Source organism: Aedes aegypti, chromosome 2 (genome assembly GCF_002204515.2).
Source record: "Aedes aegypti strain LVP_AGWG chromosome 2, AaegL5.0 Primary Assembly, whole genome shotgun sequence".
Classification (NCBI taxonomy): Eukaryota; Metazoa; Arthropoda; class Insecta; order Diptera; family Culicidae; genus Aedes; species Aedes aegypti.
The window spans coordinates 18,877,363-19,014,972 of NC_035108.1; the positions used below are offsets into that span (position 1 = coordinate 18,877,363).

Genomic DNA, 137,610 nt, shown 5'->3' on the forward strand with positions numbered 1-137,610 from the left:
AGGCTTGATTGAAAAGGAAAAGTATTGATTATATCCATGCACCAAAAGGTGATCAGCTAAGACTGTAATTCGTCAAAAACTATTTGATTCCGATGTTTGTTTTGGTAGATCCCACTTACCCGCATATGAAGAAATTCGGGGTAAATCAGACCAAATAAATTTTCACATAAAATGAAAACAATATGTCCTTTTAACGTTAGCAGCTTTCAATGATACTCACAACTTGTGTTTCCTGGTAATAATCCAATTTTTATCGCAATTCTTTTTATTTCAAGACAAAACAAAACGGCCATCGTACCACAATTTCCCATGCAAGTTGCAAATTACAACATTATTCGTGTCATTATGGCTCCAACTTTCAAGAAGAATACCCCTTTGAAAGTCTTACCATAAATTAGTTAGGTCCCATTTACCGCGGATTCCCACTTGTCTCAGGGTACCTTATCTGATATCGTAGATGCATGATTGACTGTTTCTAAACTAATAATATGTTTCGAAATTATTCATTTTTTCAGCTTTTTAAAAACTGGACCACTGTGCGGCGCCGTCGAGTGCTGAGAGAATGCGAACGAGAGGAAAAGGCCGACCAGGGGAAGGGTGGTTTTTGCCGGTATACGAACCGCTGCTGAGAGAATTTTCTAAAAAGCGAGCTTGATACGAGAGGCGACTGCATGGTTTTTCCGCTTTGACGAGGGAGAACATTCGATTGTTGTCTCTCTGTTTACAATTTTCCTTCGCTCGGCTGGAGAACGATCAGCCCAACGCACGATAACGGATGCAGCGTCTGGAGAAAAGGAGAACCCGAATAAAAAATGTACTTAATAGGGCGACAATGTGGTTGAAATTCTCTGATAAACTTTTTCCAATGAAAACCCTCATTATGAACATTATCTCAAAAAAAAAAGTTTCACTGATATATCTACCAGATGGAAGCTTGAACATTTTACTTTTATGTGGTGCTGAAGCTGCGTTTTTTGGAACAAAATTCAAAGAAATACCAATTTTTGCTAATATTAACCTAAAATAAATAAGAGAAATTGAAAGATTATTTCGGTTTATTACCAAATGAAAAATAAGGGTCTAAATTTTCATTTGGAGACACTTTGAAGCTAACAATAAACAGACGTTAACTTTATACTTTCAGGTTGTCGACAATTTATTGTTTTATAACCCTGGTTAAAAGGGCAAATATAAGCAGTAGAAATCAATTGCTGTACACAATAATTGAATTATTTTCGAAACCACATATGGGTTAGATCCATAATTGTGATACATAATTTCGTTTAATATGCAAAGATTCCTATAATTTTAATTTGATGAGGTTTTTAATTGTGCTTAATAAGTCGAGTTTGTTAAAAAGCAACCAGATTAAATCAACGGAAACTCATAAGATCCTGTTATAAAACTCCAATATTGCTCAGGTGCTCGTTAGGAATCCACAGGAACATTACTGTGTATGCCTAAGAATTTCGAGGATATCGCTTAGAATTTTAAGATTCCGTTAATATTGTTCAAAATTATCAAGTCTCCGGTGAGAATTCTCAAAAGTCTATCAGGGCTTCCCATGCCAGTTTCGAGAGCATTGTCATGTTGTAACTATAAAAGTTTAGGAGCAATGTAAATTTAAGATTTATTAAGATTTATAAATTGAGAAAATCAACGGTAAGGCTTGATTGAAAAGGAAAAGTATTGATTATATCCATGCACCAAAAGGTGATCAGCTAAGACTGTAATTCGTCAAAAATTATTTAAGATTCCGTTAATATTGTTCAAAATTATCAAGTCTCCGGTGAGAATTCTCAAAAGTCTATCAGGGCTTCCCATGCCAGTTTCGAGAGCATTGTCAATATAAGTTTTGTTTGCAAAGAAATGTTATCATCAAGATGTATGTTTCAACTGTATTCCAGTCGGCTCGTAAATAATTGAAAGCTGATAGAATTGAGAATCGCTTCATGGGATATTTGAAATGTAACAGGAACATGATCAGAGCCGAAATCAGCATGAGTAACCAGTTGGCTACAAAGCTGACTAGAGTCTGTTAAGACCAAATTAATCGTAGAAGTATTCTAGAACAGGTAAATCAAGTTGGACTATCAGGGTATTGAATTGACAAATATCCTGAAGGGAACTAATCAGTAAAATGTTTTGCAATTAAAGTCATCAATGACATTTTTTTTGACTTATTGCAAGTTAATTTCCGATGATACATTTGAGTTCATCACTTTGCATCAAAATACAAAATTGCATTATCATGATATACATGATGATCGTCTCATCTCTTAATTGGATGGTAATTGAAATCCAATTAAAAATTAGTAATGTTTTTTATACTAAACACATACAAAGCAATATTTTTTTCATTTTAAATAGAATTGATCTAGTTCACACAAAAATCCAAGGCTGAGTGTCTTTATTCGCACTCTGTGAAAGATCTTCCCAACTCAATCGCAGTCTTACCTAGATCTCTGGAATGCTTTGATTCATTTCTTGTTCGAAACGACCTTTGGACCGAGCTCTGTGCAACAGGAATCACCTCCGGGTACCTGCTCACGGCCTCAATTGGATAAACGTGGAAACGATAACGTAGTAGGTAGCCATATAGAATGCATGGCGTGTAGCAAAGCACGCTGTTTTCTTTATAGTAAAAGTTCCATTTGTTTGTTGCTTGTGCATATCTTGGCACTGGCAGGCTTGATTTGGTTTTCCTAGTTTGTTTTGTTCATCATATTCCAAACTGCTTGTTTACGTTTTATGTTCTTCTTCTAGTCACGTTTTTTTTCTTCACAGAAGTTTGTTTGAATTTTGTTTTTGTTGTTGTCCAGTTGGTCGATAAACAGGTTTACAGCACTTACATTTCATTCTTCCCTTTCTATACAGCTCTTCAAAACATTATTATTGCCATTCTCTTTTGGACTTATTTGTTTACGTCGGTACAATCATTGTACAGTCGGTGCATCCCAACTAGGCCCATCGATTAAAGTAGTTAAAATTCCACGGTATTCATTGCCTATTTTTTGTTTCTTCAAAGCAAAGTATAAATTGTAATATCACGTCGTTTTCACAGCACATCACTTACGTCGTATTTATTGCGTGAAATTTATCTACAGTTATATTAACAAACTGGATGGAAATATTTAAGTCGAGCAATCTCATTATTTTATAAATGTTATTTAATTTTACATATTATTCACAACGCAAATAATGTGTAACAAAACGATGTGCTGTCACAATTCAATTTTTACTGTGTAGGCATAATGGAGAAATTTCAATACTTTACTTTAACAGGCCCAACAATTCAGTACAATTTAGATGTTCATCTGCATTAACTATCATAAAACGTTGCTCCGTTCATTACCTGATAACACCTGTTGATGGGAAACATCCTCCTGTCTGAAAATAGTATTCCAATTGAGGACCCGATTATCAACGCACAGCGACCCCAGCAATAACATCGCAATCTTATCAAAACAGCAATGTATATCATTGTTGATATTATTCCAAGTCAGAGAGCTTGCGTTGGTTTTGCGACTGGGAATGCCTCACATTGTGAACCACGTTGCTCTCTTGGCCAACGTGATGAATAATCCCGATCCTGTAATGGTTATGAAACTATACTTGAAACCTGGGTACTGCGAACTGAACCCCTTTTTATTTTCAAGCAAATCTTGAAACATGTTTCTTGTGACGAATTGTGTTTGTCGCATTGATCCCTCAAACGTCATTCATAGTTCTCTACTCTCAAAATTTTGCTCACCGATCTCTCTCTGGAGAGCTTGAATATGTTCAAACACCCATGACTTTCCCACAGTTTGGTTACATTTGGACTCAATCGACTCCATGTGAAATATGGATATACCCGAGCAGAAGAAAATAACTAATGAATACCAAATTGAGGTATTCCATACCAGATAATTTCCAATACTTACAACCTGAATGAGGTATGAATGAGCCCTGCATAAGAGGTAAAATACCTCAAATAATACCTTCTGCATATTCTACAAATACCAAGCTGATACTTAGATCAGGTATTGTACCTAAATAATATAAATATTGTACCTAAATAATACATGATGGATTTTCATATAAAAGTGAAATTTTTCAATACTAGTTCAATACCTCCAGCAGTCCTCAATAGCTGTCGAATACCAAAATGAAGTATTTTTAATTGTTTTAAACATTTTTTTCAAATACCATTATAATACCAAAATGAGGTATTGATAACTGAACAATATCTAATTCTGGTATGAAATCAAAATATGGTATGCATAAGTTACACAGCGTAACAAAAATGACATTTTTGCGTGTCTCAAGGATCAAATTATGTGTCTCTAGTAGATTTGGGGTTGCTGAATCTGGTGCCATTCTCAGAAATGTTCCAGCACGTCACAATTTTTAGCAAAAGGTCGCCAAAGTTGTATAAAACACTGGTTTTATTCATGTTTACATGAAATTTAAAGTACGATTTATCATTTTTTTGTGATCTAATCCACCAAACATGCAAAATAGAACTTGAACTTTCATTTCAGACATAATTTGATTGAAATTGCGCGATTAAATTTCGATTAAACCGATTTTTTCAACATGCTTGCAGTCTTCATACAAAATTCTTCGTTTCTTCTATATGGCAAAATACAACAATTCTCTAAACCATAATAAAACAAATTTTCCGCATCGAAAGTATTACAAACTTTGATGATAAGTATTGTTATACACATAAAGTTTGAATTCTGTGGCAAATTAAGCCAATATATTACCTTACAAGTTGGCAAACTTGCATGCAAGTTGGCTGAAATAGTCATTTTTTGCATTTTCAACTGTCAATATCTCAAAAACTAGACGTGCTATGATATTTCTGAAGACGGCAATGGATTCAGCAACCTTTAATTAAGTGAATAGCGGTATTTTGGTGCTGGAGACAAAAACGTGTTCCGCAGTGTTATTGGCGAGTTATTCTTTCCTCCTCGGGTAGTCATATGAAACTCTTCGGGAAGTTGATTATTGTCTATCTATTCTATTCTTACTCATAACTAACTTGTTGATTACAATACGATGCTCGGTTAAAGGTTGCCAAAGGAACAACAGGAAGGATCGTGTGAGTTTTTATCGCTTTCCGACGGATTTTATTCTCCGCTCAAATTGATAATAACTAGACAAAAACGAAGACATTGAATTAGAGTTTCATCTTCTTTTGTTCGGGGTAATGATACCATTGAACATGAATCTTTGTAGCATTTCGTTTCGATAAAAACACGCAAATCAGAATTCGACAGCCGATTGGCAGCATGGCTGTATACTGTCGAACGTGATAACCATAAATTATAAAGACAAATCAATATGAGAATCATAAATGCACAAAATATAGATTTTCAAACTATACTTATAAAATATTGAAAAGTAAATAAAACTTTTTTGGGTTTTAATTTTGATAGAATGCAATACTCCTTGACTCTCATTAGTCATTCATCCGAAACAAACATAACCTCAATTTCAAATGTTTGGCTCCGGCAATCAGGCTCCCGTTTGACAAGCATATAGAGTCTGTCCGCAGCACCCAGCTTGAAACAAACAGGAATGAGCCTCTGGTTGCCTCATGAGCGCGGATGTAGCGTTGTCAAATTTCTGATGGTGGACCTTTCTGGATTCCAGTGCTGGGTTGAATATATGTACTCATTTACTGTTACTAAATATATGTACACTAGACCGTCCCTTATTTTTCGGTAAGAAAAAAATCAGGTTAAAAATTTGAAGTCCATACGTGGACGCTTAGTGGTCCCTCAACGGCTCTGAAGGTAGATGACATCGCAAAATCGAGCTCGCTGCTCTAGTGCACGCAACACGGGTAAGAAAAGCCACTAGTGACAAATTCTCCTGCGCGCGTTGATAGTCAGCACAGGAGTTTATTTCCTTCACTAGAGGGGCGAGCTCGAATTTGCGATGTCATCTACCTTCAGAGCCGTTGGGGTACAACTTAGCGTCCACGTATGGACTTCAAATTTTTGCCAGATTTTTTTTTCTTACCGAATCGAGCAATTTACAATGAAGAACTTATACACTGAGCCCACAGTTATGAATCATTTAAGCCTCAGCATAAATTTGATTAATTATAGAAAGCAAAATAAGCAATATTTTTTTATGAAATCAATGCCAAACGGTAAAGTAATCCTGCAGTTTATGCACAATGTTATAATTAAATTTGATGACAACATTTGAAATTTTCACTTATTTGAACATTGTCTTAAACCACAATTTATGAATCGGCAAAAAAGTTGACCACCAATATGAATCAATGTGAACCAGTGGCGCAACCAGGGGGGGATTTGGGGGTCAAACCCCCCCCCCCCCCCCCCCCCGCAGAGCCAAAAAAAAATAAGGATTACCAAGTATATTTTTGAAACTCATTACTACACATCTTATGCAACCACGCAGCAGTAACTCAGTTTGGTTCTTACAAACACTAGGAGTTTCAGTGGTTTTAAGGTTATATCTTCAAAATTGTGTTTTTTTTCAAATCTTATGAGTATTTGTTTTAAAAAAAGCTCATAAATAACGAAATTTTCTTGCTTTTTCCTAATACCAAATTGAGGGCTTTGTGTGAGAAGTTTGTCAAATATTTAGTAATCAGTTAAGAATTCTTAGGGAAATCTGAAAATTACGATATAATATTCTTTGAAGTTCTCAAGATCTTCCTTTGGCCAACGTGGTACGAGAAACATAAATGCTCATTACTCAAAAACGGCTGCACAAAATTGCTTATTTTTTCACAACAGGCACTCATAAATTTATTATTTCGGAGAGTGAATATCCGAAAAACATAATAAATCTGTGACCTGCGATGAGTGGGTTATGGCTGCGCGTCGGTCCAAAAAGAAATTTCTGTATATCTCTAGATCTAGATGACCAATCATCAATATATGATCAATAGTTTTTTGAGAACTTGTGAAAAAATGGTGCTTAAATATGGAAAAAAGTTATTGCAATTTGAATATATTTTTTGTAGTGAAAAAAAGATGCTGCTAGTAGAGGGGTTAACCAATAAGACTACAAAATCATCCAAAAACAAAATGTGATGGTCCTATTGAAAACAAACAAGATGTTCGCACATATTTGGTTATAAAATCTTAACAATGAAAGCAAAACTTGTTTTCGACTTTTATAATCGATTCTCTTAATTGTCGATGTTTTAATATAAGACAGTTATGCTCGCACTGTAAGTTAGATGTTGCAATGCTGGTTTGCTTTCGACCGGCTGTAATAGTAGTTGCAATGATTTCTAAAGCAAAAGTTTGCGTTTAAAGATCATTCTCATCGTTAAAAATATGAAAATATGTTTGAAGAACAACACAGATGGTCGACTAAATGGTGTCGTGTCGATGTATTGTAAACTTGTTCAATCATTTTTTAATATGCGTGTTAAAATAGTGAAGTTCACTCAAATCTTCAAGTCGTTTTTTCTAATTAAAAATACCCCCTCAAATTCAAACTTACAAACCCCCCCCCCCAAAACCAAATCCTGGTTGCGCTACTGATGTGAACACGATTTATGAATCAGTTGTTTACTTTCAATTATTTTGCAATTAAATGCTATATAGTTCATATGTTTATTAGAACACTGCCTCGGACAACATTAATTATATCCGGAGGTGAACCGGAACCAAGTATTTCAAGAATCTTCATGACATTGCATGATTTTTAATGTTGCTACTGAGCGGGCTGAACTACTGAATATTGAATTTGTGGATTTATATGCTTCTGTAGCATGTTTATTTGGAGGATGATGGCAGGTAGTGTAATTAGACAATCATTAGTTCTAGATTGCAGAACTCGTGAATGCTTGAACTTTCGTCTACCTTTACTGCAGTGATAAAAATTCACACGTTCGATTTGTTAATTTAAAATTATGGATCAATTCATGAACGTCCATATCGAATTTCTGTGATTTTCTTGCAAACATCGTGTGTATTCAACATTGAATTCCTTTGTTTTGGTTCATGGATTGATTCATCAACCGATTACAGGGATTCCAATTTTTTTCCACATAAGTTTCCCGAAGTTTTCCCTTCAGATTTGTATGCGTCAACCTATGGACGCATAGATCATCACTCAACACGGATTCAGTGTGTTTTGCCTATGGTTAGCTTGTGTCATGATCATTATGTTTAAGTTGGTCAATTAATCGATTTTGCGCAATGAGTTTGTTATGTTGAAATCGATGAGCTTTGCTATCGATTTCCATGTGCAAAACTTCTAAATTGTTTGTGATCAACCCATAGCGAACTAAACTTCGGTTGGACCTCGTGTCGAACAAGAGTCATCATCATTCTTCCAAAGAGAAGAAGCAAATTTTGCAGCTGAATGTATTATATGAAAATTTGTGAATTCGATTTTTCTTTTATTAGTAAAGTTGTGCGATGATTTTATTTTTTAAAAGTGTGAATATCTTTTACTTCTCCATGTGTCTGATAAAAGAGCCAACAGTTTAGCCTGGGTGTTAATTTAAAAAAAACTTACGTGCAACAAAAGTGATCAATTGGTATTGATATCAATCAGAGAGGATGCAAACCAGTTCTTTTCTTTTCCACACGTTGCTTTTGGTCCTTCTGCAGAAGCAATACCCCGTTTTTATAGCAAAATTATGAAGAATCTATCAGGGGTAATTAAAAAAAATTCTTTACAATTTTTGCGTCTATACTGTTTGTTTTTGTTCCTCACAAATTTAAGATTTTTATTTATCCAAAATATATTCAACATCTGGGTGCTGCGGACAGACTCGATATGCTTGTCAAACGGGAGCCTGATTGCCAGAACCAAACATTTGAAATTGAGGTTATGTTTGTTTCGGATGAATGACTAATGAAAGTCAAGGAGTATTGCATTCTATCAAAATTAAAACCCAAAAAAGTTTTTATTTACCTACTTTTTAATATTTTATAAGTATAGTTTGAAAATCTATATTTTGTGCATTTATGATTCTCATATTGATTTGTCTTTATAATTTATGGTTATCACGTTCGACAGTACACAGCCATGCTGCCAATCGGCTGTCGAATTCTGATTTGCGTGTTTCTATCGAAACAAAATGCTACAGAGATTCATGTTCAGTGGTATCATTACCCCGAACAAAAGAAGATGAAATTCTAATTCAATGTCTTCGTTTTTGTCTAGTTATTATCAATTTGAGCCACTTTGAGCAGAGAATAAAATCCGTCGGAAAGCAATAAAAACTCACACGATCCTTCCTGTTTTTCCTTTGGCAACCTTTAACCGAGCATCGTATTGTAATCAACAAGTTAGTTAAGAGTAAGAATAGAATAGATAGACAATAATCAACTTCCCGAAGAGTTTCATATGACTATATCCATATTTCACATGGAGTCGATTGAGTCCAAATGTAACCAAACTGTGAGAAAATCATGGGTGTTTGAACATATTCAAGCTCTCCAGAGAGAGATCGGTGATCAAAATTTTGAGAGCAGAGAACTATGAATGACGTTTGAGGGATCAATGCGACAAACACAATTCGTCACAAGAAACATGTTTCAAGATTTGCTGGAAAATAAAAGGGGGTTCAGTTCGCAGTACCCAGTTCAACATAATAATCTTTGAGGCCTTATATAAAAAACGTCCACAATTTTTATAGCCATATAAGACTATTAACCCCCAAAATAACTTTTTCCATAAGAATTCGTTTTTTTTTTCCAAAATCATGAAAATTCTTTTGTATGTTCAGATTTCTTTTCCACAAAAAATTTCCATAGTTTATGAACGGTCCCAAACCACTTTTGCTCTCCCGTGACAAAATTATACATTGGAAATTACTTTAAACTAAAAATCAGTTTAAAAACTACTGAGCACTAGTAGTTTGAACACTGATTCTTAAACTGTGACTGGTGTGTATATTTCCCACAATTTATTGATCAAGTATTTTACTCAAAAATCTTAGCCAAATGCGTTTAAAAACGCATTTATCTCTCAAAGCTGTGTTTATTGAATCTGTAAAAGTTGTCTGGGGCTTAATCTCTCAAAAAAATCTTTGGAACAAACTTTCAAACGTCGTTTCAAGCTAAACGTCAATAGTCACACGGCTTACAAAGTTGGCAAAAAATACAGCCCAAATAGCTACAAAAATAATTTAGTAATATTGTTGGTTCATACCACGATAAAGAGTTTTTTAACTGAGATAAAAAGGCTTGAAATGGCTTTACAATATGTGTTGCTTATCAGTTAAAATGATTCTGTGAGTTTTTGTGATAAGTTTGGTAATAATTTTGTCTTCTTAAATCAGCTGATTCATAAATTGTGGGTGATTCAACTGCGTGGGGTTACTGTATCATTTTACATTTTCGAAAAATAAGGGATGGTCTAATGTACATACTGAGTTACTGGCACAGAGTGATATGAAAATATAAGATTTCATTCAAATCCGCTGGATTTACAATGGGAAATCTCACATTCACAAAAAAAATCGCCAGGACTTGCCCATTGACCTCTACACTACAACCTAAATTACTACAACTAGAACCTCGTAAGTAGATGAAAAAAACCGAATTTAGTACTTCCAGTCGAGTCTAGTACACGACACTGAAGACGGCCTTACAGTTGAGGTCGAAATACGCGTATCTGTCAAAGGATACAAACTCTAGTGGAATTAAATGGTATAGTACTAAATTCGATTTTTTCATCAACTTATAGGTATTCTACTAAACAGCTCGAAGATTTATTATAGAACCTCATGTTACGAAGTTATTTTTACTTAAATTCAATAATCACAGCATTCTTCTTTTTCTTCTTCTTCTTCTTCTTCTTCTTCTTCTTCTTCTTCTTCTTCTTCTTCTTCTTCTTCTTCTCATTCCGTCGACTCAATGACATTTCAATTTACATAATGACAGCTCGTCCCGAAGTAAAATTTATCGCGATTTTCATACTAAATTCAAACGTGTTTTAAAAATAGTTTCAGGGAACGGAAAATTATGAAACTTTGGATCCTGGGTCAGACTTTAAAGCAGAATCAGAATATGTAAAAAAAATGGGAGACCCCTAAACAAGTCAATAAGGGAGGGTCTCAATCATAATATTAGGAACATTAAACAAATTGTAAATTGATTCAGACGGTTCCACAGAAAATAATATTCTTTTTCTTCTTGTTCGCATAACGCATAACCAATCAAGCTGAAAACTTAATGGATTGGTAACCCGCTGGCCAATCGATCAAATTTTCTGCTTGATTGGTTGTCTGGTTCTCTAGATTTATGCTCTCGAAAATTTGAGATTTGGCTTTGATTTATCTTCTCCTTAAAATTCAGTACAATCTCGAAAAGTTTTAAAAAAATATGCTAGGTATTTCAGCGTTTACCTTTAATTAAGTTATGTGTTATACAACAACTTACGAAACCCAATGCCCAAAAATCTACTAGACTGTAATCGCAGGTAACATTGGTAGTTGAATAACAGTTTATTCAGCTGAAAGGAAGCTGTTTAAACAGCATGACGGGGTTGGTGGTCTGATGGCTATCGCTTCTGCTTCATAAGCAGAAGGTCATGGGTTCAATCCCAGGCCCGTCCCTTTCCTCGTACTTTGTAGTTGTATATCTCTCACTTGCTTCTATCTTCCATTCTAAATCTATCACACTCAAACTATTCGTTCATAGCAAACGCTAGAACCAGAGACGGACAAGAAACCGTTTCCCTAACGCTTCAATTCTTCCACGCGCATGCCTTTCCTTACGCCTGACACAGGCGACAGGCAGTCTGCTAACCACAAAAGCAAACCTCTCTGCCATGCCTTTCCCCTAATCCATACACTCCCGCATGTACTGGCTTAGATGCAATGGTATATACGGTCTACGTGGGAGCCAGTATAATGCATCATCAATTCCTCCCCCTTCCCCACATTGGTCTGCATTCTGACGTGGCAGGCTCCATTGTCGCTAAAAATAGAAGTTCACCAGCACTTATACACTGAGGATGCCTGTTAGTCCCAAGCAGTCATTCGGTTGGTTCCTTGTGTAAGTGCAGCTGATCTGGCGATACTGGAGTAGCATCCACGGGCGGCCAATCAAGCTCAAGCTCGAAAGGAAGCTGTTTAAATAGCATTTTAGCTGAATAAGTTGTTATTCAGCTACTAATGATACAGCCAAACCTCTTTTAACGCCCATTTTTTACGCTCCCTCCTTTTACGTCCCCTTCTTTTACGCTCCAAACTCCAACTTACGCTCCCTCTTTTTACGCTCGAAATTCCAAATAATGCTCCCTCTTTTTACGCTCCAAAAATTCTAACTTACGCCCTTGCCTGATAACGATACACAAGAACTAATGTACATTAGGTAGTCGTATTTCGGGAACGAAACCGATGAGTAGAGGCCGGATTTCGATGTCTGACGTCATTTTAGAATCCAAGATGGCGACTTCCAGTTCGGAAAAATCACTTCAAAACATGCAATATGGGTGTTTTCGGACCGGGTTAGATGAGTAAATGATTAAAATCGATGACCGATGTACTTTGGAATTCAAGATGGCGACTTCCGGCAGTGATGCATTTTGAACTGAACGCTAGCCAAAACTAAACGGAGCGAGCCAAATTTGCACAAAAACGCAGTAGACGATGAACTTTCGAACAGGAGACTTCCGCTGCTCTGGAATGCCGTTCAGTTCACAGTTAAGATCGAAGCCCAAATTAATCGATTGATCGTTGTGAAATTGAATTTATATGAGTTAAACACAGTTTGCGATATTTTGAGCATGAAACATGAAACTTTGCATGTTATTTTGCAGTGCAACAGTCGAAATCGATTGCGTTCAATTTTTAGCTCTCACGCGAACTGAACGCGTTCAAATGCATCACTGTTTTCCAGTTAGTGAAGATAATTTAAAATACAAGAACTATGGGTATTTTTCGAACAGGATCAATAAGTAGATGTCGGAATTTGATGTCTGAAGCTATTGAGGATTCCAAGATGGTGATTTCTGGTTTGTGAATTCACTTGAGACCCATGCAATATGAACCGATGAGGAGATGCCGGAAATCGATGTTTGACACCATTTTAAAATCCAAGATGGCGATTTACAGTTCGTGGAAACCACTTGAAATCTATGCGATATGGGTGTTTACGAGACGAGATCAAGCAGATGCTGGAAATCGATGTCTGATACCATTTGGAAATCCAAGATAACGATTTTTGATTAGTGAAAATCACTTAAAACTCATATAATATGGGTATTTATGAGACGGGACCAATAAGAAGATGCTGAAAATCAATATCCGCCTGGAATTCCAAAATTGCATCAGACATTGATTTCCGTCATCTACTCATCGTTCACGTTTCAAAAGTACCCATTTTATATGGGTTTTAATTGATTTTCCCCGTTCCAAATCGAAACCAAAAGTCACATCGATGTCCGTCATTTACTCATCAGTCCCGTTCCAATAATACCCATATTGCATGGGATTCAAATGATTTTCATGAACCGGAAGCCGCCATCTTGGATTTCCAAATGGAGTTAGACATCGATATTCGTCTTTACTCATCGGCCTCTTTTCGAAAATACCCATACTGCATGGGTTTAGAGTGATTTTTACAAACCGGAAGACGTCATCTTGAATTCCAAAATGGCGTCAAACTATGGTTTTCGTCATCTCTATTGATACCTTTGAGAAGAACCACGGATAAATTCTACCTCTTCGCAAAGCCCCTTGAGAACAAACAAAATGCTTTTTCTCCTTGCTTATTCTTTTTACGCTAAAAATACGAACTTATGCTCCCTCATTTTACGCTCAAAATTCCAAATAACGCTTTCTCTTTTTACGCTTCCCCAGTTAGGGGCGCAAAAAGAGGTTTGGCTGTACTTGGGATAACTATAGCAACTTACTCCGAAGGCTTAAGAATATATATGAAGAACTTATTTTTAAAAATATTTGGAAATTTATGTCATGAATCTTAGTTTATGCTGAAGCTTCTTGAAGAGTTTCACAGAAAAAAGTCTATAACGGCAAATTAAAAAAAAAAACTATAGATATAATTTGAATATATTGGTAGTCGGTAGACAGATGTTATGGTAAAAAAATCTGAGCATTTTCTTGGTGTTATTTTCAAAGGCATTTCTAGGAAAAACTCATCATTAAGAATTCCCGATGAATTTGAATGAATATAATTCTGACAAAACTCCCAAAAATGATTGAACTATTTTTTTCAAGAATTTGCTCGTAGAATTAAACTTTGTCAGTAAATCTTTACGGATACTATTTCCAGTAGGAATTACTTAACATTTCTTTTTATAAAGAGTTCAGTCAACATATTCTTTAGAAATTCTGTTAAAAAATCCTTCAATAAATTATTTTTGAACTTTAGTAATTAATACTTACCCTAAAATAAGACCCAGTAGTAATGGTCCCATGCCAACTCCTCAGAAAACCAGAATTTACGTCAAAACACATTTACTTTACAAAGCGAAAAAATATTGCTAAACGTTATTTTGGAATTTTTTTGTTTTGCTAACTTGCACCCAATTTCTGCTCGTTTTGATCTACACTCTTAAAAATAATGAAAATTACTCCGGACGTAACTAACATAATGACTGAATGACACATGATGTAAGTGATAAAATGACGTAAAACTGGGTTCTGAAAGATGTATTGAAAGAAAAATGTAGTTTTACATGATGAAAGACATGAAAACGATACCGCTATGATTGACATTTCCCGAATCAGACACCATCGTATTTAAAATGTGACACAAATTCACGTCATTTGGCTCGCTTCTTTTATGTGCATCCAAAAGACGTAAAATCGCATGATTTTTTCGGAGTGTGTATGTATTCTGTTGGCAATTATAATATTTTGTATGGTGCATGCAAAAATCCATCAGAAGTGTAGTGACTTAAGAAGAAAAGCAAATTTACGTAACAGCTTTCAAGAACGCAAAACTAAAACGTTTCATTCTAATAATATATATGCAATCAATCATTAGTTATGCACTCTTGATCTGTTTGCAAATAAGCGAATAAATAAAACCAGTGCAAATCAGATCTTTATCAGTACCGGGAAGAAATGTTTTTTTCTGATTACACTTTTCTATTTCTTCTTAGCATTGCGTCCCCACTGGAGCAGAGTGAGTGATCAATGAGTACTTCCACAATTATGATTTGCCTAAGTTGCCCTCTTCGCCCAGGGAAGTTAAGGAAATTTCCATTACGTAAACATCCTGGATTGACCGGGAATCGAACCATGGGCAACGGCATGGGTTTGCTTCGTAGTTGCGGAGGTTAGTGGATGAGAAAGGCTCTTTGTCCTTTTACTAAGCACAACAGTCTCGTGAGGAATCTCCTTGCTAATCTCTTCTAGATTGTAGTGTAAAGCGGGGTAGCTTTGAAAAAATTTTTTACCCATTTTCGGCCTACAGTCAACTCTCTACAACTCAATATTGAGTTACAGAACACAAAATCAGTGCAACTGTGATCCAAGGGACCATCAAGGTAGCCATGAAAATCAATTTATACTATTGCTTTGTTGCTTGATTCTAAGATACGAAATATCGAGATAGGAGATCGAGATATTCAAACCTCTAACGCAGTGATTCCCAACCTAATTGAAGTTTTAAAAAATTTCCGTTATTTTTGTTCTTGGATATTTTAAAGTCGTTAAAAATTTTGCTGGAAACTCTTTGTAAATCTTTTCGGATATATCTGAAAAATCTACCAAGAAACTGTAAAATGGATGGAATTTCAAAAAAGATTCTTGACACAATGGTTTGTTTTTCATTTATGTTAATAAGAACTAATATTAAAACACTATTGATAAAATTTTGATTAATTAACTTTTGTAGTATTTCAATACTATCAAAATATGTAACATGGCATTAATACCAGTCCAGGGACATGAGGTTTTCGTCAAGATTTATTGATTTTGGAGCCATAGTTTCTTCTGAGAATATGTTCAGAATTTTCAGTACTACAAAATGTACCGATCAAAATTGTTTTACAGTGATCGAAAGAGTGACGTATACGCCAACTTTTTTATTTTAACAAATCGTAAGTTGGTATGTTCAGCAATGTTGTAGCAAATGATCATAGGAACAACATTGCTGTACAAATTTTTTCTCGGTTTTGCTTAAGAGCCGAGTTAATTAAGTATTTTTTAATAAAAAATCGTTTTTAGCTCTTAAGTATTTTATTTTTTAGTTTTATTGGCCTAATATGTTCTACAAAGTTTTTATACTTATCATTTGCTACAACATTGCTGAACATACCAAAGGTGTATTTCTCATGGTTTTCATGTTATTTGAGTTTTTCATCTTAAAATTAACTATTATGCGGCATGCCGCATTATCAAAGAAAAATATGAAACGTGGAATCCATCAGAAGATCCTGGGAAAATATTGCCACAGAATTCATTCGAACTGTAAATTTTGTAGATGTATTTTACACAGTTCGAACGAAACGTGTAAATTTCTGAGATATATAATGCACATAATTGGAGCGTGGAGTATCATGGATGTTTACATGATATGTCATGTAAACTTCAATTATATGTGATGTAATCCAGCAGGATCCTCTGTGGTTACATGACATATAACACAGTTTTACATGATTTCAGACTTAAATTTACATGACGTCATGTTTACATCGCATAAATGAAGTTTACATGACGTGTAATATTCATTATTTTTAACTGTGTATATGGCTTATGTTGACTTCCAACCCGGTGATCTTGCTTAGGAATAGATTGAATACTGGTAGAGGAAAAGACGATGAAATTCTTGCAGAAGCTTCCAAGTTAGTCGAAAACAACTGAAAAACTATGTATTTTATCATTCTGCATGAACACGTGTTACCTTTGGTTTGATGTGGTAGCCATGACTTTTGTGAGTTGAGCTGTATGAATATTCAATAAATATGGTTTTATCTCATATCGTCTATTAGTAAAATCGATTTTAAACGAGATAGAAAATTATCATCTTCTCCAAATTTTTCTCCCAGGTACTTAAAAGAATGCAAAATCATTTGGTGGAAAGATGTATTTTTTGAGGTGCTCATAGTTGAGATACAAGGCATACAAAATAACATGAAAACCATGAGAAATACACCTTTGGTATGTTCAACAAAGTTGATAAGTATGCAACTGATAAGTATAAAAACTTTGAAGAGCATAGTAGGCCAATAAAACTAAAAAATAAAACACTTAAGAGCAAAAAACAATTTTTTTAATAAAAATACTTAATTAACTCGGCTCTTAAGCAAAACCGATAAAAAGTTTGTTCGGCAAAGTTGTTTCTATGATCATTTGCTACAACATTGTTGAACATACCAACTTACGATTCGTTAAAACAAAAAGTTTCTGTATACGTCACTCTTTCGATCACCGTAAAAAACAATTTTTGATCCGTACATTTTGTAGTACTGAACATATTCTCAGAAGAAACTATGGCTCCAAAATCAATAAATCTTGACGAAAACCTCATGTCCGCCTATATTAGCTTCCTGGACCAGTGTGCAGTTGGTCCATCATATTTGTTTTGAGAATTGATTAAGTTTTTACTGGTGATCCACTTACCCCAACATGAAGGACCAAGGGAATCATTTAGAATATATTTTCAAGTCCCGCGTACTCAGTGTAAAATAATCAGAAAAGTTAAAACAAAATACGATTTGACTCATTTGTCACCATAAAAAAGTACAAATATCATTATTCACTTAAATTGAAAAGCAAAATTAATATGATTTTCTGTACCCACTTACTCCGTCGTACCTTAACTTGCTTACATTGAATCATAACTTCACGAGCTTTAGATTTATTCCAAAACAAATCAAAACATTTTGTCCTAATTTCTGTGAAAACTCTGTTCAATATTGTACGACAATCCATCAGAAACAGAACCAGTTTTTAAGTTGTGAGATTCATTTTAAAACACTTTCTCGAATCTGTGAGAATGCTGGCTCTGAATAATACTATTGTTCAACAGCTCTGGGTGTTGAAATTCAGTTGAATTTGCAATTTTACTAAATTTCAAAATTATATAATTGTACTTTTCTCGGTTGGCTAGAGTACGTTAGCGTTAATCAAATTTCAATAAGATCAATACAAAAAATGCACGATCAAATAGTTTTTTTTTACTATTGCAAGGAATCGATCATGATCAAAGTAAATATTTTTGTCACATCTCGAAAGTGCTATACAAAAGGCTTAATGGTACTCGAAATGCGTCACTGCGATCATGGAAGATTAGTGCAAACTGTGAAGTTTATAACATCAATAACCCATAAATGGATCACCAGATCCTCCAGAGTAGCTAGCCGCTCCTTGTTACCTTGTTGTCGCAGCTCGTTGGCAGTGTACTTCCATTTTTTGCGAATTATCAATCTTTCACAACCGTAGCGCAGGATTGGCGCTTTATAGCTACTTGCTGGTCAACATGTTTATGATCGCCAATGAAGCAAATAAATACTCCCGCTTGGTGCTGAACGATACGAGCTCACTTCTCAGTTACCAGGCCCCACCACAGTTTTGACAATCAATTATCACACTCGACTCGAGAAATGGTCTCAGTTTTTTTTGGGTATGCGCTTTGCCAAATTTAACACTCCTCACAATTGGACGTCGTTATGGCGAGGTCGATGGTGATGTATGATGCTCGATTGCAGAGGATGTCACTTAGCTTTTTTTTAGATTCATCTCTTTTGGATGGATACGGACGGATGGATACGGATTTTGAGAATTCAGTACAAACAATTAGATCTGAACACTTCTTCGTTGTGTTTTTATTGTAATGCTTAATTAGCAATTAAATTTGCTTTGTCTTTCTGGCATTACGCACTTATTAGGATAGAGCCGGATTCTCTGCTTAGTGTTCTTATGAGCAATTTCACAGTTATTGAGTCTCAAGTGATTATCGCGCATGTGCTAACACTTTAAAAACAGTTTTGTCTAGAAACCTATAGAAATGAAAACGTTATTTTTTCATTTTGTCAATTGCAATACCGTTTTGATTCATATTACGGACACTTAAGGACTCAGGGAAATATAACCCAGCATACAAAAGAAATCATTCTGTATGATTCTTTAGCGCTATCGAGCGTCGGAAGCCCTTTACTTTCGAACGGTGGGTGAAGAATACGCTTCCGCAACTTCAATAATTTTAAATAAATGAAAATGTGTGGTCTTTTCATGATTCTTATTCCGGACGCTTCCTCACTTTTGCCTCATATTCCGGACACTTTGAATCGAATTCCGGACAGATCATGATAATCATTAATGGAACAGTCAAATCATCAATCGAAATCGTTAAACCACCAAAGAGACATCTAAGGTAGTTGGGCATTATACATTTTCAAAGATATTTATGGAAAAAGTTTACTAAAACAAGCCTTGAAATTGAGAACTTTTGAACAGCAAAAATTGAAACATTTCGCGTGAAATGTTTCCCATACAAAGTAGAGTGTCCGGAATTTGAAGCTGTCCGTATTATGAATTAAAACGGTACATACAATACATACATGTCATACATTTTTCGAACAAACAAAATACAAAATCTCCTTAACACTATCGATAAACAAACCAAACACTTACAAATAATTTATAATGTTATGTAACATGCTTATCTTCATTAATACATGTGAATACAAAGTCGCGACACAAATCAAATGAGAATGGAGTTTATAAGATGATGAGCAAGCATGGGAAAATTCACTCACTCATCCGAACGCCACCGATAAAAAATAGCAAAAAATCTGCTGCTACCGAACATTCAGTGATAGCTGAATCGTACTGGGTGGAGTGTAGCATGAAAGCGTCAAAACCGATTGTGTTAAAGCAAGAATCGGAAGGACCACGAAGAGAAGTGAATACCAATACACTTGTATCTGCGAGGCACGAGTGAAAGCATTAAGCATCCATTCGCCGAATGCATTAAACTGAGTGAGCGGATTCCCACTCACTGAATCATTCCGTGGTGTGGATTGCCAATCAGTGAACACTCATCAGCACTCAAATCCGAATGCCACTCCAACGGAATCAGAATGTAAACAATCATTCGGTATGCATTCGGTTGCCTTCGGCTTTTAGAATCGGTAGCGACTCAATCAGTTGCCGTTTTTTGTTTCGCTTGGCGCTCGCCGAAGCAGCAGAATGGGCACTGGAAATTGAAACGATCGGCATGGTTAGAGAAACGGCTTTCTCGCTCCCGACTGTGCGTGGAAGCGAGTGAGAGAAACACAAAAACTGAGTGAGTGTTTCCCATGCTTGATGATGAGAGTTGGATAAATAGGATGATTACTGAAAATATTGAATTTTGCGACGAGTTGCATACAGAAAATTGTCGTAATAGTTTGATTATTTCTAAGAGCACCGATTCTTTTTTTCACTAAGAATCCCTCATCTGAATTCAGATTATCGAACTGATGCAGAATCAGACGGTAGTTAGCAAAATTGTTTGGCGAGGAAATAATACTAAAACAGGATTTTTGCAGGGCCCAGATAGCCGTAACGCGGTAAACGCGCAGTTATTCAGCAAGACCAAGCTGAGGGTCGTGAGTTCGAATCCCACCGGTCGAGGATCTTTTCGAATTGGAAATTTTCTCGACTTCCCAGGGCATAGAGTATCGTCGTACCTGCCACACGATATACACATGCAAAAATGGTCAATTGGCATAGAAAGCTCTCAGTTAACAACTGTCGAAGTGCTCATAAGAACACTAAGCTGAGAAGCAGGTTTTGTCCCAGTTGGGACGTAACGCCAGAAAGAAGAAAAAGAAGGATTTTTGCAATTGCGTTTACTTTTTATCAAGAGAATGGACAAAATAATGGCCTACTTTTATATCAGTATCGAAAAGTAGCACGTTTCAGTACTGTTTTGGGAGTTATCAAAATGACGTCGGATTGCACCCATACCCATACCCATACAATTATTCTGAATTTTTAAATGACTTAGTCAATAGATTCATTCAGATTCAGAATCAGAAGCTGTGAGAGTAGGGACGTTCCGATACTTCCGATATATCGGAGTATCGATATTTTGCTTTCGATATTCGATATTTTGGTATCGATATTTCCTATTCCGATATATCGAACATTAATATAAGGAAAACAATTGTAGGGTTTTTTTTTCCATTCATTATTCATTTTATGTATTTAAAAAAGTAGGTACCATTCGAATCGTACTATAATCAGTGCCGTAGCGTGCGGATGGCCAGGTTGGCACCCGCCAAGGGCGCCAGCTCTCAGGGGGCGCCAAAATGCGTTACGCACTTGGCAAAGTTTTGGAAGAGTCATATTTTACCGAACCGTTCAGCTGTTGAGATTTCACAGGAATCCGTAAAATAATTTAAGTTTGTAGTTGATGTCATTTTGATTGAATACTAGTCAAAATACTTTTGATTGCATTCTGAGTATAATTCTACAAAATTCATCACTGCAATGATCATATCGTCTTGGATACAATTTTCAAAGAATTCCCTGACAGAATCGTAGATAAAACCTCTACAGGGACCTGACAAATTTATCTTCAGAATCCTAAACAGAATATTTACACCAATTTTGACTTAAAAAAATATGGAATAAGAATTCATTCAGACGAACTTATCACACACAATTCAAAAAATTTAACTCCATAGTATTGAGATTTGTTATTAATATATGCTAACATTGTTCAAAGCTTATTATTTTTCCGCCGATTTTTTTCACGCTAATATAATGGAATTTCATCAACAAATGTATTAAAAACACAATACTCAGACAGTTCATCTAAAAACAAATTTTAGGGTTTTTATTAAAATCAATTAACAGTTCATGTATTTTAAATGTAAGTGAACACTTAAGCTTTAGCATGATACTTCTTCTGTGTTTTTAAAAATGAGTTCATATAGAAGCCGCAGAAAAAAATTGAAAATAAACCTTTTGGAATTTTTATGGTAAGTTTAACGTGTTTCATGAGAAAAAAAAGTTTAATTTTGACTTTGACTAGGGGCGCGCAAATAGAGGTTCGCCAAGGGCGCCATGAGGCAACGCTACGGCTCTGAAATGTATCTCAACAGAAGATGTTTATGTCCATATCGGTCAAAATACCAATAGTCTTGAGTACTCAAAGATTTTTTTTCGAATCTTAGGGCCGATTTCTCCACCTTCGCTTAAGCCGTAAACCATGTTTACCCATATGATTAAACTAGGTTTAGGACCTAAGCGGGGATGAATAAATCGGCCCTTATAAAACTTAACGGCAGGTCTCTAAGCGATTTAGTAATTTTGCTTCATTCAGATATATCAAATGATATTTCGATGTATCGATATTTTGATTCAATATATCGGTCGTATCGATACTTTGAGTCGATAATCGTATCGAATAAAATATCGATACTTTGCAATATCGGAACGTCCCTATGTGAGAGAGTTTGTGTTGAAATAGGATGTAGGTATGTACCTTACCATCGACCGCGAAGAGCTATGGAAGATTATGGACGAGAACGGTTTTCCCGGGAAATTGACTAGACTGATCAAAGCTACGATGGATAGTGTACAGTGCTGTGTGAAGATATCGGGTGCTTTATCGGACCCGTTTGAAACACGCAAAGGACTTCGACAAGGCGATGGTCTTTCCTGCCTCCTGTTCAATATTGCGCTAGAAGGTGTTATGAAACGGGCGGGCTTCAACATGCGGGGCACGATCTTCAATAAATCCAGCCAGTTCATTTGTTTCGCTGACGACGTGGACATTGTCGGAAGAACGTTCCAGGTGGTTGCTGAACAGTATACCAGACTGAAACGTGAAGCAGATCGGGTTGGATTGAAGGTAAATACGTCGAAGACGAAATATCTGCTGGCTGGAGGAACCGAGCGCGATAGAGCTCGCATAGGCAGACGCGTGACGATCGACGGGGATGAGTTCGAGGTGGTGGACGAATTTGTCTACCTTGGATCATTGATAACGTCGGATAACAACTGCAGCAGAGAAATTCGAAGACGTATCATCGCCGGAAGTCGTGCTTACTATGGACTCCACAAGACCTTGCGGTCTGGTAAACTTCACTTCCGTACTAAGTGTACCATGTACAAGACGCTAATAAGACCGGTAGTCCTCTACGGGCATGAGACGTGGACAATGCTCGAAGAGGACCTGCAAGCGCTAGGAGTTTTTGAACGACGTGTGCTTAGGACGATCTTCGGCGGAGTATGTGAGAACGGCGTATGGAGGAGAAGAATGAACCACGAGCTTGCGCAACTCTACGGTGAACCCAGTATCACGAAAGTCGCCAAAGCTGGAAGGGTACGATGGGCGGGACACGTTGTGAGAATGCCGGAAAATAATCCCGCAAAAATGGTGTTCAACTCAAATCCGGCCGGTACAAGACGAAGGGGAGCGCAACGAGCTAGGTGGTTTGACCAAGTGGAGCAGGATCTTGGAAGTGTGGGGCGATCGAGGAATTGGAGGTTAGCAGCCATGGACCGAGTTAGTTGGCGTAACATTGTGGCGCAGGTCATGTCTTGAAGGACGTAGCGCCAGCAAAAGTAAAGTAAGTAAGGTATGTACCTAAGAGGCAGTACAATATGTAAATTCACTACAAGAAAAACGGGAACTTTATGAGGGGATTCGTCTAGTGAACGTAGGGGTTGTAGTTGAATTGGTCCCAAAATGTTCGGAACTTCATGTTCTTATACGGTTTGTGTTGGAAGATTTGCATATGAAAAATAACTGTACAACACAGAATAATATTTCATGCAGCGTCTTACCTTGTCCGTTCATGAATTTAGAATCAGGGTTGGGAATAGTAATAGTAGTAGGCTTTAATTTCATGAAAATCACGTGGCTTATTTCACTACAATAGTTTAAAATCGTGAATCTCATAAAGTAGCCTATATTGGGTGCATGAATTTTCTAAATCAGTAGTGTCATTGAAGGCTGTGAATGCGGGAAATGCAGCGAGAAATATAACATTTTTCTACAGTAGTTATGGGTTGCTCTTAGCAACGGGTGTTTTGCTACTTTCAAGGCATTTTGCCTTTAGCAGCGATAATAAACATGAGTTTCATTGGCTTTGCTGACAGTCACTTACTATGCTTTGTTACTGTAGCGTGAATCTCAGAACATTTCCCAACTCTGTTTAGAATATATGTAAGTAGATCAGTTTGACTTCGGATAATGCGTGAAAATTTGTGACTGTCATGTTTATTATCATACTACTGCATCACGGCCTACCTGATTGAAAAATATAGAGTCGCTTTAACGGATGGATGCCATGTGGATTCTCTTGAAATATGATTGTGTTTCTAAAAATAATTTTAATCGAACGGCATTTTTCGTAATTGCAAAAAAATGTTGTATGCAACGCGTTGCAAAACTCGATTATTTCAGTTCTCGTCGTGCCAGTGGCGCAATCAAGGGGGGGTTTTAGGGGTTAAAACCCCCCCAGAGCCGAATTTTTTATAAGAAATTTTAAATATATTTTTGAAGCTCAACACTAAAACCCCCAAACACTGGAGCAGTGAGTTGCATTAACAATTATGTTGTTCTAGGTTGAGGCTCTCTAATTTGGAGACCATGGAAGAGTTATAAATCTTTTATTTGGTTCAGCATTTTGCCAAATTTTAGGACCTCGTGAATTTCCGGAATAGCAATTCTTTGGTTCAAATCCAAATAAAAATCCTAGGAAATATTATGGGAAATGGTGGTTCCGTTGCTAAGCTAAAAAATCACAAATGTTCGTCCACAATGTGGAAATGCTTCAATATCTGCCTTCGACAAGCTGCTAATGATAGCCGCAATGCTTCTTACTGAGACTTGTGGTGAAAGATTCTGTTCATTGAAAAAACTCGAAAACGTATGTAAGGAACAAAAAGACACTCTCGCGTGCATCCATATGTAGCTTGGAAAACTTTCGAACAAACTACGAAATATGTGAATGTAGATTGAAACAATATCAGATATTGTAATCTCGTTTAACCATTTATATTAAAACATAGAATTTAAGACAATGTTTTTAAACAACGAAAGTTTTTTTTTTTTTGGAACCCTATTGTGTTTTTAATGTTTTCAATGTGAAAGAGTTGCATTTCAGCCCCGTGAAGCCTCCGGGCGTTAAAGGCCTTCCAAACAAATAAAAATAAAAAAAAATATATTAAAGTTTTTTTTTTTTTAAATTTCACCAGGTACAACAGACTTCTCTTAAGTAGAGTTATAAATTTACATAAAAATGTATGCCCAGGGTAGACGAGAAAAGCTTAAGTTTGCATATGGTGTTACATTTTTTTTATGGTAATCTCGCAATATTTTTAAATTTTTCCGCCCAAAATTTTCTACACCCGTTTATTTACCCAAAAACACATTATTTTCAAGTTCATAAAACCCCCCCTAGAGCCAAATCCTGGTTGCGCTACTGCGTCGTGCTGAACATTCGTGCTGAAATAGTAGTTTACGGAACAAGTTGCTGAATGATGATTTTTACAGCACGAGTCGTAAAATTATCATACGAGGCTTGCCAAGTAGGATACTTACGACAAGTGTTGTAAAAATTGAGTTCTGCAACGAGTTACGTACAACATTTTTTGCATTTTCGTAGAAGACCACTTGAGGGTATCAGAAATGATATCGGAATTTACCCACCATTATTTTACAATTTCTGAGAAATGACTATTCCCGCACTGCATACTTCAGTGCAGGAGAGTAGGCCGTTTCATGACAGATTGGCATGATGAAAAACAGCCTATTACGATGAGAAATTGCAAAAAAATCATTATTTTGCAGCTTGTTGCATAAATAACTATTTCTGAACAAAATTATCGTAACTGATATTCATTATTGTTGATTTTTGTTTTATTTATGCATTATGAGCCACTAGCAGAATGCTCAATATACATTGGTAAACTCCTGTCTCGAATTTACCAATCGTTTCAATTGATTTAAATTCTCTGAATAAAAAATCTGGATCGAACCCACCATTTCCGTATCGGCAACCCAAAACCTGTATGCACTAGGCAGTTAGGAGACTCTATATGAATATTGAAATGGTTTCAATGAAGTCCAATCTTCACACGCATGCATGCGCCATTGGACCTATCAATACAATTAATATTCCCGCCGCGATATCATTGGACTGAATTGGGAGAATTGAACTGCGGCCAGCATTGAACCACAGAAAAATATGAACATTAAAACGAATAAAATCGATAAACAAAATTCGTCTCCATATCGTTGAGTGTAGCATTCAATCTCGGTCATATTATTACTGTTGTTAAACTTTGGCTGGAGCCACTGATAAATTTGTTTTGATTGAGCAGCATCCGATGGTGAAAATACATCTGATTGAATGGATGATCCGTAGGAATTGTTACACTCAATAGTGATGGTATTGTTTACGGAAAAGTACTTCAGGGTCGCATGAAATCAACTATCACCACTGTCGTCGAATAGTCATTGTCAATTCAATTGGTTACTCCCATTCATTATCGCACGATACACATTAGACTGGCCCACTTTAGTATGGGAGAAAAATAAAGTTGTATAATTCCACGGGGCACCCACCAGGATTATTCTTTAGGGTTAGAGGAAGACTTCCTGAAAGTTTCAGCTCATTTGGTCGTTCCATGAGCTGGCGCAATTGAATTGAAGTTAATATGGGATTTTCAGCTCCAACATATAGGAAACAGTACATCATCTCCTTTTTGAGTCAGGAAAATTGTTGATCGCGTTCAATTGAACCCAGAATGTCAAAAACACTACTTGATACTATAGCAAACAATATTGTAGAAGGTTGTATGATGATTAAAATTGATAAAGTTTGTGTTTTAACTATCTGAAGTAGATTTGCAATATTGCATAGTATTCCTTCAACTTAGCTGGATGGTAGACACCAAGCGCATCATAGCCACCTATGACGCTGGGCGAGCTGCGGCACAAGGTGCATGCACATTTGTGATTGTACGGGAGTGCTGATCTAAGCCTAACTTTCAACAACTGAAAGCTTAATGAAAATGAGCTTAAATCCAGATACAACCTTCGGCAACAATGTTCATTAGCGTATCAACTAGTGAATTTGTCATTCTGGGCTCAATTGAACGCGATTAACTAGTGTACGAGACGAAACAGTGACATAGGGTCAATTTTCAATATACCGTCAAACGGGGTAACTTGCAACAATTTTCAACTTCAAAGCTATATGGATGAAAAATTTGAGGATTCCGATGAGACAAAAACCATCTAGTATCCTAATCGCCACGTGAAGAATACCACGCGGTATAAATTTTATCAGTATTTGGTTTTCTGGGATCAGGAGAGACGAAAAATATACATTTTTCATGCTACCCCTGATGTGGGGTAACATGCAACACACAGTGCTACCTGTAGTACACTATTGGAAACTTAACGTATATCGTGTTATTATGATCATATAATAATTTTCTGCAATAAAAGTATGACGATAATTAGAAACGGCTACTGTACTCTTACAAAACTAATTATTATTGATTGAATTATGAGTATTAAACCAATTTGATTGAAAACTTCATTAGTATTGCATAGGGTGTCCACACGGGGATATTCTAGCATATTATAAGTCTTGACAATAGTTGCAAGACCATTAAAACAATTTGATGCAACTTTTCTACAAATACAACTGTAATTTAGGATATGCTTAACATAACTTATTGTTTATACAAATTCAAATCAAAGCGACGTATCACATATTGATATGTATATTTTAAAATGGTCTCTATTGGTGTTCTAAAACAACTTTTAGCATACTTCATGCAGAAAGTCCCCAATGGCAGATCTGCAAGTTAGTTTTTGCACAGATTTTCAATTTTTTTTTTCATTATTTTCATGAATAAAATAAATCTTAATCTAATAATAATGCGATTCATGTAAATTTTTCAATATTTAGTACCAAACGTGTATTGAATTGATTGCGGTACAAAAATTTTGAAATTACTGAACAAATTTATGTTCAATTTTGCCTTTTCATGTGTTTTCGATGACAAACGACAAAAAAAAACAAACAATTGAGATCAAAATAGCTGTTGCAAGTTACCCCACAAGGGTAGTCAAAAAGGTTTTTGAATTTTTATAGTGTTTAAGCATCAAATTATCAAAACTTTTATATTGTCAATTAGTACACTACTAAGTACTGTAACTGTTAGCAAATGCCTCGAATTACAAATTTAAACCGGTTTTGTGGTACGAGGAACGTTTTTCAGCATACATTTCATGCAATTCAATGTTTAATATGATTTTCACCTCCAGCAAACCAAACAAAAAACAAACAATACCCAAACCCTTGCCAAAATTTTCTGTTGTATACCTGAGGTCAATAAGTGGTGGAATAAATTGTAAAAATTAAACTCAATGCTGAACGAAACGATAATTCAGTTACATGTCGAAATGTTGCAAGTTTCACCCCTGTTGCAAGTTACCCCGTTTGACGGTATATGAGACGAATATTCCATACAAAATTTGAATTGAATGCGCCACCTGGGGGAGCAACCAAATGAGTTGAAATGTTGAGAGAGCTTTTTTCTTACCCTAAGGCACATATCTAGGGGGTGCCCCGTTGAATTTTACAACTTTTTTGTTTAAGGGCCAGTCTAATACACATGTGTTCAGCTGGCATCTTGCTCCAATGCCTAGATCCATTTTGCGTTCATGCACTTGAATTGATGATCATCAAATTGATGGAAAAGAGTGTGGTGACAATGACGACAGCAGAAATGACAATGGCGCACAGAGGTACAGTTTTCTAAAAAGCTGGCAAAATCTCAGTATCTAAACATCTTTTTAGTTGTTACGAATGATTTGAGAAAGGTGAGATCTATTATTAAAAAAATCAACAATTTGAAAGCCCCTGGCGTTGCTGGAATTTTTAACATAGGGTACAGAACCACTTGGGCACTTCCATGATTCACTTTGGCATGAGGGGTTTTTATCGCCAGTTTTTTTTTTTTTAATAAGATGCGCTTCAGTAGGCGCACCTTGTGGCCAAATATTAGATCTGCAGCCTTCAAAAAACCCCACTGCCGAAGTGAATCAAAAACGCCAAAGGATCCGGCTCCCTACTCATCGAGAAACTTCCAGATAGCAGGTTATCATTCTTGGTTGATATATTTATCCAATGCTTTCAGTTAGCAAAGTTCTGTGCACAATGGTTCTCCAGCCGTAAAAATCGTCAGTACAGGAAGCATACAATGTAAGTTCGCACCGAAATAATCGCCATAGAGTAGAAGCAACGGTTTTGGCCATACACCAGTTATAGCCATTGTGGATTATACACCGTTTTACATAGCTAATCAGCATGAAACCTTTTGTGTTCAATACATCACATTACATTACATCACATTTACATCACAGCTACATTCATTTACTCGTTCGAATTGATTTAAAACATGAGATAAACAATTAATTTTCCTTATACTTTTAATTCCCATACACCTAATTTGGCTAGGGTACTCCTAATTTGACCACTCTCATGAGAAATCAATGTGATTGGCCAATTTAGGAACAGAAGTTAAATCTCTGGCCAAAACTGGCCTGGATGCCTATATTGACCAACGAGATTTTCGAAGGGAAAAAATGGTTTTAGCTTAGTTTCGATATTTTACATACATAATATGGATTGAAAGCTTGCCTTTTACATATTTGTAGTATAAATACGGCTTCCTATATAATTTTTATTGGCATTTTCTCATTGGCTGGCAAAAACCGGTGCTTTTACCCTAGACCCAAGCATCGAAAACGGACTAACGATTGGAAACTCGGATCATGGATCTGTAAATCCCTCAATTTCTTGGAAAGTACCTGCATTCTTTTTGACTAATTGAGGGTCGACAAGATCAACATTATAGCGATGCAGGAGGTTTACTGGAAAGGGTCGACGTTACATACGTAAAGAGATACGTCTATCAGAGCTGCGGCAACAGACACAGCCTTCATCGTGATGAGCAAAATGCAGAGGCGTGTTATTGGGTGGTGGCCAGGCATTGCAGAATTCGCTCTCATTTGAGTGTGAAGCACGATCAAAGCAAGCAAAGAAAAACATCCCATCTGTTGCGGTCCACGATCGTCATTGTATCGCAAGGTGTAACAAGTCTGATAAATGGAAGCAGCAAGCGAGAGCCCCAAAGAGAGAGCGATGATAACATCCGTTTTTCTCGCTTGTTTACCGTTGGGGATAGGTGTTTTTCACTACCAATTACGGTAGTGTTATGTTAACAGGGTCGCTTATGCTGTCAGGTAGTTACACGCACACAATTACAGCAATGCTCATTCCAAGGGGATCGAAGGGTAAACAAGAAACTCCGTCACACTGCACTATGGTCCAGGAATCAGTTTTACGCGGAAAGATGCATTTTGAGCTTTAGAATGAAACATTAGACAAAAACGGTCTTCTACAAAGTTGTTTGTATTAGTTGAGCCCTTTGTTTGGTGTTATTGAAAATTAGGGTGGACCACATTTTCATAGAAATTGTGTAACTAACTTTCTTATTTGTAGAAATTATATTATACATGCTGTAGCAAAATTATAGACCATTCAATTTCAAGCAACTTTGCCAAACAAGTTTTTTTTATCTCTTAAATTGACCGATTTAGAGCTTTTTTCCTGCAGTGACATAGGGTGGTCCGAACAAAACTGGGTTTCTGGCTCTAGAGTTTTCAATTCAAATTTCTCATCAAAGTAGTCTATGAAACACTTTTAGAGCTTTAAAAAATGCGTAATTTGGTGAGTGAAAAAACTCGCTATCTCCTTTCGTTTAGGAGTTATTGTTGTTTTTCTCTCAAAAACATGCCTACTTTGATTGTGAATATCTCTGATTGGGGCAAACATAAAAAATATCTTCTGACGGCATTCAAAAGACAAAATAAAATTGTATATTATATCAAAAAATTACAGATGTGTTATTTTTGTAACTCTAATAAAACGTCTTGAAATCAATTATTTTTTATCACAAAAACTAATAACTTTTGAACAAAAATAGATATCAACAATCTTTTTGCATGAAAATTTGCGTTTTGTTAAGTTCTAAAAGTCGTTCATAGACGACTTTGACGAGACAATAATATTAAAAACACTAGAGTTGAAAAACTTATTTTTGTTGGACCACCCTGCGATGATTAGGAAAAAATGCTCTAGATTGGTTACATTTTGAGATACAGAAAAACTTTTTTTGGCAAAGTTGATCAAAATTTCAAGTTCTACAGCTTTGCCTAAGAGCATATACCAGTATTTTTGCAAATAAAAAAGTTGATTATATGATGTGTGTGATATTGTGGACCACCCTAGTTTCATATGACACAGTATGAAAGCTTACATTTTGAGAAACAATTTTGTAAAAGATCATTTTTGTCTAAAATTTCATTTTCATGCTCAAAATGCAAAATAATATAGAAATACATACTATGAAAATCTTCAAAATTGTTTTAAAGCCCTATCTTTCTTATTTCAGATTTCTCGTCAAAGCGGTCTATGAACGACTTTAAGAACTTAACAAAACAAATTTTCATGCAAAAATATTGATGATATCTATTTTAGTTCAAAAGTTATTAAAGTTTTTCTGTTTAAAATCTATTGTTTTTCAAGGCATTTTATTAGAGTTACAAAAATAACACATCTGTAATGTTTTGATATAATATACAATTTTATTTTGTCTTTTGAATGCCGTCAAAAGATATTTTTTATGTTTGCCCTAATCAGAGATATTCACAATCAAAGTAGGCATGTTTTTGGAAGAAAAACAACAATAACTCCTAAACGAAAGGAGATAGCGAGTTTTTTCACTCACCAAATTACGCATTTTTCAAAGCTCTAAAAGTGTTTCATGGACTACTTTGATGAGAAATTTGAATTGAAAACTCTAGAGCCAGAAAACCAGTTTTGTTCGGACCACCCTATGTCACTGCAGGAAAAAAGCTCTAAATCGGTCAATTTAAGAGATAAAAAAAACTTGTTTGGCAAAGTTGCTTGAAATTGAATGGTCTACAACTTTGCTGAAGCATGTACAATATAATTTCTATAAATAAGAAAGTTAGTTACACAATTTTTATGAAAATGTGGTCCACCCTAATTTTCAATAACACCAAACAAAGGGCTTAACTAATACATACAACTTTGTAGAAGACCGTTTTTGTCTAATGTTTCATTCTAAAGCTCATAATGCATCTTTCCGCGTAAAACTGATTCCTGGACCACTGTGCACTGGAAGGGTGAACCACAGATGTCTCACTAATTCACTGCCCACAATCCACACTAATCTACCCTTCAGCAATGTCCAATCAGGGCGAGGCCTGAAACTCCTTTACGAGCACGGAAAATAGGAAACAATTCAAAAAAGGTATAAATTACTACAATCAAGAATCACGGAGGGAAAAACTAAGCCACTAATTTCTATCTCAACTTGAACATTTTGGATTTTATTCTTAATTTATTAATTGGCCTAAAGTGACGTCCCTAATCCTAGGAATACTTGCGGTTTTACAATTGTGGTAGGTAACAGTGGCAGTTGGTACGGTTCAGGTAGGCAATGGCGGAGGAGGTGGTCATACGGGGTCTTTCGTAATGGCGGTTAACGATTTGGGGGGTGCCAGGTTTATCTCTCAGTGGCGTAGCAAACTTCTTGGCATGCTCTCGGGACTGGGATGAATTTCTGTCCGTTCGCTGGGGGGGGTTGATGATCGAAACGAATTGGCGATGTTCGATCCTTCAGTCCAGGGAAGTTCACTATAACTTTATGGAACACGTCGCGCACTTCTAATTGCTTGAAAGGACTCGGACAAAAAGACAGATTCTGATTTAGGCCAAGCCATCGAAGGTTAAAATTTTGAGAATCGGCCCGAATATAGCCGAAATTTTGATAAACGGGTCCTCCGTGGGTTACCTTTCATGCCGTTAAACATTGTTTCTTGCATGCAAGTTAATTGATTCAAACCGCTACAAACAAACAAGACGGAATGAGTGAGTAACGAACTGACAACATGAGCGGGTGAATTCTTTAACAATTACAGGGTTAGAGTTCGACCCAAGGGACAACTCACAATTGAAGGATTAGGAATTGCTTATGGTGGAGCTACAAGCCACATAATGGGACCAACGGTTACAATCTTTATCGGAGATCTCAACGCTCAATTTAGCTAGGAGGAGGAATTCAGGAGAGGCCCAGATAGCCGTAGCGGTAAACGCGCAGCTATTCAGCAAGACCAAGCTGAGGGTCGTGGGTTCGAATCCCACCGGTCGAGGATCTTTTCGGGTTGGAAATTTGCTCGACTTCCCAGGGCATAGAGTATCTTCGTGCCTGCCACACGATATACGCATGCAAAAATGGTCATTGGCATAGTAAGCTCTCAGTTAATAACTGTGGAAGTGCTCATAAGAACACTAAGCTGAGAAGCAGGCTCTGTCCCAGTGGGGACGTAACGCCAGAAAAGAAGAAGAAGAGGAATTCAGTCCGATTATATGGAAATTCAGCGCTCATCAGCTTACGAACGAAAACGGCCTTAGATTGATTGATTTCGCCACCTCCACGAACATGTTTATACATAGTACCTAATACCAGCACAGTCTCCCGTATACTTAGATACACCTGTAGATCACCTTAACAGACTGTATCACAAATCGACTACGTTTTGATTGATGGAAGGCATTATCGAAGTCAGAACCTATCGCGGTGCAAACATCGATTTGGACCATTACCTTGTGCGGCAAAGACTTTCCGTTGTGAACAACATTCGGTACCGACGCCCGCTACAATACAATCTGGAACGACTCAAGCAACCCGAAGTCGCAACTAATTACGCGCAAAGCTTTGAAGCAGCTTTGCCGGATGAGGGATGAGCGCTCACCGAAGTCCTTCTTGAGGAGTGCTGGAGTAGTGTCAAAGCAGCCATTAACAACACAGCAGAATGTGCCATTGGGTGCGGGGAAGGAAATTGACGGAACGGTTGGTGTCAGACGGGTTTGGACGAGAAGAATTCAGCGCGGGCGATGATGCTGCAGCAAGGTACCGTTTTGATTCATATTACGGACACTTGAGGCTTTAGTGAAGTATAATTCACCATAGAGCATACAAATTAAATCATTCTGTATAATTTCTCAGCGTTATTGAACGTAGGAAACCCTTAACTTTCGAATAATGGGTGAAGAATACGCTTCCGCAACTTGAATAATTTTAAAGAAATCGAAATGTTTGGCCTTTTCATGATTCTTATTCTGGACGCTTCCTCACTTTTGCCTCATATTCCGGACACTTTAATTCAAATTCCGGACAGCTCATAGAAATCATTATTAGAGAAGTCGAATTATCAGTTGAAGTCTTCTAGCTACTAAAGAGACGTGTATGGCAGCTGGACATTATAAGTTTGCATAGATTTTTATGAAAAAAGCTTATTAACACGAGCCTCGAAAGTGAGAACTTTTGAACGGCAAAAATTGAAACATTTTGTGTGAAATGTTTCCCATACAAAGTAGAGTGACCGGAATTTGAAGCTGTCCGTAATATGATTCAAAACGGTACTCGTCAAAATATGGAACGATACAAACAGAAGCGAAGACCCATTTATTACTGGATAAAAAGTGCCGCCTGCAGGAACCAGTGGTACCTGTACCAAGCTATGGTGGACCAGTTTAAACGAAGATAGATGTGGGAAGCATGCCGGACTTGACGCGTCGAATCAAGTGGCTCGAGGATGTGCCCCTTATCCAAACGCGGGAAACCCTAGTGATCATTGTAAATTACCAAGTACACTACGGGTGGATCCGATGACGAGTCGTACAAGTGGTAAAGGAAAGTGATGGTCGTTTTCGTCAAGCTGTACTGCAGACTGCGACAGGGTTAGTTCGACAACCGATTGCCAAGTTGGCGCTCCTGGACATAACTGAGAGTAAGGTGGCACCGGAAAAGCTGGAGCAGCTTACGGCTCGGGGAGATGTTACGGTAGATAGCGCCGGTTCTTCGAGTAATTCGCGGATTGATAGTAACGCATCGCATCCATCTTTTTTGCCTGTCAACACTGGTGCTGCTGAGTGTCAAACCCTCTATTACCTAGAAAAACAAAAGGAGACCTTGAATTGGAATCATTTCACGAATAATAATTTCGGAATTGTGCATTTTGCAAAGCAATTTATTATTTATCTAAATCTGAAATTTTCTTTATTATTAGGGATCAAATCTGCTCACCAGAAAGGCAATAAGGCTCAGCGGCTTAGAAGTTTATAGTTAAGTAACCTAAAATTTGAAATTTATGAGACCAACCCAGGGAATTTCTGATTATTTGTTGGCTACTAGAGTGTCCATTTCCCGGCCATTTTGCTCGTCCCGGGAATCGGGACAAAAATCTATGCTTGTCCCGGGAAATCCCGGGATCCCGAGATTTATCAAATTTTTAATAATATTAGCATTTTGGTTGAAATGGAATTACAAATTTAACAATACGATTTTTTTCACTTAAATAACCTAACAAAAATCAAAACGCTTGACTAATTACGGGTTTGCTATGGATATTTTTTTAATTCTTTATAACATTTTTATTTTTATTTATTTTAAAGCAATTTGCTTCAAACATTTGAAAAGTCATAAAAACTTTAGAACAAAATAAATGATTAAAGATCATTGAAGGTATTGCAGATCATGCTAAAAGTTAATTACTGAACATTATTGACTGAAGTTTACTGCCGTGAATCGCAAGTCAGTCCTTTCTGCATTTTGGTAAAAATTGAGTTCATATCAGTTTTCATTATATCTACTAACTTCTAATGATCTTTCAGCTGCGCTAACAAGAAATCACTTTTTATTCAGTAAAATTAGGAAAAAAACACAACAAGTCGAATTGTCCCATAATGAAAAGTAAACGCAGTCAGTCCCACTGCAGATTTTCGCATCGTGTTACACAAAAATGAATCGTTATTTGGTCATCTTTATGTTTTTCTTGGATGTGTAACGGAGTGAAAAGTAAATTAGAAAGTTTCATTGAGGTCGAAACATGTTTCAATCTCCTGGAATTTTTTGAATATTTTAATGGAAAACGAGATTGAAAATTTCTCAGTCCATTTTCTTAATGCCTACTTTTTACAGATTGTACTGACTTGCGATTTTGGGCAGTTTAGGTGTACTTTAAAATTTATTATATCAGCATAGGATTAAAAAAACCGCTGATGTTGAAAATAAAAGCATCAAGACTTTGCAACTAGACATATAAAAATATGTGTTTCTTACTTGGTAAATTAATCTTTTCAAGAAAATAATAACTCGTTTATTATCATTTTTCATTATGCTTTTCTACACACTTAATTTAGAATGCCGAATCTCGGCTAAATTTAACCGAGATCCGCACAGCCGAGTAGTCGACAAACAAATTTCCTGGGATCTCAGAAAATAAGAGCCGAGTATCAGTAAATCGTGTTTCGTTGCTAAGCAACCGGACAGTTTGTTAGCTGAGTCTCGGTTAATATTGAAAAACCGAGATACGCACAACAGAGCTCGTGAAAAAAAAACTTAGTGTGTACTTTATCAAATTAAGGTTGATAGTGAGGAAAATTGTCATTGTTTTTCATTGAAATTTAGTGATTTTCATCAAATTCTACGTACACTTCGGGAATCCCGGGATTCCCGGGATGTCAGAAATAAAATCCTGGGAAACGGGAAATCCCGAAATTTGTCAAATCCCGGGATTTTTTGACCCGGGATGTCCCGGGATGGACACTCTATTGGCTACCAATAGGAGAATGGATCAAATTGTTAGTAATACGCAAATCGATTCAGCATTCTCGGATTAAATTAACAACTATTATTGTAACTATGTCAAATAACCAAAGGGCAGCTTCTTCATATCATACAAATAGCTCCCCTCAGATAAAATTTGCTCAAATGCTCTGTTAAGTCTGAGGATTCGATGAAAGAAGAATTCTCTTGTCTAAATATTCGCCTCAAAATGTTTGAAAAACAGCAATTTTGCTAAGATTTTTTTCTATGACAGCTGAGCCGTCATTTACTATGCCCAAAATAGGGTCTGCAACACTAAAAAATGTTCCAAATGGACTGACATAACCAAAACGTGTAAAATAGTTTGAATCCATATATTTTTCGATGATTTTGCAAATTTGGACCACTGTGTGGCGTGGCAATTAAAGATGTAAGCGGGTTAGCTAGAAACTTCAGAGAAGTGATTGCACCCGGCTCAATTATTTAATGGCTACTGGTTCGTGCTGGATCCGTGCCTGACCGTGATGGTTTCACTTTCCAGATTGTTCTACTAGTGTAACAATTAGCGGTGTCATAGTTCTAGAAGGACCTCCATCAAGAGAATCGTTAGCCCGGCACTATCGATACGACCTACTAAGTGGTACAATTGTATCTAACGATAAATCAATTGCGAACGCCAAATGCTAGTTGTATGATCTGGCCGATGACTTTAATGGACCCATCATTTGATTTACATGTCATGTAATGAACCGTCCCAGTATTTTTGAGGTGAACTTTCTTGAAGACACCAGTTGTGTTCCTATGGGACAGTTAGGGTGGGGTCTTTTCAGTAGGTCTACTATATTCACAGAGTCCATAATGTGCAAGCTTACCACTTCCCATGCGATAACTAATGACAATCTCGTGTATTGGGGATACACGACTTGACGGTATTGACCGACAGATCAACGAGAGGCTTGTTTATTGAACTGGTTTTCGGCGCTATAAGCGCCAGTGAACTGAGGGGCGATTAATATTAATGAAGGACAGGGGACATCTTTAAAATTTGTTTTCGCAAACCGGTTATCACAGAAGATCACTGAAGAAGCTTGGCGTTGGCATATCGATACGGAATAGTTCAGCCACACAGTAGGTCGATTGTGGAATACGATATTTTTTCCATTATGAGATTGTCTCGAATTCTACATGATTGCTTTGCTGAGACACACCCCTACTAATATTAACCCCTCTACCGGCAGCATTATTTTTTCCCGCAAAATTCAAATTTAAATCGTTATAACTTTTTTGTTTTTCAATATTTCTGCACCATTTTTTCACAAGCTCTCAAAAAACTCTTCTTGTTTTAAGATCTGTGTCGATATTGATCATTGGTCATCTGGTTTTGAAGATATTCCAAAATTCCTTGGGGTACCGAACCGTAACTAGAACCCCCCGTTAATTTCTCTGGCTACAGAATTTTTATCGTATTCGGATATTCACTCTTCGGAACAACACATTAATGAGAGTATGTTGTGAAAAAATGAAGCAATTTGGTGCAGCCGTCTTTAAATAATGACCATTTAGGTTTATGGAACCACGCTGGCTAAATAAAGATCTTAAAATCTTCAAAAAACATCATATCGTAATTTTCAGATATCTCCAAGAATACTGAACCGATTTGTATGATTTTTTCAGAGAAGCTCCGTATTACCTGGCATTATATAGCCCATATTTTATTTTTTTGATAAATTGATCAAAAACAAAATGGCCACCAAAGACATTTTATATGGAAAATGTCGGTCCCCCAAGGAATATCGGAATATCTTCAAAACCAGATCACCAATAATGAATATCGACACGGATTCCTAAACTAGAAGAGTTGTTTGAGAACTTGTGAAAAAAATGGTGCAAAAATATTGGGAAACAAAAAAGTTATAACGATTTGAATTTGAATTTTGCGGTAAAAAATGAAGCTGCCGGTAGAGGGGTTAATAGATACTAGCCCTCACACTAATTTATGCACAAAACTAAGAAGTATATCGTTCATATATTTCAGCGTTATTGTATTGAATTACTTCGTGGCCATTCTTGTGGTTTTTCCAGAATTACATCCTAACTGAAACATATAATGCTTCTAGGGTTCACTTTCTGTAAGCATATTTCATATACTTAACTATCTGAAGCCAGATATCACTCATCGTTAGAATTTGAATTTTTGTATACGTTTTGGTTAGCGTTTGCGTAACCATTTTGGTTTACGCAAATTGATGTACCCCTCGTTAGTAAGCTAAGCAGTTTGCGATGAAGCCCAATTTTTGATAAATCAAGTGAAGTTAAAACAAATTTGGTACCTTTTTTTATTTTAGCCGCCATGCTGAATTTTATCAGAAAAATCGTGTTTTCAATATTGGCACATTATTTGATATCTGGCTTCACCATCAGAAAACTGAGTGCGATCATACAAAAACATTGGTTATTTTTTTCGTGCAAAAAATGTAAAAAGTTTTCAGTCGCTGGTTCTTTCTTCGAGTCGAATGAAGAATGCATCATTAAACTAACGAAAACGGCTGCTGTGGAAAGCATACATAGCACCACCGTAGCATGGTATGTTTGGCAGAATAGGAATTATGTCACAATGTGAAATGCCTACGGTGGCGCCTTTGATTTGATACGATGTGCTCCGAGAAAGTTACATTCAATGAAAATATATGGCGGCCATCTTGGGTTTCCATGCTATACCGTACTGCATCAATATCCGGACGCTAAAGACACACCAAATCTTCCAGAGCTATTTTCAATACCTCATTATATTATTTTATCATAGAGTGGTCTGTATACAATTAGTTTAAGGTCACACAATCATGCAACCGAAGAATATTTTACCAAAAAAATAACATTTTATACGAAAATCGTGAAAAAAAATTCGACATGTCATGTCCTTAAATCCGGACACATGAATCAATCAGCCGAACGCTGGTGAATCAAAATTCGGACAGTTTAATTTTAAGTGTTCAAAACCATATAACCTCTCCGGGAAAATCAATGAAACTGGAAAAGATCCTAATTACCGAAACCATATCACATGCACGTGCCACATTATACTATGAAACACGTAACTTTATATTAAATTCAATCTTTTTTTATCTTTATTATAGAGGTTTTCAGCTTTCGCAGCTGGTTCGCCTCTTAATTCAAGCTCTTATTATCTCCATTCCTTGCTTGTGGTTTGATACCGGAAGCTATGTAGTAGCGCCATTGCAATTATCATTGTTTCAGCAGATTTTCTTTGTAAGACTATTGTTGAATCACTTATAATGTTTGTTTCTTCAGTAACTGCTAATTTTCTACAAATATTCTTCACAAATTTGCGATTACATTTCAATTCTAACCGATATCTCCTCATGTCCGGATTTAGAATCACTGGCTCACTAACCCGGACAGCATTTAGCTATGCATAAATTATTTAATTAATTAGATAATTTGCACATACACTACTTGCCTCCATTGTTGCTTATAATTTATCACCACAAGCACTATTTCGAACCAAACAATTATTAAATCAAACGTTTACCAACATTATTTCGTATGAACCAAGCTTGGTGTGCCAGTGCAAATCATAACAACGCGAATTTGTACGGCGCAGGAAAAATGCCAAACTGCGTTTGCAAATTCGTTTTTATTTTTAATATTATTCTTGGCAAAGGTTACTAGATGATATATAAAAGTTGGTTGGTTGGTTTGACTTTATTAACGAGATTTTTAGCCCTGGGCTAGTTCATCTCGGGACCAACGGCTTTACTTCCCTTCCGAAGGAAGTCGTCACTATAACTTTTTACGTCATAAGTGACTATGTCGGGGATGGGATTCGATATATAAAAGTAAAATAATAAAAAAAAGTTCAAATTTTAAATTACGAATAAAATATGATCGGATTATTTGAGATTTCATTGTTAAATTAATAAAAATCGATTGAGTGTCCGGATATTGGTGCTGTCCGGATTTCGATTCATCACGGTATTGATTTTAAGCAATACAACGAGTTTCCCACCTTGTTAGGCTACTGATTGGATTTTAATGAGGATATATTGAATATCGAGGCTATTGCTTAAAGCTGATTACGTTTCATATTATTATTATTCTTCTTTCTTCTTCATCCTTTCTATAAGAAAAGCTGTTCACAGATTAATTAATAATAAAAAAGTTTAATTTTTGCATTTTTTTGCTACAATTTTGTTTTGTTCCAGAATGATTGTTTGGCATGTCTTTGATCTCAATGGAACAGCATTCACTAATGGTCTTATTCGTTTTTTCCTTTGTTTGTTAAACCCGTGAAATTGTGAATAATTTTTTTGTAACTAGTTTTCTTGAATAGATAACCTGATTTAGAAAGCGTTCATAAAAACATGATTTGCGTTCACAGTATAACGAATATGGCAAATCTCTACATGCAAAAGCACAGGTCCGCTCGTTAGCCTGTCACGTGTGCGTTATCATTCAGTTGCATCATTGAATGGACTCATGGAACAAATAGCAATTTAAATGGCTGTCCATATCCCTCATAAACCCACGAAATGATGGGCATTTCTGATGACACTTCTGTTAAGATAAGACTCATGCATGGTGCATCGTAAGATAACGAGTGAGTTGCGTAGATTTATTTTTCAAACATCAAATTGACACTTGTTGATTCGGTAAAATTCGTTATCAGGTATCATGAGTAATTCTACTCGAATCTTTCGAGATAGTATCGGTTGTGCATTGTGAACAACAACCTCTAATCGTCATTACATTTTTGAGAGATACACAGTGTCGAACGTGTGGACTTTGTGTTTAAAGTGTCAGAATAATAAAAGAAGAAAAAAAAGTTGCGATATAGCTACTCTTTCATGTTTAAGACACAGTCGAAATATATTCCTGACAAAAAGTTTTCCGGACTGAAGCGGGAATCGAATCCACACTCCTAGACTCGATGTGGCCAAATACTTGGTAACACCAACCGCACGGCCCCGAAGCCCACTAAGAGTTGAATAACACTGTAAAACAAAAAATACCTTTTCGTGTGTCTCAAAGATTAAATTACGTGTCTCTAGAAAATTAAAGATTGCTGAGTTAGTTGCCGTTCTCAGAACTCCGTGGTCGACCAGAACAATCGAAGTTGCACAGAGGTTTAAATTTAAAAGTCAATAACGGCGCCGACCATATTCTTACGGTCATCGGGGGAAAGGAAGGAATGTTAGTTATACAACAAATGTTAATAGAGACCAATCTTCTGCATCTCCACGATTGTCATGGAAAGAATATTGAGTAAGCGGGATAAGGATCTGGGAGACACAATACACTATTTTACAAATTCAAACAGCATCATTTCAATAAAGATCGTCCGAAAAAGAGACAAAAAAAGAAAATGTTCCTTGGTCCAGCACTGTGACTGTCACCAGGCATCTCTATTATCGTCGTTGTGGCCAGCGCACTTGCTAATCACTGATCAAACTTATTTAAGAAAATCACTCAACTGTGAGACAGAGCGAAATCGGTGGACAACGATGATGATAATTTTCTGATGACGGCTCAACGATTGGGTTTATTTATGGAAAGCAAATATGGAGTCCGGGATCAAACGAATGAATGGATTTTTCCTACCTAGCTTTTGATAGTCGGGCGGACTATTTTGGAAACTCGATAATTGATTTAAATTTGAAATGATTTGATAATTTGCAGCGTAGTGCACTGAGTCATATTATTATATGATTAGTTATGACCTATTCCTAATAATTGTCAGTAAGCTTTCCGTCAACAACTGTGGTAATTATCGTAGAGTACTAATCTGAGAAGCAGGATTAGCACGTAAAGCAAAGAAGAAAAACATCTACAAATTTCTTAAACGAGATTTGCACAGCTAAATCGTACAACCAGTTTCCTTCAACTTTAACCATTCTCAATTTCCGCTCACTTTGCCGTCACTTAAAGCTCTCATTCTCTGCATATAAATGTTCTTTAATCGTACTATCATTCCACCTTTTCAAGTAGAGTGCGTTAGTAGTAGCCTATTCCGCCTATTTTGTAATCATGTCAACCATACTGAATAGGTAGGGAAAAGAAATCTGCTAAGAACCGGTTTAGAATCTATCCTCAGTTGAAACTGAAAAAAACTGCAAAAAACTCATCATCACCACCCACGACTCGCTTTCGACCAGGCAGAGCGAACATGTAAAATGACTCACGGCTTACACACCGATCAAAGTCCACAAAGTTTAGCAGAAACCGGCTTGTTCTTTATTGGAGCCATACTGACTGTAACGTGATTGAACAACTCAGCATTTTATCTGTTAAAAATACCCCAACAACTGAGTTCGAAAAATGAGGTAAACTCAATAAAAACAGCACAGTAACGATGCACATCGTTCGATAAGGGGAAAGGATGGTAAAATAATAAAACGAAAAGCAACTCGATGACAACAGCGATAAAATCGTTAAGAATCGCTCTCCATCGCTTGAGCGACAGCTTCAAGACTCAAGTCAGGTTATGCTGCTCCACAAACGATATGAAGAAGACATACTCCATATGGACACGATCAGCTGTGGAGCACGTTGCAATCACGTGCCCCACCGAAGGGTATCCACGCCTGCAGTATGGATCGGCCATCCGTTTATTTACCATTTATAAATACAAGTTGAGCCGCGAGTCTCAACGCCACTCTCCTGAAACCTGAACGGGTTGCCAGCGAACTGCCACGAACTGGTAGCGAACAACTATGTTTAGAGTAAAGTGGGGCAAAAGTTCGAGTGGGGCAAGAGTTTCTTTTTAAGATTTATAGCTCAAATCAAATAAAAACTTAGAAATTTCATGGTGGTTCGAATGCTAATCAAGTAAGAGACTTTCACTCCAAATATCATAAAAATCGATTGAGATTTGGAAAAGTTATGCCAATTTGTTGTTTTCCGACGTAAATATTGTAATATTTGGTCAAACTTTCATTGCATGGAACCAAATGAATATAAAATATTTTTCAATATTTTATGTAAGGGCGTTTCTAGGCCTATCATAAGGATGCTTTGACGTGTATTAGTTTTTCCATAAATAGTTGGAATCAATTTTTGGCCCATAGCGGGGCAAAAGTTCGAATCTGCGGGGCAAAAGTTCGACCCATGTATAAACCCACGGAATTTTTTTCAAATTTCCTGAAACCTACATATTATTTTCAAATTTAGCGAAATTTGCCTGATCGTGCGAAAAATGTCACAAAAATTTTACATTTTCACTTAGTTTTGCGAAAAACTGCTATTTTTTGGGAGTATTACAATTAACCCTGTTTTGGGCATTTTTTTTTGATGAAAATTTAGTGTGTATTTTTCGGCAAACATAAGTTTACGGCTGGTATAAAGTATGCCTGGCATAAAAGTATTGATATTTTGTGTTTTAGCCAACGAACTTTTGCCCCACACTAGATTCGAACTTTTGCCCCACCGGTGGGGCAAAAGTTCGTTTAAGACAATCAATTTTGAAACTGTTATAACTAAAAATGGGTAAATATTTTGACACAAGTTTGTTCAGCAAAGTTATAGCCAATATGTTGAAGGTTCGCTGTATGGTATTTGTTTTGATTCATCTGTTATTATGTTCCTGGAAACTTTGATTATACCACTAAGGTCGAACTTTTGCCCCACCTTACTCTACCCACGTCACATGCAACAGCTGACTGGACACCTTTCTCCGCTTGATTGGAAGGGAGTAATTTGCGCTCCTATAGGTATTTGCTATCTCTAAGCAACGGGCATCGTCAATCGCAAGGGCATAAAACAATCAATCTACACAGGCGTTAACTGTCATCAGACCTTGGGGGCAGCGGCACCTTCGCCAGTGCTAAATCATTAAGAATTTTCATAACTTTCTCTAAAGCTTATTGCAATAGTATTTTTGAACCATTTATGATGCACTTTCGACACTATGTGACTGTCATAGAAAAAAAAGTATGCGTAAAAGTTTCCCAAAATTTCGACATAAAATTGAATAATATCGTTTTTTACAGTTAATCACTTCACATGTTTAAGTGACATGGCTATTGAAGGATTGAAACACCTTTTTCAGATAAAGCTGTCGGCTTCAAATTCGTGCGGCATCAGCTGTTTGAAGTAAGCAAAGTGGACGGAACCTTGTTCATTAATTTAATAATTTCCAATCAGATTCTTCGCCGCCCTTCATCTGCTAAACAGCTTTGTTGAAGAAACCAACCTTCTAGCTGATAAAGAACGAACCATTCAAAGTTTGTTGAAAAAACGTATTTACGTCCCAGCATTGTAACTATTACATGTACAGTCATAATTTTTTTACAGATTTGAAATAAAAGCATAAAACGAGCTCACCAATTCATCCTTCATCCCTGACTAATCAGCCCCTAATCCACTAACAGCATACAGATTCCGCTCGGAAACGAACAAAGCGCAAACCAAAAAAAAAATATCACTCCGGGCGCAGGAAAGCGAACTCGAGTGCCTTTGAAAAAAAAAATTGTTACTTGCATCACCTAGCGGATAAATTCTCATTTAGGCTCTTCACTGTCAGATAGCACCCAATCTACTGAATATTTTTGCCGAAGACACCGACCTTCTAGCTCTAGATGAGCTCTAGATCTTCTAGATGTTGAGATATCCATTTGAGGCCAATTTTGGATCCCTCGTGTTTACGCATTTTCTGTTACCTAGAAAAGAGGGAGGGATGTCTAACTCAAGGATTACAATTGATCAACTGGTATGACTTGTATGTATGTAATGAATTGTAAAAGACTGACTAACTAACCTTAAACACATATTTCAAACAAGTGATCCCCGCAAACTTTGTCTAGCCATCAAGTAGGCTGTTGTAAAACGTCATGTAATCCCCTATACAAAATGGCAAATTATTCTTCACCAGTTTTCCCGATTATTCCGGAGACTTTTCCAAACTTTTTCATCCCACGATCACGTCGCATCCCTTGTTAGGTGCAACGGTGAAAAACTTAGGTCAATCCCTCCATCCGTTCTCAAGTTATTTCGTGACATACAAACACCACTCCTTTTTTATTTATAAAAGAAGAAGATAGGTAGATTAATTGGTCGGTTTCGAGGCACACTGGACTAATTGTGTTTCAATGATTCTAAGAAAACGAACTCCAGGCACTCGAAATATCAAAATATTTACAATATTTGCTGTTTTAATGAGACTTAATCTGCCAAAATATCATCTAGTTCGGTCTGTCTGAACACCCACTAATTCATCTACTGGTCTCCGAATTGTGGCCATTTAAAAACTCAAGGTTTGTCTTGGGCTTTTAAAGTTTAAGCAGTTGCATAACTTTCCTATGCTTGTTTCAATAATATATTTGAACCGTGTACGGAAAAGATACTCTAGTATTATAATATCTGGTTGCCTGTGGTTTAGTTATCCAGCCATTTATTTTTCAAAAATGTACAAAGGTTCCAATCCCAAGATTACACCCCCCCCTTATTTACGCCAATGTCTGTCCATCAATCAATCGATCAACCGGATCAACCGTTCACGAGACGAGATGAGCAATATGTAGTAGTATGTCATTGCTACTTCGCTCAAAGCTGCTTCCAGTAACCGTTACTTTGTTTGGCTACTATCTCTCGGCCGAGCGACAAACAAACACGTGCTCGCTCATTTGCCTTCTTCGTTCAGATGTTTGGAAACACGTGAGGTCTCTTCCGATTTTGCGCGCTGGCTGCTATGGTGCTAGGAAGCGGTAGTTCTGCATACTGCTGATCGTATGAATTCATTCCGACAGTAACGGCCCTCTATGTGTGAAGAGGGACACTATTCGAGCAGCCGGGCACACATCAAAATTCATTAACACACGACAGTTTTGATCCACTTTCGTCGAAACAATTTAATTTTAAAATGTTGATATCTTACTTAAAAGACTTCAATTTTAACCTTTTACTGCACCTTGGAAGAACAGACAAACAGATTCAACACTTAGAATAATTTCTTTTAAAATGTTTGTTCTAACTTTTTCCCTATGATTTTTTTTTAATTAGGTCTGCAAAAATGTGACATCTTATACACCATCGAACATTCCAAATTTAACATATTTCATATCTCACAAGAGACTGTCTGTTAATTGCGTTAGACAATGTTTGGAGTTTTCTCCACCAACTCTTCACTCAACACGGTGAATAAAATAGTTTGGTTGACAAGTTTCCTAACATAAAACGCTCCTTTCAGAGTTCATCAGGACATTCTGGTTCGTTCCGTATACACGTACACGTACAAAATAAGTCGATTTAATCCGTAGCAGCTGTCATATCAACTTTGTTGTCATAATGTAAGTCGCATAAGATTCCAGACTAGTTCGCAATAAACTTTATACACTCGCATTGTATGCCATTTTTCATCAAAACATGCACATAAGTGTGGGACAAAATTCAAATTCTCGCTCCAATCTACTTTTTGGATTGCATTTAGGTCTCATACCAACTGTGCAAAATTTCAGCTCGATCGGAGAAACTATATTTTAGCGCCAGCCGTTCAAAGTTTGTATGGGATTTACTATGGGAAAACTAACTTTTGCAAAGAAAAATCGCCAGAGGTCGCCCATTGACCTATATAAAAATTCTAAACACAATGCAATCCAAAAAGTGGACTGAAGTGATAATCTAAATTTTTCATATAACCGTGTCCCAGGCTAATGCACATATAGGAATATGTTTGTACGTATAAGGCCAGTTGACGATATCTTTTTCTAAATGTTCACACATAGAGTAAAGTGGGGCAAAAGTTTGAGTGGGGTAAGAGTTTCTTTTTAAGATTTCTAGCTCAATTCAAAACAAAACTTAAAAATGGCATGGTGGTTCGAATGCTATTCAAGTAAGAGACTTTCACTCCCAAATATCATAAAAATCGATTGAGATTTGGAAAAGTTATGGCTATTTGTTGTTTTTCGACATGAATATTGTAATTTTTGGTCAAACTTTCGTTGCATAGAACCACTTGAAGATAAAATCTTTTTCAATATTTTATGTACGGGCGTTTCTAGGCCTATCAAAAGGATGCTTTGAGGTGTATTAGTTTTTGTATAAATGCTTGGAATCAATTTTTGGCCCACAGTGGGGCAAAAGTTCGAATCAGCGGGTCAAAACTTCGACCAATGTATAAACTCATAGATAAAATCCACATATCACCTTCAAATTTTGCTAAATTTGTCCAATCGTGCGAAAACTGTCACCAAAATTTAACATTTCCACTTAGTTTTGCGAAAAACTGCTATTTTTGAGTATATTACAATTAACCCTGTTTTGGGCAATTTTTTGATGAAAATTTAGTGTGTATTTTTCGGCAAACTTAAGTTTACGGCTGGTGTAAAGTATGCCTGTCATAAAAGTATCGGTATTTTGTATTTTAGCCAGCGAACTTTTGCCCCACACTAGATTCAAACTCTTGCCCCACCGGTGGGGCAAAAGTTCGTTTAAGACAATCAATTTTGAAACTGTTGTAACTAAAAATGGGTGAATATTTTGACACAAATTTGTTCAGCAACATTATAGTCAATATGTTGAAGGTTCACTGTATTGTATTTGTTTTGTTTCAGCTGCTATTGTTTTCCTGGAAACTTTGATTATACCACTAAGGTCGAACTTTTGCCCCACCTTACTCTATATGTAACTATCGTAAAATTTATTTAATTATACGTACATATGTATCCCATCTGCATCATTCTGCTGAGGACATTGTAGCTACCAGTAAAGAGGCACTAGGAATGTAAGGAATACCATCAGATTGGATACAATTGCCAAGTGGTAGCAGGAGTGAAAAAACTCGGAGTAAGGATGGTGGACCCACAGGCTAATAGGGCGATATTCAAAACTGAAAAGCCAATAGATGGCTCTTTTTCAGTAGTAGTAAAAACGAAATCCTGAAGCAAAGAAAGCACCACGGAAGATGAACTAAACACAAAAAGTTATGTATTCACTTTACACTTGATTTCTTGTCACTACTTTTTCGATCCAGGTTCCTAATTGCAAGTAATTTACGTTTTTCATTATTTTCCATACGTTTTGACAGTTCTCCGACTACCATTCTTCCATGCGCTTGTGTTGAAAGTTTGAGAAATTTGAGAATCCAGCGTAGCGCGATCAGTGGGAGGAATACAAACAACAGTGTCGTCGCTCGGCGGTCAGTGAAAGAAACTGAATGTTCGAAAGGTTGTTGCCTGTACTTTTTGCTGCTGACGCCAACTATTAGCGGTTATGAACGAAGTAAACAGTCGTTACCCTATTCCTAACGTGTCGGTTTAACGACCGGAAAACATGAAGAAGTTAACTTTTTCCTGATCAAGTTTATGTCAGGCCATCGAAGCTTTCGGAAATATCTGCACAGATTCGGACACGCAGAGTCTCCATATTGTCCGACCTGTCCAAATATCGAGGATACCCCGAAGCATGTTATATTCGACTGCCCTCGATTCAGAGATACCATGCCCACACAGTTACGGATCACCCACAGTGACGGATCACTTTGGCGTTCAACATCGGATAACTCGCTCAAAACATAAACGTTGACGTAAAACATATTTTTCCCATGTTATACTATTTGTCTTCTACCATTTGTAGTGTTAAGCACAACGTTCAACCGCTAAATAGCGGTGTATTTGACAAATGTTTAGTTGGTACCACACAGCTATCATTATATGTTCGTTTTCTGTAAGAAGTGCCGTCACCATTCATAAGCTCCCACAGCTGTGCACAGGTGGTAAAATTCAAATGTTATAGCATTAAACATACTCATTTGTTTCGATTGAGTATGAATTGATCTTTGGAAAACATTTTTCTCGATTGTTGATTCTAAATATCGAATATTAGCACTTCTAACTAGTGATCCATAATATGGACCAGGAAATGTTTGTTTACCACGGTTATGGATCACTTCCAAAGAATCTAGATTTCTGCCATTTTAAGCATTGGATTCGACATTTTCAGACAATAGCACTAAGGATAAAACTAATAAAACATCAAGGTTTGTAAATTTCATTTTTTAGCAGACAAAAATGGGTGGAAAACTTGGTGTGGAGCGAAAACAGTTCATGTCTCAGTTATTACAATGCAGCATCACAAACAAAAGGCATTTTACCCTTGTTTCCAGCTCGAACACTGCTATTTTTTGCAGTAATATATGACGCATTGTTAACTTTCGTCAAAACATGCAATACATATGCATTGAGTTGAAAATCTCTTGATTTTGCGCACTGATCCGTAATATGTCACAATTTGATCTATAATATGAACGTTGATCCATAATATGGTTTTCAGAAACCGATTAAATTTTTAATTTTTATGCAATCCTATGTAAATATTATACTCAAAATAGTTTACTAACCGAAGTTCCAATTTGAAACGATTCGATTCGTACTTTTAAATTACCATTTTACGTTTTCCATGTTGTTTTATTGAATTTTATAGGTTAGACTCCACACTATTTGATCCATAATTGTGTAGTCATGGTATACAAAGCGAGATGATGTCAGAAACCGCAAGCGTCGTAAAACCGGACAACATCGTACAGAACATGTCCCAGCATGCAAGCACTTGGAATGCGGTGAACAGAGGGGGATAATGCAGATTTATGTCATTGCTGCAAAGCAGATGGCGTGAAGACCTGGGAGCTCCAGATCGCGATCGGAGTAGGCTAGATCCTCCGTCGGGGACTAGACCGAGTAGAGCGGGCGTAGCGTAGTATAGGTAATGAGTCGTCGGGGCGCCTGCAAACCGGAAGTCATCCTCCAACCGGAACTGCAGAACCGACCCAGGCACCTGGCTGGCCAACGTCGAATTAGAGTAGGCTGAGTCCACCGCCGGGGTCTAGCTGAGTAATTCGCGAAACAGCATCGGTAAATGATCGTCGGAGCGCCTGTGGTCCCGCATAAACTGGAACCGTACTGGCACCATTTGCCAAATTATCCAAAACAACTAAAAACAATATCTAACCAGTTTCCTAAAGCATCCAAATTAACAATAAACCAACAGTACCGCAGACGATTTTGACAGTTTGGTGAATGGTAAATGGACAAATAACAATGTGGGGAATGGGCGGTTAAGTTATGTAACCATTCAAAAATGACGATTTTCTCAAACAAAATTTGTTGTGGATAGTTTGTCGAAAGGTGGGTATACCATCCATTTTTTTGCAAAATTCATTGTAACGCAAAAGGTTTAGATACAGTTGAACAATATATATTTAAAAATAACGAATAATGTTCGTGTAATTGTTGGCTTATGATGCTTTATGGTATTTAAACCGTATGATGAATTCTTTTATTGCATTTATACATTACAAGAAAATGTCATAAAAATATTCCATAAAACACAACAAAACAAGTAGATACATGTTGAAAAACTCACTTTTATTAAAACAATTGTAACGCAGTCAATGAAATGCACAAATAAACTACAAATATTGTTTTAGTTTGAAATGAGATAACATTTGAAAAAAAAAGTTGTTCAATTTTCATTATTTAGTATTATTAATGATCAGTTAAGCCTCGTCTTTTTCGCTACACTCTTCTATACACTTTTTCACGTATGTCTATTGTAGGGTTTCAAACTTTCATTCTTCCAGATCAATATTGCTAGTAGTCCTAAATAGAACTAGTTCCATGTTTCCATCCTTGATCCAGATGACCTCATCTTCCTTTCTCGTATTGGCTGCCGGCGTTTTGCGTTGCTGTTCCTTGATGCTGTGTGGCAAAGACGGCAATATTTTCGGAGGATCTCGCAGAAGCAGCCGACTCGAAAATCTTTGTAAAGAGAGAAGCAGTTGTAGCTCCGGGACCTCTGGGATCCATTCTTCCAGATCAATATTGCTGCTAGTAGTCCGAAAGCGAACGTGTTACATGTTTCCATCCTCGATCTAGATTACCTCATCTTCCTTTCTCGTATTGGCTGCCGGCGTTTTGCGTTGCTGTTCCTTGATGCTGTGTGGCAAAGACGGCAATATTTTCGGAGGATCTCGCAGAAGCAGCCGACTCGAAAATCTTTGTAAAGAGAGAAGCAGTTGTAGCTCCGGGACCTCTGGGATCCATTCTTCCAGATCAATATTGCTGCTAGTAGTCCGAAAGCGAACGAGTTACATGTTTCCATCCTCGATCCAGATTACCTCATCTTCCTTTCTCGTATTGGCTGCCGGCTTTTTGCGTTGCTGTTCCTTGGTATTGTGTGGCAGGCGATTTTTTTTTCGGAGGATCTCGCAGAAGCAGCCGACTCGCAAATCTTTGAAGAAGGGAGAAGCAAAAGCATACTTTATTCATGCCGGTTGATGAAATTGGAATAGAGGATCTTTTAGCTTACCTGCAGTTCCAAATCCGGCACAAGATCCGAATGAGTTCTCTTTTTAAAATTAAAACAGAATACAACTGGCAAAATCGTGACGGGTTTTATTTTTCTATTTCTGTCAGCTTAGTGCAAAGAACACGTTGAAAAAAATCAACACAGTCAATGTGTAAATCATAAACGGTGACAATTTTTCTTTTATTATTTTCTTCATATTTATTGTAATATGCAAAAATAGTATATTAAAATTGTTGGGTTGATTGACTATGTATATTAATTTTTGAGAAAATTAGTATTTTTCACCGCTATGTAAAAACTTTTAAACCTTGTCATCGCAGTGTTAATTTTCAAGCGTGTATAATAATGAAATGCGTTTAACTATTCACCGAATTGTTAAAATACTTTTTTATATGGTGTATTGTATATGTGTAAATGTGTTGTGTGAAAATAAACCAAAACAGTTTTATAGAAGGTGATTATATGTTGTCACTATTTCTCATCGGTGTCTACGCTATATTGTTGAACAATTTGAGGACACTTCAATAAATTGTCACAATTTGGATTGGATTACTGGAAACGTTTTTTACTGTTGAAAGCTCTAAATTTTATAATGTTCAACATAAATGCAACTGTTTGTGATTCGTTAACATTACCAGTTAGAAGCATCTTATTGTTTGGAACAAACGGTAAACTGTATTTTTCTTTGCGGGGTAGTTTCCCTCCACCGGATCGGACCGATCGCTAGACCGACCTCGGCATCTGCCCGGCCAGCTTCCCAGCATCGGAACCACAGGACCGACCTCGGCATTTGCACGGATAGCATCAGTTCGGGAGATCTTCTGCCGCCGGGGAAATCTTCGTCGGAGTAGGATAGATCCACCGCCGGGGACTTCTCTGAGTAGTACGTAGCGTATCGCCGGCTTGAGTCATTGGAGTCTCGGCAAGCCTCGCCGGATAAACGTACGACTCGTGCTGAAAAAATCATCATTTTGGAACTTGTTGCATAAATAACTATTGTAGACGTTCACGCTAGCATCGAAAAGGGCGATCAAAGTCGCCCTCTAGGGCCACTGCACAGAACAGATAGCTATCCTAGAACAATTAGTAATTTTCGCCTAGAGTACAAGAAAATGGTAAGATGAGTAGGCGAATAAAACATTTTTTACCCTATGGAAAATTACAGTGCAAGATATTGACGTTAGTCTCGTCTAAAATGATCTGTTTCGCTAGTATAATGTGTTTGACGTTATGTCAACACCATTGATTTGCCTGCACAGTATGCCTTGCAGCCTTGGAGTGCACCTAAATCAAAAAATTGCCAACAAAAGCCCGATTCGTTTTGAATTGTAAACAATTAACATCCTTTTGGGTTCAAATTATCTTTTGGGATGTGCAATAAAAATGGTGTGGTAACTGATAACATCCTTTATGTCCGACTGGAGTTTTCGACCTGCAACTAAAATTATCAACCTCCTACGCCCCCTTGCCATTGCCCTTGCCTAGAATTTGCCATTAAACTTGTATCGAAAAAAAAACGCTGATTTATTCGTGTGCACCTTTTCTTCCATCGTTTAAAGAAATAAATAGATCAGAAAGCTTTTCTACATGTCGAGAGACACAGTTTTTTTGCAATTTATCATCGTAATAGGCTGTTTTTCCTCACGCCAATCTGTCATGGAAAGGCCTACTTTCCTGCACTGAAGTACGCAGTGCGGGAATAGTCATTACGCAATTGAAACCAGTGCTGTAATGATTCATTACGCAACGCTTTCTCATTACGCAACTGTTTTGAGTTGCGTAATGAATCATTACACAACCATTTTTCGGAAATTGTAAAATGATGGTGAATGCATTCTGATATTATTTCTGATACCCTCAAGTGGTCTTCTACAAAATTGCAAAAAATGTTGTACGTAACTCGTTGCAGAACTCGATTTTTACAGCACTTGTCGTAATTTTCCTACTCGGCAAGCCTCGTAGGATAAATTCACGACTGGTGCTGTAAAAATCATCATTCTGCAACTTGTTTCGTAAACTACTATTGTTTGACTAGTTTGATTTTTTTCAACATAAACGCATGCAAGCAAAACATTCATGAAGGATGTCGTTGAAATTATTCAATGTTGAATTCCACTGTATCGAGTTTTGTTTATTGTTTCCAACAAAGGATTGCTATGATGTAAGTGAAGCAGGAAAACAGATGTCAGTCTGATGTGCAAATTTTTAGACGAGTGCAAGGTTGATTGAATTGTCGAGGTGTTATGCAATTCTAATTTCCTCCGGCACCATAAAAAGATTTGTCTCTGCATCCTCAGACACAGCGCCCGACATGACACGTTTTATAGCGCACCATGAGTTCATGGGTTGAAAAATATCAATGTTTTTTCCGGTACAAAAATGTTTTGTATTACACTAAAATTTATCAACAATTCTCAGAATAAAAAGTTTCTTCCATTTTGGATTGAAACCCCTACAGAAATATTATTCTAGGAATGATTCAAAATTTGAATCCAACCGGTACGATTTTTTACGTAAATTATTATGCTATTTAGGGTTGTTTGTACGCATCAAAAATTTCGGTTTAAGAGATGACATTAATGAGGCAAATTACTAAATAAAGGTTTTTACTGAAATATGATCTATAATTGCATCAAAATTAAAAAAAAGTCTTCGCCTGAAGTAACTGCAATTACCTAGTTCAGAAACGAGAAAACGTCAAAATGTGTCCGAAGCAAAATAACTTTCAAATAAAGAAATAACATGAGAAAAGTTTTAGAATAAAGTTTTTGTAAATTCAGGTACACTTGTACAAGTAACTACACTACACTACAAATAACCAAATAGCACTTTTATTCGTCATGCATGTTAATTTAAATCTGTCATGCCTTATTATACCGTATGACAGCTGCGGTAACTAAAAATATGTGTGTAAAATATTGTGAATTTCCCGCTTAGTAAAATTCAAGCTATGTCTGAACTGCGATTTAAATTTCATGTTAATTGGAGCACTAGAAGCCGAGGTCCAGACCTCCAAACGAACATTTAAATATTAAAATTCATTGAAATACACCCTTGTAAAATCTGGTCAGGGAGAAAATGCAAAACCATTTTTCGTTAACCTTAAATTCAATGAAAATATTTCACCCTTTCTGGAGATTACCTTTTTTGCAACAACCTTGGAGTACAAATCTGATAAAAGATTTAGACGGGATTTCTTGTCTAATTCTGCACATTTTTCGAAAAATTTACAGTGTAAAAAGCTTGCCCGCCGCCACCAGGTGCGCTAGTGTTTGCATTAATTTTGGCAGCTGTTTTTGTTGTCATCTTTCCTATCTGTTCTGTGGCCACTGTCACCCCGTACGGCGGTATATCGGTTCATAGTCACACTGAAGAAAGACTGCAAGTGGTAGTCGAAATAAGCGTATCTGTCAAAGATAAGCATTTAGGGCGGAATTAAAAGGTACAAGGTACTCCAATCTACTTTTAAGTTTCTCTATTGAGATTCTGCTCGGAGGATTCGAATACATTAAAAAGAGTCATAGCCGAATGTATATGAAAATCTTTATAAATTGCATAGCATAGGGGATAAGTGTGTTTCCGATGATGTCATGCTGCTCGTCTCAATCGAAAATTTGTAGTTGACTGTAGAGTTTTGATACACTTGCAAAAAATCCGTGCTGCATGTGTGCAGTGTTTGTTGTCTTCTGAATCATGCTTTGAATTGAAGAGAAGTTCTGGATTATCATACCATGCAGAGACAAAGAGCTTTTTTTTTGTTGGGAAGGTTAAGCCACTGCGCACAAAGAGCTTACAAGGCTACCTATCAAGATATAAACAATAAGTTTTTGTCTTAATCAAAATTCTAAAATTGGTTCAAAATTTTTCTTTTTTCTTGACGTTGGATAACGTCTTACGGCAACATATGGGGGTACAATTCAGAAAAACGAAAAATTGAGCATGTAACGAAAAATGGTCAGGTTTTGACCGCTAATAACTCAGTCATTTATCGATAGATTTCCAATATTTATCCATGAATCGATTGGAAATTTATCTAAGCGTCGATCCAAATGGGGAACACTATTGATTATTAGCAACAAACTATTGAAATATCGTAAAACGTTGACCCCTTTCTTATCTAACCAATCACGTTCAAGCACATTTTTCGGTTCCGCTTCCCACTATAAAAGCGCACCGACCCTGCTTCTTCCCTCATTCTTCTTTTTGCCGTCAGACTGTGAACACGGTCGGCGAGCAAATTTCGAGAGTCATTCGCGTCCTCAGTTCAGTTTTCAATAGGACGCGAATACAACACGCATTAGAACCGAAGAACCACGCATTTCGGAGCCGCAGCAACTGAAGCCGCTCATTTGAGTGCACCAGCCAGCATAATCGTTTTCGGCCAGAAATCGTCGCTACCAGCCAGTGCTCCGCTGTCATTGCCATGCGGGAGGCTAGCGCGGTCATTCTGGTTCATTAGATCGAGCGGCACAGCCATCACCGTCCGTGTAATATTCCCTAATTTGTACGAGATGGCTGAATAAAATCGACCAAAGCCGCTTGTTGAAGCGCACATCGTCATCCGCACCGCAAATCTCATCGGGCGATGCAGATTGAAACCAGTGCGCCGTCAAAATGTGTCCGTGTTACGCAAATTCAACAACTCAATCGGCCCAACAAATGTGTTTTAAAGAGTTATTTGTATAATATTCCCTAATGTGTTTACCACATACTTGCTATAATCTCTTAATTCATCTCATACAATAATTGATTTATTACGAATAATTGACAATACGGCAATTTGAAGCTGTTTCCGAGGATGCTGCTGCAGTGCCGTCGGGTTGCAATAACAGCATAATGCTAATATGTACATCCCTTACACAGACATCAGTTTCATATAGCCTATTTCCCAGATAAGAAAACGAAGAATATGAAAGGAGGAGCATCATCTGCTATTCTAAGGGTATAAAGCATCCCTTTTTCGTTGAATCTGGTTTCATTCTGTTTTCGCTTTCGAGCTGGTAAGAGCTCCTCCAAACCTGCTCAGCTCCTCGCCACCAGAGGCAAGCTGTTGTACGAGATGGCTGAAGAAAATCGACCAAAGCCGCTTGTTGAAGCGCACATCGTCATCCGCACCGCAAATCTCATCGGGCGAGGAGGATTGAAACCAGTGCGCCGTCAAAATGTGTCCGTGTTACGCAAATTCAACAATTCATCAATCGGCCCTTTTCAGAGTCAACAAATGTGTTTTAAAGAGTTGATTGTGTAATATTCCCTAATTTCCCCTTTTCAGGGCCACAAAATCAATGAAAAAGAGTTATTTTGAATTAATACATTTGAAAAACAATTCTTCAATATAATCGCCTAAGCTTCTGAATACATGTAAAGTGATTATATTGTATTAGGGACGTTCCGATACTTCCGATATTTCAGGAATATCGATATTTTGCTTTCGATATTCGATATTTTGGTATGGATATTTTCTATTCGATATATCGGTAATATCGATATTTCCTTCCGATATATCGTAGATTAGTACAGTCAGTGACAAAAGTTAGTAACTGAAGGCTGATTTTCCATACAAAATGCCCAAGTTTGGTAATCTGTATCTCAGCTTCTGGTAGTCCGAATTGAGTAAAATTTGGATGGCGAGCTACAAATAACCTCAAGTATTGAGTGTACTGATCTTATTAAATTTTGGACATTTCCCAAAGAGTTTCAGAGGGTTGTTCAAAGGAAAAAGTAAGTATCCAAGAGATTTCTCGATTTGATTCAAAAATGGTAAGTTGGTTAGATTGTTCGGCAAAGTTGTTTAGTTTCAAAAGTAACATAAACTTGCAGAATACTACACCAACCAATTACAACTTAACGCTTTTCGATTAAATCGAAAAATCTCTTGGTTACTTTTATGTTTAAACAACCCTCTGAAACTCTTTGGAAAAGGTCTGAAATTGAATGATCTCAGTATGTACAAAATTTGATGTTATTTGTAGTTCGTCATCCAAATTTTATACAGTTCGGACTACCAAAAGCTGAGAAACAGATCTCCAAACTTTGCTATGGAAAAAAAGTATTTGATTACTAACTTATGTCACTAAGTTTATATGGAAAACAATTGTGGTACAGTCCTAGACAGCTGTATGAGGGTTCCCATCCGTTACCATAGACAAAGATTTGAGACAAATCTGCCTCTTAGACGAAATTGTCGCATCTTCTGGCAGTCGGAAATTGTCGTGCCCATATCCTTGCGAAAGCTAAGGGATAGGAAATAATAATTGACTGAACACTTATTTACACCTACCAACAACTCGCCTGATTGTTACATCATCTCATAAGTGGAAAACAATTGTAGGGTTATCTCTCTATATTTATTAGTTTTGTATCTAAAGAAGCATTTTCCGTTCAAATTTGACTAAAAAGTATCTAAACAGAAGACATTTATTTTAATGTCGGCCAAAAAAGCAATAATCTTGATTTTTCTCCATTTAAATATATCATATGATATTCCGATATATCGATAGTTTGAATCAATATATCGGTGGTATCGATATTTTGATTCGATAATCGTATCGAATCAAATATCGATACTTTACAATATCGGAACGTCCCTATTTTGTATTAACACAAAATAATAACACGCAATGTCTATAATAAATCAGAATTGACATGCAACAAATAGTGTGAAAATTAATTGGATTTTTAGCAAAAGAAATGTTTCATAAGTTTGTGACTGTCTCAAGCCAGCAAATAGAAGAAGCTAACGTTGTCCAACGTCAACTTGGCGGTCGTATCTCGGAAACAACCTCTTACTTTTTTTTCATTATGCATTATTTTTATCTAAAAGTATCATGTGAAAAATCTATTGATGTTTACCCCAGCAAACGAATTTTCAGCTTACACAAGTTTACAGAAGTTTGGGTTCATCCCCTCAAAAACGTACAAAAGTGTTTTGTCCATATCTCAATGATTACACGTCCAATTGTAACTCTTGAAGATGCATTCAAAAGACAATGAGTTTATCTTACTTAGTAGGTATTAAAAATGAATCAATGCGTCATTAGTACCATCCCAAGTAGCATTAGTAGCTGAACAATAGTTTGTTAAACTGCAATAATTTAAGAGCGAAAAAATAATATTATACTACTAAATTTACTAATATTATTAATATTTACTAATATTACTAAAATATACAATCAACTCATCGTGAAGCCGTTTTTCGACTAATTTCAATAGGCTTTGGCAAATTTAAACGTAAGTAATGGGGCGAACATAATTGGTATGAGATTTCACAGAATATTTCTGTTTCAAGTTTGGGTGAACCAAAACTTTTGCATAATGACTTGGTGCTCCACGAAGGCTTAACAACCCGAGCAGAAGAAAATAACTACTGAATACCAAATTGAGGTACTCCATTCCATATCATTTCCAATACTTACAACCTGTATGAGGTATGAATGAGCCCTGCATAAGAGGTAAAATACCTCAAATAATACCTTCTGCATATTCTACAAATACCAAGCTGATAATTAGATCGGGTATTGTAATACCTAAATAATACATGATGGATTTTTATATATAAATTTAAATTTTTCCAATAGTAGTTCAATACCTCCAGCAGTCCTCAATAGCTATCAAATATTAAAATGTAGTATTTTTAATTGTTTTAAACTTTTTTTTTTTGAAATACCATAATAATACCAAAATGAGGGTTTGATAACTGAACAATACTTAATTGTGGTATGATACCAAAATATTTCGTTTCGGTTTCTTAAGTCTAACTATTTCTTAATTGATTTTTGCACATATTTGACTTATTAGTTAATGCCTAGCTCTAAAAAAGGAGTAATGTCACGCACACATATAAATATTCCACACATAAATTTGAACGACGAAAAGATATTGTGCTGATATTGCAAATTTCTGCTCAGTTGCCTAGACAAAAAATAAATTTAAAACAAGTTTTTATGGTATGAGTTTTTGTAATAATTCTCTTTCATTGGAAACCTGGCCAATCAACCATTTAGAAATTCCATTTTAATGTAGAATCAAATATACTGCAAAAAGTGTGCAAGCTTTTGAATTGACACAATGAACAATCTGGAAACGGCAGGTTTAATTCACGGTCTAGGGTGCAGTGCTACTTGGGCACTTCCATGATTCACTTTGGCATGGGAGGATTTTCTGGGCCGAATTATCTGAAACTTTGCAATAAGATGCACTTCAATACGACGCATATTGAGGCCAAATATGAGTTCCATAGCTTTTGAAAAACCCCACTACCGAAGTGAATCAAAAGTGCCAAGAATAGGATACGGCTCCCTACCAGCTTTTTTTTATTTGAAAGTAGATTTTTTTAGATTTTCTGAACCGTAAACGTGGTATTAGTGATTGTAATGACCAAATTGAAAAAAGATTCACTTGTTATTTCATTTAATAAAATTTATGAACTGTGTATCTAAATCTTGGATTGTTAAGGTGAAGATGCGTCGAAGCCCTGTTAGCGCCGAAAATTTAATCGTGAAATTTGAATTTCCAGCTTGAGCGGTTGTCTGGTTCTTCATATGTGTGCTTTTGTAATTTTGGCTTCCATGCATCTTCACCTTAAGGTAATGGACATTAAGGTTAGTATGAAAATAAGTTTTAGTTTGTGCAAAAAATTTCCACTCATTAAAGCCGCGATCAATCTTACCGAAAATGCGTGCCTCACGTGAGTCGGAATCGCTGAAAAGGATCGAAATGTAACATTTTATTCAGTTTTTTATGGCATGCTAGCATAAATTTTGAATCAACCCTTTCCAACATGTCTTGCCTACGATATAAATGATTAAAGTTCGATCAAAGCAAACTTCGGAAAGTATTTTTTTTTATCGTTCACTATGTAATGTCAGATTTTTTATCCTTTGTTCAGGACATTGAAATATCAAACATATTTCTCATTTTTTCAATTGACTTACTTATCATTTTAAAGTAAATGGGGAGCAGTGGATAGTTGCTAATTTATTCCAATAGTAGCTACAAGTTGAAGGGAATCAATACTAGATGATTTCGATTATTCGGAACATGTTAACAATCCAAGAGGGAGTCATTCTACTGCTTACAACGTGCAGTGAAAAATCACCCCTATCCGCTATTTATGGTGTTGACTGACTGAATATGAAGATAAGGCAAAAAATAACATGGGGGTTTGGTGGAAATCCTTTATAAAAAAAAAGCTTCCTGATTATTGTAGCATTTGTAATTTCAACTATCTAGATAACTTGGTCTCAATTTCGATACTTAGAAATTCATAATAGATGTGGTAAAAAATTTTGACAAATGAATCAACAAACGAAATTCAATGCCTTCTGTGATCAAACCATAAAAACGGTAGGCAAGAAATATCAAAATCAATTCACCCCCGTTGTTTTATAGCTAGCGTAAAAAGCTGGATAAGTATGTAAATTTTTTCCAAACCACAACACGCAATTAAAAAAAAGCTTAAGTACAAACTGGAGACGCTGCAGGAAATTTCTGTAAAAAAGCGTCTAGGAATTTCTTGCTCGATTTCTTTTCAGCAGCAAATAAGCCTATAAGGTGCACCGAGGCAAGATGAAAGAGTAAGTTTTCGTTGTGTTACCTAACTTCGATCAAAGCGTGTACAAAAAACGTTGTATTTTGTTTTGCCCCAATTGCCCGGTTCAATTTGCGTAATGTACCTTATACAAATACAAAGTTCTCAAAAAGTGCACGCGACCCAAATTTTTGGATATGGTTAAAGACGTTCGTTATTCTTAATTTTGTTTTTCTTCTCTGAACAAGTAATAAATAATGCATTACAATGGATTTTTTTAGAAACACTTACGAAAATTAACCTAGTGAATATTGTTTTAGGTTCACCCACTTTTTTCAAAATCTTTTCTGAGAATTTTGCTGAATTGGTATAATTACAAAGATTTTAATGAAGGCAAATTATTGCTCTTTTTTACAGTTAGCTACTAAAATTGCTCTATTTGAAAGTCAGCCACCAAAATTCCGTGTAAGATGTTTGTAGAGAATTAAAAAAACATCTTTCTAGAAGTTATAAGAAAAATCTTGATGTAATACTGCAGACAATGATAACCAAAACCATTAGCAGTCAGCATAATAAAGGAAATTCTAAAATTATCAATGGTTATTTGTAGATCGGGTGGGCTTCGTGGCCGTGCGGTTAGCGGCGTCAGTCGTTGAGGCGTATTGTGCCACGGGGTGTGGGTTCGATTCCCGCTCCAGTCGGTGGAAACTTTTCGTCAAACGAAAAATTCATCACTGGGCTACTGGGTGTGCCGTGTGTTGTCCGTTGTCTAATGTTTGTAACCGTTCAGTCTGTGCAGCCTTTGGCTAAAGACGGTGTAAATGTCTTTTTTTTTTTTTTATTTGTAGTTGCTAAGAATCTCTAACAAAAATTTTTCGACCTACTGCTTTTCGGTCATCTTCAGACTCTGAATTTATCCTTTCGTCAAGCAAAATAAACTTGCCTTAAGCTAGAGTCAGCTCGATACGTCTGAAGATATCCGAAACGCATAGCGATAATTAAGCTGCTGTCGTCCTTTTTCACCGAGAAAAGCTAATAAGTTTCTACATCAAAATAAATATGGTTGAAGAATATGGAAAATTTCAAGGTCAGTATTCAAATCAGATTCAAGAACAAAATTGACACGAAGAGGACCACAGCTCAAAACCACTAAACCCAACATATTATATTCCAAAAAAATATTTTCTTTCATCTACAAAAACAATATAACCACGTGGTTGACCTTACGATTTCCCCACCATAAATTATTATAACAATCGTCCAATACATTTGTAGATCCCTGACGAAGGTCAAGCCCAATGGCCGAAAGGTTTGATTTAAAAAAATCACAGCGTTTTGATTTCTCCGTAAGACTGAAAAGCCGTTTATTTTAGAAGTTATACAACAGTTGTATTCTAATTAATAATTCTTTAATTGTATATTCATGTTATTATTGAATTAGTCAATGATGTCGGCTCTTCATGGAGCCGTGATTCACTGAATTTCGGTTTCGTGATTTTTGCATCTGGATCACATACCATTTTTGAACTTATCACCAAGTAAGATAAGTGATCCATTAGTTGTGGGTGTTCCTATAGTTGCAGTAGTGACATTTATACTGATTTCATATTATCCACTGAACCGACACTGCCAATCGACGTATTGGCTTGTTGATACATGAAATTGTTGAAAACATCGTTCAAATTGCTTCAAAATTGCTGAAATACACCCAAAACTGCTAAAGCTTTTCATACTTGCACCAATAGTTGCGGTAAAGTGTCCCTATAATGGGGATCCTGTAAGAGAACAACGTATACCGCAATTATAGGATCACAAATTAAGTATATACCTCAACTGAAGGAACAGTGTACCAATAATGGAGGTATTATTTTTTATTGACGCCGTTGGTTACTGCGATGGAATTATTTTTCTCATAAAGTACCGTTTTGTCTCAAATTCCCAACAGACTCGTATTCCGAACACTAGGTTTTTGTATGGCGATTTGGTTGTAATGTTTCGCTGAAATATGGTGTAACTTTTTTTGCACGGTTTTTGAAATTTTGAACTGAAAACTTTTTTTGCACGATACGCATCCCCCGTGCAAAAACAGAATCGGGTGTATTTGAATCAAAATGTTGGTCCATACTTTTACGTTTAAACAATACTAAAAGTAATTAAATCAACATTATTATCGGTACATCCAACAGCTAACAGTTAGATTTTGCGTAGAACAAATATCAGCTAATTTATGCCAATCAGATATATTTGAAGTGCCAGTGTTCGGAATATGAGTCAAAACGGTAAATGGGCGTTATTATCCGTTACAACAATAATATGTACATTTATTACACTTCTTGAATTTTTAGCAGTAAAATGAATTTGAATCGTGCTTAGTACCTTCAATATTGAAACATTTATCCTATGTAGTCAAAAACTGCAGCAGTTTTCAACATATCTTCCAATGATCAGTCTCACTAATGAGACAACATGATTTTTTACGGAAAATTCGACAAATACACCAAAATAATTTGTCCCGTAATGTTAAGTAACCGCATATCTGCCCTTCTTTATATTTGTGCACCATGTAGCCGTGTTTTGGTCATCTTCATATTTTTCTCGGAGACGTATCTAGTCTCCTGGATTTTTTTTTGTTAAATTCGTATAAAAAAACTAGTTTGTGATTGTAGTATAGTGTTGTGCCATGAGATAGAGTAGGCCATGCCCGAGACATGTGACAGGAGGATTGGTGAATAATAAATCATTGTTAATTCTTCTTCTTCTTCTTTCTGGCGTTACGTCCCCACTGGGACAGAGCCTGCTTCTCAGCTTAGTGTTCTTATGAGCACTACCACAGTTATTAACTGAGAGCTTACTATGCCATTGACCATTTTTGCATGTGTATATCCTGTGGCAGGTACGAAGATACTCTATGCCCTGGGAAGTCGAGAAAATTTCCAACCCGAAAAGATCCTCGACCGGTGGGATTCGAACCCACGACCCTCAGCTTGGTCATGCTGAATAGCTGCGCGTTTACCGCTACGGCTATCGGGGCCCTTGTTAATTAGTACTGCGAAATAAACTGTTGGTTTCTATACACTGCTACAGTGATATTTTGAGCCGATTTTCTCAATGCCTACTTATTACAGATAGGGCTGACAACCAGAAAAGATAGACATTGATACAAGCATCAAGTCGTTTTGTTCTACAGCGTTTTAAAGCAGAAAACAGTGCCGGTAAACTTGTAAATTCCATCATCTCTGCTGAATGTCCTTATTATCTGATATACTTTACTTCATATGGACAAAAATGCTAATTTTACACTTGTACAGTGTGTGAAAGTGCTTTTCTTGGCCTTGTGATAACGTTCGTGCATCGCAGCAATGAAGTACAACCATTCTAAAGGTGCCTTGGTTCGATGCTTTGTACGATAAAGGTAATGTAAATTTTAAACACTTTCGTGGGCATGAATTATCATCGTGCCTGTTATCATGCAATGCAAAAATGACAGAAAAGGCTCTCAGTCAATAAATTGTTTAAATTTTATTAGATCACTAAGATTAGAAATAAGACTTTGACCCCGTTTGCCAAGAAAAAGAAGGTTAATAATATTCCACTACCGAAGAATACTTATTCTCATATTTATTTCTCACCAACTTTACGTTTGCTTAATGTAAGCAATATTGAGAGAAAATTTGTCTCGTCAAAATGCAGTCAAGCGTGGACTGCGTCGTCTGCAGCCCCAAGATGGTGTTAGCAACGGAAATTGACATAATATTATTGCTGGGTGTGTAGAAGGCACATTGCTTGACTACCAATACCGTCATTCGAACAAAACTACGATATAGCAATGGTAGGCACCACCGGCAATTTTTTAGTATGCCGAGTAAAAAGGAGACAGTGTTCAGCGTGTTAGCAGATGCTTGGCGCCACTCGGTCCCACGAACATCCGAACATCATGCAATCCCCAATCGGACATGGAAACGCCAACTCCGAAACGTTGCGAGAAATTCTAATTAATCAGATAATGCTAGATTACTTCATGCACGGGTGCAATTAAAAATTCCCACTGCGCTTGATCGAATCCCAAAAAATAATACAACAATAGCAACAAGCACTTTCTACCAACGAACATATTTAAACAGACAGAAATTTCCGCTTTCTTGATGTTTATCCGCTTCCAAACGGTTGGAATGAGCTTCTATCTGCTATTCGTAACTTCCAACGGGGGACCTTCCTTAACCTAGTAGTAACATCCGTGGTTACAAAGCAAAGGCATGCTGAAAGAATCTGGGTTCTATCCCTGGTCGGTCCAGGATCTTTTCGTAATGTTTTTTTTATAGGATTAGCCACACGATATAGGATGTTTGAAAATAGCAAATTTAGTAGGAAAGCTGTGGAAGTGCTCTCAGAAGCAGGCTCTGTTCCAATAGGGACATACTGCCAAGAAGAAGAAAAACTACCAACAAAAAACTACGAACTATAGGCAGGACGACTAACTATAGGTATGTTCAAGACCACACCCAACCCGGTAGCATTGGTAACCTTCATCGTGGCCCCATCCGGATCAAGCATTGTGGGATGGGTCCGACTAAGAAAGAAAATTCGATTCCGAATATTGTCCTGGTCCATCAGTTTAGCTTGTACCGTGTCCGTGCGTGCCTCGAGTTGTCCGAAATTTCGTTTTCGGTGAAGAGTTTCGATTTGGGGAGATAAGAAAAACACCATCACGTGAATTGTCCGTACACTTGCATCAGGCAACTTCCGAGGCGCATACAATTGGAACAAGGTGCTTAATCGCTAGAAGTATACTCAGGATTTATCAAGGGGAAAGCAACATATGGCTGGAGATAGAGTTTTAGTGATAACGAGAAATTAAAGGATTGCCAAAGCTAGCGGGTATGATAAAAGGTTCCGTTTGGCTGGGGGGTTGTTAGTGGCATGCGACAAAATTATCCTCTGTTATATGGCGATGGGGTGCTAAATGGAAAATCGATTCAATGGTAACATGCGATAATGAAAACGGTTCCGATGACGTGTGGTTCCAACCTGTTGGCGGTAGGATGGCGATCTAATGTGACCTGATTTCGGTTTGGTGTCGAATGAAACAGTCAAGAAAGAATCATTACCTAGATTGAGCAATTTAGCTAAGAATTGTAAGGACTGTTCATTTTATAAAGTGGACACTTTTTTACGCTATATCTTTTTTATTTATTGATAAAATCGAAATCGGTTTTCTGTGCATCGTTCAGCTATTATTCTACAATGCCATGAAAATGTGAGATCTTAGACAATGCTTTTGGTTGAAGAGCTAAATAGATTTTCCAAAAACTCTTAGGAAAAGCTGTTTGTCAAAGTTAACATTATTTTTCGCAAAACAAAAATCATGATTTTTATGAACAAATTGTATGTTTGTATTCTTTACTATTCTTCTATAGGTATAGCTTTAAAAAAAAATCAATTATATTCCACAATTCTCTGACATTGGGTAACTTTAGTGATTTACCCATTTATGGCCAAATTTGCTGATACACCATCCTTTCACTCCCAGCAAAAAAGACAAGTAAAAAGCGTGTTCAAAACAAGTTTGGTGGAACAAGGAAACTATATTTGTACAAACGAGAGCAAAATCCTGCGTTTAAACCATAGTCTTAAGTATAAATTTTACAGTTTATGGTACATAGTTTTACTAAAAAGTGTCATACTTTTAGAATTGTTAACGCTTATTTATAGATCTACAGCAAATTGTAAATGGTTTTCTCCGAATATTTCAATTGGTAATCTCAGAATAACATATAATGAAAATAATATGTGGAAAATGAAATCGATTTTATTACAGCAGTGTTGCCAATTTTGATAATTGCCAATGTTCATTTAAAGGCCTTCTAAAAACAAAGCAATTGTGTTTCTATTGCGCTTTAAATGTGACGTGGGACTAAATAAGTAACTCTATGAAGGCGTAAGTTATTTTTCATATTAATACTATATCAGGACTTCTGTCAAGACGAACTTTTAACAAAAAAAATTCTACTTATATCAGTTCCCTTCAAATTTTAAATAGTTTTCTCTAAAAAAAATATAGGGGAAAATGATTTTATCATATCTGTAAAACTGTTGTTGCAAAAATAACTTGATTTTTTTCCATCAGGCTTCTGATTGATGATGCTTTCGAAGAACAAGCCTTTTTTGAAAATAAAAAATATAAATGGTCGAATTTGCCAACCAATTTATAACAATCATTAATATTGATACCCTCCAAAAATCGATCGTTCTAATCGTTGTTCCATATTCGTGTGAAATTCAACTGTTTTGAAGAATTTTTATTATTACAACAATGCACAATACTAGTCGAATGATGTGCAGAAAACCGATTGATATTTCATTGATAAATTAAAAAGATACAGCATGCACAAGGTGTCCACTTTATAAAATGAACAGTCCTTAGTGGATAACACTAACGATTATTATGCCTCTTCTTCTTCTATTTTCTGATGATACGTTTTATCTGCGATAGATCCTTGTTAGCTCAATTTTATTATAATGTGGTGTCCCAAAAGCAATCAACGTCTTGGTGTGCAACCCTAGAATAAAGTACAGTTGTGTTCAGAATAATAGTAGTGAAAGCCGATTTTCATACAAAATGCTCAATTTTGGCATGCTGTAACTTTGTTTCCACATGTGCAATCGGCATGAACTTTTGGCAGTGAACTACAAATATACTCAATTTCATTATCACAAGATTTGAAAATTTTCACACTATCGGCTAAAAAGTTAAGCACCAGGGTAAATCGCTCAAAATAATAGTAGTTTTAATAATTCAAATATCTCCTGTATATTAGGTTTTTTAATTTTTCTTTTTTCATCATTTCAACCATTTCCACCCAACCTGTAAATGTATAAACAAGCCAATATTTTATAAAATTGTTGCTGAACAAACATTTACAAAAAAAACTACTATTAAAAAAAAACTAAAAAACTAAGATTTTAAGAGGGCCAAAAAGAACTAAAATTTTAATTTGTAGTTAATCAACTTTAATGCATAAATTATTTGTGTTCGGTCAGCTCACATAGTGGATAACAATTCCTGACATCTTTGCTTTTGCCAATTGCTTGAGTTTGTTTTCAACGAATTTTTTTAATTCAATTTATTTACTATAGAGGTTAATTATTTAGGGGAACATGGTCTAAATCGGACCTAGTAATTTTTTTGCCATATCTTTTCAGCACGATGAACTGCATGAAAAGTTTCATGTTTTCACGAAAGCCTGATTCAGTGCGCACACTTTTCACTCAGAGAGGTTCAAGCTTTGAGGTTCTTCGACTAATTGTACGCACTAACTCGTCGGAATACTAAACTAACTGTGTAATAATCAGATCAATCCGTTCTCAAGTTATTTCGTGACATACAAACACCATTCAATTTTTATTTATATAGATTTTAATTTGATTCTTGGTAAAATCAAACCACTTATCTTAGTTTGAATCAACCTACATTCTTGTTTGTTTCAAGAACTGACAAACTCAACAACAAATTTGTTGGTTGTTTCGACCTTGGGTTTGTTTAATTTATCTAAAAATTCGTGAAATGAACAGCATGATAATATTGTAATTTTGTTTGTGAAAATTTCAAATCAAAATTTTGTTTGAAATCAATTAATATTTGATTAATATTCGTAGCAACTTCGAATTGTATAGTCATCATTTCTTATGCTTAGTAGATTCTACTATAAATCTGCAATCTGCAAGCCAGAAAACGTATTGGTTTACACTATAGTTTTATTTTTACTATTTGGTCATAGTGCCGATTAAGATGTTTCACAACAAATCATCGACAAAACTATTATCATTGCTCAATGCTGAAAGCGTGACCAGGATATTTTCGTAATGGAAATTTCTTTGACTTTCCTAGGCATTGAGTATCATCGTACCTACCACACCTTCTCAGCTCAGTGTTCTATGAGCACTTCCACAGTTATTAACTGAGAGCTTTCTTTGCCAGAGTTGCCATTTTCACATTCGTATATCGTGTGGCAGGTACGATGATACTCTATGCCCAGGGAAGTTAAGGAAATTTCCATTGCGAAAAGATCCTGGACCGACCGGGAATCGAATCCAGACACCTTCAGCATGGCTTTGCTTTGTAGCAGCGGATTCTAACCACTCGACTAAGGAGTGCCCCTCTGTCACACCATATGTGAATGCAAAAATTGCAACTTTGGCAAAGAAAGCACTGGCAAGTTCGATTGGAACACTAAGCCAAGAAGAAGAAGAATATCATTCATTATTATGGTTGGAAGAATCCTAAAAAAATTGTGCAAATGATTGCGAAACATGTCTAGGGTATGACAATCAGCGGCGACAATAACAAAACCCATCAATACAAATCAGTCCTGACAATACAAAAAATTAAACTTCTTGCATACAGACAGTTAGACTATGGAAAAAAAATCGATGAAAGTAATATGCTAGCCTATCTGCATCTACTAGATAACCATAGGATGTCATCATCAATAATAAATTACGGTTGCGGCAAGCCCCTTTGTAGTTTGTGCTCACATACATATATCTAAAACGTCCACCTATAGACCACAAGGATATTAAGTATTGTGTCATTTGATTGTTATCATTTGGGGGGCTTTTACACAGATTGTTCTATTATTCTGGAGTCTATCGTAAGCTATTACTTTTTGTTGTCGAGGCATAATGCAATGCAATCGACATACTTTTGATCTGATCAATCAAGGTTATCGTCAAGGCCTTTTATGTAGGAGCTTATGTAGTATTTGTGCTCGAAAAAGTTTTCTTCCCTTATTCCCACCTGAATGCAAGCGCATGTGTGTAATAGAGAAATTGCTAATTTTTCAAAGCTCCTACAGGGAAGTAAAATACCTAAATTATAGACGGACAAAAATGTTGGAAAAAGTTTAGAACAACAATTTTGCTGCTTTCATTTTAGGTAATTTACCCATTATTTCAATTTCCGCAGAGGCTAAGAAAAAAAAAATCATGTTCAAAGAATGACCACCTTGATATTTTCTCGAAGAATGGCCTCTGATGTTCTCTTGGTATAACTCGGGACGTAACTTTTGAAAAAATCATCTGACATTGAAATGTTCAACTGGTATGAAAAAGAGCTTGAATTTTTTATCTTCATATTGGAAATATGGCGTTTAAAAACAAAAACTTTTATAATTGGTATAAAAATAACAAATATGTTTACAAAAAATGAATTCGATTCCTTAGAATTACTTCAGAATTTGCTAAATGAAATCGTTGAACCAGATATTTGTTAACTATTTTTTTCATGGATTGCTCCAGTAGTTAGATTTTCCAAAGAATCCTACAGAAGTTTATCCCAGAAAAGCCAGGAAGGTTCATTCCAGAGTTTTTGCAGGATTTTGTTCAGGTGTTTTTCCTAGAAGATCTACAAAAATTCAGACGCCAGTTTCTCCATTTATCCTTCCTGGCATTTTAGAATGAATTCCTACAATGATTCATTCACATTTATCAAGGAACTGCTGTAGTTCATTCAAGGTTTAATCCTGCATTTTTTCCAAACAATTTCTCGAGTAATATCTCAAGTAAAATCTTGGATATTTCAAAAAGTATTAAGGCGAAGTAGGCCGTCATTGAAATTTGTATGCGTCGTTAATGATTGTTGCTAATTCATCTCACGAACTCGAATCGAAGAAAATCAGTTGGTTTTGCACTGACACAGCTGAAAAAGTATCAGCATACTTTATGCATGTTAGCGCGTACAGTGATACTTTTTCAAGTCCATATAAACTATCGAGACTGAGTTTTATCGCTTAGAAATGCAAGCTGAAAAGTCATCATTGCTGCCAAAACGACGGGCTAGATTTCACACAGATTCACAGATAATATTTCTCCATTTTTTCCAATAATTCCTTTGATCCCTCCCACACATTATTTTTTTTTTTTTCAGGTAACCCATGTGATAATTTTTTAGAGAATTCCTGTAGGATAGCAATTTGCAATTTGTTTCGGAAATCCTCCAAGATTTCCTCGAGAGTTTAGAAGGTCTTACATACAACCTAGTGGGAGTTAATCAAGGGTTACTCTAGAACTCAATCAGGTTTCATCAGATGTTACTTAATTTCTGAAAAACACTACAGTTGTGTTCGAAGGATTGTCCTACCGATGATTCAACACAAAGTGATATCATACTTCGTGTTGAGTCATGGGTAGGACAATCCGTTGACTGTCCTACCCAAATATTTTTGTAGGTAGGACATGTCGCACGTCCTACGCACTTCCCGCGCCACTGGATTGAATGTGTACTCACAGACAGTGGCGCGGAAAGTGGGTAAGACAGGTAGGGCATGTCCTACGCACAAAAAATACCTGAGTAGGACAGTCAAAAGATTGTCCTACCCATGATTCAACACGTAGTGACAACTTTCCTGCAGAACTTCTGCAGCCAGATGTAGATGCTCTTGGATAAATTGTCTTCAGCTTTCTTGGAAGATTTTTTTATATATTACTGGAACATGCGATTCCTGAAAAATCGTTGGAACACTTCATGGATTTATCCAAATCCGGTAGCATCGTGTACGCATCTCAAACAAAGCCCGCTTGTTATACACAGCTCGAACGTAGTGCTGCTGGCAATGGCTGATGATGCTTTTGATTTCTGGGATAATCTGTTGACAACTTTAAACAAGCCTATTTCTCAGCCTAGTGGTCCTATAAGCAGCTTGCTTTGCCTATTGACCATTTTTGCATGGCAGAATTCGAACCCATGACCTTCAGCTTGATCTTGCTGAATAGCTTCGCGTTTACCGCTACGACTAGCTGGGCTCCTAAAACACAGGATATATTTGTAAAAAAAATCTGAAAGAATTCTTGTCGGAATCGCTAACAAGGCTTGCAGAATTGTTGAAGAAATTCCATATTTGTTATTTATAATTTAATATAATATAATATATATTATTTATAATATTTGTTTCTAAACGTTGAACTACCAAAAACTTTAGCTTGATAAGTAATTTTATAATTAACGCGGATGTTTCTAGCTTCAGTGATATCCAATGCTGTGAATCGCAAGTCAAATTGAGTTGATATCAGTTTTAAACATATCTTCCAATGATCTTTCAGTTGCACTAATGATACAGCACGATTTTTTCTGTTAAACTAGGCAAAAACGCACAAAAACTTTTCAGGATCTTTTCTTAATGCCTACTTTCAAAAAAAGGACTGACTTGCGAATCATAACTTTACAGAAATTATTAGTTTTTTTCCTGTGAGCTCTGTTAAGCTACCTCGGGAATCTTTCTTTCAGTATTCCGAGAAGAATAAAACAATACTAAAGAGCAATTCTTGCTGAAACCAGGCCGCCATCGGCACCCATCGTTAGGATTCAAATTTTATGTCACTGACCGCTAGTTTTCGATAAAACTTAAGGGTGGTCCTTTCTGTTTTCTCAAATTGGTGGACCCCTCGTACGCCAGCTAGCTGAACAGTTTGCGAAAAAGCCCATTTTTTGATAAATCTTGGGTATTTCTTCACGGGATATGTCTCATATTTCGCTTGGAACACATAGCAAACTTAGTGGCATCGTATTTCATTTAAACTTGAAAAAATGTTGGCGGCCATTTTGAATTTGGTCGCCATCTTGAATTTTGTTAGAAAAATCGAATTTTCACCATTAGCGCACCGCTAGTTTTGAATTCTGAGATCACCATCAGAAAGCTGAGGAAAAATTGCGTAAGATAGGCTACAGAAACTAGGTGAGCAATGGTATTTACCCTATCAAATGAACGATTTTCTAAATTATGTTATACGATTTTGACGTATATGGCGAGTGCAATCAATACAAACAACATTTTTTGTACAACAAAGAAAAAAGTTTTCAACCTTTGGTGTTTTATTCGAGTCGAGTAAAGAATAAGAATATTATTTTTAGTGATAAAATCTGGCGGCCATCTTGGATTTTGACGCCATCTTGATTTTAGGCTGTAGAATTATTTTTCACCTTGATAGCACTCAGCATGTCGAATTTAGAGGCTACCAATAAAAAATGGTCACGTATACTCTTCTTCTTATCATTCTTCATTTTACTGACGTTACGTCACCACTGGAACCGAGCCTGATACTCAGCTTTATTAGTTATAAATCCAGGTTATTAAACAGGAGTTTTCTTTTTTAATGCGATTTCTGATAACAGAATAATTCTCGACATATCTTTGAATTCAGTAATAATGAATAAATAAATTCAATAAATGAAAACCGTCAAATAACATTGATTGTATTAAACAAACATTTTTTACCATATGCATTGTTGTTCATTGTATGAAGTTTATAGATTACGTGTCGGGACATTAGTAAGCCTTGTGGTAATATCTGTAGTTCTAACGTAAAACATTGACAAAAGTGCATTAATTTATAATGAAAGTCTTAAATTTTGAAGCAAAAAATATCCTTGATTTTCGAAGTCATAAAGTATCGTTTTTAGTACCGCCCAATAAGCATGTGAAAAATTGCAAAATTGAATGATGAGAAGCAGGTTTTGTTCTAATGTGGACGTAATGCCGAAAGGCAGGTGTATAATTTCGAGGTTAGAAAAACTGGCGGCCATCTTGGCTTTCGACGCCATCTTTTTGGTTTTTAGCAGTTGCCTTCAGAGCGCCGGAGTGCGCCAAGCACGCCAAACGTGCTATAATATTTACTAGCATGCCATAAAATCTGAAATTACGGAAAATCATTCTCAGCAAGCATTGAGATATGTATTTTTTTTCTTGTTTGTCTCTCGTTCTACAAAGTTGAGGGAATTCTTAGAGGACGATGGTGCATATTCCGGGATACGTTTTACATTCTTGCGGGGGAAACTTACGAGAAAGGCAAGTCATGTATATGTAAGACTTCAATAGGAAGATTTAGGAAATGGCCCACATAAATTACTCTTGGTCTCAAACCCTTTCCTCCCCCGGAACCACCTCACGGTATTTATTCGGGGAGAATTTTATGTTTAACAGGTCGAGTAAGAAAAGGCATCCAGTATTTTTTCCCCAGATTTTCCTACATTTCTTCATTTTTACCCATTTCTCGCGGAATTTGCTTTGAACTGATGACAAGGCCACAGGCGTTTTTTGTATTTATATTTAATGTAAGTTTACATTCAATATCAATTTAGTATAGGGCACGACCAAAACCGATTCCATCCCAGTTCTATGAGTTCAGCTGATTAAATGTCACTTTAAAGGCCCGAAGACAATGACATTGGAATGACAACGCAAGTGGAACCGGTTCACCAGAATGAATAACGCCATCTCGACTGAGCTGTCAACATATGAAAGTGAGCCTTAAGTCCCAAACGCAATGATAGAGGAACCGATTCGCAAGCATGACACATGCTTGCCGGTCGACTCAGTGTTGGTTAACTTTCATTCGTTGATATTTAGCTCAGTCGAGATGGTGTGATTCATGCTGGCGAACCGGTACCGCTTTCCGTTGCCGTTCCGCTATCATTGCGTTTGTGGCTTAAGTCACTAAGTCGACATGCATGTTAAAGCTTCATTCTGAAATAAGAAAAAAGTTATAAAAATAATAATAAAAAAGATTGTATAAGAAGGTCCTTCTCAAGCCGAATCCACTTGTCAAAATTTTTCGTGTATGAAAAACAACTCAGAAAACTCAATGATTGCTGAGATGAGAATTTCAGTTCAATGTGATTTTTATAGCAACCCACTTTACAGAGCTGTGCCAGTCAGTGCGCCGAAATGTGCCGTAGCTGCGCAAGGCACACTGCGTAGAGTGACCACCCCCTTGGCAGTTGCATGATTTTTTACCATCTCAGCGCTCATCATGTTGAATTATAAAGCCTCCGTTAAAAAAAACTATCAGATTCTATCTTTTTTATCTTATCTCAGCTGTTCATTTGATTGTTCATTTGTATCATTGGTTTTAGACCAAATAAATGAAAGAAATATTTTACAACTCGAAGATATGCAGAAGAATCATTCAGGTAGCAAATAAGCGTTAAAAAAATCCTATTGGATATTTTTTTTAAACTAGTTAAGCTGAAGGGCTGGCTCTGTTCCAGTAGGGACGTAATGTGAGGAAAAAGAAGAACAAGAAGAAGAATAAGTGTAACAGTAGCATTGAAATACAACATGTTGAGTGCTAACAAGGTGAAAACTCATTCTACTACTTAAAACCAAGATGGCGTCAAAATCCAAGATGGCCGCCAGATTTTTTCACTCAAATTAATACTCATATTCTTCATCTGTCTCAAATAATACACCAACGATTGAAAACTTGTTTCTTTGTTGTACAAAAAATTATGTCTATTGATTGCACTCGCCATATACGTCAAAATAGTAGAACATGATTTAGAAAATCGTTCATATCATAGGGTAAATACCTTTGCTCACCTAGTTTTTGTAGCCTATCTTACGCAATTTTTCCTCAGCTTTCTGATGGTGATCTCAGAATTCAAAACTAGCGGTGCGCTAATGGTGAAAAATCGATTTTTCTAACAAAATTCAAGATAAAGGCCAAATTCAAAATGGCCGCCAAAATTTTTTCAAGTTTAAATGAAAGCTATATCCTTTCTCTATACGATGCCACTAAGTTTGCTATGTGTTCCAAGCGAAATATGAGACATAACCCGTGAAGAAATACCCAAGATTTATAAAAAAAATGGGCTTTTTCGCAAACTGTTCAGCTAGCTGGCGTACGAGGGGTCCACCAATTTGAGAAAACAGAAAGGACCACCCTTAAGTTTTATCGAAAACTAGCGATCAGTGACATAAAATTTGAATTCTAACGATGGGTGCCGATGGCGGCCTGGTTTCAGCGAGAATTGCTCAAAATAAAAAGACAGATTCACAACATTTCGATCTTTTACAAAGAAAATTTTAGAACAATATCACTAGCCGAAAAGTTTCGCAGTTTGTTCTAGTTTTTGTCAAATCTATCTGAGTGAACTGGTTCGCACCTGTGATCACAAGGATATGGACAAAGCACTTTTCTAGGTTTTTTTTTTTCAGAGGTTGACTTTTTCACGGGAAATATCTCAATATTTTTGTCTAGCCCGTGAATTTGTCTTCAAAGAAGACAATCAAAACTATTTTTTTTTGTATTTCATTTTGAATCTTCGCTAGGCAATGGCACCGTTTGTTCCCCGCAATGTCTGTCAAACAATCCATTTAGCGATTTAGCATGTCGAGTAATATCTACTAGGTACGTTTATTTTGGAGCATTCTCCCCTACCCCCGGAAAGTAGGATAAAACAGATACAAAAATCATCTGGTTTCTACTGTTGTTGTTATGATGGAATGGTGGTCTTCCGCGCCTACTCTCAGAGTCGGTAGCTACTTACACACGTGTGCCTCACGCCCGGTTCGCTGAGTTGCACCAAGTTGGCTATGGAAACTTGTTCTCATTCGCGATCTACGCTTTCGGCGCGTCGGTCCAGTTTTTGCTGTAAAAGCTCCGCATATTCACGCGAGTTAACTCATTCGGAAGTGTTCGAACGGTGTTATTTTCCAGTGCATTTGTGAGCCACAGGTGTTCGATAGTGACGGCGACACGTTTGTTTGGTGATAATTCGTTTTCTGTGGAGCTACACCAGGGAACGAGAAGACATTTTTCATCTGTGGGGCGTACCATTGTGTAAATATCCTAGCATTACTCATGAGACTAGTTTTACTGAAAAGAGGAATTTAAATTATCTACTCTGTGCAAGTAATCGACGATTCATCTAGATGAGTAGGGCTCGACTGGCAAAGTGACCTTGATACGCGCGAAATGATTCACGGCATGTCGTCAACTACATACGTCACGGTGTTCCTCAGACCGCTATTGTCAGAAACAAAAGCTCGATAAAATCTGTGAAATTCGTTTTCTATGGTTAAGCTGCATGTCTGGGAAAAATAAAAAAATCGAAGTCCCATTTTGAAGTTACGCCTTTTTGAAGGTATAAGTCCACAAATTCAATGGGAGTCAATGTACGCTCAAAAAATAATTCCAGAAAATGTGAACTGTCAAAAATACATAGTGAACTACCGCCACGTTCTCATGAACGTTCTCGGAACCAGCTAGATCATGTTTAGGTGAATGTGTTGACCTAAACATGATCTAGCTCACGGTGTATTTTTGATTGTTCTCGAGTTCATGACAGCTGTCCACGAATGCGATAACTGATTTTTTTTTCGTGTGATACATAAACGGATTTTCATTTAACGTGCTTTTCAGAAGAAATACATCTTCAAAACTTGATTCATAGTTGGTTTGCCTTGTTTTATGTAACCTTTAGGTAAAGTTTTGAATCGAAATATCAACAAAACTTGAAGTTACACTAATTTTAAATAGATTACAGAGGTATTCTAAAACAGTTAATAAGGTTGAAATTAAATGAACTGCTATCAGATGTCATAGAAGTTTTTCAAATTTACTGATTTTTAAAAAGCTCAAGTGCTTTACAACATTACGGAGCCAGTTTTATCATGTAACTAATCATTTGTCATCATGCAACTAGCACAATGTTCTGGATACAGTCTAACCTCTATGAGTTGATAATAGAGTTATAAAACAGAACAGTCTTTGGAAAGCTGTTCGAAGGGACATCATATTAACCATGTTTTTTTTTTGTTTTTCAATATCGATGTAATCAAATTACTAAAACTAGACGAAAATTGCCATCGCTTGCATCTGGGCATCCGATTTCATCAATTTTTCAATTATCAATTATGCATTTGAATATGGTCAAAATTTTGCCTATCCTCTGTATCATAACCCATTAACGCCCGAATTATTTCACATTTATTGTGATTTGTGTTTCTGATAATTACACCTCAAGAAGAGCGTAACTATAAAGTTTGTCGATCTTAAATTTAAAACTTCCCTTAGAGGTTGAAGATCACCAGGAAAAAAATATTTTTGACCAAATTTCTTCTGATGATCACGATATTTTATTTTCCCCAGACATGCAGCTTAGCATTGAAATCGATTGGTGAGCACAGATTTGATGGAGTTTTTTTCCTGATAACAGCGGTCTAAAGAGCACCGTGACGCCATTTCTATGCATCATTCCTCTGCAAGAGTGTATCTGTTTCGAATAGAAACTTTTATTTCCCATTTTAAGATTTCTTGAGTCAATCGAGCTGCTCACGCCACGTCGATGCACGAACCCTGATGACTATGTATCGCAAATTTGTGATGTTTCGAACTTCTTTATTGAGCATAGTGGCCATAAACTACAAATCAGATTATCGATCCTAACCGGAACGACTTTGATTTTGATCGGTTAATTAAACAAAACAATGAGTTCAGAGGGTTCTCGAGTGCGTTGTCGTTTGCAAGGTTTTCTTCGGCGTGTAAGATCGAAACCTATAGCTACCCAGCAGCGATTCGGTCCGCTTGATGGAGCAAAATTTATTTCGCGCTTGGCCGACTTTACCTTTTGTGTTCTTATTGCCTACTAGCGCTACTGAATCATCTGCGTAGATTCACTGACGAAGGAAGTGTTCCAGGCAAAGATTTTATTGTGTTTGTATAATAAACAGTTCACGGCACCAAAACAAGGTTGGCCAAGATTGTTTTATGTAGAAGTTGAAATATTGCTTAACCGTGGTTCAGTACCCCCTTAGGCTCTTTCTATTGATTATATGTTATATGTTAATCGAGGACTATATTTTACTGTTCACTATAAACCTTTACGTCAAGCATGATCCTAATTTGGTAAAACTAAATTAATCTATTATTAAAATTTTATTAACAGCATATTATATTTCATTTGCCGTAGCACTGCAGAATTTTTACTAGTGAATTGAGTTTGCCTCCTTACAAGATAAACGTTGTCTAATGAAATTATTAAAACTCAACCTGCACTATTTATTTATCAACAAGTGAATTGAATTCGCCTGCTTATAGAATAAACGTTTTCTAATGACGTTTTCTAAACTTAATATATGTTAGCCTCAATATATAAAGCACATATCAAAGAAAGTGTAACATAACTAAAATAGAATCAATTCAAAATTTGCTTTTGCTGAAATATAATTAAAAACAATTTGAAATCAAATGAAAATAACAAATTTGTTTATAATTCAGGTAGATGACAGATGACACGCAGGCTTTGTCCTTTGGCGGAGAGGCTGTGAATTTGATTTCAAACTGTCATCCGCAAACAAAGATTATTGACACCCCTAAGGTAACTCAGATAAGCCAGATGTGAAAATATTGTACAATGGTGTTCTCAGATCGCTGCCTTAAGGAATATTAGTTTTTATAGGAAGTTGTCAATAAATATCTGCTGGTTCGGTAGACGAGTCGGGAGTTTAATCTGGCACATCAAGAAGATCATGTATAGAGTATTCATAACTGCTGTTTTCTCCTTTAGACAAATGGCTGGATATTACATAAATCTGAACAGTTAGTTTACAACAATTGAATTTTAGCCGATTTGAAAGTTACTTTAATGACATCTGTGAACGATGTTAATAATCCATGTCGATGAGAAAATGTTGTTACATATTTTTACGTAACTTTTAGACATAAATTTAAAATGCCAGCTTACGATCTCATGTGAAACATTTTTGAAAAGGTTTCTGATAAGAATCCAGGAATAAATCTTATCAGAATGCTGGAAAGATTTGGATACAAATCCTGGAAGGATCCTTTTGTGAATATTTATCTTGGAAGGTTTCTGATTAGAATCCCGGAAGTATTCTGAAGAAAAAATTGAAAAGTTTCGGTGAGAATCATGAAAAAGATTCGTATGAGCATCCGGTAGAGATTCCGATGAGTATCCTGGAAACATTCTGATGAGAATCCTGGAACGATTCTGATGAGATTCCAGTAATGATTGTGATGAAAATTTGGCATCGATGCTAATGAAATCCTGATCTCTGATGAGAATCTGTAGAGGATTCTGATGAAAATCCTGAGAGTATTCTGATAAGAATTATGCGAGAATTCTGATGTGAATCGTAAAAAAGTTTTGAACAAAATTCTGAGAGAATTTTGATGAAACTCCTGCGAGCAATCTGTTACAAATCCTGCGATGATTCTAATGAATTCTGATTAAAGTCATGAATATATCATAAATAATCATAAATATGAATAGAGCAATTCTCGCTGAAACCAGGCCGCCATCGGCACCCATCGTTAGAATTCCAAATTTTTCGATAAAACTTAAGTTTTATCAACCAATAAAATACCAATAAAAAAAGGTTACGTATACTCTTCTTTATATTATTCTTCATTTTCCTGACGTTACGTCCCTACTGGAACCGAGCCTGATACTCAGCTTAGTTATAAATCCAGGTTATTAGACAGGAATTGTCTTTTAAAATGCGATTTCTGACAACAGAATAATTCTACGACATATCTTTGAATTCAGTAATAATGAATAAATAAATTCAATAAATGAAAACCGGCCAAAAACATTGATTGTATTAAACAAACATTAAATGAAGTTTATAGATTGGGCAACGGGACATTAGTAAGTTTTGTTGTACTGTCTGTAGTTTTAACGTAAAACATTGACAAAAGTGCATTAATTTAGAATGGAAATCTTACATTTTAAAGCAAAAAAACATCCTTGATTTTCTGAACCATAAAGTATTGTTTTTACTACATGCATGTGAAAAATAGCGAAATTGAAAGATGGGAAGCAGGATTTGTTCTAATGTGGACGTAATGCCGAAACGCAGGTGAATTATTTCGAGGTTGGAAAATCTGGCGGCCATCTTGGATTTCGACGGTTTTTAGCAGTTATATGATGTTTTACCATCTCAGTGCTCATCATGTTGAATTATGAGGTCTCCGTTAAAAAATAGCAATCAGATTATATTTTTCTTATCTTATCTCAGCTGTTCAACTGATTGTTCATTTCTATCAATGGTTTAGACCAAATAATTGAAAAAATAATGCTATTTTTAAACTCAAAGATATGCAGAAGAATCAATCAGGTAGCAAACAAGCGTTAAAAATCATATTTGATAATTTGTTTTTAAAGCTAGTTAAGCTGAGGGGCTGGCTCTGTTCCAGTAGGGACGTAACGTCAGGAAAAATAAGAATAAGAAGAATAATAAGTGTAACGGTAGCATTAAAGTTCAACATGTTGAGTGCTAACAAGGTGAAAAATCATTCTACTACTTAAAACCAAGATGGCGTCAAAATCCAAGATGGCCGTCCGATTTTTTCTCTTAAAATAATATTCATATTCTTTACTCGACTTGATAAAACACCAAAGATTGAAAACTTGTTTCTTTGTAGTACAAAAAAGAGTTTTGTATTGATTGCATTCGCCATATGCATCAAAATCGTAAAACATGATTTAGAAAATCGTTCATTTGATAGGGTAAATACTAGTTTCTGTAGCCCATCTTACGCAATTTTTTCTCAGCTTTCTGATGGTGATCTCAGATTTCAAAACTAGCAGTGCGCTAATAGCGAAAAAACGATTTTTCTATCAAAATTCAAGATGGCGGCCAAATTCAAAATGGCCGCCAGAATTTTTTCGATTTAAAATGAAAGCTATATCCTTTCTCTATACGATGCCACTAAGTTTGCTTTGTGTTCCAAGCGAAATATGTGTCATATCACGTGACGAAATACCCAAGATTTATAAAAAAAATGTGCTTTTTCGCAAACTGTTCAGCTAGCTGGTGTACGAGGGGTCCACCAATTTGAGAAAACAGAAAGGACCACCCTTAAGTTTTATCAAAAACTAGCGATCAGTGACATGAAATTGGAATTCTAACGATGGGTGCCGATGGCGGCCTGGTTTCAGCGAGAATTGCTCAATACTGATGAGAATCTCGCGAAGAATCTTATGTGAATCCTGAGAGGATACTGATGAGAATTATGTGAGGATTGTGAGAGGATCCCAACAAACATTCACTCAATAAAAGTAAAGTAAAGTTACATGTTGAATACCGTAAAGCGGGGTAACTTCGATTTTTTTTTTCGTAGAAAACTTGAATATTTAGGCATGCTGTTTCAAAGGATTATAATTTATATTTTTTAAACAAGTACTGGTATCCTAGCTATCGATTGCAGTTGATAGATTGCCGAAATTCTGAATGGATATATAATTTTTCATATAATCGTCGGTTTCTGTTTTGGGGTAACTTCGATAATAAAATTGAATCAATTACGGAACATTTATAGGGCGTTGCATACCTCTAGGCGTTGAACGCTATATGAAAATTTCTGACTTAGATTACAAAAATAGTTTGTAAAAATGATTTTCGCTAAGAGATTTGAGAGCGACTAATGGCGCTTAAGCCTAGGCTCTATAGCCAGGACACATGGAGGAAATAACTCTGCCCCATCTCAGGAAGTGGACCACAAACAACAATGGAGTGCGCATCAACATTATTAGCTTCGCCACTCCCAACGCTTTTGCCGATCTATCAATATGGAACGGTTGGTACAGTTGTCCCCGTTTCTTCCTCCACAGAATTCGAAAATTTTTCGTTTATCATGTTAATCATTCGCGAATAACCTGAGCGCCGTTAATTTTCGAATTACCTCCAAACCCCAAGTCTGCACAGTGGGCCTGGCCATTTTAATGTTTGTATCAAATCATTGATATGCTACAAATATTAATGTTGACAAGAAAATACTGAAAGAAATTTCGGTATTTCCAGGATGCTTTTCAATATTGGCTGTGCAAGCACTTAGATTAGATTAGATTAGATGATTTTCGCTAAGAGATTTGAGACCGAATTCATGTTCTACTACAACTGGGCTGTCAAGGATAAGTGACGAACTCATTATGTCTCCATCAATTAGTGATCGTAGAACAGATTGTTTGCGGGCGTTTCAAAAACACTAAAATCTTTTTTTAAAATTTACATTTAAATCCTCAAATGTACTTAATTTCAAAGAAAATAGCTTTGACATGAAGTGTCATACTAATACTCTTTACTTTTGCATTCGTTTTGCTCAACTGATTAACAAAAACTTTATTATTTCGTTAAGTATGTCGTGGGTCTCTCAAAGTTACCCAGTTTTACGGTACCAACTTTATTTGTCAGCTTAAAAACGTTTTACTAGCATTTAATTCAGCTTTTATTTGGCTGGCGTAAAATAATTGAAAACAATAAAAAAAATCACATCTCTAGGCACTTTTAAATGAAGTGTACACAATTACTAGATTCGAACTCAACACCTTCCAATCGTCCGCGGTATGCCTTGCCATCTTCACCATCCTAGAATAAATTAATAGATCGTCCAGTGCAAAATATAAACCTTTCATAGCTGAATATTGATCATGTTTGACCTGGGGGGTGCGAAATGGATATCAACAAGCAGCCAGGCTGCTGTCAAGCTAAAATTTTCATCAAAATAATCCGAGTATGCCTAGGAGTGTGGGGCCATTACTTTTCTCACGCTAAAAATTGGTATACATTTTATGTGACACAAAAACTATCAACCGTTGAAAAAACGTTTACATGGTCTTATTGATGCGTTAATTTTTCAGCATATTTGTATATTATATTTTTAACTAACATACGGTAAGAAACAATCTTTTCAGCTGATTTATTGGACTAATCGCTTGCAGAAAAATTTTGACAGGAGTGGTTCCACTCAAAATTCGTTTTCATGAATTAAATTGTAAATGTTTAAGTCAATATTTCACAAATCAGCACCCTCTTATTCAAATTTTAAGTGATTTACACGGAATAAATCCTACTAGTAAAATGTTAAACTCATTTAATCATTGTTCTACCGAAAACATATTACCTGGTTTTCCAAATACATTTTATAATTGTGATATTAATGTATATTCTTTTCAGACCTTCGTTGATAAATCTTAACATTGGGAATTAAATCAAATACCAAGACATTTGTGTGTTCGATATACCAAATTATGGTTTGAATGAAAATTTTGTGGCTTTAATCAAAAATGTATTTATTACACAGATGGATCATTAATTCAAAATAGTGCAGATTTTTTGAGTTTGTAATATTGATGTAGTCCATTTTTTACAAATTGAAATCTCCTTGTTCTATGTTTGTAGCCGAATTGATAACATTGTACTTCACATGTAAAATAAAAAAGGATCATCCTCCAAATATGTTTGTTATTTGAACTGATAGTTTGAGTTGTAATAATTCCATTGAATCATCAAAATTTAATTTTAAAACCCATTATTGAATTTTATTAATACGAAAATTGTTATACGTTTTGCATTCTCAGGGGTTTTTAATTAAATTTGTTTGGGTTCCAGCCCATAGTCATATATTTGGTAACGAACAAGCGGATTATTTAGCTAAAATAGGAGCTACTCGTCCAATTATTTATGAACGAAATGTTTTTCATTCGGAATATTATGCTAAAATCAAAATAAATGCTTTGGATTCTTGGCAAATTGATTGGGATAAAGGTCGATGGTGTCATTCCATTTTTCCAATTGTGGATGAAAGTACCTGGTTTGAAAAACTGTCTGTCGGAAGAAATTTCATTTGCATGTTTTCAAGACTTATTTCTATTCATTATGTTCGTAATAGTCGTTTATATCGTATTAACATAATTGATTCATATATATGTGATTGTGGAGAATTTTGTTTAGATATCGATCACATAGTTTTTTATTGCAATAAATATATTTTGCCTAGGAAAAAAATAATAGAAAAATACAAAAATTTAGAAATAACAGTACCTATATCTGTTCGTGCTATTCTTGGTAGCAAATCACTTCCTATGTTAATTTTTTTTATTGTTTGATACTGCTTTGCTATTTTATCACTTTCGTTTCAGAAATCAAGAAAATAACCTTCCCTGCAATAATCCTCCCTTTTTTATTACTTCCTTCCCAAGAATTCGGCTCTGATATGGATCACTTCCGGTTGAGCCTTTAGTTTTAAGATTTATTTTTGTAACGTTATAAGAAAAGACAAAGAGGTTTTGTGCCCTTTTGAGAACGATTTCGAATTGATATCACTCAAAGGGGTTTTTCCCTCTTTCAAAATTTTTAGTTCAATAAAGTAAATTCCATACAAACTTTGAACGGCGGGCGCTGAAATATTGTTTCACCGATCGGGCTGAAATTTTGCAGTGTTATCATGGGACCTAGATGCTTAGCTTAGCTTAGCTTAGACTGACTACACATATCAATGGTTGCTATTCCGTGATTGACCAAAGTCAGTGAAAATGCACAAAGAATCAACTAGAAGTTCGGCTGGGATTGGCCATAATCTTCTTCAGTGTGCATAATTCAGTGCCTCTATTTATACATGGTCAATAACGGCGCCGGCCACGTCCTTGCAGTCAGGTGGGATTGGGGGAAGGAATGTTAGTGTGTAACCTTTGCTATTTGGAGACCGTGTTTGCCTCTGCATCTCCACAAAGGTTACTGGGAGGGATGTTTGTTAATGGGAAGGATCGTTGGGTCACAGGATTCACTTTGATAAGCGATTAGACCATGATAAATAATTATTTGTGAGATATAAACATGCTTATATGTAAATATAATATTTTCATTTGATATGAACAACATCTATGTAGAGAAAAAATATGCCGACACTTGATGTGACGAACGTTTCAAAGTTTGTTGAATAAAGTGAACCTTTTGGAAGTCTACACTTGAAGTGTCGAACCATTCAAAGTTTTTTTTAATTACAAAAATAAAGGTAAAAAGAAGAAAGTGTTTTGAAAAAAAAAATTAGACATAAATAATTTATGAATCAGAGTTTATGTCGACACTCACAGTGACGAACCATTCATATTTTTTTGAAAAATCATATTTACGTCTCACCGTTGTAACGATTAAGGGTGCAATCATACATATTTTATAGATTAGAAACAGTAGCATAAAACGAGCTCACCAATTGATCCGTCATCCTTGAGCAGCAACAATCCTCTTTGAACTTCACTCGTTTAATAGGCTATATAAAAGCACTCAGAGAAAATAGGCGTGCAACCCGTGAGGGAAAACAACTGACGACTGCTCGGGCTTTCTTGACGCACTGCCCAGGAGCAAGCGTCAACGTCGGAAGATCAAAAAGAACTAATCAAAAGCGGCACTTTTTCACTTTACTCGATCGACGCGCGACATGTTTGATCCTGCCCTCATCGCCGGCCCCCGCAAGAGCAAGCGTCAAGGTCGGAAGATCAAACACAACTCCATGCCATGGAATCGGAAGACCACACATTACAAACGCGAATCTCTTTTCGCACTCGCGCCACGCGGACCGAAAACAATTGGTCTTGATTCCATCGCTCGCCCTGCAAGAGCATGCTATGGAATCGAAAGACCACACACTACTAACGCAAACCTCTTTTCGCACTCGCGCCACGCGGACCGAAAACAATTGGTCTTGATTCCATCGCTCGCCCTGCAAGAGCATGCTATGGAATCGAAAGACCACACACTACAAACGCGAATCTCTTTTCGCACTCGCGCCACGCGGACCGAAAACAATTGGTCTTGATTCCATCGCTCGCCCTGCAAGAGCATGCTATGGAATCGAAAGACCACACACTACTTGTTATCATGGGACCTAGATGCAATCCAAAAAGTGGACTGGAGCGATAATCTAAATTTTGTCCCATAATACTGAGCATTTGGGAAACCGACATTGGTAGTTTGAGTTAAACATGACCTGCTAGGTGTCAATTGGGGATTGTTTTTATTATCGTACAAATTGGGCCGAAGGGTCTCAGATTTTCATGAAACTTTTTCCACAGGCAGGGCTCATGGATATATGAGTAAAAACAAATTGAGAAAAATTCAGGGTCGCCTATTTTTCCGGAAAACTCAGGTGGAAATTTTTTGTTTTCCCTTGACACTACTTACTTTGGAAAATCATAACTCATGAACGAAGCATCGCAGAAACAAAGTTTTTATATGAAAATTTAAGCAAATTTTCTCAAAAATCCAAAAAAAATATGAACTGGAAAAAGTTTTCCACAAAATTTTCCACCGTTGGGAAAATTCGTAAAGAAAAGCCGGAAAAACTATGCCCGAACTCGTGGAAAATTTTCAAAAAAATATTTTCGAGAAGGTAATTTTATATAAGCTTTAATCACTGAAATTTTTGGAATGCATTTTTTTTCGTTTTTGAGTTATGGCCAATTTTGTGAAAAATGTCCAGATGTGCCATATAAGACTTTTCTTTGAAAAATCATAACTCAAGAACGAAACATTGTAGAAAGAAAGTTTTTGTATGAAAATTTAAGCAAATTTTCTCAGAAATCCAAAAAAAAATATGAACTGGAAAAAGTTTTCTACAAAATTTTCCACCGTTAGGGAAATTCATAAAGAAAGTCTAGAAAATCTATGCCCGAACTCGCGGAAAATGTTTATCAAAATATATTTGAGAAAGAAACTTTATAAACTTCAATTCTAGTAACTTTTAGGATGTACTTTCTGTTTGTTCCTGAGTTATGGTCAATTTTGTGAAAAATGACCATATTAGCCTTTTCTTTGAAAACCCATATTTCAATCGAAGCATCAGAAAAACAAGGTTTTTTTTATCAAAGCAATTGCAAATTTTTTAAAAGATCTGAGAGAAACGATATGGGATTGGTTTTAATGAAGTATAAGTCGGATTGGATTATATTTTTCATGAAACATTACACCGTTAAGCAAAGCTGAAAAAACTGTTTCTTTTCCATTCCAAGTATTGAAAAATATTGTAGGATTGGATCTTATTGATCGCTCTTTTCAAATATACTTTGTTTGAAAGCTGGAATAGCTAATCGGGTTTTCATTTTTTTTTTCTTAAACAGTGAAAAATGTCCTGGGAAACTGATTCCATTTCAAAAATTTCATATTTTTGAGATAATTTGAATCCGGTTCGACAAGTCATGATTTTTTAACGAAAAGGCATGTATGGCAAATCTTTGCATTTTTTACAAAATTGACCATAGATCAGGATTTACAGAAAAGTACATCCTAAAAGTTACCAGAATTGAAGGTTATAAAGTTTCTTTCTTAAAAATAATTAATTAAAAAATTCCACGAGCTCGGGCATAGATTTTCCAGCTTTTCTTTATGAATTTCCCCAACGGTGGAAAATTTTGTGGAAAACTTTATCCAGTTCATATTTTTTTGGATTTCTGAGAAAATTTGCTTCAATTTTCATATAAAAACTTTCTTTCTACAATGTTTCGTTCTTGAGTTATGATTTTTCAAAGAAAAGTCTTATATGGCACATCTGGACATTTTTCACAAAATTGGCCATAACTCAAAAACGAAAAAAAAGCGCATTCCAAAAATTTCAGTGATTAAAGCTTATAAAATTACCTTCTCGAAAATATTTTTTTGAAAATTTTCCACGAGTTCGAGCATAGTTTTTCCGGCTTTTCTTTACGAAATTTGCTTAAATTTTCATATAAAAACTTTCTTTCTACAATGTTTCGTTCTTGACTTATGATTTTTCAAAGAAAAGTCTTATATGGCACATTTGGACATTTTTCACAAAATTGGCCATAACTCAAAAACGAAAAAAAAGTGCATTCCAAAAATTTCAGTGATTAAAGCTTATAAAATTACCTTCTCGAAAATATTTTTTTGAAAATTTTCCACGAGTTCGGGCATAGTTTTTCCGGCTTTTCTTTACGAATTTTCCCAACGGTGGAAAATTTTGTGGAAAACTTTTTCCAGTTCATATTTTTTTTGGATTTTTGAGAAAATTTGCTTAAATTTTCATATAAAAACTTTGTTTCTACAATGCTTCGTTCTTGAGTTATGATTTTTTAAAGTAAGTAGTGTCAAGGGAAAACAAAAAAATTCCACCTGAGTTTTCCGGAAAAATAGGCGACCCTGAATTTTTCTCAATTTTTTTTTATTCCTATATCCATGAGCCCTGCCTGTGGAAAAAGGTTCATGAAAATCTAAGACCCTTCGGCCCAAACCCGTACGGTAATAAAAAAAATCCCCATAGGCGTACTATGAAGTAAAGACATTGAAGTTGTTGTTAGACTCCACAAAACATACATCCTTCTGAAATATTATTGCGGAAAAGCGTCGAGAATGAGTTCCAGCTACAAAGGGGTCCATTACTAGCATGAAAACCCTACTTAAATTTACCATTTACAATGCTTTGAAAGATGAAACTAGGAGGTAGTAATCGGCCACAAAATGACCATCTCTTGTACCACATTCGGTCCCTCGTGAGATAACGCAGAACTAGAATTTCCCATTTCTTTGGGAACGGGAAATAAAATAGTAATTTCTCGGGCATTCCCGGAAAATTATCAAAAGCAGCAAATTCAATGCATAGTTTAGAAATTGTTCGTATGTAATTATATTGATAATCCGTAAGTTTGTGTGATAATTTCTCTTTTTTTTTTCTTCTAAGTAATTTATTATTTAAAAAATATCTTAGCTTCGTTTTAATTTTATAAAATTTAGAGTAAGTCCTCGCAATAAAATTAAGAGTAAAGCTTATTTACTTTTCAATTTAATCGAGGACTAAAATAAGACTCAACTAGTGTCTTATGTTGAAATTATGACTGTTACATTGGACAGAAATCATGAAGAACTTCATAAGCTTACTTAATTTATGAAAAAGGTTCCTAGAGGGATTTGAATTGTATCACATCGTCGAAAAGATATTTATTTTTATTAATAACTATTTGATTACATGGAAACAACAAATAAACATTTAAATACAATTAGTGATCTAATTATGACATTGGCTGGTATGTATTGAAAAGTAAGTTGTGCGAAAGATTTTGTTGGAATAGATATGGTCAATTTCTTAATTAAATGGAATTTCCCAGGGCGTATCAGAATCTCGGGTAATACGGGAATCTTGAGACACAGAAAATTATTTCCCGGGAAATCCGTCCCAGAATTGGAAACTCTACGCTGTACCGATGATTGATAGACCACAGTAAACCTTTCTCACCATTCTATATTCTTCGCTATCACCTAATTATGTGAGACTGAAAACGACTTTAAATCGTCTGAATATAATAAATATTGTTCATAAAAAATCTTCAAACTTCACATTCCACTTGTGAAACGGGTCATTAACAAGACAAGTGGATTTTACTGAGGCTAGGTAAATGTCTACTCTTCATGCAAATTTTAAAAATATGGTTTAGCCTACAATGGGAAAGAGTAGAAGTGCTCAAAATTTGGAATACGTGTTTTGCAGTCCAAAAGTGTGTTAAAAATTGCTTTACAGAATTTAAAAAATCTTTTTATATTTAACGGTTGTTCAGTTAATTCCGACAGTCCGTTATATATTTTAAGAAACCATTCTAGTCATGTACCAACAATCAATTTACGACAGTAACACCTAGACTAAACTGAAGACCATAAACGACAAAATTAATTTTCCTGTTAGTTGAAGAAGACACCAACCTCTTGTCGAAACGTTAGACAAGTAATAAATCTCGTTTTATTCCATATCAGGACTGGGCAGCCGTTAAATCCGAACAATCAAATGTTACTGTCGAACTCCCGCCAGATTTACTTCGTTTGATATTACTTAATCGCCCGGACTATTCATGCTACATATTTTCCATCAATACTGCCACCTAGCGTCTACTAGATACTCTACTCGACAACGTTTCTACGACCCAATCTTCTCCCATCCTAAACACTGCTGCACCTCTTTCCGATAACGGTTAGTCACGGAAAGGCGAAACGAATCTGACTTAATCAGCGATTTCCGTTTCTCTCGCCTCTCTACGAAACCGAAAGTTACTTCAAAGGCAATCAGATGTAACAATGCGTTGTTTCAATCCTCCTATCTAGACTGTTTTATTATTTTTGAATGGTTTTTCGCCAAAATTTTGCATATGGTCCCCAAAGAATGCAGTCCTAATGCCGCAATTATTATTGATCGATACAATGCTGAGAAATGAACCAATCGTATTTTTTTTATATTCGATTATAATTCAAGTAAAAATTTAAACAACAATGTTAAAAAAATGAGTCATAATACATGCGAAGTAAAACTAAATCATTTTGAATGAACCATAGAGAGTTTCCATTAGACGAGTATTCAAAATGATATGTAGAGTAAGGTGGGGCAAAAGTTCGACCTTAGTGGTATAATCAAAGTTTCCAGGAAAATAATAGCAGATGAAACAAAACAAATACCATACAGCGAACCTTCAACATATTGGCTATAATTTTGCTGAACAAACTTGTGTCAAAATATTTACCCAATTTTAGTTATAACAGTTTCAAAGTTGATTGTCTTAAACGAACTTTTGCCCCACCGGTGGGGCAAAAGTTCGAATCTAGTTTGGGGCAAAAGTTCGTTGGCTAAAACACAAAATATCAATACTTTTATGCCAGGTATACTTTATACCAGCCAAAAACTTATGTTTGCCGAAAAATACACACTAAATTTTCATTAAAAAATGCCCAAAACAGGGTTAATTGTAATACACCCAAAAAATAGCAGTTTTTCGCAAAACTAAGTGGAACTGTAAAATTTTTGTGACATTTTTTGCACGATTAGGCAAATTTCGTTAAATTTGAAAATAATTTGTAGATTTCAGGAAATTTGAAAAATTTTCCGTGGGTTTATACATGGGTCGAACTTTTGCCCCGCAGATTCAAACTTTTGCCCCGCTATGGGCCAAAAATTGATTCCAACTATTTATGAAAAAACTAATACACGTCAAAGCATCCTTATGATAGGCCTAGAAACGCCCTTACATAAAATATTGAACAATATTTTATCTTCATTTGGTTCCATGCATTGAAAGTTTGACCAAATATTACAATATTTCCGTCGAAAAACAAAAAATAGCCATAACTTTTCCAAATCTCAATCGATTTTTATAATATTTGGAGTGAAAGTCTCTTACTTGAATATCATTCGAACCACCATGACATTTCTAAGTTTTAATTTGATTTGAGCTAGAAATCTTAAAAAGAAACTCTTGCCCCACTCGAACTTTTGCCCCACTTTACTCTATGTTTTGTATGTTCTTAGAGGGAGACACCAATTATTTACACTGGCGTGTATTAGTGTCTAATCACCTTGTGAAAAACCCCAATTTTAAACGTAATTTGTTCCAAATGTTACATCCTTTTGTCTGTGGTTATTTGCTTGTAATTCCATCGCTCTTAGGGATTCTCACTCACCTACCTTCTGCCATGCGGAGAGGAGAGACCAAAACAGAAACAAATATCAGTTTTCCACGTTTTCCAACGCACTCGGAGAACTGAAATCGGAAACCCGGTTTCCTTGGCATTAACCGGTATAAACAAACCCCATGGCTCGGCGTTTGTGCCTATGGGCATCCCCATTCGGCGAAATGTAGGTGAAAATTTGAACTGTACCGAAGGGGGTCGTTAGCGATTGGCCAATGGGTAGCAAATTCCCACAAACAGAAGCAGTTTTCGCAAACAATCAAAACAATTACCCACGCCACACGATGCTGGAAAGGGGAGCCTGGTCATGCAAGCGTGGGTGTCAAAATTCTATTTAACTATTTAAACAGTTTATCAACTGCTTCCCACTTGCACTAATTTGACAATGCCGCTGTTGCTTATTTGGTACCGGTCGGTTGGTTACATCAATTATTCAATTTGGCGATTATGGAGCGTGGAATTTGGGACGGTCTATCGATTAATTGATTGATCAACTTATATTGTATTACCATAAAAGCAATTCAAGCTCACGGACAGTGAGCTTCAATCCATTATTGCATGTTGCATAGATACAGGAACGGGTATGCCAACGGTAGAACGACGACTCATGATTGATACCAAACACCTGCCCAGTGTTTAGGTCCAAAGTATTGATTTTCTTGTCAACACACAAAAGCTAATCAATTTGATGCCTTGTTTGGACACTGTCATGCACTGTGTCAAGAAACATGACGTTTAAGGTGAACACGTTTAGTAGAATCATCGACGATCATATTATGTCAGCGCTGCAGAATAGGCTTGTCAGAGGAATGTCCGTCATCCTTGTACGCACAGTGTGAAGAAAAATATGATTATAAATTAATTAGATTTTTCCCCTATTCACCCGCACTTCCGATTCACGATTTTTCATCCGCTAACTACCACCCTATGGTTGAGAGGTTGTCAAGCTCTACATCGCGGATCACAGCACTAATGTAGTAAAAAAAAATTAAATCAACTAACATAAACCGAAAAAATATTTACCATTTTACCTGAATTGAAAAATCCAGAAACATATTACCGTTTTGACTCATATTCCGAACACTTAAGGCCAACAGTGACTTCAAATGCATCTGAAGGTCATAAATTAGCTCATATTTGTGAAAATTTAAATTTCTTCGCAAAGTCTAACTGTTAGCTGTTGGGTGTGCCGAGAAAAATGTTCATTTAAACTTGTTTAGTATTGTTTTTACGTAAAAGTATGGAACAACATTTTGATTCAAATGCCGAACACTGTGTTCATTCTGTCTCATATTCGGAACACCTTGATTCAAATTCCGAACAGCAAGAATAAATCGTATCCAAATGATTAATTTCGCAAATAAATCCATATGAGCTAGCTTTATTGACCTCGAACTAGAGCATCATCACTACTCCCGAGGTCTAAAATATATTGGAAGATGTTTAATTTTAATTGCAATTGGCTGCCATTTTCTGGAAATTTGATGACACATTTCAGCGAAACATTTCAACCACATCGTCATACAAAAACCAAGTGTTCGAAATATGAGTCTGTTCGGAATTTGAGACAAAACGGTACGCGTTGCAAGAAAAATTTCGATTCCTGTAAAATCGAACGACTCCAAATGGTAAATTTTCCAGGCTTCTAATCAAAGTCAGCTATGCACGTCGTTAGGTGCAATGGGGCTTTGCACTGTTTTGATTATGTATGGGATTTTGACGTTTACTGGCCTTGTTGTTTACTAATTTCATGGTAGAGTGAAAGAGAGAGGATGATTTTGGTGCAGAGCCCCATAGCCTGTTTGGAATGGTTTGACGTCTCTCAGTTTGCTCAATATCAATGGACCTATGCACGGGTTCACTATTTGGCGTTTAAGCGGTGCCGTGTTATTTATGCGACCATGAAAACTAGTGAATTCGGCACCGCTCAAACGTCAAATTAGTGAACTCGTGCATCGGTCCATGATGTGTTTATACCCTTTTATATGATTCATGAATCTTTTGCTTCAAAAAGGTACTAATCTGAGTTTCATGTCTATCCAACTACAGTACTCCGATGAATGATTCGCTCTCTATAAAACTTGTTCCAAAAGTTAGCAATTGGGCACAGTTGTTTTACTGGTATTCCAGATCTTTGCCTATGGCTTTAATTGTGGGCCACCGTTGTTTTCATTTCGTAGAATGTTTGGAAGAAAGAAAGCTTTTAATGTAGTGTTTAAATTAACAAGTCGAAAATTCATAAACAGCTAGTCTCAACGTGCCATTACGGATTCTTTTTCACGGAACCATTTTGCTTCCCAGCTGAATAGGATAAGAAATCGCTGAAAACAAAAGCGAATTGTTTTTCTTCAAAACTTGATCAGTCTTAGAGCGAAGACGTGACATGTTACGTATGTAGTGATGGATCAGAATTCAACGCACACTGCGTGTTTTTTGTTCTGTGCGGAGATAGCTCGCTGCGCGTTATTTCCGCGAGCCTATCCAAATTTTTAAATTTCCCCGCAATAAACAATAACCTAATCTAGCCATGCTTGTATGCTCAACGTAAACGCCAAAACTATCAACAACAACAATTTCAATCAAATAATCTGTGAATTTCTGAAAATTTAAATCCAAAAGTTGACGAGGACGAGGGGTCTTTATTTTTGTCCCATGTCATACTTTTGTCCACTAAAAATGCTTTTATTTTACTTTATTTTATTCGACCCAATAGGCAGTTTGATGATACATTATATGGATAAATTTACGAAAACATCTGCTCACTGTCATAGCAACCTGGTTTATACGTAAACTATCCGAACAAACACTATACAAACCGTATGTTTGTCCGAATAATTCCAATCATTCTCATTCCAATCCGTTTTCCTCTAATAATTCACATATTTTGGAACCAATGGGTGATGTATGCTTGTCTAACGAGTGTATTATTAGGTAAAGCCTGATTTGCTGCTGAAATGGAATGACTAAAGAAATTTCTCTCCGATTCCTTGCAAAAACTTCCTACAGCGTCTCCCGTTTGAACTGACATTTCTTTTCGATTGCGTACTGCGATTATAAAAAAGCGCTTTCTTCGTCGATTCCTTGCAGGAATTTTCCATGCATCAAGCTAGGCCAGGAAATTACTTTTCAGCCGCGAATCAGCTTAATGAATCAATGAAAAAAAGGAATTTGGTTATGTTGGCGTCAAAAATTTCTCAAAAAATGTCTTCTTTTTAATGGTCTAGCTAGGGACGCCTCTTAATGTATGGTTACAATCCGTTTTTCCACGTTAAACAACAAAAAATGCATTAGATCAATGACCGGTGTCCCATTTTCACTGAACACATTCTCGCTCACCGTTTTCGGCACAATTTTTGACCAGCTTAAGATAGTATTTCTCTATTAAATGTATAGGAAGCGCTAAAAATGCTGCAAATATGTCTAATTTAAGATTTAAATGGATGCTATGAATAAACAAGTCGGTACTGAACAGAAACCATAAGGGTAATCAATATTATTTGATAAAAAAAAGATATGAAACTTCAATGTCAATGTTTTTCTCAATGTCTCATCAGGATTCTTTCCGAAATAAAAATTGAATGGTATTTGCATGTTACGAATTGGCTTGAGAACAAATCAGTGGATTGTCATGATTCTTTCACTGTTGCATTTGTTCAGCGTTCCCTTGTGTTTGTGTGAAGAAAAAGTTAAGTAAGTTCTCCGAAAAAGTCGAAAATAACTGAATAAAACTAAACTATCATACACCACAAAATCCTCTCATGATTCTCCACAAAATCCTCTCAAGATTCAGGTAGCTTTTCCTCAGAATTCCTATTGAACATACCCAGGATTTTTCTTGAAACACTCTTAGTATTCATCTCAATCTTCTAAAAAATCTGATAAGAACTAATGATTCTGATCAAACCCCTTTCAGAATACTGTGTTGAACTTTTTTTCGAAATTGTACTAGTGATTTTCCTCCGAATCCAAACGATTAGTTCAGAATCCTCTCTTGGAAAGGCAATTTTCACTCACTTACTCACTCGTGATTCTGCACCAAATAGTCTCAAAAGTGTCAATGGAGTTCACGCAGGATTCTCCTCACGATTCTCTTTATAAGATCCTCTAAAACAAAAATTCGCTTCAGAATATAGGTATTAGAGATTTTTGTTACTTTCACAAAAGTATTCTACTCGAACTATTTGTAGGATCCTTGTGAAGACACTCTATGATAATAATAAATCTTCGAGCTGTTTAGTGGAATACCTATAAGTATTTAGATGAAGTTACAGTTGAGGTCGAAATATGCGCATCTGCCAAAGGATGCAAACTCTAGTGGAACTAAACGGTATAATACTAAATTCGGTTTTCCATCTACTTCACTTTATGATACAGGTCAGATTCGATTATCCGGTGACTTGATTATCCGGGATTCGATTATCCGGAATTTTAGACTCGATTATCCGGAATTGGTATTTTGATGTTTTTGTTTTTCAATTTTTATGCATTTATTTGAGATAATTTGGTATTGCAATATACAATATGAATGGTTTTGCAGTTTTGAACGTATTTAAGAAAGGGGGGGGGGTTTGAAAAAGTGTTTTTTGTGTATGCTGATCAAAAAAGATTTGTTCTTATGTAGACCCCTACTGTTTCTAGAAATAATGTCTGGCTACGCCACCGCATCATATAAATAAAATAACGAAAAAAATAAAATATTTACGTTCTTTTATCGAAGATTTAAATTTTTTATCCGGAGGATTCGATTATCCAGAGTGAAAAAAAATCGATACTCCGGATAGTCGAGTCCGACCTGTACTTCTCAAAATGCTCAGTATTCTTTAAAAAAAAATTACAGGTAAGAAAACTCATATTTTCCTCTGAGCCCTCTGGAAACATGACTCGGAGTTCTGCTCAGTGTTGTCTTGAGATTCTTCTATGAATTTCTCTCAGTATATTCTCAGAATTTTGTTCAATATTCTGTTGATAATCTTATCAAAATTCATTTGAGCTCCTCAACAGAATCCCTTTAAAATCGTGAGTTTGTGAAGAAGATCTGAAATGAGTTTGCTCTCGCGGAAAGGCTCAATTATTCATACCTAGTGTAACATTCAAACACCATTTCATTTTTATGTATGCAGATAAATTTCGAACTGTTTAGCGGAACACCTGTATAGAAACCTAATTTAATGCTGTAGTATTTAATTCCAACTTCAATAAATAGGCATATTTTGACCTCATCTTTGAATTAGTCGAGTCTAGCACACGACACTAAAAAAAACAAACTGTAGTTGAAATTAAATGGTAAAGCAATAAATTTGATGTTCATTTCAGTTTTGAATATGAGTTTACCTGGTCTTAAGAATCTATTCAGAACCCACTCTCGATTCTGCTCGAAATCCTTTGAACACTTCAAACGAATATCTCTAAGTCCTCTTATATAGATTTCCCTGGAGTCCTTATCAGATTTCGCTTAGAATGTAATCATTCAACTAAAAACCCGCACCGGATCCCGGGTTCCTAGAGGCCCCGAAATCATGGTGAATATTACAAAGAGCAGCAGAAATTAAGTTTTTAACAAACTAAAATGTGCACAAAAAGATTCAATCAGGTTTAGAGGGGCCCCTGTAGCATCCAGATGAAAAGCGTTTATTTCAACCTTATGGAAAAGTAATTTTTAACAGAACGTCGTGTTTTTGGATTCAGAAATACATTGTTCTGTTGATCAAGAAATATCAGGAGGCCCTCTAAAACTTGATCAGGAGGAAACCAGGAACTGCTTTGGAAATATTTCAAGCCATATCCCAAGCCAAGCCGTTCTCCAAGCCTTTCAAAATGAATGTTTGTACTCTAAAGATTACTAAGCGATTATTCCATAGGTTTACAGATTCATCATGGCAAAGCTTCAGGAATAGTAATTTGTCTAGAAACTATTTTTTTTTTTATTCCAGGGTTGAAAAATATATCGAAAAATTAAGCACAAACAGCTCTCATAATATTTTTTTCAGTATCATTTTGTGTCATTTACGATCTAATCCTTGAAGTTATCATCCATAGACTGCCACAGGAATTGTTACATAAATTTTACCATAAAAATTACATGGAATTCTTTCAAAAATATTACAAGGGACTCAACTGAGAATTCCACATATACTTCTGCAGAAATTTTGAGTGCTTTCAAACATTTCTTGAATAATTAGTGAAGTAACCTTTCAATAGATTTTAAAGTTTCATAATTCATTTAGGGTTAAGTTCACAAAATGTTTTAGCAACTATTCCTGCAGTTCCTTCAAGAGTTCTGCTCGAGATTTTCCAGGGATTTCCACTAGATAATTACGCAGGATTTCATTTGGTAAATTTCCCAATAATTACTTTATCAACTTTCCGGGACACTTATTCAAAAGCCTAGAAGCCTAGAAGAAATTCGAGGATATTTAAAAAGCTTCTCCCTTGTAGGAATTTATCATCTATTTACCAGAATCAGTGATGTCTTTAAGATTATCCACCAGTTTTTTTTCTTTTCAGAAATTCTCTAAATTCTCTACATCTAGAAAATTTCATCAGCATAATCTTGAAGGCGTTCTTAGAGATATTGTGGATGAATTCTATGAGAACTTCTTTGGGAAAATTTTGGAATAACTTGTTGAAGAATTTCTAAAGCAAAATCTTTCAAGGTAGTTTTAGATAAGTTTCTACATAGTTGCTCTCTGAAACTCTGAACAAAAATTAGATAAAATACTAAATTTCTGAATTCAATGGGAAAATGAGTCCCGAAAAAAATCACTTTCTCGGGAAATGAATCTTTGAAATTGTGCCTGGTGAATTCCACTCGACCAGAACGGTTTAGAAAATCTTCAACTGGAGACTTTAAGTGAAAACGGCTTATATTGGCAAACCCGGCGCTCGTCGCACTACTCCACAACTACCTCAATCTACCGAAAGGATTAATCACGAATCGTCATTCATCTTTTTGAGATTTTCATCGAACGAACCTTGGATAAATTCTTCTTCCTAAACAAAAATCTGCGTGAAATTCCTTTTAAAATTTATGAAGAATTCGCTTAATGTTTAAAAAAAATTTTTATGTTATTAACTGAAGAAGACTTCAAACAAACACCTGCATTCAATTTTCAGAAAATCATTAAATACATATAGTAATATTCGGACTAACGTCACTAGAAGTCTCCAGAGAATTTTAAAAAATACCCTCCGAGAGATGACTGGTTGGATTCTCTGAGGAATCTTATAGAAACGTGATATTTGATCAGTGTCCTTTTGATCATGTTTTTCAGGCATGAGGTCTCTAAGTTCATTTTCATTTTAAGATACTTAGTCGCCACCAGTCCTGCTGACTAGTCTCATGTCAATTGTCCTAGCGATGCACATCCCTATTTTGAAGGGCCCTCAAATTTGACTCCGTACCGGGCCACGAAAACCCTAGCTACGCCACTGGCTCTGAGCACTTTCAAAATTCTCTCAAGAACCTTCTCAGAAGTTTATATGGATTCTAAGAAGAAACTAAATCCTCGGAACCTCCTCTATGGATCAAACTTAAATTCCTCACGATGACGTCAGATCTTCTCTGATAAAATCCTTTGTAGATTATCATTAAAACTCTGAACAGAATCCAATCAGGACCGTTTCAGGAATTTCTCAAGCTGCTCTGCATGATTGTACTACTTTTTATCGAATGTCGGATTCCCAAATGTCGTTTCCCCAGACGCCAGTTCCCCGAATACCCCGTTTCCCGGAATATCTCGTTTCCCCGAAAAGTTCTTGGTATTCAGGACCTAATTAATTTTCAGGAGGTGAACTAACCATTCATCTGATATGCAGCCTTCTTATTTTTTCGGCGGTTCTTTCGAGTTTGACTAGCCTCAGCATTTTTGGTAATAAGTGTTTAACTCTTTTTAACGTATTCGAATCCTCTGAGCAGAATCTCAATAGAGGAACTAAAAAGTAGATTTCAAGATTTAACGTAATGTCTTATCTCTTCAGAAATTCTCATAATTTTTCTCAGTATTCTATCAGTATTATGTTCCGAATCCTTTCAGAATTCTCCACAGAAATCTATAAAGATTCAGCTTTCTTAGGATTCTTTTCAAAAATTCCCCAGTCGTTCAAAAACTAGAGACGCTTGAAAAAAAAAAAAACATACATACTGTTGGTGCGAGTGCACTGTATTTTATTTTATCGATTTCGTGCGCATTTTTAATAGCGCCCAAACCGTTAATTTGGGGATATAGTTTGTTCAGAGAAGTTTTTTTTTATATCAAAGCGCATCTTTTGATGCAAAAAGCTTTGTGATCCTAGCTCCTATCAGTGAGTTAGGAAAACTATGTTTCCGTAACATTCATATAGACATATGGTGTCTTCGGCAAAGTTGTAGAAGTGGTAATTTGAAACAACTTTGTCTAAGACACGATTTTTTTAGCTCTTATACTTTTTGAGATAAATGCCGTTGTATAAAAAAATGACCCCTAAAAACATATATTTTATATTGCAGACATTAAGATCGGGGCCGTTCGACAACGTTGGAAAGCAATGTCTGAAGATAAAAAACTTTTTTTTTTATTTTTCATAAAATGTAAATATTTTCTGTCATACCGTAATTTCGGGTGAAATTGATCACTTTTCACTGTTTTACATGTCTGTTTTCTATGATGTTGCTAATTCCAAACAACTTAATGCAGGAAAACAAGTACGACGGTGAGCCTCATTGGCTTATATACTGAAATTTTCATACAGTTGTTATTTTAGTGCTGAAAATCGACTCTAAAATAAAAAATCAAGGAATTCCATTTCGGGGTGAAATTGATCACCTGTCAAAACAATTATTGTTAGTTTTGAAAACAACTTTACTTATTTAATTTGGGCCTCCTGAATACAAATATGCTTGCCAAATTCTTAACAATGCAAAATTTATGGAAATAATAAACAATAAATTTTCAACAATACCGCAGAAAACGCCTAAATGTAGGCAATTTCCGAAAAAATCAATTATTACAACAAAATGAACAAATTGGTACGAATTTTGATGATAAAATTCGTTTTGAGGATATATTTCAAACATGCTTACAAATTTTCAGGTTGACACCATGTCCAAATCCTTGTTTAAAACTATAAGTTTATTGATGTCTGCCAATACCACACAGAACACGATTATGGAATTTTCTATTGTTTTCATAGAAATAAACATTCCTTAACACAAAAAAACTTCACAACATGCAATTCGACAATAGTTAAGACAAACAATGTTCATTTACTATAGGTTGCATTGATTTCTGTGCTCTATAAGAGGGAAATAAAATCGTGTGACACGGTGATCAAGTTCAGCCGAATTTACGGTACTCTCCAATATTCATGTTCCATTACCACAGAATGTGATCTTTCAAAAATATTATTTTATATGAAAATAGTTACTGTTCCATAACATGGAAAAGCTTTTGTTTTCGGAAATTCTTCCGTCCATTCACTCAAAAATAATATATGCAAATAAATCGACTCAATTATCTTGGATATGCTACCGTAAATCGCAAGTCAGTCCCATCTGCATTTTCGTCAAAATTAAGTTGAGTTCAGTTTTCAACATCTCTTCCAATGCTCGTCCAGCTGCGCTAATGAAAGAATATGATTTGTTCGGAAAAATTAGGAAAAAAACAGCAAGTCAAATTGTCCTATAACACTGCGGAACACGTTTTTGTCTCAAGCACCAAAATACCGCTATTTGCTCAATTAAGCGTTGCTGAATCCATTGCCGTTTTCAAAAATATCATAGCACGTCTAGTTTTTGAGATATTGGCTGTTGAAAATGCAAAAATTGACTATTTTAGTCAACTTCCATGCAAGTTCGACAGCTTGTAAGGCAATTTATTTGCTTAATTAGCCACAGAATGCAAACTTTATGTGTGTAACAATACTTATCGACAAAGTTTAGAATACTTTCGATGCGGAAAAGTTATTTTTGATGGTTTATAAAGGATTGTATTTTCCCATATAAGAAAAACGAAGAATTTTGTATGGAGACAGCAAGCATCTCGAAAAAATTGGATTAATCTAAATTTCATCACGAAATTTCAACCACATTTAATCCAAAATCAAAGTTTAAGTGCAAAATAGGATACTTAGGGAATTAGATCACAAAAAAGTTTGATAAATTATATTTTAAATGTTATGTAAACATCAATAAAACCAGTGTTTTATACAACTTTGGCGACCTGTAGCAAAAAATGGTGACGTGCTGGAACATCAGATCAGCAACCCCAAACCTACTCGAGACACATAATTCGATCCTAGAGACACGCAAAAATGTCATTTTTGTTACGCTGTGTAATGAAAAGTAACCGCATATCAGTCTCACTACAGACTTTCGCACCGTGAAACACAAAATTGTAACATGTTTTGATTATCTTTATATTTTTCTCGGAAATATAACGTAGTGAAATACAAGTTGTGAAAGTTTTATTAAGATTGGAACATGTTACAATCCTCTGGAATTTTTTGAATATTCGTATGGAAAACGAGTTTGAAAACTTCACAACCCATTTTATCAGATGCTTACTTTTTACAGATGGGACTGACTTGCGATTCACGGCAGTATGAGTGAAGTAAATTTAAATCTAAAGCTATACCAAAAATAGTTATTTCCCTTACCTTCTTTGTCGCTCTGGATATATGTTATCTTTGGTTCATTTCCATAAAATGTCGATTGCCATGGTCACGTAAATAACACGACACCGCTCAAACGTCAGATAGTGAACTCGTGCATCGGTCCATTGGTGGTATAACTTTTTTGACATTTCGGTGTCCCTATACCAGCATGCAAATATTAAATTGGGTACCACTTTTTGAGTTCGAGTTTCACTTATGTTATGTGCTCGTTGGATAAATGTACAACTCGTGCTAAAAAAATCATCATTTTGCAACTTGTTCCATAAATAACTATTTCCTATCTCACTGCTAGGTGGATTGATCACAAACCTTATTGCATCAAAAGATGCGCTTTGATATAGCAAGAAACTTCTCAGAACTAAAACCAACAGTTTGGACGCGTTTTAGAAAGAGCATGAAATCGACAAATTAAAACACAGTGGAGTGGAAATGAGTCTAAACATAATCTGAAATATCTCAGCAAATGTCACATTATAAAAGTTAACTGCATTATGATATCTTTAAACTTTTTCGATAAAATGAGAAGATCTAGCTGCTCCACCACAAAAGTGAATCTCAAGCCCAACATGTTAGGGAACCTCTGCCGTGCTAGTTCTACAGCAAGCTTTCCATCGGCACAGGCCACTCTCCTCATTTTCGAGACTTTCGCTTGCTCTCACTCCATAGGCCAGGACCAGTCCGTAGTGTGCCTTAGCCGAGGAAACAATTCCGTTCGCATTGCAGAAAAAGTTTTCCATTTGCACAGCTCCTCCACATTGTAGCCTGGTGAATTCCAATCGACCAGAACGGAATATGAGCGAAAAGGAAGTGTGGTTTAGAAAATCTTCAACCGGAGACTTTAAGTGAAACGACTTGTATTGGCAAAACCCGGTGCTCGTCGCACCACTCCTCAACTACCTCAATCTACCGAAAGGATTAATCACGAATCATCATTCATCTTTTTGAAACTTTCATCGAACGGATACCGTCTTCTACTTATACCGAGCGTTCACCATGAGAGCCGCCCATAGATTCAATCACAGAATTCCATTGAAGGTAAATCGACCTATTTCCTATCTGCGAATGCTGACCAATCGATGTGGTTTCTACGACGCAAACACATCGAAATCCTTCCAAGGGGACAATTCCAAACCTTGTTCGTTCAAGGTTTCGATTCTTTCGTGGCCCCCAGATCACCTTGGAATTAACACCTTCGATAAATTCACCTTGTAGCTGAGCATTGCTGCCATATCCCAAACAAGGACCTTGGGGGTGGAGGTTGAAAATGAGGTCAACTCTGATATAATTAGTAACGGCGGCGCTGACTGCTGGCTAGAGTTTCAAATGGAGGGGTCGCATGGTAGTTATTGACGTTTCACTTGCCAGCAGGGTGCTAACTGAACAATAAAACGATGACTTTATAGAAATTCATAAAAATACGTGCAAATTCAGGATTTTCCCCGCTCGTGCGGAACGAATTCAAAGTTCAGACGCCTAAATCAAGGTGATTGCGATTCATGCTTCATCATTTGCGATGAATGAAAGGAAAAATCTGTTGTCCTGAGAGAATGCTTTCAACAAGAAAGTCATTTAGGTACCCAACACAATTTGATAGTCAAACTATGTACATACAACGATGCAGGTCAACGGTCCTAGAGATTATTGTTCGATATGTTCAATACACCACCCACTATATGTGTGAAAAAGAATAAGCTCACTTTTTATGCGAGGAGTTAATGTATACATGTGCTGCTGGGCGTCATCGAAAATTGATTATGGGTGCTTAATAATTTATCACTCCAAATTGAGCCGATGATTGGCAATGTAGTGGACGAGCCTTGACCTCTGCGGGTTATTGGCAATCGGAAATATGCTGCATGTCCTTGGAAATTCATGATTGAAGATTCATTTTCATATAATATCGAAATGCTAACACAAATTAAGTACTATAAATGTTTAAAAATCGGAGATTTTCAAATGTATCAACAATATAAAAGAGCGAAATGAGAAACACTGGCAGTTAATTTAGTACATTTCTATCTTTGTGATACAAGTCCTATTCGATATTATATGAGTTAGTGATTTTGCATTAAAATTTCAATTTCTATGAACTCAAGCATGGAGGCAAATCTTGATTGGCTTTGTCTAGGGAGAGCTCAATGTTTAAAGTTTAATAATGGCTCTACTTACCCATACTACACATAATTCCTGATACTTTAGATTTCTTACGCATCAGTTCGTAAGTTCAACACAGCTGGCGAACATTCTAGTGTCTTTTCACTTATTTTCAGAGTGTCTATTTAGTGGCTTTCACGTTCAACGCTCCGTCATCGTAATCATCGTCATCATCGAAACTTCAAAAGCAAAATTAATCGTTGAATATGTGTTCACTGTGTTTCGGTTTGAGAATAGAATACAGTGAACACATTCCCCCATAAATTTTCTCGATTTTGAACGAAAAACTGCTTTTGAAAATCCCGAAACGCCGTTTGGCCGAATGCCGTTTGGCCGAATGCCATTTGGCCGAACAGGTAATTTTGCCGAATGCCGTTAGGCCGAATTACGAACAAAAATATCTATTTTTTCAACACTGATGTGTAGCATTTATAAATGTGGCCCAATAACTGATCAACTAATTAATTTGTTAGATTAAACTATGTTCCATCTGATTGGAGAGCAGTGAAGGTTATCTTTACTCCTAAAATAGGAAAACGAGATAAAATGCATCCAAAGTCATATAGACCTATTAGTCTCTCATCAATTTTGTTAAATACTATGGAAAAAGTGTTGTATGATTACATAAATTCAACATACATGCTCAAGTGTCCATTATCTGACTTGCAGTTTGCTTATCAATCTGGTAAGTCAACAGTTACGGCACTTCATACATTGGTAACAAAAGTGGAAAAAACTCTTTCAGTGAAAGAAATAGCACTTTGCTCATTCTTGGACATTGAAGGAGCCTTCGACAACGCTTCCTATTCTTCAATGACTCGTGCAATGAAGAAAAGGAATTTCAACAAGAATATCATTAACTGGATCAATAATATGCTTGCAAAAAGAGAAATCACTTCCGAGCTGGGAAGTTCGTCTATAACAGTAAGGGCTACAAAAGGTTGTCCACAAGGAGGAGTTCTCTCGCCTCTATTGTGGTCTTTAGTAGTTGACGATCTTCTTAAAAGCTTGGAAGAAAAAGGTTTCGAAGTTGTAGGATTTGCAGATGATATAGTCATTATTGTGAGAGGAAAGTTTGACAATATCATTTCAGAACGAATGCAACTGGCCCTAAACTTAACCAATTCTTGGTGTATTCAGGAGGGCCTTAACATAAATCCTTCAAAAGTAGTAATTGTCCCTTTTACTAAGAAAAGGAAGTTCATCCTAAAAGCTTTGAAGCTTGGAGGAGTACAAATGCACCTTAGTGAACAAGTCAAATACTTAGGAGTAATTTTGGATTCTAAACTGAATTGGAATGCTCATATTGAATATGTGACTAATAAAGCTACAAGTTCATTTTGGGCATGCTCCAAAATTTTTGGTAGAAGATGGGGCTTGAAACCAAAAATGATAATGTGGATTTATTTGGCCATAATTCGTCCAAAAGTAACATATGCTTCGCTAGTGTGGTGGCCAAAAACAAAAGAGGCCACAACACAAGCAAAACTATCAAAAGTACAACGTCTTGTGTCCATCGATATAACGGGAGTGATGCAAAGCACTCCGTCAAAAGCATTAGATGCTATTCTTCATCTGCTACCGTTGTACGAATTTGTACAATTAGAAGCGGAGAAGAATTTTCTAAGGCTTAATAGATTAAATAAGTTCAAATCAGGTGATCTTGTTGGGCACTTGAATATTTCACAACATATCCATTGTGGGCCAGTGATGACTATGCATGAGGACTGGATGAAAACTGTGGACAATTCTGATATCCCTTACAATGTATGCGATACGACGCGCACAGATTGGGATGTTGGAGGTCCCAATGTTCGTCAAGGCTCCATAAAATTCTTCACAGATGGCTCAAAAATTGGGACACAAACTGGAGCAGGAATCTACGGCCCTGGGACAAACGTCTCCGTGGCGATGGGAAGCTATCCAACAGTATTCCAAGCGTAGATTTTTGCCATACTAGAATGCGCTAATATTTGTCTTAAGAGAAAATACAGACATGCAAATATCTGTATTTTTTCTGATAGTCAAGCTGCGTTGAAGGCATTGGGCGCATATAAATGCTCATCAAGACTTGTCTGGGAATGCATTCTCTCATTGCGAAAGGTGTGCCAAGAAAACTCTGTATGTTTGTATTGGGTTCCGGGACACAATGGCATTGTAGGAAATGAAAAGGCAGACGAGCTTGCTAAACAGGGATCAAATACACAGTTCATTGGACCGAAGCCATTCTGTGGCATATCGTACTGTGCACTAAATAAGGAACTAAAAAGCTGGGAACGACATAGGGTGATGACCAATTGGATGGTCACCACAAGGTGTAATCAATCTAAAAGATTTTTAGTTCCAAATGAAACTATCACGAAAAGACTCTTAGAGCTCAATAAGAGAGTTCTTTGTATATACACTGGCCTATTAACTGGACACTGTCCGAGTAGATATCATTTGAAGAATATTGGTCAGGTTCAGAATGATATCTGTCGTTTCTGTAACATGGAACGCGAAACCTCGGAACACCTGCTCTGCAGTTGTAGTGCATTATACAAGCGCAGATCCAAATTTCTAAACGGGGGTTATTTACCACCAAGTGAAATTTGGACTGGAAATCCCAGAAAGGTTGTGGGTTTTATTAACTCTATTTTGCCTGACTGGGAAAAGACGCGTCAAAGTGCTTAAGCTGTTCACTTGATTCATGGTGGACAGTTTTAGTTTCTTCAATGATGCGAATAGTAAAAAGGGACATGCCACAAAAGTTCAATCCAATGGACGCAGTGGCTTAACCTTCCCAACACAAAAAAAAAAATAATTTCTTGATCTTTGCGAAGAGGCGGGATGTCATGTTTGTCGATAGGAGCATAATTAATACGATCCGTTCATTCAGGACAAAGTTGTGAACTTGCGTCAAGACTCTAAGCTCTAGATTAACAACGGTGTGTAAGGGTTTAAAGTTTTTTTTATATTTTCATCAGAAATTTTTCCTTCTTTAAAATATAGCCTTTTCTTTCGATTTGTACTGGTTTAATTATTATTGGCAATAATTTAGCTTACATTTTCAAAGGGATTTTTACCATCTTTAAATCATCGGCAGTTCTTTGTTGTTATAATGATATAACAATTATTTGCGTTACACTTACTTAAAATTTTTAAGAGATTTTTCCTTCTTTTGATCATATGCTGTTCTTTCATTTTTGAATATTTTTCATAGTTATTGGAATTAAGTCTTATAACGTTCCTGAAGAGTTTTATTAAAAACATATAATTTTCAGCACAAGGGATAACTTAGGTGAGATGTCTTTCTCCACCAAGATTAATATTACAAAGTGTTAACTGAAATCTGCGCCGTTGATTGCGTATATCAGCAAACCGGATGACTCGGTAAATATTTACCGTAAATTCGGGAGAAATTGATCAGTAGGGTGCAATTGATCACTGTGTCACTCGATTTTATTTCTTCCTAATGGAGCACAAATATCAATGTAACCTGCAGTGAATGAACGTTGTTTGTCGTAAGTATGTCCAAATTGTGTGTTGTGAAGTTTTTTGCGTTCAAAAATGTTCATTTCTATGAAAATAATGCAAAATTTCAAACACATGAACGGTGCAGTATTGACAAACGTCAATAAACTTCTAACTCTAGACAAGGATTTGGACATGGTATAATCCTGAAAGTTTGTGAGTATACTTAACAAATATTCCCAAACTAGATTGCATAACCAAAACTCGTACCAATTCGTTGATTTGGTTGAAATAAATGAATTTCTGTTGGATATCAAGAAATTCCTTAGGAAATTGCATACTTTTAGGCGCTTTCTGCGTTATTCTTGAAATTTAAATACCGTAAAACGGGGTAACTTTGATAGTTTTTTCGAAGAAAACTTGAATATTTATGCATGCTGTTTCAAAGAATTATAATTTTTATTTTTAAAACAAGTACTGGCATCCTACCTATCGATTGCAGTTGATAGATTGCCAAAAGATTTATTTTGATTGGATATATAATTTTTCATATTATGGAAAGTCGGTTTTCTGTTTTGGGGTAACTTTGATAATGGAGTATGCATCGAACAAAATTGAATGAATTACGAACATTTGTAGGTCATTGCATACCTATAGGCGTTTAACGTTATATGGAAATTTCTGACTTAGATTACAAAAATGGTCCCAGTTTGTGAAAATGCTTTTCGCTAAGAGGTTGGAGACCGTATTCAAGTTCTATGATAACTAGGCTGCCAAATATAATTGGCCAACTATTCAAAAGTACATCAAATAGTGATCGTAGAACAGATTGTTTGTAAGCGTTTCAAAAATGCTAAAATTGTGTCAATTTTTAATATGCGTGTAAAAAGCCTCAAATGGTCTCGATTCAAATGAAAACAGCTTTTATATGGAGTGTCATACTAATATTCTTCAGTTTTGCATTTGTTTTGCTTAACCGATTAACAGAAATTATGATATTTCGTTTAGTATGTGGTGGGTTACGCACTATCAAAGTTACCCGCATTATCAAAGATACCCCGTTTTACGGTACCGTAAAACGGGGTCTATAAATATTGTATTGTTAAGAATTTGGCAAGCATATTCGGATTCAAGAAGCTAAAATTTATTATGTAGATTTGTTTTGAAAACTAACAACAATCGTATTGAGAAGTGATCAATTTCACCCCGAAATGAGATCACTCGATTTTTTATTTTAGAGATATTCTTAGCGCTAAAATTACATGTGTTAGGAAATTTCGGTACTTGAGTCAATGAGGCTCACCTTCATACTTGTTTTCCTGCATTCAGTTGTTTGATATTGTCAACATTATAGAAATCAGACACGAAAAACCGTGAAAAGTGATCGATTTGATTCGAAATTACGGTACGTCAAATAAGCTCACTGTTTGACTGCTGTGGAGAAGAAACCAAACTTGTGGTTGCTAAAAAATATTTAATTTACTAAGAACGATCAGAATGATTGAAGCAAACTGATGCTACAGAAGGACGAATAAGTCGTGAACCGTTTTAGTAACTGACAAAAGCTAACTGACTACAAATGCAATGCGAAAACCTGCTGCAGCTATGCTGGCGAAATGCTGGTAGCTGTTTCCGCTAGCAAAGAAGTGAATAATTGCTTACATCTAGGATGTTCCTCTAAACTGTTCTTTGAAATTCAGCTTTAAAATTAATTACAAAATACATGCCAATTGTAGTTCACATTTTTTTTCAAATTCTGCCAAACGGCATTCGGCCAAATGACCCTTTCGGCCAAATGGCGTTCGGCCAAACGGCATTCGGCCAAACGGCGTTCGGCCAAATGACCCGGAACCCCCCAAAGCATTTGTTGTCTCGCAACATTGCTAATTTTTTAACGATGCTCTTAAATACATGCAGAGAAAAAGGTTGTTTATTAAACCAAACTCGACAAACCTCTTTGTGTGAGATAACGAACAAAATAAAACATTTTTGATAAAATCAAGCCAGAATGTTTGTCGTTTTCACAAACATGTTTTCTGTTGTCATGACGTCATGACGTCTTTAACATTTTTATAATCGTTTTTGTTGAATCATCAATCAGGTTTATCATATACTAAAGTAATGATTCTAGATTTAGTAGTTTAAGGTAAGGTTATTCTTTATTTTTTCATAAGCCTAAAGAGTCATTTAACTTCCCTCATTAAACTTCGCTCTCAAAGAATGCTTGAAAAACTTCTTGAAACCGGAATAACCCGATCAGTTGTCAATATTTGTGCTTTTGCAATATTGTGGGAAGGCTTCAATTCATCTTCACTTTAAGATTTTATCGACGTTTCGGTACATGATGAAACACCGTTCCCAAGATACATTTTTTATGCCAAGATCAACAATTTAAGAGTGAAATAAACTGCCCATAAAAGCATAACTGTTCCATATTGATTTTCGAATCAACACCATTTTTCATCGCAACATTTATGTTTCAATATTTACTTTACCAGGCATATAACAATTTACACACTTTGTTCGAAAATTTTGTGGAAAAATATGAAGTTGATGCAGTCCCATGTTGAAAAATAAAGGCATAACAGTCTCTATATAAACTTTCAACTTTCAAAGCTACTGCAAAACGTGAATTGTGTTTAAGTTTATATTTTTTGCTGATCATTAGAAGCAAAATGGGTTATCTCTGCGGCATTGGCATATGAATATGGCATGCAAAAATGAACTAGAGAATTTTGAACATTTGTATTTTTTTTCTCAATGCCCAATTCCATATTGGACAGTTATGCCTTTATGGGCAGTAAAGCAGCTAACTAAATCAAAGGAATCACATCTTTTCAGAATCATTTTTTTTTATAAAACCAAACAAATAAAACGTTACCAATACAAATCTTACTTCACGATTTTCGGATTATAGGATCAGTTAAAAAGCGTCAAAAGTTTCAGATTTAAAACGAAGTCGCAATAAAGAACAGGTGCTTCACGAAACAATGCAATTTTAAAAAGTGCTTCGTGACCCCTGCGGCACATCAATTTCTGACAAATACTCTTGTCTGTTTAAAATTCTCTTGAAACTTCTTTTATACACTTCTCGGGATTTTTCCAAAAGTTCTTTTGGAATACTTATAACCAGGGTTGGGAAAAATCTTGAAGTTCACTCTACAATAGCCAAGCAAAGCAAATCACAGTTAGCGAAGCCAGTAAAACTCACTTCCATCGCTGCTAAGGCAAAAAGCTATAAAAATTGCTAAACACCCGTTGCTAAAGGCAACCCAAAATTACTGTAGAAAAATGTTCTATTTCCCGCTGCATTTCTCGCATTAAGAGCCTTCAACGACACTATTGATTTGGAAAATTCATGCACCCAGCATAGACTACTTGATGAGATTCACGTTTTCGAACTACTGTACTGGGAAGGGCCACGTGAGTTTCTCGACATTCAAGCCTACTACAATTACCATTCCCAGCACTGCTTATAGCCTGAGAGGAGACAGCTAGCTTAGATTACGAGCTCCCAAAAGTCAAGGAAATTTGTCACCTTCTGTCCCTTTTTCATAGTGAACAACATGAAGTAAATATGATTTTGACCAAAATAAGTTCATCTGACCGTTGTGCACTACCCAAAAATTGAAAAAAAGAAGTCAAAGAAGGCTAGAAAACATGCCAGCTCACTGGCGTCTCCTCTCTTTCAGCTTATAATAATTCTCTCAGGATTCTCTTAAATCCTCATCGTTCCAGACTACTTCTCAGAATGTTCTCAGGATTCTCATCAAAATCCCCTCATGATCTTCATCAAAATCCTTCCAAATTTATTCGCAGGATAATCACACGGAACAATCATCCTCTCAGCATTTTTCTCAGAATTCAGATCGGAGTTGGATCAGCAAGACAACTTTCAAGCATTTAATCTGATATTTTTTCTAAAGAAAACCCTTGAAATTAATCCATCGATTTCATCAGGAAATCTCTCAACCATTAATTCAGAATGTTTCAAAGTAGTCCTAAATCATTAATTAATTAATTAATTTATCCATTTATTTTCCCATTCATCATCTGTAATGGGGCCCAGATAGCAGTAGCGGTAAACGCGCAGCTATTCAGGAAGACCAAGCTGAGGGTCGTGGGTTCGAATCCCACCGGTCGAGGATCTTTTCGGGTTGGAAATTTTCTCGACTTCCCAGGGCATAGAGTATCTTCGTACCTGCCACACGATATACACATGCAAAAATGGTCATTGGCATAGAAAGCTCTCAGTTAATAACTGTGGAAGTGCTCATAAGAACACTAATCTGAGAAGCAGGCTTTGTCCCAGTGGGGACGTAACGCCAGAAAGAAGAAGAAGAAGATCATCTGTAATTCGTAGATTTATTACAGTATTGACACTGTAATACTTACTGTATTGTTTGTCGAAGTGATGTGCAAAGAAAAAAAATCTACGAATACTTTACTACAACCTCTGGTCTAATTTATTGAGGAATTCTCGAGAGCGTTCTTAGCCCTTAAAAGGCGTGGAAGACTTTGTTTCACGTTTTTGATCATATTTTTGACTCAATAGACCAATTCTCAAAATTTTAACGGTATTGTGAAGGTTACACCTTCATATGCATCCACTAGGATTTTGATACTGGTGGCCAATCCGGATACATGGCCGGAAATGTAGTGAACAACTCCAATTTCATCAATTTTATTATATTTCGAATGTATTTATGGGATCATATATGAGTAACGCGATTTTTTATATTCCGAATTTCAATACTAAACAAAACCTAATATGGTATCTATACGTCCAGAATGATTCAAATTTACATACAACAGTTTTTACTTTGAACAAAAAAAAAATCTACTTATATCAGTTCCCTTCAAATTTAAAATATTTTTCTCTAAAAATATCGGGGAAAAATGATTTTGTTGTATCTGTAAAACTGTTGCTCCAAAAAAAACTTGATTTTTTTCCATCAAGCATCTGATTGATGAGGCTTTCGAAACACATGCCTTTTTTGAAAATAAAAGATATAGATTGTCAAATTTTCCAGCCAATTTCTAACAATCATTGATTTTGATAACCTCCAAAAATCGACCGTTCTAAACGTTGTTCCATATTCGTGAAAAAATTAATTATTTTTGAGATTTTTTTTATTATCACAACATTGTACAATACTAGTCGAACGATGTACAGAAAACCGATTGAAATTTCATTGATATATTAAAAAGATACAGCATGCAAAAGGTGTCCACTTGATAAAATTAACAGTCCTTAATGCCAAAAATGCTGAGGACGGTAAAACTCGAAAGAACCGCCAATCAAATACAGAAGGGTAATATCCGATGAACTGGTTCACCACATTGAAATGTAACAAGTTTATAACAATTATGAGTACCAATAACTTTTCGGGAAACTGAACTATTCGGGGAAACGGGGTATTCGGGGAACTGGTATTCGGAGTACTGGCGTTCGAAGTAACGACATTCGGGGAAACGTAGCACTATCGCTAGATACATACCTTGAAGTTATTTAGAAAGAAACTTAAAGAAACTTTTGGTAGTGTAAAAACTCCTTCAGGGCATTGATGAAAATAGCCTGATTGCATTGCCGAGGAATTTCCGGAACTATTTATTTGTTTGGTTCCTATTGGTGGCAAAACTTCAAATTAATTGCTGATCTTCTTCTTCTTCTTCTTCTTCTTCTTCTTGGCATTACGTCCCCACTGGGACAGAACCTGCTTCTCAGCTTAGTGTTTTTATGAGCACTTCCACGGTTATTAACTGACAGCTTTCTTTGCCATAGTTTCCATTTTCGCCGTGAGGCAGGTACGACTATACTCTATGCCCAGGGAAGTCAAGGCAATTTCCACTACTAAAAGATCCTGAACCGACCGAGAATCAAACCCAGACATCTTCAACATGGCTTTGTAGACGCGGACTCTAACCAATCGGCTAAGGAAGGCCCCAAGACCTAAGACAAGACATGTCAGGTCAAAGAACAAAAACTAAACCAGATGTCTGTCAAAAAAGATCACTTCTCAATGAGAAGTTCTCATTGGTCGTCGTCTTGGCAAAGGCCTACTTTCACATCGTTAAGTTAAGTTTTCATGAAATCTTTTTGTTTTAAATCTATCTTTATGTGATGTTAAGTTAACCGCATGAGCTCCTACGAAGCTAAATTTAAAAAAGAATACTCAATTGAGAGCAATATTGTGTCAATTATTTCTAAATATATCGACGGTTTAGAATATAAACCTGATTTTCAAAGTAGCTAGCATCTTGTATTAAACTAAATAAATGAAGCGTGCAAGGAACAACCATCCTATCCTAGTCCAAGACAAAGCTTCTAGCATCATATTACATAGCTTTTTGATAACAAATATTGCTAAAAGAACTGTAGATGACTTATCTTTTGGAATGCTTTGGTAATTGGAAGTCCTTGCCGTTCCACTAGTCCTCAATAAAAAGGACGCAGTCATCAGTTGTTTTTGAACATTCAGATTTCCTTTTTTACCGAATAAAACGCATTTAAGGCATCATAAATGGAAAAAAGCTCTGCAATCATTCATGTGCACCAACATATTGATTCGTTTATTCACAATGGACAACACAAAACACTGCACATTACTCCAACTCCATTTCCAATTTGCCAAAATAGTTTGCCGGCTCATCTCCAGTCGAATCTCATCTATTTCTGTGTAAGATCTTAGGTAGAACATTACATATGTTTTATTTAGGCAATTTAATGTAATACATTTACCTTAGCATTATAAACAATGAAACAACAGTAAAACAAATATGGAACGGAATATCCACGACAAAAAAAAAATCAAGTGACATTTCTTCGTGCCCCAAGGGAAGATTCCGGGTCATTTGGCCGAATGCCATGCCTGACGTCCTACCCAAATATATGGTTTCTGCTTAGTTGTACCTGGGAAGATTAGGAGAGTTGGTGAACTTTTCCACAAAATATTATGACGAAGAGATAGAGGGCTAAACGCAAATGGTTGGCTTGTTCCATAGTAATTTGTTATAAACTTCAAATGACGTGTGCACAGCTAAATTTCTTCTGAATCATCTCAAACTTTGGGAGAATACTATTTACCATTACATCGTGTAAGCATAGGGGAGCCAAAATTTCGAAAATTGTATCAGCATTAGATATGTCTTCCATATTAAGCATAAAACAAGAAGCAACACCCATATTTGCACTAAAACCTGCCTTTACAAATCTATACATCCAATAATAGAAACAAAAGATGTCAAAAAATCGTCTTATCATTGCAAGAAACATAAATTTGGAATCGTTTCGATGTGTTGCAAGCTTCCATGCTGTTGAATGTTACCCCGTTTGACAATACTTCATATGTCTGTTAGGCTTATCAGATCCATCAAATTATTTTATATTTTGTAAGGAAGCTCCATTATGTATGTTAATCAACTAATTTCAACAATTTTTGTCCAGATGTCACAGCGTCCCGTCAGTGCAATGTCGCGCCAAGAATCGGAAATGATCAACCGCAGCCGCCGGGCTCTGTCCTCTGGTACACTGACGGACTCGATCGAGAAGCTACGTCACATGTGTCTTGCCCGAGGTGCGTCGGGAATTCTGGGCCTCGGTCGATGCTTCCGCCGCATGGATGACGACGGCAACAAGGCCCTTAACCTGGAGGAGTTCATCAAGGGTTTGCTGGACACTGGGCTGGACATTACGAACGAGGAAGCCACCGAGATGTTTAACAAGTATTTGATGAAAAAGCAGTTCTATGAGCAAGTAAAACATTTTGTCTTCTATTCTAGGTTCGATACCGATGGAAGCGGCTCGATAAATATGACCGAATTCTTGATCGCCATCCGTCCAAATATGTCCGAGTCTAGAAAGAATATTGTGAGCCAGGCTTTTGCTAAGCTGGACAAAACCGGCGACGGGGCAATCACCATCGAGGATCTGAAGTACTATTTCTTTAGGACCTAACACAACTACTTTTCAACTATTCATATCATTAATCTTCTAGGAACGTCTACTCGGTCAAGAATCACCCATTGTACATCAGTGGAGAGGAAACTGAGGATGTCATCCTTAGGAAATTTTTGGCCAACTTCGAAGAGAACGGAAACGTCGATGGAACCGTTACCAAAGAGGAGTTCCTGAACTACTACGCCGGCCTCAGCGCTTCGATTGATTCGGATGCCTATTTCGATCTGATGGTTCGCCAGGCCTACAAACTCTAAGCTGGCCCCAGAAAGTATTTTAAGTCGTTACAAATGCAACAATATTAAATATTACTATTTATTGTTTTAATACCTAGAATGTGCAGCAAATTACCAAAAAGAATTAAAAAAAAATGATGGACGTGGAACAAGTTAGAGCGCCATTCGTTGCAAGGTTTGCTTGCAAACTGCCTTCGCCGATTTGAACAAGTAGTGTTTTCAAAACGATAAAAATTCGTTCACTAGGATTACTATTGAGAGCAACATGTTTTTAAATTTTTAACAATTGAATAATCACGCGAGATCTGTGACAATGCAAGGATTAAATTAATGTTCTAAAAAGAGGTTATTCTTTGTACACGGAAAGAAATCCAAAGCAGCATTCAATATTCCTACATGTAGAGATATGTTTAATAACAAATGAGCTTATTCATGGATTAATCGATTTCTCCAGATGAAGACATTTAGCAGACCATTCAAAATAATTGAAGAGCCACTGATGAAGATTTTCAAATTAGGTTCTTTTAATAGAATTGAGCATAAATAAAATTCAGATCTTCTGTAGAACCTCTTAGATAAATTTACCATGGAATCAATCTTCAACAGAATTCCCTGATAAGCTCCTTCAGAAACTTTCAAAGTTAATTTGTGACTTGATTTTGAAGTCATTTTAATGGGATTTTAGGGCCATATTACAATACAAAAAGAAAAATATAACTTCTGCTTGAACAATCATCGTTGGTAAGAGCTGTCGGTTCGAGATTGGTATTGCTGTAGTGGGAAACTCATGGGTTGAACTCCCATCGGTCTAGTATCTTTTCAGGTTAGAAATGTTCTTAACTTCTAGAGGAATATGGTATCTACGTGATTGCAACATAATATACGAAAAAATGGAATGCTCATTAGAACACTAATTTTGCTATTGGTGACAGACGAGGATGATCTGGAATAATACTTTGTAGGCGGCATTTATAATAGTGGTCGTTTGACAATTCTCATATCTAAGCTTGTCGTCCTTTATGTAGCTTGCTTCCACTGGTAACTCTTCTGTATCCCGGATTATGGCTATTAGCTATTGAAGACTAGAGACCAGCTTTTTCGGGCCCATCTTGATAAGTTACAATATATAGTTTCCAGGCTATGCCTTATCTAGCAAGACGAAAATGTATGTGTCTAAATCATCAGTTTTAGATGTATGGTGTCTACAAGATAGCAGGGTATCCATCCATTCTAGAAATCCGGGAAAACTGCAGGAGTTCTTACTGGTCGGTAAAAATATGAATATTAAATATGAAAACACATGTATGGACGAAACTAGAAAAAAAGGCCAGTGGATGCACGACTGTCTGACATCCAGGCTTGATAAAACTCCTCAACCTCACCAGAGCTCGGTAGTATGCTCTAGAACAGCCTCTTTGCTATTTGTGAGGAAACGAAAATGCTAAGCAGACAGGCAACCAAAAATAAGCGAGGAAGGTGCAACACAAAACACAACGGAGTGGAATTCCCATAAAAAATGCCATCACAACTCCACGAGGCCTGTTTTATTCGGACGGAAGTTGAGTTCTTAAAGTGTGAGTCAGTCTTCCCATGAACAGAACCGATGTTCATCTTTAGTTTACTCCTTGCAATTTATGATTAACTGCGAACTCGCTTTTTCTCTTTATCAGTGTACCACGCCAAACCCGGTAGGTACTTGTATAGTTCGGTTCGAACTTCGGTTTAAATTTTGTGCAAATAATGGCACGAAGCAGACAGACAGAGAACGGTTGAAATTCACGCGGATATACTTCTTGGAACAAATCGCAAGACCCTTGAGGTTTGAATAAACGTTTTGTTTAAGCAGATCAACTAAGATCAATATTGTAGGTAACAATTAGCTATAACTCTATGAAAAAAAAAACAAAGGATTTTACAAAAAGACACGATAAGTAGAAATTGATAAGCGCGGATTCCAACTATTCTCGGTCTGTCTGTTTTGTGCCATCTTTCTGAACCTCGGATGCAACCGAATATTTGTACAAAATTTGGAACGCGGTCGCAATCGAGGTACAAATGAACCGGTGTTCGAACCGATGTTCACTTTACACATGTTTGGGTTTAGGTTCAGGCTCGAGCGTTTCGGTTTGAACACGAGAACACAGTACAAGGAAAGTACGAAACCGCCTGCACCAACGTGTGCGATGTTCCTTTGGGACTAACGCTAGTGCCCCTGTCGTTAGTTGTTTGCAGAATCTAACGGATTATTGAGGGAGGATAAATCTGGATCTGGATCTGGAAGCCACCTTTGGTCGGTGATGCGATCCATGGATAAGGAGGATAAATACGACTCTCACTTAAAACTAGTTTTGCGATTTTGGCTCGCGGTGAAAAGATATTTGAAGATGTTGGTAATAGATTAAAACGGTATATCGACACTTATAATGTCGAACAATTCAAAGGTTATTTTTGATAATAAGTATAAGCGTGGATGACCGTACAATTTGTAGTTACTACTCTGTGATTGACTATAAATCAAAATTTCACAGGGAATTCAAAGGTTTTTTTTTGATAATGACAAAAAAACGTGTTTGTCAAAAAATATGAAACATGTAATGTCAAAACTTGTAGTGACGTTTGTTTGAAAATTACATATACTTAACGTTGTTACGATAGAAACTTGTTATCATAAGTTTGAAACGAGCTCACCAATTGGCGATCACGATTGATCTTGATTCCATCGCTCACCTCACAGAAGCATACAATGGAATGAAAAGATGACTATTGATGCGATTCTTTTTTCACATTCGAACGACGCGAATCCACAGTTCGAACAAAACGTGTAAAATTCTGAGACATTTAATGCACATAATTGGAGCGTGGAATATCATGGATATTTACATGATATGTCATGAAAACTTCAATTATATGTCATGTAATCCAGCAGGATCCTGAGTGATTACATGACATATAACACATTTTTACATGATTTCAGACTTAAATTTACATGATTTTTTGTTTACATGGCATAAATGAAGTTTACATGACGTGTAATCTTCATTATTTTTTACTGTGTCAAACACAATTGATCTAGATTTCGTCGCTCATCCCAGAGGAGCATGCAACGAAATCAAAAGACCACACCAGGCCTAAAGGTAGCATAACCCTTTCGCTCCATATGGTACATCCAGAGTTCCATTGATTCTCAATAGACATGAGACAAACTAAATCAGATGAATACTATGTAAACATTACTAGAATACGATTCCATGCTCATCAGATTGATCCAATAGTCAATTATCCGTTTTCATATTTGAATGAAAGAAAAAATCAATTGACAATTCAAAAATAATTAAAGAAATTAAAATTGTTTCGAAAAAAATGCTCATTTGCAATATTGTTTGTTTAAGTTCTATTTATGAAAACGTTATTTATTGTTTTCTCACCCATTCTTTGCTACGACTTAAATCAACTAGTCGTGCAAAAAAAGGATTATAAACAACTGTAAGCCGGCAATTAATTGAAGTTTAGTGAAAAGTTTTTTCACATTGGATTTTAAATGTTTCATTGAACCGTTAAGGCCTCAAGACAATAAAGGCCCAAACGCAATGATAGCGGAACGGCAACGGAAAGCGGAACAGGTTCTTCAGCATGAACTTCAACAAGCTTGTCGACTCAGTGTTAGTTCAATTTCATTCGTTGTCAGCTCAGTCGAGATTGTGTGATTCATCCTGGCGAACCGGTACCGCATTCCGATGCCGTTCCGCTATCATTGCGTTTGGGCCTTTATTGTCTTGAACTCGCAGTGCACAGTGGGACGGATGGGGGTTTTAGGAGGAAAGATGGAACTCACGCCTTCAATTGCGATTTTACGTAAAAATGATGTTCTACAAAGTTGCTTCTAATATAAAAACAATTTTTTTGGTCGGAACGAAAATTAGGGTGGCCCTATGTAAAAAAGGATAACCATTAAAACTTTTTTATTTTAAAGAATATTGACATAGCTTGTTCTACAAAGTTGAAGATCGGAGAATTTTAAGCTGATTTGATAAAAAAAGTTTTTTCCTAGCTCAAAAATTGATCGTTTTAGAGCATTTTTTGCTATTGATGTAGGGTGGCCCTTCAAAAATAGGTTTTTGTGTTATATTTTTTTTATTTTCTTCTTCTTCTTCTTTCTGGCGTTACGTTCCCACTGGGACAGAGCCTGCTTCTCAGATTAGTGTTCTTATGAGCACTTCCACAGTTATTAACTGAGAGCTTTCTTTGCCGATTGACCATTTTTGCATGTGTATATCGTGTGGCAGGTACGAAGATACTCTATGCCCTGGGAATCGAGAAAATTTCCTTTACGAAAAGATCCTCGACCAGCGGGATTCGAACCCACGACCCTCAGCATGGTCTTGCTGAATAGCTGCGCGTTTACCGCTACGGCTATCTGGGCCGTAAGATATCTCATCAAAGTTGTCATTCCTTCATCTTTAGACGATTGAGACGCATATTTTAAGGCCTATGCAATTTTGTCGGTGAATAGTTATAAACATTTTTCATGAACAACAAACGTTTTTTTTTACATGTAAATGTAGTTGGGGCAAAAAAAGATTTTTTTTTGCATGACAAATATTATCTTTCGGCTTTAAATCGGAATAAAAAACTAACTTATTTCATATTCTTATATACGTACTTCCGAAAAGAGTCAAAGGAGCTCAGCAATATAAATAAGGAGAAATTTTTTTTGAAAATATCTTCTAAATTTATCTCACGGTTGAATTTCTTGACATGGCCCATCCCAAACTTCCGAATACTTCTGTTCTGGGATTTGCCGGGCTCTTTGGGAAACATTCTGATTGGAAGTAACGAATGCTCAATTACTAGTAATTTGTCCACCGTAGGAGATATATCGTATCTGGAACGGTATATACTAGAGTACAATTTCTGATTATGACGCTGACTTTCAAGGCTAGATTAAGAAGAATAACTATATGCATTATTTGATCATGTTTAGATGTTTTGATTAATTAGGGCTTTAATTTAGAGATAGCCATGCCTGAAAATTGAACATTATAGTAAATTTGGGAGTTCCTTCAAAAATCTGTTAGTAACGGTTATTAATATATGAACCAGTCATATCATTAGCAAACAGATCCGCCAAAGTATAATACGATTATTCACATTTTTAAGCTGACAAACACTATCGCCATGTCAACACAATTCATTTTGTTTTCCCAACTATACAAACATATAAACATGTTTTTTTTTTGGTTATCAAAAAGTCTTTAAATTTTCATCAGAAAAAAATTGTATCAATATTCTTTTTTTTTTTGGCATCGCGTCCCTACTAGAACAGATCATACTTCTCAGGTTATTGTTGTTAGGAGCACTTCCACAGTTATTAACTGAGAGCTTTCTTTGCCATATTTTTCATTTTGCATTCGTATATCGTATGTATTAGTATCGATGATACTTTATGTCAAAGGAAGTAAATTAAATTTTCATTACGAAAAGACTCTTGTATCTATTTGTTTCCATTAGCTATATCTTTTATGTTTGCGTTTCAATTAGTCTTGAAAGTAATGGGAAGACAAATTTACTAAGAAACTTGAAATAATCAAAATTAAACACATAAAAAAACAATTTTTGATGGGCCACCCTACATCAATAGCGAAAAATGCTCTTAAACGGTCAATTTTTGAGCTAGAAAAAACTTTTTTTATCAAATCAGCTTGAAATTTTTCGATCTTCATCTTTGTAGAACAAACTATATCAGTATTCCGTAAATTAAAAAAGTTTTGATGGTTATCTTTTTTAACATAGGGCCACCCTAATTTTCGTTCCGACCAAAAAAATTGTTTTTATATTAGAAACAACTTTGTAGAACATTATTTTTACATAAAATCACAATTGAAGGCGTGAGTTCCATCTTTCCTCCTAAAACCTCAATCCATCCCACTGTGCAGTGTATGGAAATGTTCATCAAAATGAATCAATAACTTCTATCAAGCTTTCCAAATTTACCGTTTGCATAAAAAAGAAAAAGTTTCAAATGTTCTGATTAATTCGTTACAACTTGATATTTAACAACATAGCTGGAAAATAGAAAGAAACCCTTCAAGAATTAGTGGATTTACTCTGTTTAATTTATGATATAGTCGGCGTTAAGTCAGAGGGGACCAAGTACAAAACTTGAAAAAATGGATTATTCTCTGATTAGATGCGAAATTAACTTACCTCCGTTACACTTTGATCAGATTTGAAGAATGCTGTAAACTGCGAGAGATATGTAATAAATTTACTTTGGATGATCAACAAAAATCGATAAAAGTGTGCAGTCAGAATGGACCAAGTGCTTATTACCATAACAGCGAAAATGATCAGCGCGCTGAGAAATGTGAGGAAATGAAAAACATTTCAGGAGGTTTGTCTGATTTTTCAACATCGAATCATTCTTCTACTTATCCATCAATAGAAATTTATAAATATTGCTTAATTCGATGCATTTAAATTTGGTTTTTGACCATTTACCATATTTGAATGGGTGGTCAGAAATTGCAACAAATTCTGTGCAGACAGAGCGGACCAAGTGTTGAAAAGCAATAAAATGATAGATTACTGCATTTTTTGAGTCAATTTCAGAGTCCGATAGAAGTTTACGGTAGTCCTATGGTGTATGTATGGCATGTCCTAGGACCCGCTTATTGGGCCAGCATATTTTGGTCGGTACTCAATATTTTCACTTGGTCCACTCTGACTGAACGCATATTTGAATATTTCTGGTCTTCAATGCCCTGACCCTGGAAAACCTTCATTTTCAAGCTATCATAATGTCACTGATTTTGGTATTTACTATATGGATTATTTATGAATTCACGATACTCGTGTCGAAGGGTCTCGATAATCTGTTTATCTTAGAGATATGCACCCAATTTGACCATACAAGCATTAAATGATTGTTATTTTCCTAGAAATTGTTCAGTCAGAGCGAACCAACTCACTGAACGGTGGTCTTTAGTTCAGTCAGAGTGGACCAAGTACACATAGTCCATCAAAAAATCGTTCGTTTAGAGATTTGGATTATGATTTTTCATGATTATCACTTCACGTTATATTGTTTGAAAGTAACATAGAGACGTGTAGAAATATTGAACCAAAATTTAAACGAGTTAAAAAATTACAGAGCGTTAGACTTTAAACCCATTTTTCTCAAATCATCAAAAATGTCACTTGGTCCACTCTGACTTAACGCCGACCATATATGCAACCGCAATAGTATTACTAACATTTACTTACACTTGACAAACTATATACAGCCATTCCATGAAAAACCGATCTAGTGGGTTAACGAATACCGTGAAAATTTGCTATTTTATTCCTTATCCGAACTAAGGATACACGTGTTTTTGGATTTATTGAGTAAGGTGACCATTTCCGAAATAGGGTGACCAGAAAAATCGCGGTTTTACAAAGAATTTAATTCATTATAACTTTTGAACCGCTTGACCGATTTTCAATTTGTTTTGGACGAAATGAGAGCTAATGATTTTGACTTTTCAAGAAAAATATAAAACAAAATATGTGTTTTACATGAAAAAAAAATCATAAAATCTCCGTTTTTTCGTGTTTGAAGGCCTTGAGACAAAATGGGCTATTGCTGTTCTCATTTTTACTTAAATTTTACATGAAAAAAAATAAAAATTTCCTAGAAAACTAGAAATTTTTTATATATTTTCATGTAAACATTTTTTTAAAGTTCTATATTATTTTTTGAAATGTTGAAATTTTAAGGCTTTATTCCAAAAAAAATAATTAGAAATCGGTTAAGCTGTTCAAAAGTTATGATTTTTTTTCAATAAAAAACTCTAATTTGTAAGTACCGATGGAAAATGACCGATTTTTTATTTTCAAAAACTAAAAAAAACATACATCGCTGAAAATTTTACATAAAAACGTAAAATTTTCTGATCTTTCATAGAAAATGAGAACATCAATAGCCCCTTTTGTCCCAAGGCCTTCAAAATACGAAAAAAAACGGATTTTTTTTTCATGTAAAAAACAATTTTTGTGAAATTTTATATTTTTCTTGAAAAGTAAAAATTGAAAAGTCGATTGATCACTCTATTTCGGAAATGGTCACCCTAATCAAAAAAATCCAAAAACACGTGTATCCTAAGTTCGGATAAGGAACAAAATAGCAAATTTTAACGGAATTCAGTGACCCACTAAATCGTTTTTTCATGGAATGGCAGTATAATGAAAGTGGAATGTAGCTCTCTTGTTATCAAACTGCATAGTCAGCTTGAAAAAATACCGAATTTTAGGCTGATGATTACTGCAAATGAATGTTTTATGAGAGTCCAATCAAATATCAAAACTTTCTATCAAACCTCTGGAAAAAATGAGGTCTTAAGATTATTTTGTCGTTTTTGAATTTTTGTAATTTATTGTTTTATTGATTACGTTAGCCTGTTAGTAATACTGTATATCAGGTCAAGGAAACGGGTATGAGAAAAATACAGAAGTGGTTCCAATAAAACTTGACAAATTCGTGGAACAGTTAGGGGCTTAAAATACATTTTTTAGGTATCCAAGAAAAATCTAAGAATTTTAGAACGGATTTTGACACTCCATTTTTATATATATTATTTGTGATGTTGAATTAGGGTGGTCCTTATGGTTTAAAAGATAATAATTTAAAAATATTTGCTGATGCATTTAGACCTGTACAATGTTTATCTATGTTTAAGGAGCAACTTTGCTGAAGACCGCAAACTTCTGTCTCTGATGGTTTGCGAGTTATGATTTTTTTAGAAATAAGGTAAAACGCTATCTTTTATGTAATAATTTCTCGCAAAAACATTGTTTGGAGTACTTTAAGAATTTTCAATTACACAAGTTTTTCCGAAGAAATTAAGGTATAATGGCAGAGTTATCAAAGACTTTCTTTAAAAAATATGGCTGTTTAGAAATATTGATATTTATGAACGGCATAAGCAGATTTGAAATCTTTTGGCGCGAATAATTTTTTTTTTTCATTTGTTCGTCCAAAAAAAACTGTGAGAACGTTTTTTTTTTGCAGAAATTAATTGAATTTTCGTTTCTAAACGAAGAATCTCTTGAACTTGAAAAATAAATGGTGACTTCAAAAAAAAAATGCACAAGAATTCTAGAACTCGTAAGAACAGAGTTTTTACGAGTCCTGAAACTAGCCTTCGGATACCTGGTACTTGAGCCCCTGCCGTTTTTTTTTTTTTCAATATCCTGTTCCCATAAGTGATAAGAAGCCGATAACTGCCGGCAGATAAGCAATTTGAGATCTAGTTCCTAAATAAGCCGGCTCTATTTCAAATCTACACACAAACTTCATTCAAACATCACACACTCAAGCAAAGCTCGTCCATAAAATTCATTTCCTTTCTTTTCTTTTTGGAAATGCTGTCCGTCCATACATACCGTAACGCTTCTGTTAGAGATAGACAATCAATCAAAACCACCGAAGCTTTTACCTTCTTTTACAATAAATTATAAATTTCTGTTCTTGAGGACAAGTCTAGCATTGCAATTTTAGAGTTTCATAATTTGTGAATAGCCCCTTTGCATTATTTGGTGGTTCACTCTTGCTTCCAACCGCGAAGACCGACCTTCAGATCTTCATTTCAAGGCAATCGTATACACATTTGAACAGCTCGGTAGGCTAATCTGCGCGCATCATCGGTCCAGTGTACGCCACTACACGCAGAACAGAAAGCTCGGTAAATGGACAAGAAACAAACTTCTTTCTCGGTTCCCACTCAGTTCGCCTTCAGCACTCAACGTGATCGGTTTACTTGAGTTTTTATCAGTCTAATCGTTTTTTTACTAATCATTCTCTTCTTCAGTGTTGTAGTACGTAATTATTCGTAGACGAACAGTGATATAATCCAGTTGAGTGTTCAAAGGTTAGTTGGTAAAGCTTATCCTGGTATCGATCAACAAATGATCGATTGAAGCGATTCACGTGTAAAATATGACCGGAACGCAACCGAGAACGTAATTAACGCAAAAATACACACAAAATGTGAGTGCTGTTTACTTATGTTTCGTCCATTCAGGGCCATTCGTCGCCATAAAACACCTTTGGGATTATTTTTTTTTTGTTTGCGTATGGAATTTCGCACCGGCGTCGTCGTCGCATTTGATGATGAATGGTAAATTTCTGCCTGCCCCAACCCAAACTCAATGCTCAATAAAGATTGTTCTGTGTTGTGACGGTTGCGAATGTATTTGGAAGGTATTTAGGGGTAGACGGGGCAAGATGGTCACCCGGGACAAGATAAACGCTCTAGTACTCTAGTCTAGTACACGACACTTAAGACGGCCTTACAGTTGAGGTTGAAATACGCGTATCTGTCAAAAGATACAAACTTTGGTGGAATTTAATGGTATAGTACAAAATTCGGTTTTTTCATCTACTTAAGATAAACACTCTTTGTTTGTAAGTTTCTAATTAAAGTTGTTTAATGAATTACAGTCGACTTTCCACATCTCGATGTTCTACATCTCGATATCTCTCCCTATGTCGATGATTTCATAAGTCCCTTCAGTCTGCATACATTTTCACTCTCGGATATCGAGATATGTCCTCTTTATCTCGATATCTCCATATCTCGATATCTCCATATCTCGATGTGTTTCTGTTCATTTTTCGTTCTCAATTTTCTCTCCGTATGTCGATATGACCAATATCGAAGGTTACTAGACCAAAGTTTTGGGATTCAAAACAAATTAGGAGCGCAAAATGACGTTTGTTTGTGTATTACTTTCTTGGCAACGGAGTGTTTTTCAATCAAGTATTCATAAAAAATTTGTTCTTTGTTTCGATCTCTCCCTATCTCGATGGTCCCTTCGATATCGAGATGTGGAGAGGCGACTGTATTTTCAATTCTGATGGACAATAATAAATTCATATGCTAGCCACACGTCCATTATAGCACTTATTAAAATAAAATTTCATTATAAAAAGCTTTTAGTTCAATTGTAGAAAATCTTACTCTTATTAACTTGAAAAAAATTGTAATTTACTGAAAACTATTTTTCATTTTTTATTTTTTGAATTTTACATGATTAGAGGTAAAAGGGCAAATGGGCGGTGTTCAGACAGACTGGACCAAGTGTTTTTAAGAGTTTCAGGAAAATGTACCCCAGGCATCCGAAATATCAAAATATTTGCATTTTCTGCTGTAATAAAGGAACTTATCTATTTCTTGATACATCTGTTCCATAATAGCTTCGGAAAAATCAGAATTGATGAAGTTCTTAACATAACTATAGAACACCTAAATATCATCTAGCCTGGTCTGTCTGAACATCGACCAAAGATAGGGCTGATTACTAGTGTAACCAAAATAATCGAGCTCATTCTTAGGGTGGCCGTCTTGTGTCATCTACCCCTACACAAAAAAAACATATTCTCACATATAGCACGAACCGGGTGCACAAATTGGTCGTCAAGAGTTCAACTCGGGCACCCATAAACGGTAATGATAAGCTATTGATTGGAATACTGGACAAAATTGCTCAGGTGCAGTGTCAGCCTACTTCTTCACACATATGAAATTAATTGAAAGGTAGTTACTTATACGCGGTCAGCTCGTTGAACCGGAATTGCAATGCGCGGAGTGCTGCTGCTGAAGAACGCGGTAGTGTCGCCTAGAAGTCACGCGCACACAATCTCAGTTTATCAACAGCTGAATTGAAACGTAGACCACTCAAGGCTTGGCGAAGGGGGGTACAGATCTTCAGATAAGGTACCGCGGGGCAAGTGGGTAAATGGGGTAAGTGAAAATAATTGGAATATTTTACTGAATATGTGAATTAATGTTTTAAACTCATGCGTAAATCTTTGAGGCCATTGAGAACATTACGATAGGCAAGGGATTTCTGAGATTTTTCACCCATTATTGCATAATAGAGCGAAATATTGTTAACCTGTCTACTATAACTCCGTAACAAGTTGGCGGCGTGCAATCTTATTTTAATATTTTCTGTAGAAAAAAAGTTGCTAAAAATAATTTTCTGTACCACTTCTAAGTTGTCCCCTCTGACAGTTTTAAACTGCAATAAAAAAAGTTTTAGAATTAATTTGACATAGACCTAAAAATAACTAAATTGAAACACTGTCAACTTTCTAGTCACGTGGGGCAAGTGAAAAGTTTCTCATTAGAGATTGAATTTGTATTTTCTCTATAGGTAGCTATAAGTATAAAAGGTTCGCAATTATCATAGAACAACAGAACGTGCTGATAATTCAAGAAACACTATACTCAAAGCGTTAAATGCTATTATCATGGCCAAATCATGAAACTTCTCTAAAAAAAAGGTTGCCAAATAATACGATATTAATATGTTTACTTCGGAAAGCCGATTAAAAAGAAGATGTTGATTGAAAGGTTCCAATATAAGAGAACGCACGGAAATCTCGTGGAATGTCTATGTAAAGCTAGTTCAAAACATAAAAAATGGGGTATAGGTGTATCCACATAAAAAAGTTTCTAAATACTTTATTGAAGGATTTCGGTTGATTTCTCTTGAAGAGTTATCCGACGTCATATCCGATTTTCTTAAAAACAAATAATGAGCGGTGGAAAATCTAGAGATCAGAAATGCAATTGCTGTCCCATGATGTAAGAACTAACATTGTAAATGTTGCAGTTATAATGTTGTTGAATCATTTCAACAAACATAACTGAACAGAAGAAAATTCAAGTAACAAGAGTAAAATTTTCTTTGTTTACATATTACTTATGTTATTGTTCAGTGGGACGCCTTAACAAATGTTAAAGGTAATGGAAATTGTGAATGTAACTGTTAGTTTCTGAATTTATTGGTCAAAACGATAAACTTTTCACTTGCCCCACCTGTGAGGCAAGTGAAAAGTAAGGAGAGGTTCTTCAAAAACTTTTTCTGTACTTTTATCTTCAATTTTACATAAAAATCAATTTCAGTATACTGCTTATATTTGGTGAGAGTCAAGCCAAAAAATATACACGACCCCTTTTGTTTTAATTTAAGGTCTCTAGAATTTGAAGAATCCCAACTATGCGAAATCCATTACCCACTTACCCCACGGTACCTTAATGTTTATGCAAAAAAGGAACCAAGACTGACAATCTCAGGAACGGGGATGCTTATATTGAAAACATTTGTTCCAATCAAACTCAAAATGCATGGTCATTCATGAAAATTTATTCATCACATTCAGTACTCTGTTAAAACCAAATCCAGATTCATAGAACTTCACATCGTGCACAATCTGTTTGCCTCACGTTGCAAAGGCTGAAGCTAGTTATTTCGTAAAATGAGCCTCTGCTCGTGCCATAAATTCTTTTGTTCTCTTGACTTTTACTGTGCGCCGTGTGTTGGTGCTGTCTCGCTCTCTCTCACGGGAAACTTGAAAACAGGGCGCACAGTAAAAGTCAAACGTTTTATAGCATGCATAGGCTCATGTTCCACCGCGAAAAGAATTCCTGAAATGGTTTATAGCAAGATGTCAATCTAATATCCAAATGAGGGGTTTTTAACATAGGATTCTATAAATCATTTCGTGGAATACACTGTTTTGCCGAATGCAGTTTGGTACCTGGCACATGGTACATGGTACATTCCATACCATTCGAATGATCAAAAAGTGTACAGAGGCTCATGAGCCTATACAGTGAGAGGCAAAATAAAGTGCCCACCTTACCAGTTTTCGAATTTCTCTCATTGATTTGGTTCAAATTAAAGTTAACACACCTAAATCTTTTGTGATATTTTATTTTTGATGTTCTTTTAAAGTTGCACTTACGAAATTTTGATAAAAAAAAGAATTTTACTTAAAGAAAAAGAAAATCAATTTGTATTGAAAAAAAAGTAGTGACAAAAATAAGTGCCCACTTCCTTCTTGGCCCCAGAAAAGATGATTTAAGAAAAATAAAAAGCAATTTAATAGTTAATGTGTCCTCCTTTGGCCTTAAGGACTTGCTGGAGGCTCTTCGGCATGCTTTTCACCAGGTTTTGTAGGTGTTGTGGATCTAGTTCTTCCCAGGCGCGCTCCAAGGCTTCAAAATAATTATTTTTGTTGGTAACACCAGTTTTTTCAACCCTGGCATCGAGAATCGCCCACAAATTCTCGATGGGGTTGAGGTCTGGGCTTTGTGGAGGCCATTCCAGCGGTTTAATCCGACAAGACCGGAAAAAAGACTTGGTCTTCTTTCCAGTATGCTTCGGGTCGTTGTTCTAGAGAAATATGAATTTCTCTTCAAGGCCCGTCTGGATCAGCGAAACCTCCAGATTTTCCAGCAAGATGTTAATGTAGGAATCTGCCATCATTATTCCGTCGATTTTCACGAGGTTTTCTACTCCACTCCATGAAAAACACCCCCAGACCATCACATTTCCTCCTCCATGCTTCACCGTTCCTTGGATGTGGTGCTCTGCATCACACACGAGCCCGCCGCTCTCGGTTAGACAGCTCGAGCTTCAGGAGCGCCACATCCAAGGAACGGTGACGCATGGAAGTGTGATGTGATGAAATGTGATGGTCTGGGGGTGTTTTTCATGGAGTGGAGTAGGAAGCGTCGTGAAAATCGACGGAATAATGACGGCAGATTCCTACATTAACATCTTGCTGGAAAATCTGGAGGTTTCGCTGATCCAGACGGGCCTTGAAGAGAAATTCATATTTCTCTAGAACAACGACCCGAAGCATACTGGAAAGAAGACCAAGTCTTTCTTCCGGTCTTGTCGGATTAAACCGCTGGAATGGCCTCCACAAAGCCCAGACCTCAACCCCATCGAGAATTTGTGGGCGATTCTCGATGCTAGGGTTGAAAAAACTGGTGTTACCAACAAAAATAATTATTTTGAAGCCTTGGAGCGCGCCTGGGAAGAACTAGATCCACAACACCTACAAAACCTGGTGAAAAGCATGCCGAAGAGCCTCCAGCAAGTCCTTAAGGCCAAAGGAGGACACATTAACTATTAAATTGCTTTTTATTTTTCTTAAATCATCTTTTCTGGGGCCAAGAAGGAAGTGGGCACTTATTTTTGTCACTACTTTTTTTTCAATACAAATTGATTTTCTTTTTCTTTAAGTAAAATTCTTTTTTTAATCAAAATTTCGTAAGTGCAACTTTAAAAGAACATCAAAAATAAAATATCACAAAAGATTTAGGTGTGTTAACTTTAATTTGAACCAAATCAATGAGAGAAATTCGAAAACTGGTAAGGTGGGCACTTTATTTTGCCTCTCACTGTACATGCTATGAAATGTTTGACTTTTACTGTGCGCCCTGTTTTCAAGTTGCCCGTCAGAGAGAGAGCGAGACAGCACCAACACACGGCGCACAGTAAAAGTCAAAAGAACATCTGCAAGCTATAAAACGTTTGGCTTTTACTGTGCGCCGCTCTCCGGCTTTCAAAATGACGTCCTAGCAAGAGAAAAGATGTCAAAATTTTGCTTGCGCAGCAAGAGAATTCGACGTTCTCGCACGAAACTTATGTGAAGGCGAATTTCAAGCAGCTTCCTGGACAGGAGTTTTATACCGCGTCAAGAAAAGGAAAGGTGGCCAAAATTTTCAAAACCATCAAATTATCGAATATCTCGAAACAATACCTCGTCCGGCATGCCATATGCTTGTATGGTCTGTGACATTTTCATCATTACGGGAACCATCAATCATGAGATCTACGTCTATGAGTACCTCGAAAAGCGGGTACTACCATTCCTGAAGCAACATAAGGGGTCATGCACAAATTACGTCACGCTCCAAGGGGGGGGGGAGGGGGTCGAGCCAAGCGTGACAAGCCTTACAAAATTTTCGGAGGACTCATACAAAAAGTGTGACAAAGGGGAGGGAGGGGGTCGAAAAAGTTGAAATTTAGCATGACATAATTTGTGTACCATCCCTAATAGACCTGTGCTGGTGACGGTGCGAAAAACCTGGTTTTGGTACCCAAAGACCACAACCCTTTCAAGAGCCCAGAACTCCACGCTCTATAACAGTAGTGGGCCTTGGTCAGAAAGAATTAAAAAAAATCCGTGGAAAACGAGCAGCAGTGAAAATCTAATCGGCGTTCGGCGGCGAATAAGGTCGATGAGATCACTGTGCAAAATTTTATGGGAGGGGTAACCTGAAGGTACGGCATTTCGGATTTGGCAAACCAAATTAATAAACGAACCTTTTTTTTTTTCCTTTAAATATATGAATAGAGCTACCAAAAAAAAAATAAGAAGATTTTTGTAAGTAGATGAAAAAACCGAATTTAGTACTATACCATTTAATTCCACTAGAGTTTGTATCCTTTGACAGATACGCGTATTTCGACCTCAACTGTAAGGCCGTCTTCAGTGTCGTGTACTAGACTCGACTTTGTATTTTGTATAATGAATTTTGACTGAAAGATACGATATTTGTCGATCAATTTTTGCACGTTCCAGTCTTAAGTCAGCAAGACAAATCTGAGGATTGTGGTTCTAATTCCGCAGATCGAGGATCTTTCCGAGTTTAAAATTTTCTCGATTTTCCGGGGCATACAGTATAACCACATAACATAAATGGAACTCGAGTTCAAAAAGTAGTACCCATTTGATATTAGCATGCTGGTATAAGAACATCGAAATGTCAAAAGAGTTTTACCATCAATACAAACATCGACATTGTATTGAAATGTACTAAAGATAACATATATACAGAGTAGCAACGAAGGAAATAAAAAAAATGTTTGGTACAACTTAAGATAGCCTATATATCTCATTATCCGAGATCATTTATTCAATAATAATGTATGTATATTCTAGCTAGCATACAGTACTTTTAAGATAAATAGAAGGATTTTGGAGGCCTTCCTTAGCCGACTGGTTAGAGTCCGGTTTATTTTACTATGGTAGCAAAATTTGTAATTCTTATGATAATTTATATTATTTAGTATTTTTGCCCAAATTACTAATTTTATCATGGAGTGCGCTTTGCGAAGACCCAAGCCGTTCGATTCGTTTTTCGCGCGCTCGGAGTGTTTTTTCGGTTGGCTTCGTTTGCTTGGATAGTGCTATGCGAAGGCCCAAGCTGTCCGATTCATTTTTCGCGCGCTCGGAGCGATTTTTTTTTCAGTTAGCACATCATTTGCCCGCCATCCGATTGATTTCGTATCCCTGCTTAAGCGTGCTGACGCTGAGATTGTAACTGTTCAGTCGAGGATGGATTACCAACTGGTGAGCTCGTTTCATGCTTGTATTAATAGGCCAGAGGAAGTGGTGTGAATTTATAGCAGAGTTAAAGTAGATTTTGTATGAAAATTGACAGGAAAATGAATGACAAGTTCATCGACTTCTCCTGGGCTATACATTTGTACCATCCCAACAAACATTCACTCATTTAACAAACATCATTATGGTAGTTTTATTCAGCATTATGTTTAATAACATTTTAATAATTTTCATGGCCAACCTTTATTCAGCCGTTGTTTACACAAATTTGGAGAAAATTTAAAGCATGTCGTTGAATACCACCTTTATTTTTCAGCTTTAAAAACGTTTTACAACCATTTAATTCAGCTTTTATACGGCTGGCCCAAAAATAATTGAAAACAAATAAAAATAACAAACATTTGTTTTTCTAGGCATTTTAAATGTAGTGTACTCAAATTATCATGATATAACATCCATAGTTAAAAATCGCCTGGATACTGGATTCGAACTCGAGACCTTCCATTCGTCAGCGGTATGTTTTGCCATCTGAGACATCTTAGAATTGATGAGTACACCGTCCAGTGCAAAATATAAACCTCTCATAGCTGAATATTGATCATGTTTGAGCTTCTATTCGACAACGTCTAATCAACACATGGTACGCTAGTCAACAACTGAACAAGCATATTATTCAGCTGCTGTTTAGTACTGCTGAGTTCAGTCGGCTATTTTTAGCGCACAGTGAGAAAATTTATGTAATTAATGGTCGAAAATAATGTTTATTTACGCAAAGTAAAATCATTCTGACATGATTAATCTAATTTCATAATAAGTTTAGAACTTCAATTTGATTGATTAATCGAAATTGAAATTCATTTATTTTATAAATTATTTTTTATTAATTAATTATTTTATTGATTTCTATTTGTCATTGTCATTTGTCATTTCTATTATGCATTGAAGAAATATTCTGCTGTATGAATATATTTAAATCATTCGAAGGGTTCTGAGGACTATGCATCTCAATAGAAAAATGTTCGAATATCTTGATGCGAGGGATTTTTTTTCTGAAATGGCCAAGTAATTCATTTTTCTTAGATCGCTGTAAATATTTTATTGTGAAGAAATGTCCTTTCAAATGTAGCTCACTATAGAAATTTATTTAATCGACTCTGTCAAAGAAATTTCCACTTTTCTTGTACGGAACAACATCCCGAGCCGAAGGAAAAAGCTTAGCAATAGCAAATTATAATATGAATAGCTAAAAGTGATATTAACTTGACAGATATAAGATATAAAAGATCTGGAAATGATATCTAAAATAAACCAATAGCTGCGAGCTATTCATTAGATCTGCGAACATCAAATTTTCCATAGGTTCTGAAGTTCCAGGAACAAAATTTTAATATTGTCTTCAGATCTTTATCTCTTATGTCAATAAAGACAATATCACGCTTTGTTTGTCAATACTTCGCTCCTACTCGAAATACTTAGCTTAAAAGTTATTTTTTGTTTTTCAAAATAATCCTACATTTCTGGAGGCTGACCATGTGTATTTTCTGAGTTTTGAGAAAACATAAGTTAAGAGCTTTGAAATGCATCGGAACTCAACACGAATTTCAGATATTTTGTCCATTTTATGAAAATTAACTCTTTTGCAAGGCTTGTTTATTGCTGAACAATGTGTTTGTAAATCGTTATTTTGGCTTCTATTGGATCAACTGTTTTTATAATATACTGAAGCTGAATTGGGATTTTATAAAATATTTATTCAGCTCTTAATCATGTTTATGTTAAACATGTGGAAATAGCTAAAGTGTGAAGCAAGTAAAACGTTAGTTCGCCTTCTGAATATTTCTTTATACATTTACATTTCTTTGGTAGAACATTGGCTTTTTAATTGAGGGAAAAATGTCTTGTTCAGCTCATTAGTAAAACAATATTGACTAGTCGAATTAGAACCTTTGGAAACGTTTGATGCCTAAGTGGCGACTCAACTTTCGTTCATTCTAATGCATAACGTTGAACATTGACCTAAGTTTGTGTTTGAAGAGCATCTCGTCAGCTCCTTGTAGGGCAAATTTTTTATTCAACTATCATTACTATTATTAAACAATAATTAAACATGCATGCTTATTTGTGGCTCTGATTTGTTAGTTGGGATGACAAGCATTTTTTTATGCATGGCTCGAGACTTAGAGTGTTGACATAATCGCTAATCAATGTTTTAAAACATATCGAGATTCAAACCTTTGAATGGTTCGACGGTTAAGATGTCAACGCATTGGTAGATAACTTTTTAAACAGAGGTTACATGAATCGCATCACTTACCAAAGTGAATCCTGATCTGTAGCTTTTAAGCCCTCCCACTAACAAAACGCCTTCCCGTGACAACCATGAAGATGCAGAGGTATACTCGTTTTTTTTTTCTTTATTATTGAGACTTTCATCCCTATGCTGATTCATCTCATGGTACACTCGGTCTTTAGTAACAATGGATGTTTTGTTATTATGTAATAAGTTATTCGACGATTTTAAAGGATAACATACCAACAACAAGTTTTGGTATGATTGCATGTTTTGTAATCGATATTATACTGAATCTCATATATTAATAACATAATAATGGTAGAATCAGATACGATTGTAAAATTTGTTCTCATTTTATCATCATTTTGTTATTTATCTCTACCCGGGCAATTATGACCGAATAGTCAGGCGTCAGATTACGGATAATAAACTATCTTAGGCTGTGAACCGTTTCACCAGATCGTTTAACTATTAGTTAAAATATGACATTTCGATAGTTATTTTCCCCTCAAATGGTTAAATTGAACATTGCGGTCGACCCATTTGAGCTTTGACAGTCGAGTAGTTATTTCAGAACAAAATTGACAGATGGTTAGTTATTCTCAAATTCACGGGAGCAGAAAATAACTTTCGAGCTGTCAAGTTTAACCATGCTGCAGAGCAGGGTTATTTCTAACCGGAGGGGAACTAACTATCGAGTTGTCAAATTTTAACCAAAAGTTAAACGAACTGGTGAAATGGTTCACAGCCTTAGCACACGCTACACTGAAAATAATCCACACGTTCGATCCATATTCTTTTCAACGTGGATCTGTCGTGTCAAATGGCAAGGTGAAATAACGTGTAAAACTTGTAATTCTTTTAAGGTTTGTCTTTGGTTCGATAGAAAAGGCTTTTACATACAATTTCAACGTGCTTTACTATTGCGATATCAATCACTAGTAGAACTAGTTTGCCTAACACGACAAGGACTTACATTTGCCACGTGAGGATGACATGTTTATTGAAATCAAGAAATCGCTAGTAAGTTCTACAGCAAACTTTTCGAAAATTTATATATTAACGTGTTTTACATTTGAATTCGGATTGCCGGTAGTGACTGGTTGGACACCATCGATTAATGTGTTAGTGAAAATTCACATGTGAAACACA

General features: G+C 36.1%; 2 protein-coding genes and 1 long non-coding RNA gene across 7 annotated transcripts in view; 2 read left to right on the forward strand and 1 right to left on the reverse strand.

Moving 5' to 3' along the window:
- Positions 1–51,000: 51,000 nt before the first annotated feature.
- On the reverse strand, positions 51,001–52,397 carry LOC110675364. The gene is made up of 2 exons (XR_002499414.1): positions 51,965–52,397; positions 51,001–51,886 (listed from the first exon to the last, which is right to left on the reverse strand). It is a non-coding gene; the product is annotated as an uncharacterized LOC110675364 (long non-coding RNA).
- Positions 52,398–66,117: 13,720 nt separating this feature from the next.
- Positions 66,118–117,313, forward strand: LOC5570663 (calcyphosin-like protein). 4 transcript variants are annotated; one of them, XM_021840087.1, is made up of 5 exons: positions 103,860–104,206; positions 116,226–116,503; positions 116,561–116,713; positions 116,776–117,006; positions 117,070–117,313. In XM_021840087.1, the coding sequence occupies exons 1-4, from the start codon at positions 104,165–104,167 to the stop codon at positions 116,990–116,992; spliced, it is 690 nt and encodes a 229-aa protein (XP_021695779.1). In that variant the 5' UTR covers positions 103,860–104,164; the 3' UTR covers positions 116,993–117,006; positions 117,070–117,313. The 4 variants fall into 4 exon arrangements, with proteins under 4 accessions (XP_021695780.1, XP_001659255.1, XP_021695779.1 ...); XM_021840088.1 differs by lacking the exon at positions 103,860–104,206 and adding an exon at positions 66,118–66,258 and having other exon boundaries at positions 116,776–117,313; XM_001659205.2 differs by lacking the exon at positions 103,860–104,206 and adding an exon at positions 76,860–77,105 and having other exon boundaries at positions 116,776–117,313.
- Positions 117,314–126,708: 9,395 nt separating this feature from the next.
- LOC5570661 (27 kDa hemolymph protein) overlaps positions 126,709–137,610 on the forward strand; it is a 17,940-nt gene continuing 7,038 nt past the window's right edge. Inside the window, exon 1 of one of the 2 annotated variants that reach the window (XM_021840089.1) lies at positions 126,709–126,998. The gene's annotated coding sequence lies outside the window, so the exon portion shown is untranslated. The remainder of the gene's footprint in view (positions 126,999–137,610) is intronic. The other variant, XM_001659206.2, reaches the window with a different exon arrangement.

Bases quoted from the DNA above. Each gene is read 5' to 3' on its own strand.
- LOC5570663 (XM_021840087.1), top strand. From the start codon at position 104,165: ATGAGAGCCGCCCATAGATTCAATCACAGAATTCCATTGAAG. The intron at 104,207-116,225 runs GTAAATCGACCT...ATTTTTGTCCAG, and splicing joins ATCACAGAATTCCATTGAAG to ATGTCACAGCGTCCCGTCAG. The intron at 116,714-116,775 runs GTACTATTTCTT...TTAATCTTCTAG, and splicing joins ATCACCATCGAGGATCTGAA to GAACGTCTACTCGGTCAAGA.